The sequence below is a fragment of the Abramis brama genome, assembly GCF_963993115.1.
Source record: "Abramis brama genome assembly, chromosome: 15".
Taxonomy (NCBI): domain Eukaryota; kingdom Metazoa; phylum Chordata; class Actinopteri; order Cypriniformes; family Leuciscidae; genus Abramis; species Abramis brama.
This window is the reverse complement of record NC_139977.1, coordinates 36,427,280-36,571,458: the sequence shown is the minus strand read 5'-3', so window position 1 is coordinate 36,571,458 and position 144,179 is coordinate 36,427,280. Positions and strand designations below refer to the sequence as shown.

Below are 144,179 nucleotides of genomic sequence, written 5' to 3'. Positions count from 1 at the left end.
ATTACTGAAACTGCTTGAGCAACGCTCGCTGATCGATCATGCAGCTCTATGGGCAGTGTGTAAGACCCACAATATTCTTCAGACTAGGCCGAGTTTTCGCCGTGGCTGTGTGGAACACTATCGTTATAATTGCTCCTTATAGGATGCTTTTTATTACAGGAATGACACTATTGTAGCCTCTCTTCCTGGACTCTCTGCGAGTCCCTGTTGATTCATGTACTTTATGAGCCCAGGGCACCTGCCCTTGGGACTTTGGTGTTGGATCTCAGCATGCACGGCGTTTTACACTGTTCCCCATAGCGTAAGATATTACGCAGTACGAGAGAACCTCTCGTAAGAGAACGTACTCGGTTACTAACATAACCTCTGTTCTCTCTAGAGAGGGAACGAGTACTGCGTATCTTGCCGTGCCTGCAACACCAGATTACCAGCCTGTTCGAGCTATATTTATAGGCCCAGACCACGCCCGTTTCGGCGGGACGTGACGCAGTGGACGCCCCCATTGGTTCTGGCGTCACGATGGGGCCTCTCGATAGGCTGGTGCAGCCAATGGGCGCGCGAGCCGTCTTGCCTATGTTTGCATGCTGCCGCAGTGCGTTTTACATTATTCCAAAATTAAGGATAATTTCTGGCTTCAGTATCTCGCGGAAAAGAGATTTCCCCATAGCGTAAGATATTACGCAGTACTCGTTCCCTCTCTAGAGAAAACAGAGGTTACGTTAGTAACCGAGTACGTTTTTCCTGCAGTCGGGTTAATAAAACTGAGTTGCAATTGCAATTTATATTTGTTGTTTTTCTTGGTTACATAAAGAAATACAGTGCTGATAGAAAATCTTACAGTGAATTAGAGGAAAAAAATACAATGTATACGTTAAGCTGTATTTGTCTCTTCAACCCCGTTACCATCTTCAACCCTGTTACCCTAGTCTCAACCCCATCACACCTACATTTTTATTAATTATTTTTTTAAGTTTATGAATAAGTAATTTAATGTTTGTTGAACTTAGTCTGAAATGTTCATAGCAATCATAAGAATACTGATTTTAGTTCAAATTCTGAAGTTAATCCACATCTTTGATCAAAAATGATGTGGTTGTTGTCACAAAAAGTGCACATTTCAGGCTTTAGTATAGCATAAGTGTAAAATGTATGTAAATTTTACATTTACAATTACTGAATTAGTGTGAGGGACATCTGATTAATAGGAAAATGTTGATTTCATTACAAATATCTTTTATAATCATATTCAGAGAGCTCCCATAGTGTCCATAACAGGGTTGAAGACTAATAGTGACCATATCTCAAAATAATTACCAATAATAATAGGGATTTGGTGCCTGAGGTGAGAAAATATGTTTTTCTGTAAGTTAGCAAGTAATACATATAAATAAAAATCCAAAAATGTCCAAATCGTACCGGTTTCGTGGAATGACTCTGATAACAAATCACTGGTTTAATGTTGAGAGAAGTCAAGAAACTGTGGACAGAGTTTATCTGCAGTGAACAGAATAATGAACTCTTCCTAAACACTCAGTCACAGTAAAGATTAACAGCTCGAGTGCAGGAGCAAACAAGAGGAACACAGAGGAACTGCTGAAATAAAAACACTTGAACATCTGTGTCCTGTTTAACCGTTTAACCGTTTTAAAGCACATACTGGTTTAGAGATACTGAGAGAGGTTTATGCGCAGAATCATCTAAAACACACTGTTTCAGATAACCATTATTCTTAAGGGTAAAGAAGACTAATTTAAGAGGGTCTGGAGTCCCTTTTTATTATTTATGGAACATGCGGATATTAACAATATAATAGAGGAGCAACGTAATGCTTAGGTATTATATTCCTATGAAAATATATTTTAAATTGCACTAAACTTTTCTTTAATTTATTATAATTCTGTCAGGTAGTCAGGGTTTTATTACGATTGGCAAGATAAACTACAATTTGACTACAAACAAAGAAAGAACCTGAAAAATGATAATTTTTAGCCTTGTGTTGCTCACGATTATTACAAAAAGCAAGTAAAGGAAATTATGGATCGGGGATCATTTTCTTGGACAAGTGTGACTAAAGTTAAACAGACACTTTGTGAAAACCCCTTAGAATATGTGAATGTTTTGAAAGTAAAACTGAATGATTTTCAGAGGTGGAAGTAACGAATTACAACTACTCACGTTACTGTAATTAAGTAGTTTTTTTGGGTACTTGTACTTTTTTGAGTATATTTTTAAATCTGTAATTTTACTTGTACTCAAGTACATATTAAGCTAAGTAATCTACTTCGCTACTTGTAAAATCACATTTCGTTACTGAGTACAATTTGAATTGATATTCAAATCTTTGAATGGCATTTCGGTAGCCAATAAAAATATTCGATCGTAAACGGACCAATAAAACCCCTGATATTTGGACTGAATGAAAGCCGCCGCAGTCGCAGCAGGTTTTGAAGAGCTGATCATGACGGAGGCGAGGAGCTCATGATTAATGGCTGGACTGAAAGTTTGGAACAACAAACTACATAGTAGTATTGTCAAAATATCTATATTTTACCAGCTGCGCGTTCTCATTCTCTCATCTCAACGACAGCGAGTTTGACACACCCGCCTCCTCTCAGCGCGGGATTGCAGGTAGGCCTATTACGCATAATTTTATTAATAGGCTACCTGCAAGTTTCTATGGCATATTTTAATGGCAAATGTCACGAACAATATTATAACGCGAGGGCACATTGATGTAATCGCAGAAAACTGGACGCGAGCTCTCAAATATACGAATGAACTGGACTCGGATATTGAGTGTGCGCTCTCGGACTGTGTGTCATATCATGTGCATTCGCGAATCTCTCCAAGTGGTTCTCACTGCAGACTCAAATGACGTCCAGCTCCAATCTCTCCATGCTCTTGAATTAAACGCTGTCAAAAGTTATGAAAAATCTAGTCTTTTTGCAAATTAAATTCAGTTTGAATTGAAATCAAGCTTCCTTGTGCTGTGTGTGAGCTATTGCAACAGTTCACGTTACCCTATTGTAAAGACAAATACACTGAGTGAGTAAATATTAGATTATTGTAATGGTTATTGATCAATGTTTAAATATGTAAACAAAAGCCTAAATTAAAATCTCACCTTATAAAGTGGACGTGTCTCTTTAGAAGACTTGAATTAAACTTTTCCATTCAAATAGATTACTGTTACAATGAGTGTTGTGCTTTTCAATGCTTGAAAATAATGATTGCCTTGACAAAATGGATGGACAAAAATGTAGATATTAAAATATTTAGTATGTAGTAGTTTTCCCGATGGTATTAAAAATGATAGGCTAGGCCTACTGAATATTGACATATTTCAAGGTGTCATATTGAAGTTAGAAATTCCAGTATCCACTAATTAATGTCCTTTGACAATAAGGTAAAAACGTGTTAAAAGTAGCCTAGCTATTTTCTACATAAATCTATGATTTTGTTGAATATTTTTATTGGTAATGCATTAACTATCGCCAGCTAAAAAGTAATTAGTAACTAGTACTCTGAGTAGTTTTTGAGAAGAGTAATTTGTACTTTTACTTAATTACTTGTTTGACACCAGTACTTTTACTTGTAATTGAGTATTATTTCAGCAATGTAACGGTACTTGTACTTGAGTACAAATTTTCAGTACTTTTTCCACCTCTGATGATTTTAAAGGTGCTCTAAGCGTCATGCGTTTTTTAGGTCAAAACATTTTTTGTCACATCCTGCAAACATCTCCTCTCCATCCGCTCGCTGCCTGTCCCCTGAACACACGGTGAGACACACGGTCTCTGTAGACACCACAGGCTCCACAAACGACAAAAGAATCAAACTGAGCTAACCCACCACAAAACATAACAAACTGTTCCAGCCAATCACTGACAAGAATGATTTAGGGGTGGGGTTTGGCGCGGATGAGGAGGAGAGAGGGTCGAGCTAGCCTCCGTCTTTTTGTTTGCCAATACTTAGTTTAAACGTCAACAAGAAGTGACGTCACCCATCATCACTTAGAGCAGCTTTAAAGAACTCTGTAAAATAATGATAAAGACATTTCTGACTAGTTTATTTTAGCACCAGTGACTTCTCTGTCTCATAGTTTATATTTGAGTTCAGCCTCCTTTGTTCTCTTTCCTAAAAAAAAAAATTGTATACAATATTTTTCTTGTTACATGCATTTTATCCTTTAGTGATCCAGGGTTTGACTTCATTGACTGCTTTTGCATGTGTACAGGACAAAGTTTGTTAAATAGGTGGATAAAAATAGACAAGAATTTATCATAAGATTCATTTGGATCATTAGTTGAGTAGACTTCATTCCAAGTCTGTATATTTAATTCATGTTTAAAGGCTTTTATGTTGCAGTTTTGAATAGTTTTAGACTATATGCTCGATAATGATAGTGGGAAAAGACCTAAACTATAGTATCTATAAAGTCTCTGTGCTTTTGTAATTTGTGCACATTCAATAGGTCAATGTTAAAGTCTCCACAAACAAAGGTTACCTTTGACATGTCAAACATTTCCACAATTCTGCTGTTAAATGTATCAATACATGACCCTGGAGCCCTGAGATATCAGCATCCTCCAATATGTTGGTACATTTCTGCTTGGAAAGTCCCTCAAGGTCTTTTGAAGGGTTTATGCGCAGGTGTTGATTTCATGAACATTCATCATCTCTATGCATCATAATGAAACTGGATGTTCAAATGCGCATAATTCGTGGTGGCGGCTGACTTAAACGCATTTGTGCACATGTGTTTCTTTTAAAATGTGTTTCTTTCACAAGAAATATGCCTACTTACCTATTTAATGCACAATTTTCCTTACAAATTATATTATCAGCATAACAATTTGAGTAAATTTAGAAATGTAATGGATGATGCCCCCATTCTAGAACAATGTGCATTTATGTTTAAATTGTAACATATTAAATGGAATTACAGTGTAATTAGTGTTAGCTCACTATAGCCTTTTCCAGTGCATTAGGTGAAGTAAACTGATAATATTAATGATTCTCATTTCTTAAATCAAATCTGATTTGGAGAGAAATTGGCTATTTTTAATCTCACTATTTAACCCATCTCATGGTGTGTGATGCTGAACTCTTGTGTGAGTTTTTATAGGTTTTTGAATTCTTTGCATAATTCTGAACATTAATATTTTATGCTCAGGCTCATGGTCTCACACCTAACTTTAAATCTTTTTTTAATTTATTTTTTTATAAGCAATATGATTTAAATGATGATGAGTATGAGTACTCTTTCATATTCTCTTCTCAGGACTCTTATGTTGTTTTTTACGCATTTTAAAAAGATGGATGAGATATTCTTCAATCTTTCTGACAAACAAGATTATGTGAATTACAGTATGTACAATGTTTTATAAAAAATATATATATGTTGAGTACTTTTAAATAAACTACTTTTTTACTCTTACTCAAGTAGTTTTTTGGACAAGTACTTTTTACTCACTCACACTACATTTTCTGGAATGTAATGGTGGTTTTTCTTGAGTATAATATATACATATATATATATATATATATATATATATATATATATATATATATATATATATATATATATATATATATATATATATATATATATATATATATATATATTTCTCAGTTCTCTCACACCACTGGTGTGCTGGTGAAGCTCAAAGAAAAGCAGCTGATACACCACTGAACAACATCAAACCATGAGATTTGTGAAGTTAGGGGATTATGAAAATCTGACCGTTCTTGTTCAAATTATTTAAACAAAATTGTGAAATGACAAGCATAATGAGACACCTAAAGAGTTTTAACAGACAAGACTTTGAGAAAAAAAACCGACTTTAAAGGGATTCAATTCATTATGCTAAGCTATGCTAAAAGTGGGACCCCCAGAACCGGAGATCGGCTGAATGGATTCGAAAACGGTAAAACTCAACTATTTAACTCTGGGGGAGTTATAAAATTAGCCTATTTCCAAAAAAAATGCAGTATTCCTTTAAAGGAAGTCTAAATTATTGGACTCTGAATGTTGTATTGTTAGCATGGTCTGGCAAACCGCACTGAAAATGATTTGACAGTGATTATAGACGAAGTGAAATGAATCAGAAATGCTGTTATGAAGACATGAGAACTGCTGAGAAGGAGAAGTGTGTAAAAATGTCGAATACATCATGGTGTTTTTACATTCCGAAATAACTTTAAAATCTTTATTTTAAAATGCATATTAGAGTCAGCAAAGGCGTATGGGTGGAGAATTTTAGGCTTGTGATTCTGTTGACTATTATTTGTCTCATGTTTCAGCTCAGCTGGTTTTTGGATTGATGGATATGGAAGTTTATAAGTGAGATTATAAAAAAACAATGCTTAAAAGCAGCAAGCTGTTTTACGAAAGAAATCATACTGGCTAAATGGGGAATCATACTAAACACCATATTATATAGCCTAGTCTATAATATAATAATGTCTCCTGTTTTGTCTCCTTTATCTCTCTTTCAACACAGAAGCTCAAAGGGGATTCAGTGGATCCTGGAGACGGACACCTTCTCCTTCAGTTTCTGATCCTTGGATTTTCAAGCCTTTCCTTGTTCCTTATTTTTAATAAACCTTTTATAATCATTAAACTTCCCTGTGTTGGTCTTTGTGAAAAAGTGCAGATTAGACATTAATAAATCCATTGTGCTAAATCAGTGCAAAACTCTATATAAAGCTTCAAAAAGGTGTTTTTTAAAGATTCTTTTAAAAACTGATGTAATGCATATTTTTGAGTCATGAACAATGCATTTAAACAAGTTTCAGTTGTTAACATTTCAAAGAGTTTACATTCACCTGACACGGAAACTTTACCAACCAACCCGTACTTTATATGATCAGTTTTACCAGTGTTTGATAGAGATCTTCAAACCTTTCCACTGTCTGAGGATCAGTTGAGTTCCTCTGGATGATGCATTATCTTCTTTACTGTAATTACCATTAATAAAAGAGCCATATCTGCAGCTCTGCCACCCTGATACTAATTGCTGGACAAAAGTTTTTCAATTATTTCAAGTTTTAAAAGAAATTATAGTCTGCCTCGACCCAGATTCAACTCCAAAGTATATATTAGAATGAGTTCATCCCCGAAATGTCTTAATTATAATAGAGAAGAAGGAAGTCAACAGTTACATTGTTTCTTCATCTGGGTTGGTCACATTACACTCAGCCTGGTGTGGACATGCAAAATCGGCAGCAATCAGGACGGCTGGTCTGTTATCCTCAATGTATGTTTTTCATGAGATGTATTTTTGTCATACTGTCCTGACATTTTGTATGAATTAATCAAAACTTACTTAGTTTGAATTATTGTTGTGTTGACTTCTAAGTGCCATGGTTAGCATGTGTCAGAGTCAGTGTGTCTAGTAGGCGTATGATGTTCTGTCATGGCTCATGGCTGATAGGGTTGGGGACGGTTGCAACAAGTTATAAATAGCATGTTTATTAAAAGTTTGTTGCATTGTAAATTGTTCAATTCTTCCTGTCTGACACTGAAATATGCAGAGATTGAATAGCATCTGTAACACCTGATCACTGAATCTGTGTAGGCCTATGTTCTACACATGAACAAAACTCAATAACTGTTATTTGATAAATAGCCTATCACTAAATAAATAAATAAATAATAGGCTACAATAATATTTTTGTATAAATAAATAATACTATAATATTATAGTAGGCCTAAAACAGTTAATATTTTCAGAAATCTATGCTCATTGAGTTAATTAGTGAAATATAAGGTATTTAAAAGTCAGACTCAGTTGCAACATCTGGCTTCTTCCATTCAGATAAATACTGTGAACGATATGTCATATGTAATCATCTTTAAATGCTATGGGTAATCAGGGGCGGCCTTAAGCATCTGGGGGCCCGTTTCAATAACTAATATTGGGGCCCTGCCCACATAAAATGTAAACATAATAGAGCAGAAAAAGCAAGGATTCCTGTTGGTTTGCATCATATTATTTTATTACGTGCACTTTCAGCTTCATGAACAGGCAGCTCAACATAGAAATAATCCAACCTTATTTGATTAAAACTATATACAATTATACAGCGTTTTACGTTGGAATAAGCCTCGCCCTTTCACGCAGGGCAACATCACTGCTTAATTGATTTGCGCAGTATATTTTCAGCTGTCTGGGCTGACTTAAAAAAAAAAAAAAAACAGCTCAAACATCCCCTCAACTTGAAGTATTACGGAGCCCGGGAAGTCACCTGTGTGAGTAAAAATAATTTTAAAAAAAATCCGTGGCGACGGTTTTGCAATCCGTGCGCCCAGTTTATAAACCGTACTCACGAGTTTTTAATCCGCGCTCTCAGATTTGTAAACAGTGCCTTCAGTTTTTGCAATCTGTACCCACTGACTAATTCATAAACCGTGCCCACGCTTTCACAATCCGTTCCCACGGGTTTGTAAAATGTACTCACGGATTTGTGGCTCACTCTCATTTTAGAAGAACACCAGGAGGTACGTTGTTAACCAATCTTATAGTATATTGTTTTATTGTGTATTAAGTGGAATACATCAAATTGTCTTAACTGCGTCTAGCGGGTATGGGTGAATATACAATTTAATATGAATGGCGTGCATCAAAATCTTTTGTTTATTTGTGATAATCTTAACACTTTAGTATTCTAAAATACTAAATAACAAAAATAACAAAAGCGTCTTCTAATATAGCCTATAAAATGTAATAATAATAATAATAATAATAATTATTATTATTAGAGTTTATAACTATAAATGAGTTCACTTAAGACAGTAATATGTTTATCATAAAATAATTTATGAACGCTTTATTTAAGCAAAAATTATGCAAAAAAATGTAGGCCTATTTTATCCAAAACTGTAAAAGGTTAGGTTATAGCCTATAAAAATAAAGCATTGATAAATTATTTTATGACAAACATATTACTGTCTTAAGTGAACTCATTTATAGTTAAACACAAATAATAATAATAATAATAATTATTATTATTATTATAATTATTATTATTACATTTTACATATTTAGAAGACGCTTTTGTCCAAAACGTACAAAAAAGGAACAAAGCAATTCGTCAAATATCAGTCATAATACAGGTTAGGAAATAATACTAAAGTGTTAAGATTATCACAAATAAACAAAATTTTTTGAAGTGGCCGAGAGCTACTCATGTAGGCCTAATGCAATAATTAAATCTCTTAAATAATAACTCTTAATTGATTAATAAATCTCATAACTATCATATTAACAACTATGCTAACTGTTTTAGACCTAAAAGAGTTATTGTAGGTCTATATATGTCACCCTTAATTGACATATATATATATATATATATATATATATATATATATATATATATATATATATATAAAATTATTATACTGTAAAAACACATAATTATATAAATTAATTACATAACATAATCATTTCATGATTATAGTGACCAAAATGAGCATGGTTATCACATGATCCTGTTCAAAAAGTAGCCTAGGCTACTAATACTACACAATAAAATCAATTCACCAAGTTTTATGTCGAAAACCAGCAAATAACAAATAAACTTATACCATCAATATGCACTTTTTGTTTACATAAACATTAAAATAGTAACATTAAAAATGATGGCCAAATTTGAAAGGAGTGTCTTGCAACATGTTATCTACTAACATGTACAAGTTCAAATAAAGTTTTGACAAAAAAGTTTTTATAAAAAGATAAACCTCGCATATTTCATTTTTATAAAAAGAATGATTCAAAAAAGACAAAATACTGACATTTACAATGCACATTAGCTTATCTTTTATAGTAAAATTCGGTCCGATTTTCCCGTGGCGTCTGTCGTTGCTAATGCTATGCAACCATGCGCTCTCCACAACGACAAAGAAGTTTTAATAGCTAATGGATTTCCACCACCGAAAAACGCTTGCTGTAGCTCTGCTAGAAGATTTATTTACGGAGAAGAAAAAAACACCCGTAGTTTGGGTGCACCCCCATCCTTCATATTGACTCGTTGCGCCTGGAAAAAATGAGCGCATCGCTTCAATTATTTGAAATAATGAACTTGAGCGCGCAAAAGACGCGATATTGAACGGCCCTTGGCGAGCTACCTCCAATCAGGCCACGAGCTACTGGTAGCTCGCGAACGACGTGTTGGAGACCACTTTAGACATTATGTCTGAAAATCAATATCCTAGGGAGAAAATGAATGGGATTTTCCTGTTCTGTTGGGGGCCCCCTTGGAGGGCGGGGCCCGTTTCAATTGAAACGGGTGAAACATAGGTAAGGCCGCCTCTGTGGGTAATTAGCAGACAGATATTGTCTCCTTCAGTGGAGGCTCTCCTGTCACGGCCAACACTTTTTACCAGTTCAATACAATTCCATATTAGAAGAAGGCGTGTGTGTGCTCTTTTACTGTCAGATGATGGTCACACACATCTTAAAGATAACATGCCTTCCACAGGTAGGTTTAGGGGGTCTGGTTAGTGTGTGTGTGTGTGTTGTAAAATCTTTGTGCATATTTTTAAAAACTAGACTACACCACTGTCCTGTTGTGATCTGTTTGTTTCACACATCATAATCAGAGAGTTCTTGTGACGCGTGATATCGACAGAAACTGTTTTCTCTTCAGAAAGCTGTGTGAATATGTGCCTAACAGCAGAATATTCACCAAATTCACTGTTTGTTCATATTGTGCATGTTTTGAATTAATCTCTGTAATGAAGCTTTACAGAACTGTATGATTTAACACTGATAATAATTATATGATGTTTTATTACAAATTGGCTTTGTCTAGTCCAAATAGTCTCTGAGTAACTGAGAGAAATGCAAAAAGTGTTGCAACTGTCCCCGGTCTCCCCTAGTTATACTAGATTATAAGATATTATATTCAATTCCTAGTTAAAGATCACCTGGTTTGTTCAATATTGTCTGAAATGTTGACTACACCCCTTGAGCGTCCCATACACTCGTGTAACATAACAAGAGGAAGCGTGTGTGTGAGCGAGGAGAAGAGCTCACAGTCACTCTTTCTGTCACTCTGAGCTGTGTTTCTCTCTGGACGCTTCCTCTGCTCTGCACAAGGTTAGTAACACTTTCTCTTTTGTTTTGTAAAAAGATTGTATTCATTTTTTAAAATAAATCTGTCTTTCTCTTTTTTAGTGAAACTGAAGTGGAGTTTTTCCATGAGAAATGAATGCATTTGAGAATATAGGTTATAACACATATATCACAAACCACAGACACACAGAAGAGAGAGAAAAATGGCAAGCAAAAAAAGACTCATTATGCTAAACATGATCTAATACAATATATTGAACCAAAAACAAACATAAAAGACGCTGATAGTCGACAAAACAGCATTAATAGTGACAAACCAAACTGAGTATTTCTGATGTTTAAGATCAAACACTGTTATATATCATTCATCATCATCGTCAGTTTCATCTTCTCTGGTGTCTGAATGTGTAAAATCAATTCTAAACTATAACTTTTCATTTACTGAATATAGGCTACAGGAAAAAGGATAATCTACTTACTTTATCCATTACAACAACGACTCTATCAGATGTCTATTGTGCTGCAACTGTGGCTTAGGAGAAAAAGACGTTACAGAAAACTGTTGGAGGAAGAGAACTGAAAACACTGCTCTTGTCGCATTATACGCCTCTCGGTTGTATGACAACAACCCTGAGCTGTGATTCAGAAGATCCACTTCATATCTACTTGAATCAAGCTGCCTATAATCTTGGTTCTTCAGAGTTACGATTTGGATAATCTATTGGGACAGTCAACGTCAGCTGGCTCATCTTCCTAATAAGGTACTCTTTTTTTTTTTGGATTAAGTTTTTATATCGGGGAGATTGTTGTCTTGACATAAGATATATCAGCTCGATATAATGAAAGTGTGTATCTATACAATGAATTGTATCTCTTGTGCCATTTATAGCCTACGCCGAAAATGGTTTTATGCGTGCAGATGATACTGACACTTTATGACGTGTAACACGCACACACTCCTAATCATCCCCAAGGGGTTTACAGTGCGTATTTTTGGCGTATAAATGGCACGAGAAATAAAATTTGTGGTATAGATACGCACTTTCATGAGATCATGATAGATAGTCCTAGTTGGCGAGGAGTAAACCATTGTAACCTCCGAGTCTTTGATTTGGTTGTGGACATGTCTATCTCATCATCACAGACTTCTGAAAATACTGTAAAGATGGTTTGAATCCTATCCCGTTTTGAAGTTCAAGTGTTTAAGATTGATTTCCTTTGTGCACGTATTTACAGTGGTGGAAAGAGTAATAAAAAATTTACTTAAGTATAAGTATTGCTACTTATGAAATAATTGAGTAGGCTACAACCAGGGTTCAAAATTAACCTTTTCATAGCCAAACGGCTAGTGAATGTTCAAATTTTCCAGCCACTCAATAGATTACTATTGTTGTTGTTTTTTGGCTAGTGAGTGAAGCAAATCTATCAGCCACCTGCATATTTTACCAGTATCTGGCTGGTAAATGGTGCTAATTTTGAACCCTGGCTACAAGTAAGTAGCTGGAAAATGACTCGAGTAAGAGTAAATAAGTAGTTTGTTGAAAAACTACTCCAATTACAACGTTACAAAGAACTTTAGTATATTTATGTATTTTTATTCAAAATGGGGTGATGTTAGCAATATGGAGCACTAAACACTGATGTGTGACACCCTTATATGTGTGATATTATCACTACAGCTGAATAACAAGCATAGAGATGTTTTGGAGGAAGAGCGAGCGCAAAATGCTGCATCGGTTTCTCAGGTTTATAACACCGCTGACCAGTTACATAATTCAGCGCAATATTTTTACTGTAAAAACTACATTTAAAAAAAAAAAATCTATAGCCTATTTATATGCATGTATGCCCGATTAACCAGATTGTGACATGGACACCACCTTATTTCTAAATGAGTAGGCTACGCTGTGTAAGAAATTGTAGTCTGCCTCGACCCAGATTCCACTCCAAACTATATTTTAGAATGAGCTCATCCCCAAAATGGCTTAATTATCATAGAGATGAAAGAAAGTCAAGTTATATTGTTTCTTCACCATTTGGGTAGATCACATCCTGAACAAATGGTAGTCAATTGTAGCCTGGCAAGCCAGACTTACATCAAGATGTTAGGTCTGGCAACTCACCATAGACACGGCTCAATCCGAGGGCCGGGATAAACGGATAAATGTCTTTCAAATTCCCTCTGCACGCAATAGGACAGCGCTTCAACCAACCAGAGCGTTTTCCCAACAGCGGAGCTAACGTTAGTTAATAGATTCAACTTTTGAATCTGGCCGGCAAAACTACGAACACATCTTCCTTTTTTAAGAATGACTTAAGTGCCGTTCTTTGCTCTTTTCTCAAAGAAAAACGTAACTCCAAGTCCTCCAGAGTCGCGGCCAAAGCCGATTCGAAAGACCGTTGTTCTCCAGCAGCAGCCGCCATTCTTTGTTTTCAAGTGGCAGGTAACCGTCGCAACTCTGTTGTCGTTATGTTAAGCCCGCCCCGCCTACTCTATACACGACGTGATTGGCCTGACCCAATTTAGGTTTTTCCAGCACGAAAGTCAATGGAGAGTTGCTAGACTACCCTGGCTGCAAAATACATTTTGCTGCCGCTAGGGTGCGTCTAGAGTTCTAGGCTAAGTCAATTGTAGAATGGGACTGGATGTAGGACACAGAGAACCTTCTCAGACAATGGGGTGTCAGAACTTCATTAATATACAGACCACAGCTGTTGCAACAAGAGCAACTTCATTTACATTAAGAACAGGATAAAAGGTTTAAGATTTGGATGTTCTGGGTTCATTCTGACGCCGGTGAACCCAAGGTGTTCATTTTCACTTCATTTTTGAGATCACTTCAATAAACTTCATTTTTGAGATCTTCGACATCAACATAATTTTTTCTTACAGCTGTCTATTAACCCTTTTAATCACAATCACATCCGAATGTCTCTGCCAGAGAAAACAGCGCGCATGTAAACTATATGTCTGAAACAACTTCGCAAACAGAGTTTTACAGTGGTTTACAGAAAGAAAAGTTAAAAATAATGAACGAAAGAAAGAAAAAATAATTAGAAAGAAAAAGTTAATAAGAAAGGAAGATAGATAGAAAGATTAGTTAGAAAGAAATAAAGAAAGATTAGATAGATAGATAGATAGATAAATAGATAGATAGATAGATAGATGTGCTTTATCAATTCATACAAAAAAAATCATCTTTCTTCAGTTCCTTATTTCTTGTTCTCATATCTTTAGACGGATGAATAGGGACACGAGGAAAGACTGATGCTGATGGTTAATGTTTACTCCACTCTTATTTTCCTCTCTGTTTTTCTTTCAGCTGGGAATCTTGATGTTCTGTGATACTACATTAATCTAGCTTCATCTAAACTGTTTGTCATCTGTGTGATTGAACAGATTCAAATGAAGAGGAGAAAGAAAATCATCAGAAATCACAGATCAGCAGAAAACAAGAAGACTGAGAGAAAAATGGAGGACAGAAATGAGACACAAACCAGTGAATCACCAGAGGAAAGAGGACAGAGACTTGATAGATGTGAGAGTATGGAGAGACTAAAGCCAAAATGTGAGTGTTTGATCATTATTGAACTTTAATTCTTCATCACATTTTATTCTTGTTAGATTTACAAATAACCACAGTTGGGAAAGTGCTACACCAACCCATAGTTGAGTTACTTGTTGGGGTTATTTTTAACCCCAAATTATTAAAGTAACACTATGTAACTTTTCAACCTTCATAATATATTTCCAAGACCCTTGTGATGGTACATCGACTTACAATAGGTTGAATGACACGTCTGCCAGAGCCTGACGGGGTCTGTATCGCTTTTACTGGCACTATGTAACTTCGGGGTTCGGGTAGTAACCAGAGCACAAAAAGAACTACAAAATTCGACCGCTTTACGGCATACGTCACTTCCCCCACCACTTCCTCAAATGTGGACGTGAGATGCCAACCAGCGTTTGTTTTCGGCTTTCGTGCGTATGTTTTTGTCTTGGGGGCTGTTGTGTTTAGACCTGGCAACTTCATGCATTTTCTCAGATGGGATAGCTATCCGATCGTGAAGAGACCAGGTGTAAATGCCCTCCGAAACGCATTCGAGACGGATTTGAATCCGATCGCTCAAACCACTTCAGGAGGAGATCTGGGCCGCATTCCAGACGAAACTGGACAAGTGTAAATGCATCTGGTTGTTGAAACCACATATGCAAATTTTACTCCTCCCAAAAATGCTAAAAAAAATAATTAAAATAAACGTGTGAGAGCGTGTTATAGGCTATATGTTATTGCCAGATATGACGACGCGCTGGAACACGCATCACCGCAGATGAAGCTGAGCATCTCTTCATTAAGCCAACGTGCAAACTATCGCAGATCACAGTGAAAGTAAGTCGCAGATGCTTAACACACAATCATCATCATCATTAAAAGTAAAGAACTGAAATGATCTAACGACTGTAGCCGCTCTCTCTTATTGCGGTCTTTGATTTTGAAAATTTTAGCTGATGATCAATAAAATGCAGCTCATATCTGTTGCTTTCGGTGACGTGCACTCCATTAAATCTGCATAGCGCGGGAATTGAAGATCGGATTTAAATCCGTTTCGCAAAAACACATTTATGTGACCAGGTGTAAATAGAATCGTTTTGATAAATCTGATAGCTATCCGATCTGAGAAAACGCACAAAGTGGCCAGTAAATAAATCTCTTATTTATAAACTTGTTTGCATTCTATGTTGTTGCGCTTGCTTGTAGTGTGTCATTTTTTTATGATGCTGTTCATTCATCCATTGTTGATTATTAGACCAGTCCAATAATTTCCACTTATACTACAGGGCCGTTGAATGCTTGAATCTGATTGGTTGACGAACGTTCTAAGGTGTGCATTATTTTCAGGGAAACGCACAGCTAAAGTAGTTCCAGGCAGGTCTTGACCGCATTACAGTTCCATATCACTTCGCGTAGTTAACCGTAATAACGGAAAATAGGATACAATTCATAACAAGAAAAAACATTTAGCCCCATGCGCTTGATCTGCAATTTTCAATGTCTAGCTTCACAATCAATGGAAACATGTAGTTTAATTTTAATAAATAAAGTATATTCCTATCTATAATCAATAGAAAATTAAACTGAATATAGGCTAAATAAATGGATAGTCCTGCAGCACGGATTTTTATTGCAGATAATATAACAAATAAATAATTATTGATTGGCCTACTTGTTAAAAGGCTTTTTTTTTTTTCATTTATTTGGCTAGTCTACTGTCATCTGTCAATAACAGAAAAAAAAAGAATGAACGAATTAATTAAAACGAATTGAATTAATAAATAAATAATAATATTGACGCACATGCTTTTCTGTCTCATTATTGCAACATCTCTCTCTAATAACTGCATAAAGCCGAGCCGAGGACACACTTTAAGGCCGGTTATGAATGTAATTTGATGACTGATCATGCCCAAACGCGTGTTCAGCGCGTTCAGTCTGTGTTCAAAGCATAGGTTCAAAGTCGGTGTTTAAAATCTGCTGCAGTCGATGAAAACAGTCAGAGAATGTGTCAGCTAGTCGTGTGTCCCAGCATTAGTCTGCTATCAGTGGCTCAAACCTCCGTTACTAACTCTAAAATGACGTTTTGGAATTAGCAACGGAGGCATTGGACTAGATGCGTAAGAAATTAGTCCTACATACAAGAGCGTTTTAATGACAAAAACTTTACAAACGTCTTGAAATACATAATCTGAACAATGTTTCGAGGTGTGGTAACTGTAGTATAAGCGGAATAATTGATGACAGGCCGTTGAATTATTAGAAAAATAATGCACACCCGAGGTGTAATGCACACTCCGCTTCACGTCGTGACCGCATTACCACCTCGGGTGTGCATTATTTTTCTAATAATTCAACGGCCTGTCGTCAATTATTCCTTACATATGTCTAGCTAGCTTTCGATTATCAGAGCTGTTAACAGACTTGCTAACAAACACTCGTTTCTCTTACGTTTTTTTTGCGTTATGTTTTCTTGCCTAGGTTGCCTCACGAACTAGTTTGCCAGCTGAACTCAGGTGTTGTGAGGTGTATTTATCACGTAGTCCTGAGGGATATCAGACGACGCTGTTGACGTTGATTCCTGCGATTCATGAGAACAGTTTTCAATATCTCACATAATTATCAGGACATAAATAAGCCTAACGTACAGGTTGTAAATAGTGTAAACGAGCACAATTTGCAAACTATTATGATAAATTGCAATAATCATGTCTAATTACATCATAACGGCCAATGTTATGAAATAATGCGACGTACATTTAACTTTATTGATGATCTGGCATTTTGCAATGTTTACATTCCAATAAAAAAAAACACACAAATTAAATTATACAGTAGGCCTAGACTATAGACTATTTACTTGTGATTTAGCTGCAATCATGTAAAAACGTTATAAGCCAGCAAACGCGGTAGGTAGGCTACTTTATTATTATAACACTTGACATAAACTTATTATTATCCTATTACCATCATCAGTAGACTATGCAGTATGCAGTAGCCTAATATTTGTATGAAATTGTGAAACATTACCTGGTCAATATCTTCGGAGTCTATCTGTGCCTGTTCCATGCCCGACACAGGTACCGGTGTACAGGGATATTTACAACAGTGCAAGTATTCCACAGCGACTCTAGGGGTCGCTGTTTGACAAAAACACAATTTCTACTTAGTGTTGCTTTAAGAGAGTAGATTTACTATTCAAACTAATTCTTCAGACTTTCTGCATTATTAAAGCTATAGACTATTGAAGCTTGTGATTGTTGTGATGGAGAACAATATCCCATAAACTCAATATATTTGTGATTTCTAGTCTCCTGTGATCCAGACGAGCCTGTAAAGTTTGATTCTGATGTCAAAACTGAGGAGAGATTCTCATCAAACCCTTCATCATGTTCTCAAGATCACACAACATCTTCATCATCATCATCATCATCATCATCACCAACGTAGTCTCACTATTGGCCACCGCTGGTCATGTGTGATGCAGGAACCCAGAAGCGCTGCGCTGTTACACTGTGAACTCACTCAGAGAAACACACAGAAGAAAATTATATATTTGCACACAGAAAGTATTCTCATCGCTTGATAAACTTAAGGTTGAGCCGCTGTAGTCACTGGACTATTTTAAACATTGCCTTTACTAACTATCTGGGCCGGCAAGTTTCAATTACACTTTAATTTCTACAAGCTTGAATAGAGTACTAATATAGGATTTACTTTGTTTTTTTAAATCTTGCCTGAACTAACTTTTTCATGAAGAAATTACATTTGCTTTTCTGTAGTATTTACTTCCCCACAGAATCATGTTTAGCTAGTGTACAGCGCTGATGAGCCTTTCCCTTTTCCAGCGGTTGTTATCTGGGAATAACAGTAACATGCTGGATAGTGTGATTGACCAATCAGAATCAAGTATTCCCCAGAGCCATGTGACAAGAATAGTATATACATTAAAACACTAGGAGAAAGACAATAAAAGTTACTCAACATCAGGATCACTGGAATGACGGAATTCCCCACGATCACGTGATGTAACGGCAAAGAAACAAACCAAACTCAACATTCTCTGTTCTGTCTTCGTTTTATTGCATTGACATTTTTGTTAATCAAATTATGATTATTTGATAATCTCTGTAATATGCCCTTCTTGTTGGTTCCAAAATGTACTTAATTAACAAGATTAACTTTACCAGGGTAGATGGAGTAATGTACTTTACCACAGGACGTCTGTAATATTAATGGCAGTTCACACGGGATAAGAGATCTCAGTAAACCAGCAGAAGTGAGAGGGTTAACTCGATTTGCTCATCGCCGTCACTCCTGTCCTCGTGTGTGTGTGAGTGTGTTACGCTGCTTCCTGATATCACGTGTGCAAACACATACAACCTATATTTATATGTATAAAACAGTTATGATACAGTTAATTAATACAGTTATGTTTTAATTAACTTCAGACTGGATTGTGTTGGTAATAATAGGCTCTAACGCAAAAAGAAGTTTCGTGCCTCTAACGAGAGTGTCTTCTTCAGATCTTCTTTCTGATCTGAATGGTGTGTGTTAAACACAGGTCATTTTCCCAGACCTTTTTACTGAAGGTAAAAGTCGCTGTAATCTTTCCTGACATTGTCCGATCACTGAGATGCACATTCAGATGGGACTAAAATCACTAAGAAGCTCTGGTGATTATTACTCTTTAACCTACCTCTCCATGTTACTTTTTTTTTCTTTTTTTCGGGTTGAACATTTTCTTCCTCTCACACTCGGGTAACAAAAATGGCTTTGTTTTAAGGGTTAGGTGGTTGTGTCATGTGTCATTATGAATATTGTTGGGTTATATTAGTACTCATTACTGTGAAAGAATAAAAGGGTATATATTAGTGAGCACTTGTGGTTGAACCCTCACTGGATATTTACACCTTAAGGAAGCAAGAACGGATAACAGTGTAAATGTGTAGCTTGAAATGCAATCCCAGGGATTCCCAGGGAAAGCAACAACTGATAAGAATATAAAATAACTTGCACAGTGTCATTTATTAGTAGCTATATTATGTCAAAACATGATTTATGACCCTTGATTTATGGTTTTATGACAGGAAGTCCTTATATGGGGGTTTATAATGCCATGTGACCTCTGACCCTGTGTGGTTCTGGTGTGCTTATGGATATATGTGTGTTTATGACTGTAAGATGCTTGGTGTGAACTTGTGTGTGTCGTTTGTTCAGAGACTGTACTTCTCTTAAATGTACTGAACATATTATTAAACCTGTTAAATGTTCTACCACGTTTCTCCATAATTTTTGCAGTTTGTTGTTATATATTTTAAAACTGCATCAGCTTTATTTCTCTCTCAGTGGTCATATATTAATATTCTTGTGTCTGTATAATGAGTGTGTTGCAGGTCTGTGTTTTATTGGTTGTTTTCCCACTTTACATCCCACTTTCCCACAGCTTTACATGCACATTTCTAGAGACTTTTTGCACGACCAGGCTCAAATAGGAGTTTCATGACACTTTAACGTGAAAAAACACTTTTGATGGACAAAATAAATATGATTTCACACAAAGAGAGCCCATAATGCACAGAATAAGCATGTCTAGAGAGTTTTAACAAGAACTGGTGCAGGCAAAAAAAGAAAATGAAGACTTAAAATATTTATATAAGATTTAGCCATTTAATTTTTTTATTTTTATTATTCATTTTGGGTGAAAGTATGGTGTATTATATATATATATATATATATATATATATATATATATATATATATATATATATATATATATATGTATATATATATATATAATAAAAACTAAAGTAAACTAGCCAGAAAACATAATATATAATCTTTCATGTGTTTAAGCTGAATCAGTTTCACTGTCATCAACATCTTCTTTATCTTCTTTATTCGTTTATTTCAGGCAATGACACAAAAAACTACAAGGTAGACAAAATATACTGTTTACCGTATTTACATTATAATCGACACTACTGTAAAATATATTTGTGTCGTCTGCAAATAGTATGAGTTTCAGTACTTTGGATGTATTAAAAATATAATTTATATACACATTGAACAGTTTTGGCCCCAATACTGACCCCTGGGGGACACCACAAACAATACCAAGAGTATCTGATAAATACTGACCCATTTTTACAAACTGTGACCTCCCTGTTAAATAACTTTTTAACCAATCTCCAGCCAGCCCCCTAATTCCATATCTTTCCATCTTTTTTAATAGGATTGAGTGATTAATAGTGTCAAAGGCTTTTTTTTAGATCAATAAAGATACCAACTGCATACTTTTTTTGCTCCAGTGCATTAGTAATTTCTTCAATAGCTTCAGTTATTGCCATTGAGGTAGTTCTTTTGGACCTAAAGCCATACTGACCATCATTAATTACATGATGTTTCTCGAGAAACTTTTCAAGTCGAGAATTGAAGAGTTTCTCTAAATTTTTTGAGAATTGAGGCAAAAGAGATATTGGTCTGTAATTAGTAAAAGCGTGTTTGTTATCATTTTTGAAAAGTGGAATTACTTTAGCAATTTTCATTTTACTTGGAAAGCAGCCAGTCTGGAATGACAAGTTACAAATATAAGTTAAGGGTTTTACAATATTCAGTATAACTTTTTTAATCAATGTCATGCTGATATCATGACAGTCAGTGGAGGACTTACTTTTACATTTCCACACAATATTTGTCACTTCCTGCTCATTTGTAGCTGAGAGGAAGAATGACAAAGAATTGCGTTCAATAGTTGATTTTGTGACTCCACTGTCTGGAATATCAGCGGCCAACATTTACAAAAAAAAATGTTGAACTTATTTACTACATTACTCATATTATAATCTTCACCATTTTCATCAATAAAGTGATCAGGATATGTCAACTTTGAGGATCCTTGTTTGATTAGACTATTCAAAACATCCCAAGTTCCTTTTATATTGTTTTTATGTTCATATAGTTTTTTTTGATAATATAACCGTTTGCTTGTTCTTATAATATCAGTTAATTTATTTTTGTACTTCTTATATCTTTGTTCCACTTCTTTTGTTTTTACTTTAATAAACAATTTATAGAGATTGTTTTTCTTTTTACAGGCATTAATTATTCCTTTCGTAATCCAGAGGCTTTTCTTATGTTTTTCCTTTATAAAATTTTCTTTCACAGGGCAGTGCTTATTATGCAAGGAAGTGAAGATATCTAAAAAATTACAATAAGCACTGTCACATTAGGTTCTCTGTAAACTGAAGTCCAATCCTGGAGCGCTAAACTATTGTTTAGGGCATGGATCATGTCCTCAGTAATTTTTCGTTTAGATATTTTTACCATAGTGTCTTTCGTTTTCTTGAGATTACAGTCATACAAAGTAAAAACAGGTAAGTGGTCAGTGATATCACATATAAATAGGCCACTGATGATTTGATTTCCCATAATGTTAGTAAAAATGTTGTCAATGATTGTGGCACTATGTGACGTTATTCTGCTCGGTTTCGTTATAGTTGGGTACAGAGACAAGCTATACATTGTGTCAGTGAAGTCATCAACGTTTTTTAGTTTGGTTGGATTTAACAAATCAATGTTAAAATCACCACAGATAAATATGTTTTTTTGGTTCACAGTAGAAAACAGTTTACCCATCCACTCATTTAAAGTTTCTATGCTTGAGCCAACATCTCAGAAATAATCCTGATTTATGAATGAAGGAATTCAGACATTTATGAAATAAACTAATATTCCTCTTTCAGAGCTCGTGTAAATCAGTGTTTCTCTCTACTGGATCACAGCAGAATTACTAAATCTCCATATGCAAATATTTTACAGCATCATAAATGAAGCACATGTACAGATCTTACAGTTGATCAGGGAATATGATCCACATTATGAGTTTTAATAAGATCAGAAGAGTTTCTTAGAAATCAAACAGGAACAGAACAGTTCATTAAAGCAGAACTAAACACAAAGATGTCACATTTAAGTCCAAGCGCTCATTAAATATATAATAGTTTTATAAATGTAGTGAATCGTGTGTTAACAGCTCAATCAAAGCTTTATTCTGTGTGTTGATGAAGCTCATGTTTGATGATCTGACAGAATTATGATTATTCTCATTATTTATCATTGCAATAAACCTGTTTCTCACTTTCTTTAAAACTACAAACTAGTAAATGAAGTGAATAATTAATGTTCTTACCAGAGACTGGATTCATCTGATGATGATGATGATGATGATGATGATGTTTCATATCAAGCAAATCTTCATCATCTCCTAATTGAAGAATATTTATAAAATCATTGATTAGTGATGAATGTTTTACGAGGATTCTCACATAACACAGTTTACTTATTAAAAGCTTTTCCCTGTTGTGAAGTAATAACTTCTTCAGATCAATATCTCCTCTGAATATCTGATGTGAGACGCAGCCGTATTGTTTCCTGAAGAGTTTCAAGAGTCTGAATGTTAAATGTAAAACTCAGATCTGATAAACTCCATCAGCTGCTCATTTAATCATCTCTGATTTATTAACACTGATTTCCATCAGCAGAACATTAGTGACTTTAACAGACGAACTGAAGCTGTTCAGAACAACAACAGATCAACACTTACTCAATACTCAATATCTACTGTTCACAAACACATCATAGTATACATTAAAGCAGAAGTTGCTAGAAGTTCAGTCATTCACACAAAATGTAAAATCACATTATTATTTGTGAGTTGATAATGAATGACATTCAGTGAATTAAACTGAGAGAATGTCACTTGTTTAAAATAGAAATGAAGGCATTGTAAATAAATCTGTATGAGTGTGTGTTTTCTATTCCTCCTAACACACAGAATATGATCTGCAGTTTTCATCTTTGTCCACTAGATGTCAGAAGTAGATTTGAGGTGAAACTCAAAGGCCTTTAGTTTCAGGATCAGAGACAGTGAAGAGAAATCAGAGAATCTGATCTGAAGCTCAATGAGGATCATCATGTGTCTCATATGAAGCAGAAAGAGACTCTCATCTGATGTGAATCTGGAGGACAAAGTGTCCCAGTAACGGAGGATAAACAGTCTGAGGATCATATCGAGATCTCTTCTACACGTTTAAAGAACAGAAACGACCTTCAAACTTCAGCGTATCAGCAAATCACTTTAGAGATTAGAATGGCCTCTCAATGTCAAGTCTCTTTATAAACCTCCCTTTTCTTTAGTATATTCATTCTTTTCTTTGGTTGGTTTAACTCATTTATATTTGAGTCTTATATTTGCTACTCCTGTTTAATAGTTACTATTAGCTATTGTTGCTCTTATTTGTTTTATTTATTTGTCGTTATGCATGTTATATCTTCTTCTAACCTTGTTCTTCTGTAAAGCACTTTGGTCAGCCTAAAGGGAGCTTCCTACTAAAGCCTCTTATAATGAGACGCTGCCCCAAACTGATCATACAGGAGCGTATATTCCTGTTTCTTAAAGACCCACACAGAGGAGGAACAAGCTCAGCCTATAGAGACATAAACTGAGACATAATCTGAAGAGCACGTCCACCGGGGGGGAACAATCCCAGCGAGCAAACAGTTGTCTATTAGACGCTGAATAGACGTAAATCTTCAACGTCTAATTACGACTTTTCAACGTTGAAAACAGGCCAATCTTCAACGTCTTGATGGAATATGTAAAACTCTTTAAATTGATTTGAGATAATAATGAACATGGTTTGGTAGTTTGTTTTTCTCAGTTATTTTAGCATGTATAACAGACTTATCCTGTCTTAGATGATCAGATGAAGACATGTAGTCAAACAGTCCAGCCGAAACTACTTAGTTGAAATCACGTCGTAAACCAGTCCAAGGCGGACCGACTTATTTTCAACCATATTTCAACGTTGAAAGACGGTAATCGTTTACTGGGAACCGTCTCCATTGACTTTGTATTGTGTGAAGCTTCCTTCTTGTCATTTCTGACTTATAACAGAAACTAAACAAAGTCTAAAAGGTGTACAGCAAACAAGCTAAAAACAAAACAGAAATAAGTTTTTTTTTATAAGCTGTCGACCCCAAAAACACAAGCGTTTAAGGAGACAAAAGTGGATCCAGGCAATAAGACGTGAAGCATCAGCTGGAACGAATGGGTATAATTGTGGGAAACTCAGTATGCACTAAAAATACACGTGTGCAGAAAACATGTAAATGTCAGTTTTATATATTATATTTCTGTAAGATTAGCTAACCCTGTCCTGATTATGTTCCCCTCAGTGGCGTAAGTCAGTTCTCAGAGTAATATGACACTGTCCCAATTGCCTGTATCCACTTTTGTGTTCTTAAATGCTCGTTTTTGGGGGTTATTTCTAGTCTTTTTAGCTTGTTTTCTGTACACCTCGTCACATAGCAGCTTTTAGACATTGTTTTGTTTTTTGTTCTAAGTCAGAAATGTCAAGGAGGAGCTTCACACAATACAGAGTCAATGGAGACGGTTGGATTGTTTATTTCCCCCGGTGTGGCCTAAATGTGGTCTCTATCTTCGAGATCTTAGAGAGCGATGTTGCTGATATGAAGCTCAGGTGAGCGGACGCCTCAGAAGAACGAGTATCTGTAGCGAGAGGAGGACAAACAGGAGCCATCTTAAAGACATCTATAATACATCTCATCACTGCAGAGAGAAACACCTTCATATCTCTGTCTAGCTGGAGCTCTACTGTACAGATACAGTAAACAGCAGAAGCACAAAAGATCAATGAAAACTGTAAGACTGCAGAATCAAAGTGTGTGAGAGATTGATGATCAGCGTCACGTCTTCATGTTGGTCCTCAGGACTCGCTCCACAATGTCACGAATGACACACAACGGCTCAAAAGTGTTCACACTTGATTCTAATGATGTGATCAAACCAACTGTGCAGAATATGAGCCGTTCAGAAAAGCTCACAGTGCCTTTGTTAAAAAGAGCATCATTGACCAGTGAGCATTGTGGGAACTCATGACTGGAATATTTGTGGAAGAGTTGTAGAAAGGCTCAGGCTGAAACGGATAAAGTGCTGGTTCACTATAATGAACAGAAACCCTTGGCAGTGTTTGAGACTCTTGGGCTTCAGGCTTTATTCCACATGGATCTTGATGGATGAATTATGCATATTGATAATGAAGCTTTGGCGAATGTTTTTGCTGTCAGAAAGTTTCACCAGTATCTCGCCGGCGCATTTCGTGATTTTTACGAACTATAAACCCTGAGACTCCTGCACTATTCCCAGCCAATGCCATCCTTTCAACACAGATCATTAGAGTTTGATCACTTACGACTATATGATTCCATCACCCTGTTTTCAAGCGCATTCTGAAGTATCGCATCAGAAACAAGTGATGCAAATGTCAAATTTCTTTTTCACAAAAAGTTTTTACGTGTTGACTTGTGTGAAAAAGAGTTAATGGGAATAATGGGAGATGGAAACGCATTTGCCAAATAAATTCTGATAACGGATAGCCGGTTCAATATCTTACAATGCCTACCCTAGTGTACAGACAATACATTTATAACAATTTATAACCCTCATTTTTATTCATAACCACGGACAACCCCTCCCCTCCCCTACTGTAGAAATGCTAGTATCACACAATAGAAATGCACAATGTCCCCTTACTTCAGTCTGTATAGGAACAGATAAAAGTGTTGATCTCTAGAAGGATTGTGTGAAGATAGAAGATCAGAAGGACTGTAAAGTTATTCAAACACTTGTGAACTAATAAAAGAATGTTCAAATCGACTGTCAGCCAAAGAGTTGATGCCAAGATTGGGGATTTATGATCATGTCTTCGGGTTGTCAGGTCTGGTGTTCAGGGTGTAACTCTGGCAGTGAAACTAAACTTGCTGAGCATGAACAATCTTGATCCATGTTGCAGGTTTAAACACACGCACACACACACACACACTGCACAGAAATACACCGCACAGAAATACACCAGGGGTTCATATCAGGGCTGGTAGAAGCACTGGGACCCGATTATAGCACTTACACACGGGAGAAGTCTGAGTTTCATGATATGTCACTTGTAATGACAGATGCAGACGTGTGTTTGGCTTCTTCAGAAAGCAAGACAGTATTGCACTGCACTATGAACAGAGTAAAGTTGAGTCTGTTAAACTGCCTCCTTGTTTTTATTAGTCACCTGTAGCATTACACAATTCATTAATGAACGTATTATTAAGGTCAATATAGACTAAAAACCTCAAATAGTGTTCAGTGCTCGTCTTGCAGCGACGACAGAACAGCTTACATGCTTTGTTTGAACTTTTGAAAACCAAATGGCGTCGCTGTGAGCAGAAACCTGCAGAAACCTGCAGAAACCTTCAGAAACATGCAATCCTATTTATTTCCTGATTCTTCAGCTTCTGGATTTTCACCCGCCAATCTCAGAATCAAAGCTACGCCTTGAATTGGAGAGGGAGAAGAATACGTGTGTGTTTTCTGCCCCGGTGATCTTGACTTTGAGCTCATTGAGTCTGAGGAGAATCTCTGCAACTCTTCGCTGACTCTGGGATTCTCACTCTGGACTTTTCCTTTATATATATTCAGGGATTTTATTATCAAATCATTCCACATCTCTCTTCTTCTCACAGGTGAGATATATGTTTGGCTTTGAATAGGCTACATAATTTAATGATTAATTTTAGCCTACTTAATTGAAGAGTTTCATTTTCATATATGGATGACTGGATTATTTGCCATTTTATCATACAATGTTTTAATTGCTTAAACATTTGTCTCAGGTTCACAGTTTAGATGATGAAGAAATGCATGAAAACACAACGAGTGAAACATGAATCTTGAGAAGTTCAGACGGAGCAGCTGCAGTGAAAAACACTGTGAGTAGATTAATATCAGTCATTCATATCATCATATTTCATCAGTCAAGATACAAACAAGGAATATTTCAGGCAATCTTCTGCACATCACTAGTGTTTGTGTTAATGATGCAAATGCCATTGAATTTGTCCTTATTTGTAGATTTTACCAGTGGAAACTGGAAATGACTTTTATTACAGAATGAATGCTGATGTTGGTGATTAATGTTGTGGTGAACAATTTCATTCTGATAAGAACAATTCTGACTAACTCAAACCTATCTTGATCTACTGTAATGGTGTATTAAAGGCTTTAAAAGCTGACAAACATTTTACAACAATAACATGAGCTAATCTATATCATCAGTTCAGTCACTGTATTATAATTATGATGATAACGGGTTGTTTTCTTCATTTCCAGTCTCTGTTGATCCAGTCGGAGCTGTAAAGTGTCGTTCTGATGAATCAAATATGATCAAACATGAGGTGAGAAGAGAAAGATCTACTGAACAGATTCAAATGGAGTTTATAAATGAAATCACACATCCAGAAAACTGCTGGAGCCTCAGAAATCACAGATCAGCAGAAAACAAGAAGACTGAGAGAAAAATGGAGGACAGAAATGAGACACAAACCAGTGAATCACCAGAGGAAAGAGGAGAGACACGTGATAGATGTGACAGTATGAAGAGACTAAAGCCAAGATGTGAGTGTTTGATTGAACATAATTTAATCTTTCATCACATTTTAGTCTGTTTTAAATTATCACATAAATGTATAGAACATAATCCCATAAACTCCAAACAACATATATGATGATAATCTAATATGTATATTTCTAGTCTCCTGTGATCCAGACGAGCCTGTAAAGTTTGATTCTGATGTCAAAACTGAGGAGAGATTCTCATCAAACCCTTCATCATCATCATCGTCATCATCTTCATCATCATGTTCACTTCTGGACTCTTTTAATCTCATCTGATCACACACACACACACACACACACACACACACACACACACACACTCATGAACAGTGTATTTCTCAGATTCTCCTGATGATAAACTTCACTGACAACAGTTTCACACCATGGACATTTCATCTTCATCTTCATCTTCATCTTCATCACACACTGACTCGATGCACACAATATTTCGCTGCTCATATATTTAAGACGGAATAATTCTGCATTTCTAGTGCTCATTGTTGACAGCAGTGTTTTCCAGCATGTTTGTGGCGAGCAGGACGAGGCGAGGGCCGTGAGAGAGTTACGGGCCGGTGGTGTGATCACTGATGAGCGACTCCTGTGAGACGCACCGGCCTCGTATCTCTCACGGAGGAGCGACGACACTGGAGATCGAGAGAGGACAGGCCTGGACTTATGCTGTGGTTTTTATGTTTTATTATATGTGACTGCACTCGTCTGTGAGAGGCTGCTGTCTCTTACTTTCGTTTTGTATTCGTTTAATTTATTGTATTAAAGTGTTTGAATGTGCGCCGGTTCCCGCCTCCTTCTTCCCACAGTAATGAAGTTTGCTACAATGTTGATCTACAGGTTTTGTAAACTCAGAGTGGAAGGTTTTGGCTGTTGATCAGTACATCTTTCATAAGCTTTCATACATTTGTGTGTGTGTGTGTGTGTGTGTTTGCTCTTTTACTGTCAGATGTTGGCACACACATCATAAAGATAAAATTTCTTCCACAATTACAAAATGTAAAAATACAATAGAGTTAAATGTATTTAAAACTAAAATTAAAGATCAGCTATGAATACAAATGTATGTAATCCTTGAGATATTTATATAAAGAAACATCATTCAGTCTTAATATTGATTGTGAAAGTATTTTTAAATAAGACAAAAGTGTGTCTGAGAAGTGCTTCTGTTTTTAACCTGTTAATGACCTTTCTAGATGTTTGACACTGAAACACAAGAGATGAATCTGGATCATCCCTTCCAGTCCAGAACCGCATTACCACATGTATTTATCACAAAGCTCGTAGATCATTGTAAACTCACAGTTCTGATGCACAAACACACTGTAATCCCACAAGCTTGCTTCCACCTGCACATGTCCTGACACGGTCCAACATTTACGTGCGTCCCTCCATTACACACCTGACTTCTCTTCCTCTCTGGTTACCTTTATATTAAAGCTGCAGTCGGCAAGTCTGGCAGATTGGATCGACTTAGCCAAAATTTTGAATGTTTACAACTCTCATGCCCCTCCCCCACTACCAACGAGCACCCGCCCATCGTCAGTGCGTGTGTACCTGATTTTCTGTGAACGCGTCCGTCTCTTCAGCATCGATCAACACCATGGACTCGGAGGTAGGCTGCCCTGGCTAATCTATCCATAGATAGCAATAACCGAGGAATTGGAAGCTTGTTAGTAGATTTTCTCTCCGCCATCACGCTTCGTACAATCTTCAGGCGAACTTCAGGCGTGTCGTGTGCATGTGATATTGTAATGTGCGCGTCAGAGCGAGGGAGAGGGGATCTGTGGCGTGCGTGTGCATGACCTGTGATTGACAGTCAGATCTCACACCCCCCTGCGCTGATTGGACCCGATGATCCGGAGCGGTGGATTTTTGCAAAACAAATAACACGCTCCAGGTGGAGTTAGAAGCTCGGTTTTTTTTCTAAAACCACCTTATTTATGTTGTTCTGTCGGATTATAGTGTCGATTTCACTGAATATGATAAAACAAATGTTGCCGACGGCAGCTTTAATTAGACTCAAACTCCACCCGGTGTCCAACAGTGGAACTACAACAGACATTCAATAGAGCATAGTGGCTCCTACAAGTATAAAGTAGACAGGCAGTCATCTATGTTTCTGGAAACCGGTTTGCTTTGAGCTCATACTTGCAGATATTTTCAGACATATTCACTGAAAAAACAAACAAACAAACAAACAAAACAAAAAAAACACAGGGAATGTTGCACATCTTTCCTCAACAGAGGAGAACTGGAGAGATGAGGAGTTGAGTCAGCACTTTTACATCTGTTGTTCTCGACTGCAAACACATATTTAGAAAAATGCACCACAAATATCCAATACACCCTCATTACAACATATTTAACTAATAAAAAAATGTATAAGGATACATTCAAATATAATTAGATATAATAAATTAATAAAATTACTGGATCTCAAGTAAACACACAAAACTACAACATAATGCTCAGACATGAACAACATTTCTGTAGTTCTTATTATTAAACAAATACCTTAATCTATCTTTCTACCTAATGGTACACACACACACACACACACACACACACACGGGGTGACAATCGGTACAGAGGAATATATCAGATAAGGAAGCTGCTCTTACAGTGACGTAAAACACTTTATAGGATATAAGTTTGGGTGGTTTAAAGGACAATGACCACTTTGTAATTCATGAAACTCTTACAAGCTGGGTGTCTGAAAAACATGACACACAACAAACAAACAACAACAAGATAGCAAATAGTTACATTTGGCTTATTAAATCTTTGTCCAACTGTAATCACTTGACATCAACACAAAATATATGGGCAGAATTTGAGGAAAGGCGGAACGTTTTCTACTGCCGGGTGGACGACTAGACGATAATCACTCAAAAGACAGAAAGCACGGCTGTGCATCGACTCTGTTCTCAGTCTCTGTGTGCGCTCTCAGGAGCGTAATGAGAAGCCTTTTATAGCGCAGGTAGGCTTCGCTCAGGTGTGGCTCGTCATCTGTAATTAAGACAAGGGGAAGAGACATTGCACTCATACATGTGTAGGAACAAACACCAGGGCTGAGGGACGTAACACCTACGATTGCGGCAGCCGTCTGTTTGGTGGCCTGGGTCAACTCAGCCACCGCGTCTGGGGTTAGACCCTGACGCTGGTCCAGGTCCCTCAGCAGGTCAGCCTGGTACGCCTGCAACACTTGTGTGCAGCGCAGCACCAGCCTGACCTGTCACCGCGTATCCATACTCAACGTCTGCCGGGTCAACTCAGTGAGTGCTCAGCTCGGCCCTTCTCGTGTCTGTCCTTGGTTGAGCTTGGCATTGCTTCAGTTGTTTGAGTCACGAGCCAGTTATGCCATCTGTATACAAATTTTTGATCGGGGGAATGCACGTTTTAAATTGTTTCTGTACAAATGATTTACCGTCATACATAAACAGTAGGTCGCACGTTACGTGCAGATTGCTCACAGAATCATTAAGAACCTATCGTTAACACTGTCCTGCAATTTATCTTCAAAATCGTGTAGAATCTATATTTAAAAAAAAAAAATTGTACTTCACTAAATGAACTTCAGACAATCAAAATTGTTCTAAACGCAAACTGTTATCTTTGCTCGGTCACTTAAACTTCAATGTGCATAATCCTGCAAGGATTTCATCTCACCTCCTTTTCCTCGCGTCTTTGATTTAAAGCACAAGAAGACGAGCATCGGCCCGCTAAGCCCCACTCTCCTCCTCCCTTTGTTCAGCCACACACCGCAGGAGCTCAGTTTCTCCAGGTAAGTTTATCCACTGCCGCAGCAGTGATGTCTCCTCTGGTCCTGGAGGAGCTCAATTTCTCTGGCTAATTTTTCTCTAATATTGCAACAGTGATGTCTCCTCTCCTCCCACTAGAGCGCTGTTTCTTTGGCTAATCTTCTCCACTGTCAAAGCAGTAATGTCTCCTCTGCTCCCACAGGAGCTCTTTTACTCCGGCTAATTTCTCCACTGCCACAGCAGTGATGTCTCCTCTGCTCCAGCAGGAGCTCTGTTTTCTCTGGCTAATTTCTCCACTGCCGCAGCAGTGATGTCTCCTCTGTAGTACTTCTCTATTCATAATTAAAGAGCACTCAATCTCCTCTTTCTCCTCTTTCCTGTCTCCTCTTTCTGTCCAGTGAGCATTGGTCTCACAGCGGACAGAGTGAGAACTTTCCCGGTAGAGCACTTACGTTTTCTCTTTCATCCAGCGAGCATTTGGTCTCACAAAGGATGCAGTGTGAGAAAATTGGGTTTTTGCCACTCAAGTGTACCGTTTCAATAAACTCAACAAAAAAGGAACAGTTCTTGACATAACATGCATTTTTATTTTAGTGGCGGAAATTGAGAGAGGATTGGAGTCACTGCACAAGCCTAGGGAGCAGATCCGGCAGGCCTATGCAGACGGTGATCCAGAGTTAGCAGAGTTGCTGAGGGAGGATGCTGATGCTGTAATTAACATCGGTGTCTCTTCTGATGGCACCTGGCAAAAAAGAGGCTTCACTTCCCATTATGGCATTGGCATTTGCATTAATATTCTAACAGGACTGGTCATTGACTTTGAGGTATTATCCTCTTACTGTCATGCTTGTGTCCTAAAGCAAAGTGCCAAGAATGAGGGGAAGATTACTGTGGAGGAATCTGACAGCTGGAGGGAGACGCACACTGACTGTGCCAAGAATTTCACAGGGTCTAGTAAGGCAATGGAGCAGGAGGCAGCAAAGAGGATGTGGGGTAGATCAGTCAGTCGCCACCAGCTGCGGTACACCGAGATGCTCTCAGATGGGGATAGCTCTGCTTTCAAGGAAGTACTGTCACTGAACCCATACCCTGGGCATGAGACTGTAAAGCTGGAATGCATAAACCATGCTCACAAGCGAATGGGCACAGCGCTCAGAAAATTTAATGCCGAGCGCAAATTGGGAGGCAAGAGTTTGGGGAAACTGACCGCAAATAAATGCAAAACACTGCAAAATTATTACAGGGGGGCAATTTTGAATAACCAGGGGTCACTGGATACAATGAAAGCAGAGATATGGGCAGGCCTTCTCCACTGCATGTCAACAGACGAAACACCATTGCATACTAGGTGCAATCCATCTTGGTGTTGGTATCGGAGGGCAGAAGACAAAGATGAGACCCCTGAAAGCCACACTCGACATGCTGCAAATTACCTATCCCATGAGGTGGGCCAGAAACTTCTCCCCATCTATCACCGCATGTCAAGCGACAGCTTGCTGCAAAGAATGCAGCATGGTGGCACGCAAAATGCAAACGAGTGCCTTAATTCAGTGATATGGGCTCGCTGCCCGAAAACTGTTTTTGTGGGCAAGAACAGGGTCAAGGCAGCGGCAAGCATGGCCATCTCCTCTTTTAATGAGGGTGCCTCAGCTATGCTTAATGTGATGGCAAACTTATGGCTGGAGAGCACACTTATTACAGTGAACACCATTAAAGCAGGCAGACCTGCTCAGGGTGTCCAAAGCAAACGCCATTCAGTCCGCAAGTGCAAAACGCAAACGAAAACTTGTGAGTACAGACAAGAAAGTGAAAAGGCACCAGCAAGAGATGTCAGAGGGACCTACATATGTTGCTGGAAGGGATAATTAGAGTTTATAAAGCTGTGACAGCTACTGTTGGTCTTGTTCTGTGTACATACAACTGTCTAGCGTGGGTTTTGTTGGCAACTTTGTGCATGATACGCCAATGTTAATTAATTGAGTTACTGCAGTTGTAGGCCTTATATGCCTGCCATGTTATTAAATAATCAGTTTTCATGAGCTTGTAATATTATATATTATTATTACTAAAGGCCTGAGAATTTATTCTGTTTTTGAGCAATTTTTTCCAATAGAAATGTATTAAATTCCCCTATTTAAATCTTTAAATGCCGTTTTCTCAAAATCATTTTTTTGTCATTCTTCAGTACAAACATCTCAGCTTATGTAGCGCCTGTGTACACCAAACTCTCCAGTTATACACTTAGCAGTATTCTGAAGATATTTTCAGAGGGATTTGTTAATAAATCATTCCTGGCCTGATTTATGTGACATTTTAATCAAAAAAATATTGCGATAATAGATTTTTTAAGGCTATGGACAGTATATTTTGATTTCCTAGGTAATGAAAGCATATATCCTGAAATCCCTCTGAGTTTTAATTTTCATCTTGTGTGTAAACAAAATGAAAAAAGAATTTTGCACCTGGCTTTATCATATGTTCAGATCTATCTACCGAAAATATATGCAAAATCATGCATATTTAATCAGATAATGCCCAATTTGCATAATTAAACATACAAATGTCAAAAACTTGTAATACATTTTTTTTTTATATACTTGTGTAAGTAATCAACTGAGGAAGTTTCATGGTGATATCTATTATTTTAAAATGTTACCCTATTCACCTGTAGTGTCTCGCCTTAACAGGTTAAAGACCCGCCGTCTGCTCCAACATCAGATAGCGCCCTAGGCAAGATCAGGGCTCCTCTGGCAGCGATGGAGCAACCCAGACAGCACTCCAGGCCACCGGGCGCGCCTGTGCAGTTCCTCTGGCACCGTGGGACAGTCCTAACTTCAAGTCTGTACACTGAGATATGTTGATTACACTGGAAATCAAATGTCTGAAGTTATCTATCCCTTCAGAGTGATGATCCGACAGAAAGGTGAGATCTTTTACTCCACTCCAGTCAAAGGGGGGTGGAGATGTTTGGTCTCACTATTCCTCCAGAGTGTACCTTCGTGATAAAAGCCTATTGATAAGATGGATGGTCTATATAGGCCATGATTGATATAATAGAGAGAGGTTTATTCATGAAGAGACATTCTGGGATAAAAGTAAAGGTGGGACTACAGTTAGTCCCAAAGAGGGGATGTGTTGGAGAGTTTCCCTGTCTCATGTAAAGGTCTGAATGCTGTAATGCCCAGCAGAAAACAGGTCACAAGGATAAGAGAATGGAAAAGTACCCAAAAACCTGTAGGAGGGATGCAGGTGTTGGGAGGCACTGGAAGAAAAATGTGTTATATAAGATGTTTGAGATGTTCCACCAATAGAAGAAGGTCTAGGGGAAGATGTTTCTAATGGTGGCAAGGACACAAGGAGTGACACAGAAGAAGAGATAGATATGAAGGTGCAGTTTGGGCATCTAGCGATAAGAAAGAGGTATAAGACATGAGGACTGGGAATGATATCCTCAGATGTCCAGCTGGCTTCTCACTTTGTTGCTTGTCAATAAAGTTAATTCTTTTGACCTGGAACTTCGACTCTGAGAGCTTTTTTGAGACCTAAACTAAAAATGACTTTTTGCCACAACATGATCAGCTGCTGGTTTGAGGTTCGAGTTTTCCCGGGGGTCTGCTAGCGCTATAAGTGGCAATATGCTAATGTTTCCTCTTGACGTCACGACGAAACGGCTTTTAACTCGTTTGAAAAACTATTCATTTCATTGACTCAGAGTCGACTCTTACTTTTGAAAGACAATAACTTTATATATGGTGCATTTTCAGATTTAAAACTTTGCAGGAAGTTTTCATTCATTTAGAGCTGTGCTACACACTACACGAAAGGCCATTCACTCAGAGCTGTGTTACACACTACACGAAAGGCCATTCACTCAGAGCTGTGCTACACACTACACGAAAGGTCATTCACTCAGAGCTGTGTTACACACTACACGAAAGGTCATTCACTCAGAGCTGTGTTACACACTACACGAAAGGCCATTCACTCAGAGCTGTGCTACACACTACACGAAAGGCCATTCACTCAGAGCTGTGTTACACACTACATGAAAGGTCATTTTCAAATATCCATAATAGGGGCCCTTTAAGGACAAAAATGTCCCCATTGAAACACATTAAAACTCACATTATTAATCCCAGGGCCATTTAACTATAAAATTATGCAATCTTTGTTTAAGAGGCTTTCATTATGTTGGCAAATTCTTCAAAATTTACATTTTTACTATTTACCAGATGATGCCATTTTCTCAGATTTGCTCAGAGCCTATAAGCAAACACTCGCTTTATTCCTGTTTTCTGTTTCTGGATATTCAAACTCCTCCTCAAACTCCATCTTTCAGTCGTTTCTCCTGTGGGAAGATGGGAATAATCCCAGGATTTAATCTCTCATGGCTTCACTGACTGAAGGAGTGAACATCACACAATCCTCTCAGTTATCCAGCTTTAAGTGTTTCACTCAAACAGTCATTTACAAACTATTTCATTATTTCAGTTTCTAACTCATCTAGTGTCGCTTTTACATCATATTTATCATAGACTGATTCAGTTAAAGAAATAGGGAGATTTATGCTTCAACAAATAAACATTATTGAACTCAAAATGTCTTAATTATATGGTATTTCTGAAATAACAAATTCTTCAGTTGCTCATATTGTGTTACATCTTGTCTATCAGGTTTCATTTATTTATGATTGAAATATTGAAATAAAGTGAAAATAAGGTGCGCTGCCATCTCGTGGTTTAAAGTGGCACTACATCCCTAAATATCAGATTCTCTTTGAACATATCTCTCACAATTTTTTTAATGTAAATGAATATATGTCGAACATTTTAGATTGTATTATATGTAGGCTGTTTCTAAAGATCCTATTAGATTAATACATGTCCATTATGTCTTGATAAACTTTCCTGTAGTTTCCATGTTCACCACACGATGGCGCATCACACGCAGGTTCAGTGTAACGAAAGACGTGAAAATATATTTATAAACGATTTATTTATACGAGTTCACTTTCCTCACATTTTTTTGAACATACATAGCTCAATGACGTAATGGATATAAAAAAAAAAGTGAGCAGAGCACAACCTAACACTTTTTAACTTTCTCAGTTTGTGTAGGCTAAATCTACTTAGGGTTCAGACTATTTATTTTTCCCACATTAATTTCCCACATGTCTAGTACACTTATGTGGTTTAAATCTCTTATGTGGGACACGCATGTTAATTGGGTGTGTGAAAGACTTCAGCAGAGATTGTATTTTTTACGAATAGCCTATTTATGGAGTAAAAACACAACCTAACACAGGGCTCGCTGTAACAGCCTTGTTTTAAATACTTCCACACATGCTAGCATGACGAAGCCGACATGTCCGTTTAGGTTAAGTTCTTCTGTGTGTGGGATGTTGTTGATTTCAGAATCTCTGTTTCTCTTCCTCCTCATACACTGGTACTATGTTATACGTCTTGTCCTGTGTTACCAGCCTCATTGCCATTATTCTGTCTGATTTCCTGGTTGTTTCTATCACTTTATCCTGCCATTCCTCACTCAAGCATATTCCCACGCCGTTCCATGGTCTTAGCCCTCCACTAGTACAATGTGTGCCCTTCTCCTAGATTACTCGCTTTTCCTCCTGACTTCCCTCCTTTCCATCTCGTTTCTTGAAGGCAGAGGATATCGATGTTCCTCCTCTGCCTCACATCTGCTATTTCTCTGCTCTTTCCAGTGAGCGTCCCGATATTCAGGGTTTCCACTAAGCAGGGGCGATTCTAGGATTTTCGTTTTAGGGGGGCTCAGCCCCCAATGAGGGTATGATTTAAAAAAAAAAAAAAAAGTTAGTTTATGGTCTAATGCTCATTATTAACTAGTTTCATTAATTCATCCAGCAATATGCATATGGCACAGTTTTATAATCACTGAGGAACCAAATGTGAGGTATTTAGGGGGGTTCGGGGGCATGCTCCCCCGAGAAAATTTTGATTTCTCTGATCTACATATGTGCATTTTAAGATGTTTTGAAGGCCAAAGAAATTGGATAACAATAGCTTTAAAACCATGTGCGGGCAGCTGTTTATTTTCTCACCTCATCAGCATCACACTCTTTTTCTCTTTGTTTTTATCTTGCTCTGTCTCTTCCCCTCCTAAAGCTGCTTTGACTAATATAGGCTTTTCATTTTTGTCTGTCAGTGAAGAAAGTAAACATAGGGTCAACTGATTGATTCAAGTTGATTTATGAATCATTTTTTCAGACAAAGCTACCAGGAAAGCTAGGTAACTAAGTTTATTAAATTCATTCACAATATGTACACATTCATTATTGATCTAGGCCTAATACATGGCCGTAGACAGGGCTTTATAATCAAAGAGGTCATAAACTTGAGGCTGTTATGGGGTTAAACATTTTTATTTCTGATATGTGCATTTCAAGACGTTTGAAGGCCAAAAAAGGATAAGAAACAGATTTAAAACCTGCTCTCTCCTCATCTCCATCACTCTGTCTTTTTCTCTCAGTCTCCTGATCTTGCCCTGTCTCTTCCCTTCCTAAAAGCTGAACTTTTTTAATTTACTGAAGGCTATAAATTGTATTATATTAATTCTCAACATGTACACATGCATTATTAATCTTGTGCCTATGAAAACGGCTTTGTTAATGTTTCTTGTCCCCTCACAATGACATAATTACACGTTATATAGGCCTATTTTCAGCTCAAAATGGCGAAATTAGACAAAAGTTTATTAGTTTTCTAATTATTTTTGTCATTCGTTTAACATTTATGACCTAAAAAACTGTCAAATATAAAATGTTTAGTTTAGCTACTTACATCTTCTTAACTCGCACTTGACCGTAAACTGAAGCGTCAGTCGTGCTGCTAAAATTCGCGCACAGCAGTTTCTGCGAACACGCATTTGTGTAGCCTACACTTAATCACAAATGTTTAGGGGGGCTAGGCAGAAGTTTAAAAAGGGCCTAGTGACGCCTTGGTTCTCACTCTGCGTGTGTTTCGCGCTGGATGACGGCCGTGCTGAGCGGTGCAGGTACAGAGGAGAAGTAGAAGAAGAGAGGATGACACCATTTGCTAAGCGGGGATGTTTTCATTTTCATCCTTACACATACATTTTAAACCACAAACTACGGAGTATGTTTTGGACATTATTTAACATTGTCAAAGACGAATTTTTTTTTTTATAATAACATTTCTTACTCCAAGTTTTAGGGGTGCTGAGCTCCTTTTTAGGGGTGCTGAAGCACCCCTAAAAAGGGGCTAGCCTCGCCCATGCCACTAAGTGTTGTCTGCCTCGCTCGCTTACTTCTCACAGCGCCTGCACGTCGCTTAACATGGGGGACGCCCTAGCATGCTCTGATTGTCATTGAATATCATGCATAATTATCTATGTGGCATAGGTTTTACAGGCCTGATGCTCTTCCTGACGCCCAACCCTCTGTCTTTACCCGGGCTTGGGACCGGCAGGAGAATGTGCTGGCTTGCACAGGACAAAAAAAAAAAGAAGAAAAAAGTAGCCTATACACTGTATTAATTAAACAACACCATATAATTGTACTAGACATGTGTGAAATTAATATGGGGAAAATAAATACTCTGAACCCAAAGTAGATTTACACAAACTGAGAAAGTCTAAAAGCGTTTGGTTGTGTCCCGCTCTCCTCTAGAAAGTGTTATTAGATATGGCTTGTCCACTTGGTATGAGAATCTTTCTGTAAAATCTAAATCACAGATACTGTATATTGTTTGAACTATGAAAATGATTATCACATCAGAGTATGAATATTCTGTGTAATTTTTAATATATCAGGTTCTGTTGAAATGCTGGCGAGTCCATTACACATTTCCCTATCAGGGACAATAAAGTATATTTCATATTTCAAAATGCTTAATCTCACTATTTCCCATATCCTGAAGACTAGGGCTAGACTCTTTTTACTGCAATGAATATCCCAATGAAGTCAGTTCATGCACAGACTCAAATATTACAGTCTTGACTACAAATATGTATTGAACATTTTCAATTATTGTCTAGGGGGAAAAACTTTATTAAACATTTTATACAACAAAGCCCAAGATCCGCCCCAAACCATAAGACTAAATAAAAATAAATAAATATGACAATAAATTAAATAACAATTTTGACCAAAACAATATATAGAAGGAGGTTTAGCCGGTGTATAGATTTGAGACGAATTTTGCGCTATTTATAATTCCATGAGAGTTTAGTTTCTGCTGTACGAAGCTCTTTAACCAGTAGATGGAGCCAGAGGTGAAGCTGAAGATAAAAAGCTCAGCACTGGAAGTCTCTTCATCTTAACAGTGTCCATCATAAAGAGCCGAGCTGAGTGTAGACCAACACAGAAGATACTCAATCTGATCCAGAAGAGACTGTAGTTCCACTGAGAAATGCGAGATAATGAAGAAAAAACTCTAATCCCAAGATCATTAAACTGGTCTCTGACTGGAATCGTAGTGGGAAAGCCTGAGTCTCTGATTTAGCAGCTGTTCCTGAGCTGAGTTAAGGGCAGAGGTACGGATAACTTTAACTCCTGTTGCGGGGCATGTTGTCACACTATGAGCCTCATGTTTATTGATACTGATTGATGGAATGATATCTAAAAAACATCTTTCTCAACATATTTGTATTTAATATGTATTACGGGCTATTTAATGGCTTTTCAGTGAAGTTTAAACAGAAAAACAATTACGAAACAAAACAGCAAAAATATAACAAATGATTTATGTATTTTATGAGTTATGGTATGTGTATGCGATGTAGATATTTTTATTTTTTACTGTGCAATGAATTTGTTTTTAAATGTGGTGTTGTTATGATTTATGATTGTATTTACAGTATGTGAGTATTTTGAGCCCAAGACAAATTTCCCTCTGGGACAATAAAGTAAACCTGAACTTTAACCTTAAAAATATAAAACAATAATTTTGTCCAAATACAAATTGTATATTTTATTGTAAAAAAAACCAAAACAACAAAATAAAAAATAAAAACTTTTAATGTGCTTTGTGTTCACTTGTTACCCAACAGATATCACAAAAAAATATGATACTGGATTTAAATTTTGATATAATCACATAAAACCTCTCCTCTATATTATTCTGTAATCTCTGATATGGTGTTGGCAGTAACTTGAACTGAAATCAGGCACTAGTGCTTAAAAGTATTGAAATAAATAAATATAAACGGTTGTCTTTCTCTGTGTTTGTAAAGGGATCTTTGACCCATAAATGATAATTCTGTCCTCATACTCGCCCTCATGTTCAAAACCTGTGTGATTTTCTCTCTTCAGTGAAGCATAAAATATGATTTGAAGATTCTTCTTTTGTGGACAGCAGAACAAATACATGCATGGGACGTCCCTTAAAAGAGCAGATGATATCTGGCAGAGCGTTTGAGAATTTGGCAGAGCATTTGTCATAGATTACAATGCGTCACATACTCTGAGTTAGTGCTCTGGTTATGAGTCAGACTCTCTAACTATTAAGCCACGACTGAATGACAGAAACTGGAGAACACACAAAGTTGTCGCTGCAACGGTAACACTTTACTTGAAGGGGTGTGCATAAAACTGATATGACACCTTCATAATCATGACATGACACATGTCATGAATATGAAGGAGATTTTATGCATGTTTATGACAACTGTCATTAAGTGTCATTCGCTCAATTATGACATTTTTAATGCAAATATGACATTGTTTGAGATGTCTTTGTTATGACAATTTGACATAAACCAATACATCAAAAACCTGTCAGTGTCTTTGTCATGACAACTTGACATTACCAAGACAACATGACTAGACATCTACAGTGAATGACTGAATGTGTGTCCAACAGGTTTACAGCACATCAACATTTCTAATCCACATCTACAGCTCACAGTGGCTCAAGATCGTAACTCGTCATTCAGAGAGCTAGCACTACAGCACTAGAGTTAAAGATAGCATGCACAACATACATAGATCATATTTTAACATATCCTTCTAGACTCATTATTTCATCTGATTGCAACAAGTTTTGACATTTTTATACAAAACTGAACTAAAATGCACAATAACTGTATTTGTATTGTAAGGGGATTTACAGTCAAAGTCCCAGAACCAGAAATGATGAAGAAGACCCGGAGTCAGAATTATAATAAATTAAAGAAAAGTTTTACTGAAGATAGTTTGCAGTTTCATCAGCAGAAGTTTAGCTTTAATACACACACACACACACACACACACACACACACACACACACACACACACACACACACGTGATGTTTAGAAGGAAAAATATTGATTATGTTTTTTTTTTCAATTGCTTAAGCACAATTTTGAAAACAGGGCCCGGTTTTTCAAACCCCTTCACACAATTAGCACAACACTACACCAAAGTAGCACAACACCTCAGATCATTTGCAAAATGGAACACTTTCGTCGAAACTATACATTGTCTTATAAAAACCTTATTTTGTTGTCATAACATAAACACAACCATCATATGGTCTAATTCTGTTTGAATCAGTTAAACACTCCTGTGCTCAACCTAAAACACTTTTAGCATTTACACAGAGAAAGTGTAAAAATAAATTCACCAACACCACATGACACCAATTGTGCAGACTAATGAAAATATTTCATTATGCTCCTTAAGTGTAAGGTTTTGCTAATTGTGGGAAAGTTCTAATTTTAGTGTGTAAGCAAAGGAAAAAAACTGTAATATCACCTTTACTCTTTACTGATCAGACTGTTCTGATCTGATCGAAAGTTCTGACATTTTCACACAAAATTAAATTACAAATGATTGTTGATTGTTCAGTTATAACTTTAAAATTTTTATCATTGTAAAATGAAAATTGACGGGCTAAGTTTAAATTTTGTTCTTGCTTGTTTTTTTTCTGTCAAAAATCATTTTGTATTATCCATCCCTGCTTTTAAAATTCGTTAAATGACGGACGTTTTACTGTTAACAGCCCTCATTATATGTCAGATTCAGAACTTATACTTGATATTATTTTTAGAATAAGTGATTCGTTATGCTATTATTGGACACCTGTCTATTCTTGTCAACTGTTTTCTATAAATATGTTTGTATTGGCTAACATTTTTTCAGCTAATGCGTGTCCTGTTTAAAATGTGCAATGTTCAAATGCAAAGACAGCACGTCACAAATAGAAGCGTGTCGTCGTCCAAACCGCCCATACAATACACCCCCCAAACAGAATTTCAGATAGAAAAGAGCCATGTTCTTGACGTGACATGCCCGCAATTTCCTGTGACTGAGAGGAAAGGAGACGTGTGGGGGCGAAACACTAGATGAAACAGCGTGTGAAGTGACACCACTGCTACTGTCTTCCTCCGAAAGACAGAAAGAGAAAGGTAGGCTCATCCTGTCTTGAGAAGTGAGGTTAAATTGTGTTGATGTGTGGGTGGGTTTATCCTGTCAAAGGTGATGTCAGATCATGCTGAGTGGCCGCAATAACAGCAGTGAACAGACAAAAACACAGGCATACAAACACAGGTACACACAGGCACACAGTTATACATTTACATTACATTTACATTTAGTCATTTGGCAGACGCTTTTATCCAAAGCGACTTACAAAGCAGGACTAGATTAAGCGAATCATCATGAAGAGGCAAAAACCAAAGCTACGCAAGGAGTGCTCAAGATACAAAGTTCAGGCATTATTCAGAGTAGCATAAGCCCGATAAGTGAGGTTTTTAGAGGGAAAGGGGAGGGTTTTTTTTTTTTTTTTTTTTTGTTTTATGTGGTTAAGTGCTCACGGAAGAGATGGGTTTTCAGATGCTTTTTGAAGGTTGTCAGGGATTCAGCATTCCGGATGAGGGAGGGGAGAGTGTTCCACCAGCATGGAACTGTGAATGAGAATGTTCTGGAAAGTGATTTTGTGGCTCTCTGCGATGGAACCACGAGACGTCGCTCGTTGACTGATCGTAGGCGTCTGGTAGGGATGTAGACTCGTAGGAATGAGTTAAAGTAGGAGGGAGCTGAGCCTGTGATAGATCGGTAAGCAAGCGTCAATGCCTTGAACTTGATGCGAGCAGCGAGAGGTAGCCAGTGCAGAGAGATGAACAGAGGAGTGACGTGGGCCCTCTTGGGCTCGTTGAAGACAAGACGAGCTGCAGCATTCTGGATCATCTGTAGAGGTTTAGTTGCACTTGAAGGAAGACCGGCCAGAAGAGCATTGCAGTAGTCAAGCCTAGAAATGACCAGGGCCTGGACGAGAAGTTGTGTTGCATGCTCAGTTAGGAAAGGCCTGATCTTCCTGATGTTGTGCAGTGCAAACCTGCATGATCGAGCTGTCTTTGAAATGTGATCTGTGAAGGTCAGCTGGTCATCAAATGTTACTCCAAGATTTCTGACCGTCCTTGATGGGGTGATTGAAGATGAATCTAGCTGGATAGTGAAGTCGTGCTGTAGAGACGGATTGGCAGGGAGGACGAGAAGCTCAGTCTTTGGCAGGTTGAGCTGTAGGTGATGTTCCTTCATCCATGCCGAGATGTCCGCCAGACAGCTTGAGACCCGTGCAGCTACTGTGGGATCATCTGGTTGAAACGAGAGGAAGAGCTGTGTGTCATCAGCATAGCAGTGGTAGGAGAAGCCGTGCGCTTGTATGATGTGTCCCAATGATGTGGTGTAGATGGAGAAGAGGAGGGGTCCAAGAACTGAACCCTGGGGAACCCCTGTGGTCAGCTGATGCGATCTGGATACCTCGCCTCTCCATGCGACCTTGAAGGACCTACCTGTGAGATAGGACTCAAACCAGTGGAGTGAAGTACCTGTGATGCCCAGTGATGAGAGGCTGGACAGAAGGATCTGATGATTCACAGTGTCGAAGGCAGCAGACAGATCCAGGAGAATGAGGACTGAAGATTTGGAAGCAGCTTTTGCGATCCGTAGGGCTTCTGTGACTGATAGTAGTGCAGTCTCAGTAGAATGGCCTTTCTTGAAGCCGGATTGGTTGACATCCAGCTGGTTGTTTCGAGACAAGAAGGATGTTACTTGGTTGAAAACAGCTCTTTCAAGTGTCTTTGCAATAAATGGTAGGAGGGAGATGGGTCTGTAATTCTCTACAGTTGATGTGTTTAGTGTTGGTTTTTTAAGCAGTGGAGTAACCCGAGCTTGCTTGAATGCTGTAGGGAAGGTGCCAGTATGGAGGGATGAGTTTATGATGTGTGTGAGTGCTGGTAGAAGTGTCGGAGAGATGGCTTGTAGAAGGTGCGAGGGGATGGGGTCTAGGGGACAGGTGGTAGGATGACTGGAGAGGAGAAGTGTAGATACTTCTTCCTCGGTTAGCGGAGAAAAGGAGGACAGAGGGACATTGGCTGAGGAAGGGGTCGGTCTGGGTTCCTGTGTGTGTGGAGCCGAGAACTGACTGCTGATAGTTGTAGTTTTGTTGGTGAAGAAGTTCGCAAAATCGTCAGCAGTTACGGAGGAGGTGGGTGGTGGTGGAGGTGGACAGAGGAGAGAGTTGAATGTCTTGAAAAGTACTCGTGTGTTGGAGGAGCTGTTGATCTTGTTGTGGAAGTATGAAGATTTTGCAGCATGAACATCTACAGAAAAGGAAGAGAGGAGAGATTGATACATACCCAGGTCAGATGCGTCTTTTGATTTGCGCCATTTCCTCTCCGCTGCCCTGAGTTCAGTCCGGTGTTCACGAAGAACCTCAGATAACCAGGGGTTGGAGGGAGTAGCGCGTGCTGGCCTGGAGGAGAGAGGGCAGATAGTGTCTAGAGAAGAGGTTAGAGTGGAGCATAAGGTATCCGTTGCGGTATTCACATCCAGAGATGAGAATTGTGAGGGTGGGGGAAGAGAAGATGACACGGCAGAGGAAAGGTGTGAGGGAGAGAGTGAGCGCAGGTTTCGCCTGAAAGTGACTGGAGGTGGGGTTGGAGGTGCAGGGGTAGAGAGTTGTAGACTGAAAGTAATGAGGAAATGATCTGAAACATGGAGAGGTCTCACCAAGATGTTCTCTGTGGTGCAGTTGCGTGTGTAAACCAGGTCCAGTTGGTTGCCTGATTTGTGAGTACCTGTGGTGATGAGTCGTGTGAGATCGAAGGAGGCTAGGAGGGAGATGAAGTCTGCTGCATGCGGCTTTTCGAGATGGATGTTGAAGTCACCGAAGACTAGGAGTGGGGTGCCGTCCTCAGGGAAAGTGGACAGCAGCACATCCAGCTCATCCACAAAGTTACCCAGCTGACCTGGGGGACGATAAATGACTACAATATGGATCTTAATGGGAGTTGTAAGTGTAATAGCATGATATTCAAATGAGTTGTTGTTGCATAGAGAAGAGAGCGTGGAGTATTTGTAATTGTTAGAAACGAGGAGCCCTGTACCCCCACCCCTCCCAGACTGGCGAGGGGAGTGAGAGAAGGAGAAATTGTTAGAGAGAGCAGCGGGGGTTGCTGAGTCTTCTGGCCGGATCCAGGTCTCAGTCAAGCCTAAGATATTAAGAGAAGAATGAGATGCAAAGGCTGGAATGAAGTCAGCTTTATTGACTGCTGACTGACAATTCCATAGACCCACGGAAAGAGAGAGAGGAGTGTGTGAGGATGAGAGAATGGGACGCAGATTGGCAGTATTGCGCTGCCTTTTGCACGTGATGAAAGGGCGTTGCCGAGAGATAACAGGAATGTATTGAAGGCACATGTTGATTAAGGTGAACAATAAGATAGTACATCTTATACATACTCAATGGTGTACACATTGTACACAGAATGGTGTTGATTTGTAAAACGCCTTAAAATCATTTTCTGCGAACATCACTGACAAAGTAACGGTTTGTGGTGTAGCCAGGGCCGTTTGAAGGAATTTGGGGGCCCCAAGCAAAATGGACATGGAGGCCCCCCCAAAAGCCCCCCCCCCCCCCCCCCCCACACCTTATAATTATAATTAATTAATTATAAATATATAACTTTATTTATTATATAAATAAAAAATGTTTACAGTGCAAATAATGCTGTTGCATATACTGTGCATAAAATTTGAACATTTTCAACAATTGAACATTTGCAGTAACCTTGAAGTAACTGTTCAAGATCCATTGGTAACTTATAAAAATAATGTCATATAAACTGTCACTACCGTATATCCTAACACTAGCACATTAAGATAAGCTATGAAAAAATCATGTTCCTCTGCCTCTTTCTGGTTAAATAATGTTTATAGATGGGTTACAAAGTATTTATTAAGTAAAAAGACTGTTTGCTAACAGTTAAATGACAATTAACTAAATATTAAATAACAATTTACCATCTATTAATGATGGTTATTATAAAGTGTTACCAAAAAGATATGTTAGCATTTCCATATTTTGATATTAGAAGGGAATGGATGCAGCTGCTTTCACAACTACCAATGCTTAAAAACATCCCGAGCTAATGTTTGATGCACATAATTTATTGTGTGGTTTTCCTAACCCCCATTTGGTAAATAGATTATCACGGTGGAATAGTTAGTATAGCATGCTATCTATGTCACTTCCATCACCTATTACAAAGCTATAGCAATGTCATGTCATTAAATACGAAAAAAATTGATTCTGGAACAGATCTGCGTCTTCCCGTAAAAAAAAAAAACATTACAGTATGTAACCATATTCCGTCCGTTCGAAAAAAAAGTTGCACTAACTGTTCGTTACAAGCAGCATTTATCGTCAGGCAGACAGCTAACATAAACATATTTTTGCTAGCCTACCTGCTGCAAAATTACACCATTTGTACAAGACAAATAGAGCTATTTTATCCAGTGTAATTTATCACTTACTATCTTGTTTTACTTGCATAATTCCGCTTCATGATGACTGCCGAGGAGGTTTTGTATTTTGCCGGCAGCAGAGACGCGTGGTTGGCTGGCTGCTGTCAGCGAGGGGGGCCCCCTTGAGGGGGATCCCGATAACAGTGTCATTGCACTTTACTGCATTGACTATCAAAGGGGCGCTCACAGTTTGTCGTTGCATTTTATTCTTAACCAGTCGTTGTCTTGGGGCCCCAGGCCAGCTCGGGGCCCCAAGCAATTGCTTGGTTTGCTTGCCTTGTCGCGACCGGCCTGGCTGGAACAGTTTGTTATGTTTGTTCTTGTTGTCGTTTTTGGAGCCTGGGCTGTCTACAGAGACCGTATTTCTTACAGTGTGTTCAGGGGACAGGCAGCTAGCGGATGGTGAGGAAATGTTTGCTGGATGTGACAGCAGTAAATGTTTGTGTAAATTTGTGCTGTAAATGTTTTAGACCAAAAAAATGATGTTTAAGATCAAACACTATTATATATCATTCATCATCATCATCATCAGTTTCATCTTCTCTGGTGTCTGAATGTGTAAAATCAATTCTAAACTATAACTTTTCATTTATTGAATATAGGCTACAGGAAAAAGGAGAATCTTACTTTACTTTATCCATTACAACAACGGCTCTATCAAATATCTATTGCGCTGCAACTGTGGCTTAGAAGAAAAAGACGTGAACTGGAAACACTGCACTTTTCGCATCGAATAAAGCCTAGAGATTGAGTAGCCTCTCGGTTGTATGACGACAACAACCCTGAGCTGTGATTTGAAGATCCCTGAAGATCCACTTCATATCTACTTGAATCAAGGTGCCTATAATCTTGGTTCTTCAGAGTTACGATTTGGATAATCTCTCGGGACAGTCAACGTCAGCTGGCTCATCTATCCAGGTATTCTTTTTTTGGATTGTATTTTTATATTGCAGAAGTGTTTTAGTATAACCAGCAGGACAGCAGTGGTGTGTGAACTGAATTTGGCAACAATGCAGTGAATTACAGTGAAGTTATTGTATATTTTTCATAAATAAAAAAAATCATAAAAATTATGCAAAAAGACTTTTATACCAAAATATAATCTAACCGTCCCACGGTCTCGCTTGAGGCGTAGTGGACACAGAAAGGATGGACAGACTGATAGCTCTTTTTCTGTCGCGGCTCCTGCACTTTGGACTGTGTTGCCATTATCTGTATCCTCGTCAGGCATGGATATTTTTAAAAAGGAATTAAAGACTTATTTTATCAAGCTTTTGGCATTTGATTAGGTCTGAGAACTGTGAGTGATTTGTTGTTTGATTCTCTTGGTGTCCTGTTTTAATGTAATTTAATGTTTGTATGTATTTTAGAGTTATTAATTACTTATGGACAGCACTTTGGTCCATTCTAATGGTTTTGAAAGTGCTTTATAAATAAAAGTTGAGTTGAGTTGACACGGAAGTTATTGACTGTTGTTGTAGTAGCCTAACTCTTTTTATGTTTAGCACTTTGCTGACGCTCAATTCTGTCAGGAGACGAGGAGGGATATTGAGAAACACGCACTTGCAAACTTCCCTAAGCACTTCCCCTCGGGGGAATCCCCGCCGCCATTTTGAAGTGCGTTCCACTTCGTGAAGTGGACGAGGGAAGTTTATACGGACAGACCCTCGTTCCCTCGATTTTGACCGAGGGAGCGAGTCTACTTCATATGTACACTTCAGGCACCTATATGTCCCACAATGCAGTGCGATTGTGACGTCACCACATATCTCGTCTAATCACCACCACAACAAACAACTCTATGATATATAATTATATATTTTTTATTCATTTTTTTATTCATTTAAAACAACCCAAACACACCTATAAACATTTGGATGCTGCATTAAACAAATTCTTAAAGGGGAAAAAATAAATAATAATAAATCAACTCCACAGCTGATTCCAAGTGATCAAGGGCTTAGGACCATAGTTCGAATTACAGGGGGTACTGGGGGGTATTATTACAACATTCCTTATTTGTATATTCAAAAATATTTAAAATAATCTAATTTAATGCGCCCAGACCCCCCTAGAGATACCAAGCTCCACCAACAAAAAAATGTGGGAAACACATTAGGCTATATGATGATCTACAAAAAAAAAATACACATTTAATTATCTTATTATTAAAATACAATATTATGATTTTATACGCCTCATTTTGAGCCTGGAAAAACCCTGAAATAGGCAATAGGCTTCTTGGTTCTCAAAGTGTGGGGTGCGCCCCACTGGTGGGGAATAGAGACGTGACAGGTGGGGCGCACCAAACGGGAGGAAATTTTCATTTTTATGCCTTTATATCTTTATCCAGACATCCCAACTGTCCCGGAAGTTCCGGGATTCTCCCACATATTGATAGCGGCTCCTTGACGCCCGCAAATGAGATCCAATCTCCCGGAATCGTGCACTAGAGAGTGACTGCGCGCATGTGTGTGTGTGTTTGTGTGACTATAAAGGCATATTAATATTAGCGGAACAAACTTTCGCGCCCATAGATATATGTGTAGCTATATCTATGTTTCGCGCCGATGGGTAGCAGGCTAGTGTGGGCAATAAATAAATTGTGCAATGCAAAACAGGCTCATTGCAGCCACTAATGCAGGCATAAATAGACCTGTCTTGCCAAATGGATTTATCTTCTTTTCTTTTTTAACATATTGCAAAGTGGCACTTTTATTGCTTTTCTATTTTTGAACTTGATACAAATTTTGACACAGCTGCACTTTTATTTTATTTATTTTTGAACTTGCTGTTATTTGATGTAGATAGTTAGTTTGTATTTAGATATAACTTGTTACTATACTGATACTACTTGTTAATTCAATAAATTTGAACATTTTATTTCTTTAGCATGTTGAGGCAGGTGGGGCTTGGAAATTCCCCCTTGTCCAAAGTGGGGAATTACCGAAAAAGTTTGAGAACCACTGTTGTAAAGGTATTACTTTTACTAGCAATTAGAATGGTATTTCAGTGCACTTAACTTCTAACTTCTGGGAGTTGATCAAAACAGTTCTCTTTTGGATATATAATAACAATGAGATATTCTGTAGCCTACTGATTATCAGTTTGTCGCATGTTTAGACCTTGTATGTGTGTTGCACAACACATGTTGCACTTGGCGATCACGGTGGGGATTGATATGGTAGTGGACCATGATGGTCATAGAAGAAGTGAAGGAGCAGTACCCCCCAATTATGGTGGGGTAATTCGCACTCTGCTTAGGACGTTCCAGTTCAGCCCATTGCAGTTTCCGCCAGTAGAGGGCACTCATGCAACGTAAGCAATGACGTACATCCGAGTGAACAATGATTTGCGTACTTGTTTATTTACTCATTTATTTAATCATTTAGCCTACTTGATTTTATCACGGGAAATGAAATCTAAATCTCTGTCCATTATTTTCAAAAGGAAATTTTTGCACAATATTGGAAATATTTACATTTAAAACCATGAAAGTGATTCAGTGGATATCTCACAAGCAATGTGCAAACTTTGCTCTAGTCTAGAGTTATGCCAGTGGAGAAGTCTCAAACCCCAGACAATTATTGAAAAACTTACATTACAAACGATTGTTGATTGTTCAATTAATAACTGAAAATTTCTTAGTGAAGTATGCAATTTAGTCTATACTGTGATATTTAAGATTATTTTTTTGTAAATAATTTGATTAAAATAACTGGCACAGTGTGTGTTTGTGTGTGTGTGTTTATTTGTTTATTTGTTTGTTTGTTTGTTTGTGTGTGTGTGTGTGTGTGTGTGTGTGTGTGTGTGTGTGCAGTCCATGAATCTTGAACTGAGCAAAAAAATCAAATAAAAACATTTTAAACTTCATTAGTAATCTTTAATCTTAAATCAGGTGAAGGTGAAGAAGCTAAGCTTTCCTGTGGCTCTAACAGTGGAGCGTTGGCGCTTGTAACGCCAAGGTCATGGATTCGATTCCTAGGCAAAGCAAGAAGATGAACTGATAAATAAATAGGCTTCATGGAATACCATGATAAATTAATAAATGTGTACTTTGAAATGCAAGTTAGTCGCTTTGGATAAAATGCATAGATGGAAATGTATGGAAGTAAAATAATGCCAAATGTCAACATGGTTGAATATTTCAATTCAAAACATTTCAAACACATTTTCATTATTAAAATATTAAAATTCAATAATCCATATTCACCTTTCTTCAATAATCATAAAAAAATGTCATTATTAAAAATTAAATAATCCATATTCACCTTTCATATTTCACTTCCAAAATATTCAAACTGTTTAAAAATACAACCTATAATATTCAAAAGGCAATTTTCGGTCCATTTAATTGTGCTTTTGCACCTCCTGCTGGTGAGGTCGACTAACAGCAGATGGAGAGTATGCTCGGCAATCTACTGCTTTTCCTGCAGTTCCTGAATGTCAATGTTGAATTTACTGTTGAATTTGAACCACTGAATTTGTAGAAGCGAATTTGCAAAGCGAAATAAAATGGACCGAAAATTGCCTGTTGAATATTATACGTTGTATTTTTAAACAGTTGAATATTTTGGAAGTGAAATATGAAAGGTGAATATGGATTATTGAATTTTTAATAATGACATTTTTTTTTCAAGTAGTGCAATTCAACAGGCTTTTTTGTTTCAAAAACATTTGTCATTATTTTCCCTGCATTGAAATGTAAGACTAGAGGTGGAGCGGCTGTCAGTGACCACATCCCGGCCTGAATGAGTCAAACACAAAGGATTAGTCATATTTGTCATGAAAGGAAAAACGGACATTCTGCTCATATTCATTGGCGGGAACTGTGTGGAGTTTTCTGTTTGCCGTTTGATACGGCAATGGAGGAAAAGAAGGAAGAAACGACGCAAATCTAAATCTCTGTCCATCATTTTGCGAGCTGATAAAGACATTTTTTGCACAATATTGGAAATATTCAGGCTACATTTTAAACTATGAAGGCGAGCCAATGGATATTCTTGAGATATTTCACAAGCAATGTGCAAACTGTAGAGTTATGCCGGTGGAGAAGTCTCAAACCCCAGACAATTATTGAAAAAAATTAACGATTGTTGATTGTTCAATTAATAACTGAAAATGTCTTAGTGAAATATGCAATTTAGTCTATACTGTGATATTTAAGATGTTTTTATTTGTGTAAGAAAATGTAAAGAATTCGATTAAAATAACTGGCACAGTGTGTGTGTGTGTGTGTGTGTGTGTGTGTGTGTGTGTGTTAATGTGTTTTTCTGTGCAGTCCATGAATTTTGAACTGAGCAAAAAAAAAAAAAAAAAAAAATACACTTTAAACATCATTAGTAGGGATATTTGCAGTAAAAATAATACTAAAAATGCTAAAAAAAAAAAAAAAAAAAAAACTCTTTTCATTACCTTAAATTAATATTGAAATGTATAAACTTTTAATATTCAAACAATAAAATAATCGTTTCATGAACGTGAGTAAATAAGGTGAAGACTAGTGGCTGTCAGTGCACGACACGTCCTGAATGTGACAGAGGAATTAGTCGTCGATTTGACTTAGTCAGAGATGTGGTGCGTGTTATTATTATTAATGCTTTATTAATGCTTTATTAATTTGCGACTGTCTCATATGTGTTATCCAAGCTGGCAAGGAAATCCCCTTATTTGAAATGCAATATGTATGTATTAATAAAGAACCCCTGTTAATAGCCAGGTATCTCCCCTTTTTTAAGTAAAAATCAGACTAGTCAAAATTAAAACAAAATTTTCTTCACACTGTTTTCATTTGCCACAAGAGAGGAAATGCACAACCGACAGGGGTTTTGGTTATCAGAATGATAGTGAAGCATGAATGAAGAATTAGTTTTCACCATAACTCAATTCCTGTAGCCCAGTCCACATCCAGTCTGACCACATTAACTAGCTGATCAAACTCTTGTGCCATATATATATCAACGCCGCAGGTTTTCTGCCATGAACTATTCCAGCTTTATGTATAGAGTTCATTCATCACATCACATTCACAACATCACTAAAATCATCAGCCACAGGAGCCGATGTACAAAACATATCTGTTATTTTGACACAATGTACAGCTTCTGCTTGAAGGGTCTGTTAAATATTAATAGAATGTGATGATTTCAATTGTTATGGAAAGCTTAACAGAACTAAAACATTTCATTGTGAGTGGGAGAGTGTGGATGATTTTGATGGTAGCTCTTTATTTGCCAACCATTTAATGCAGTTTTGTTTTGATAATGGTTTGATTATCTCTAGTAAAGTGCAATTAACTTATAATAATGAGGAGTATAGTTTAGTCTATACAGATCTTAAAGTAGTCTGACACGTTGTTGAGTAATATTGACTTACCAAAAGACACGGCTGCATGCTGTGATGATGATAATAATAATAAAAATAATTAATTACATTTATAAAGCACTTTTCTCTGCAATCAAATCGCCCTTCTGGTCTCAAATCAAGACTTTGTACAAGACCAAGATGTACAAGCCAGGTTCATAATGATGTTGAAGAGTTTCATGCAGAGGCTATGATGGCTTTTAAAGTTTGGGCTGAGTATAAACACGGTCCCTGATTTGAATATAAGAAACGGACAAATGCACATTTTAAATATGCACTACTTTTCTTAAAGAGGAATGAAAACACAATGAGTTCTGACTCACTTGCAAGTAAACAGCAAAAAAACAATCAATGATTTTTGGAACGAAATCAAAGAATGAACTAGAAAAAAAAGTTTGTTGAGACAAACTTTAAGTTGGCTTGAGAAAGCCGGACCAGAGAGTTTGAAGAAGTTTGAAGTAGTTTAAATTTTGATTGATAGATTAGTTATTTAACTAGTTATTTAGAAAGAAAGAAAGAAAGAAAGAAAGAAAGAAAAGATTAGTTAGAAAGAAAGACAGATAGATTAGTTAGAAATAAAGAAAGATTAAATTAGAAAGAAAGAAAGAAAGAAAGAAAGAAAGAAAAGATTAGTTAGAAAGAAAGACAGATTAAATTAGAAAGAAAGAAAGAAAGAAAGAAAGAAAGAAAGAAAGAAAGAAAAGATTAGTTAGAAAGACAGATAAGATTAGTTAGAAATAAAGAAAGATTAAATTAGAAAGAAAGAAAGAAAAAGATTAGTTAGAAAGAAAGACAGATAGATTAGTTAGAAATAAAGAAAGATTAAATTAGAAAGAAAGAAAGAAAGAAATTAGTTAGAAAGAAAGAAAGAAAGAAAGAAAGAAAGAAAGAAAGAAAGAAAGAAAGAAAGAAAGAGATTAGTTAGAAAGAAACACTGTAAAATTGAACAGTTGGATCAACTTAAAAAAATTACTTCAATTGGTAACACCTAAAGAAATTAAGTTTTCTCAACTTAAATTATCACATTTTATCGTGAAAAACGTGATAATTTAAGTTGAGAAAACTTAATTTCTTTAGGTGTTACCAATTGAAGTAATTTTTTTAAGTTGATCCAACTGTTCACTTTTTACAGTGAAGAAAGATCAGTTAAAAATAAATATTAGTTGGAAAGATCAGTTAAAAAGAAAAAGATTATTTAGAAAGAAAGAAAGAAAGAAAGAAAGAAAGAAAGAAAGAAAGAAAAGATTAGTTAGAAAGAAAGACAGATAGATTAGTTAGAAATAAAGAAAGATTAAATTAGAAAGAAAGAAATAAAGAAAGAAAGAAAGAAAGGATTAGAAAGAAAGAAAGAAAGAAAGAAAGAAAGAAAGAAAGAAAGAAAGAAAGAAAGAAAAGATTAGTTAGAAAGAAAGACAGATAGATTAGTTAGAAATAAAGAAAGATTAAATTAGAAAGAAAGAAAGAAAGAAAGAAAGAAATAGAAATAGATAGAGATTTTAATCTAAATAAGATGTTTCCTGATTAAATAAAATAAGCCTAATACATAAAACCCACAAGACACAAGTGGACAACAATGGTTATATATAAATATATTTTAAGTTTTGATAGAAATTATTGCTAGGGACATATCAGTGTCACTGGATATTGGTAGTAAATTCACCGCCCCTGCATTGACTGGAATTCAAAGAATGTGGGGGGTGGGGGTGGGGTGGGGGGGGTCTGTGAAATCAGCTCTAAAACATAGACCTGGGCATATTGAGGTGGGTGTGGCTTCAGTGACTTGACTGCGCAAGTGCATACTTCTGAGTGCATCAGCCTATAGTATAGCAGGACTGAGTTCAAACCACTCATATGAAAGCTGAACTTTCTGAACCGTTTAATCTCTCAGTTCTGTACTGGAAATTCCCTCTCTTCTGCTCAGCACAAGGTAACTGAAACACTACTATATAATTGTTTTTTTAAAGAGATTTTTATTTACTCATTTATTTATATCCAGACATTAATGTCTCTATATAGTGAAACTGAAATGTAAACCTGTATTTCTCAACAATCATTAACTGATGTCAAACTTCACTCTGAACTGAACTACTGTATTCTCTTGAACAGAAATTACCAAAGTCAGAATATATGAAAAATTACAGCATGGAGAACATGTGTTGAGCTTCACAAACTACAGGATAATTACACATGTGACGAGAGAGAGAGAAGAATGGGGAACAAAAAGGACACAAAGTTACAATCTAATGAACCAGAAAAGCACGCAGAGTCTAGTCAGACACAACAGCATTAATATTGGCAAACTAAACTGAGCATTTATGATGTTTAATATCAAACACTGTATGTATCTTTAATAATCTTTTAGTGTTTCATCTTCTAGTGTCTGAATGTGCGAGACAGTTCTAAAACTATAACTTTTCATTCACTCTATATAGGAAGAGCATTATTTATATATGATTTACATTATTCACTCTTCATGAACTATAACTCATATAGACTGGTCCCCCACTGAAGCTGAGCAGGGTTGAGTCTGGTCCGTACACTCCAAACGTCTGTAAAAACACAATGTACAAATATTTAGGAATTTTCCATTTAGATTTTTACAGTTGTTTTACCTGTATTTTTTATTACACATTGCATTAGGTTGTGTTTTAAGAGTTACTGGAAATTTCCATAAAATTACTGGATAATGTCCTGGCAGAAAATTACCAGTAGTGCAATATGAGTGCCTCATTTCAGCTCATTTCATTATATAGGAAAAAAAGCATAAATTACCGTTACAGTTGTGACCATAAATGTACATATCCACGAGGCAAAAAAATAACTATATTTGAAATTATGTTTATTTCAGGTTAAAATGTTATAAAAATACTACACCCTGGTGAAAAAAAATATATGCCAAGTATACTTGCAGCCAGACTAATTATTAGTATACTTCAAGTGTGTTAATGATTAGTTAACTTGAAGTGTGCTATTTTGAAACAACTAATTTTGTACTAAGTATATTTTAGTTGTAATTAAATTGTAGTAAAGCATAACTTTAACTGTATTTAGTGTACTTGTGTAATAAATTGGAACAACTTCAAGTATATTTAGTATACTTTAAGTATATGTAGGGACTAATTTCATGCTTTATTAGTGTTATTAAAGTATACTTTATTTGTGTGTTACAAGTACAGTACATATTCATTATAAGTGTCTTCGAAACATACAAGAAATATACCATAGGTGTATATGTATGTGTGTGTATATATACAAATTTAAGGTGTTTTCACCTTTTATTGGGATAGGACATAGCTAGACAGGAAGTGATAGAGAGAGAGAGAGAGAGAGAGAGAGAGAGAGAGAGAGAGAGAGAGAGAGAGAGAGGAGGGATCGGATCAGGAAAGGAAGCACATGTCAGCGCACTTGCACACGGGGATAAAGGATCATTAGTACCTTTGGCTTATTCCAAATACTACAAACTGCATACTTTGTCTTCAATTACAAATGTACATTATTAGATAAATAAAACTTAGCTATACTTTGTACAAAATATTGTATGCTATAATGTATTTTTGAAAGTACTTTCAATGCATTGTAACAATGATCATTTCCAGCACACAGTTAAATTATACCTAATATATATATATATTAGGGCTGCAGCTATCGATTCTTTTTGTAATCGATTAATCTAGCACTTAATCGATCGATTAATCGAGTAATCGGATAAAAAAAAATTGTGTGTTTTTAAACAACCAAAACAAATAATGCATAACGAAAATGAGGTATTTATTCCAACTCCAACATTTGGCTCCAAAACTAAGCCTATTTATTGCAATCTTTACCCATTTAGTGTTTATAAGTGCCAGTGCCAACAATCATATAACAATACAGTTAAGTCAACTTACTGTAAAACATGTATAACATGTAAAACTATGAATACAAACTTAAATAGTAAAGGCCATTTGGCCTTAGTTTTTGTCTTCTTAATACAACATTACAAAAAAAGGATTGCACCTTCTGCAAATTACCCACCGGAGAGCAAAAATAAATGAAATGAATATAAAATATCAAGCTAAACAGGTACACAATGTATACAATTTATAAAAAAAATAAGTGTAGCTTTGAAAAGGGGAATGTTTTATTGCAAATATGCATTTTGTTAAATAGAAAAAAACAGCATTTTGTTTTTCACTTAGGCTAGTTTAAGTATATTAGCACGTTTTGTAGTATTATATTTTTTTATTAATTGAAAATGTTCTATGCTCAATTACTTTGGTAGCCGATTATGTCTTCCCCAAAAGTACGAGTGGATTTGGAGAAGCAGGCTGGGGAGTTTCATTTTTTGTTGTTGTCTGTAACTATTTGGCAGACGTGACATAGCCTACAAACAAGGTCTCGCAAAGACTGCAATAAAATATTTGTTCCTCCATCACGTCCCGGTGTATACAGTGAATGCATGCTGATATGCATGTAATATTGTTTAAGCATATGTGATGCATTGCCGCAATTGGTCTGACTGGCGCGTGAGAGAGAAGGTGCGTGTGTGTGTGTGTGTGTGAAGGGGTTCTTTTTTTAGGCTATACTCTCTTGCAATTGAAGTGAATACGTTTACTACTTAAAAACATCAAAGCTAAACATCATATCTAGTCAACCCGCATCACGACATCACTACAAATACAGTATGGGATTAAAATCAGCGAACATCAATGTATAGGCTTAGGCACAGGCAGAAATATTGGCGCTGGAAAAAAAAATAAAAAATGGGGGGGACAGAATTGTTACCTTGTTTCAGCGACGCTGAAAGGAAGCGATCCCAAACTTCAGACATTCTCTGCCGTTTATGGACATCTTTACTCTCCGCCATCGCGCCAACTAAATTCAAAATGTATCACGCGCTATGGTGTGCTTCCCCTGAACATTGAACAACGGTCCGTTCGAAATCAGATCCCTGCGCGTATAGTGCGCGTCATAGGAATTTAACGAGGCTTCGAGGCAGAGTTTTTGCCTCGAGGAATTTTTGTAATCGAGTAAATCGAGTAACTCGATGAATCGTTGCAGCCCTAATATATATATATATATATATATATATTTTTTTTTTTTATAAAGTGCAAATAAATACACTTTTATAAAATAACTTCAAATAGGCTATATTTTTTTCAAATATATTTTTAGAAAACCACAGGCACCTTTGGGGTTGTTATCTTTTTCCGTATGTATAGTGAAGTGAAAACGCTGCATCGATACTCGATACTTTGGGGAATGCCTTCGGCATGACGCATCTGAAGTCTGTAATGGAACTATTCCAATCTTGAGGCTCGACTGACCTCCTGGATGGGAGCCCCAGACAGTAGAAAGCATTAGATAAGAGGTGAAGGCAAAAGCGCACCTTGTTCTTCAAATATGAATGGTTCTAGATAACCAGCTGTCTTTTTAATAAAGGGAAATAGCTCCTAACCCTTGACCTAACTAGATGGACTGACTCCTCTCAGCCTGAGGCCTATATAGGAACCTCCAAGGCTATGACCTTGATCATCCGACACATGCGATAGAGGATGGAATACCTGAAGAATCATGATAGTGCCTACAGGCACCTCAGTACCGGGGCAAAAATAATGCAGAGTGGCTCCTATGCTAGCCAGTAAGAGGGGGCAGCACCACCACTCTTCCAGGGAGTAAGACAAGCAGGAAGCAGACTCAATAGATTCTTCTATATATTCATATATACTCATATATATAATATATGTCATCCACAGGACATGATGGGTGCCAGGGATAACCCATCAGCCTGATGCCAATAGGCTGGATGAAAGGATTCATCCTCCAATCTACAGGAACATGGAGTTTGAGTGGGAATGTCCCTACGTGCACACCCTTAGAGGCTTGCGGAGGGCACTAAGGCCGCCACAGAGGCCCTAAGCATGAACGGGAGATCCCGTTAGAGAGTAGGATGGAACACCAGTACTGAAGCCAGTGGGCAGTAATAACCCTGGGTTCAATGCCCTCCCTAACTTAAATTGTTTAGTTCCTAGTAGAGTGAGGTTCTAGAATGTATGACCTGACCACCTCGGTGGAAAGGGCAACCTTGTTATGGGTGGGACCCCCTCAGGGGCCAGACCCAAAGTCTCCAAAGCTCTGGTCTTGGATGAAATAATTTACCACCAGCTTGAGACAAAAGATCTCTCCTAATAGGGATTTCCCATGGAGGACTCTCCAAAAGACTTATAAGGTCCGAAAACCAAATTCGGGCCGGCCAGTACGGAGCTACAAGGAGTAGTCTCACTCCGTACCTCCTGACCCTTTCTAGAACCCCAGGGAGCAGAGTGATTGGGGGAAAGCGTACAGACGTGACTCGGCCACATCTGTACCATGGCATCCAAGCCTAAAGGAGCTGGATGTGAGAGAGAGTACCAGAGCAGGCAATGAGAGTTCTCATGAGAAGCGAACAGGTCAACCTCCGCCCAGCCAAACTCTCTCCATATAAGCTCAACCACTTAAGGGTGGAGCCGCCATTCCCCGGGCCTCAGCCCCTGCCTCGACAGGATGTCTGCTCCCATATTTTCAACCCCAGGAATATAAATAGATCTGACCGAGAGAAATTTATCCTGGGACCAAGAAGAATCTGATGCGCCAGTCTACAAAGAGGGCGAGATCTCAAACCTCCTTGGCGGTTGATATAAAAGACCACCGACATATTGTCTGTCCTAACAAGAACATGATGGCCTGTGAGGTCCACAAGGAAGTGCCTCAGGGCAAAAAATACAGCCAACATCTCCAAGCGATTAATATGCCATATGAGATGATGGTCCTTCCAAGTACCTCGGGTGTAACGGCCCTCCTTAACCGCACCCCAGCCCGTGAGGGACGCATCCGTAGTCAAACTCTTTCTCTGACATGGTGCTCCCAAAACCGGGCCTTAAGACAGGAACCATGGTTTCTTCCACATGACAAGAGAACGAAGGCATCTGCGCGTAACTCTGATCATACGAAAAGGGTTTCCCAGAGGAGAAAATCCCTTGTTCCTGAGCCACCACTGCAAGGCCCTCATATGGAGCAGACCAAAGGGTGCTACCACCATAAGACCCGAAACTCTTTGAAAGTGTTTGACAGTGATAGCCTGGCCTAACCTAATACTCTTCATTGTGTTTAAGATAGTATTAATAGGAGCTTGTGGATCTATCACGACAGACCACTCCTCGGAGCTGGTCTGACTGACAGTCGGTATCTTGAATCTGAACCCCCTTGGAGGTTGATCCAGTACCCTGAGATCCAAACAAGGCCTAACTCCTCCCCCCTCATAGGAACTATGAAGTGCCGGCTGTAGAACCCGGGCTCCCGTAACCAAGGAAGAGCCCACTTTGAGGTTTCCTGTGTTAAGAGGGACTAGACTTCCTGTTCCAAGAACCGACCCTGCTCGGGGCTGGCCAACATGAGAACCACCCCTAGTAGATAATATTTGTATATTAGCTCCACTGTAAGCAGGATCCCCTAGGCTATTTTCTGAAGACCCCTGGGGGTGTCTAAATTTGCCATTATAGGGACCAGTCCCTCGAGACTGGCCTCGGCTATAGATTCCCAAATGGCTTCGGTGACCTGAAGCAGCTAACTGGCAGGAACTAACCGAAATATGCTCTCTACAGACCTCCTTTGAGGCAACGAACTCGACAGGGCCGCAACGTCCTCGGGCAGACACTGCGATTTGTGTTCGCTGGAAGCCGATGTGTCCCGAAGCGCCATCGGCGGCGGGAGGCAGACATCGATTTCCTAAGGGCTGCATAATGGGGCGAGACTCTTGTACTCGCTCTCCTGGGGGAACGCCCATAAGGGTCCGCGTGTTACGACAAGACCTTTTAGTCGAAACCCTCTTAACCCGTGAGACAGTCCTCAGACCTGTCTTCGGTATGGAGGGCTTTGTGCGAGAATGTTTCCTCTGACCCCAAGCCTTATACGGAGGGGGGGCACGAGAGGCAACCTTCTCAAAGTATGAGGAGCTGGTGGCTGTCCCATGAGGCTGCCCCCTGGCAGCAACCCCATGAGACCTGGACTGACAACTGGGGATAGCTGATTGTCGCTCTGCCTCCTGAAGCCTCTCGACAACGGTCCTTGCCGTGTCGCCAAAGAGGCCAGAAGGCGAAAGGGGGGCATCGAGATGGAAGGTTTTTTCCCTGACCTTCTTCCCGATCCCCAAGCGATTTAGCCATAAATGTCTCTCTGAGACGACTAGTGCTAGACGGCACGGGCCGTCTCTTAATAATACGGAGAGATAAGTCAGCCACTCTACGAAATTTAGTAATACCGTCGAGTGAGACCTCCCAGTTATAATTTTCTTTGAGGAGGTCAGCCTGGTATGCCTGTAATAACCCCATCGTGTGTAGGCATGCACCGGCACGACCCACCACCATATATGCTTTCCCTAACAAATTCGATGTACGAGATTTGGAGGGAAGTGTCTGAGCTATCAGGGGTGACGCAATGTCGGGGAGAAAATATTTCGCAAAATATTCCTCAACCCGAGGCATCACCTCATAACCATTCTCATTAGATTCCCTAATGAATAAAAATATATACATGAGGGGGAAAATAATTGAGATGAACATGGATTTTTCCACGATCTCGATACCTCAGTATGGAGATCAGATCAGTGAAAAAAGGAAAGGCTCTGACACGCAGATTGTGACTGGGTCTGCAGGAAGCGCTCATTTTCCATTTTATTTTTCTTAACCGCTTCCTGCTTATTAAATGGCCATTTATTTTCACATTTAATTTAGCCACTGCCCTGGTCACAACCTCCAGCAACTCCTCAATAACGTGAATATGGGGTGGCGAATCCCCATATCCACGTGATTCAGTGTTGATAATATCTAACCCCTCGGAGCCAGATAAATCAAACGCTGTGTCTTTAACACGGTCGGAAGAAGCCGCAGCGCGGGCTTCCGAACCGTGCGCGAGACCAGTGGAGCTGGTTAATAAACACTGAGAAAGGGTCGCAACCGTCTCAGTGTTATATGCCAGCCCCACGTGCGAATCCCATGCATACAAGCGGCGCGCTGCCTCAACAGACGCGGGACCTGATGCACTGGGAACGCGAGCCTGATCTAATAGATCGAACAGGCTCAAAACGGGAGCGGAGCTCTTTCATAGATAACTGAAAACAGTTTGCACAGACAGCGCCCTCGAGCACTGCTCGTGCATGCTTCACTCCCAGACAAACAACACAGAACGAGAGCGCGTCATCCTCGCTCGAACAGCGTGTGCAAGGGGACGCACACCGCCTGAGTCATTTCTCTATATTCGCCATATATATTGAGATAGACAAACAACACCAAATAAGACGTACAGTCACACAGAACACTTGCTGAAGACAGAAAGCTGACGCGGCTATGTTCCGTTGTCCTTATATAGCTTCCGGATCACCGTCACATGCGACGTCACGAGTGACGAAAGACACAGCACCAATCAAGATTGGAATAGTTCCATTACAGACTTCAGATGCGTCATGCCGAAGGCATTCCCCAAAGTATCGAGTATCGATGCAGCGGGAGTTCCCTTTACGAAAGGAAACTTGTTCAGCTGGAGTGTGTAGCCTACATTGTCTTTGTGCCCGTGTCATAGTTCTTTGAATAAGAAAAGTCAGCTCAGCTGTTAAATAATGCAGTCGAAATGCTTGAGCAACAGGGGTGGGCGGAGGGGTGGGCAAGCTTCAATCAGGGTGGCATGAGTATCATACTGTTGGTAGCCTAAAAATGACGACCGTGCGGGTTGATGTGTGATATAGCCAATCCACCTTACTCCTACGCCTCATTATTATTATTATATGCACCATTATACGCCCCATTACGCTGTACGAGAATTACGGGTGTAACTTCCGTTAAGCTGTAAACAATCAGTGAAACGCTCTCTCTATGAACGCAATACATTAAAAAGGTGATTTCATTTTTACTCTCACTCATTCACTTAACTCATTATTGCATAAAGATTTTAGATAAGGTATTTGGCTTTCAGGAACACCCCAGTAAAAAAATCTGGAGGATGAGTCAACCCACTCTCATTTTTTTGCTTCCGACGCCCATGGTAGACTATTATGTAACTTATGTTGCCTTGATCAAAAATGTTCATTAACTTCAGCATTACGTGATGCAATTTCAAGTGATTTCCGTCATTTTGACAGATTATAAATTGCATTTACATGTGAAAACAAACATGGAAAGAGACGCGAGGATTTGAGGAGAGACGAGAGATTCTTCGTGCATTCCATCGTAAATTAAATTCCGGAGTATAACATTATTCTCATGATGTCTGAAAATAAATCATGAAGGAAAATTGAGAGCTCATCCAGTCAAACTGACGATCAGCTTTATTTGTAGGGTAACCCATTTGAAATTATTCGTTTCAGCCTTTTCCCCCCATAATTCAACACGCTGTAAGATCAGGAATAAGGTATATGGTATGGAAACCGTTTACGCGTGGTTTTGACCCAGTCTCCATATGCTCCACTTCTATTGGATAGTCGCGTGTCGTGTTCAACGGAATTCATTTGCATAAAGATGGGCATCGGACAGCTTTTTGACGCGAAGCATTTTTCCAAATGAAGCGTCGCCATCCCGGAATGCTTTTAGGCATCTGTTGACGCCCAATCAAATGCCATCCGCATATGTGCAAGAGATCAGTTATTAGCCTATGGAGGACGAAACCTGCGAAAGCAATAAATAAATACGCAAATACATAAATACATCCACAAAATTCTACATAGACAAATATATAAATAAATAAATGTGCAAATAAATACATAAAAACACATATTCCAGCATAAATAAATAGGCTATATAAATAATGAAATCTGAGAGGAGATAAATAATTAAATAAATATTTTTTCCTTCAAACCGTTTATTTTTCCCTGGCGCAACATGCAAATGAGAGGGTGTCAATCAAACATCAGAGGAGGGTCTCTGTGCCGCCATTGGCTGACACTGTTGATAATAGTAGTAGTCTTAGTTGTCTGCTGATTATATTCTCTTCAGAGATGCATCTATACACGCTTTAGGTTAGTTAGCAGCTACATTTGATGTGGCAGTAGATCCGTTTGTCAAATAAAACAGGGCAGTAAACTTAGTTTTAGGTTTGATATTCCTGCATATTTATTTTGTTTTGAGTTTAGGCTACTAAGCGACTGAAAGAGAGGTTGGAGCTTATCGAGGTGGAAAAACAGTTAATTTTAGTGAAATTACTAAAACTAAAAGGCAGAAATGAGAGAAGGCGTAGACGAGATGGTACGTGCGACCCGTGAACCTGTTGACGTTGAACCGAATTTAAAAATGATTGGCGGTGGAGAAGAACACGCCGGAAATGCGTAGGAGGAAACGCGATGCTATCAAGCCGACCAATCACAGATCTTGCGGTCCGCGCATAGACAGTATATAAACTGGACACAGCGACCCCATTGGATTCAACGGAGACAAGTGAAGTCAATTAGAAGCACATACTTCATGGGGGTCGAGCGACTGCGCAGACTCAAACTGAGCTTGACGACGTAGATGTGACGTGAGCAGCCTGTCTGTCTTCTAGTAGCTGTGCCGAGAGAAATCTGAATCATTCCCTTCTGAATCTTGCAGAGACGGAGAGTGTGAGTAGGAGCTGTCCGTGAGCTGGAGCAGGAGCAACTTTTGCTATGTATTCTGATTAATTATTTTGTCACTTTGCCTCCACGTCCCCCCGATTGCCCGTGAGCTTCTCCTCCCGTCCATACGGTAATCTCTTTACTGTGCGACAGAGAGTCGCGTGGTTATGACGCAATCGTTAGCCTATTTTTACACAAACTGCTTCTATGAGGCCATAACGTAAGATACAAGGTAATGGAGCCTTTTATACAGTTTCGTGTTTCTTTAGAAATAAATAATGGACAAATGGAGTCTTTAAATGCCTCAGATGTAAAGTTATTCGACGCCAAAATGAATGGGAGTCAATGGGATGCTAACAGCAGGTGGGGGTCCGCTAGCCAATGGCGGCGCCCGGGGAAACTTCAAAATAATATAAAACCCTGCCCTCCTGGGTCCGCGCCGTCGCGACGTGTAGTTACATTTTTGAGGAGGTGCGCCTCAGGGTACAGCACCCGACGCAGAAGTATAAATTGCCCATAAACGGATCCACAACAGTTTTGCCGCGTACACTGTTGTTATGTATTGTCATCACTGTCCTGCTTTCTTATTGGTTTACGCTCTGTTGTTATGTTTCGTCATCATCACTGTCCCGCGTTCTCATTGGTTTGCTGGTATATGGGGGATTAATTCTCGCCCAAGAGGAAAATGTGCTGCTGCTGCCATTCAACAAAAATCATATTGTGCAAGACTAACTAGACTAAATCAAGTGGAAAAAAGTCAAAATTTAAATAATTTTTCATAGTATTTTATTTTCTCCATAAGGAAAGTTATTTTTAATGAAAACTTATAAACTGTTATAGACAGGCATACTGTAAGCAGACCTGTTACTATCCGAGGCTGTTAATCGATAGAGTATATGCATTTGTCAAAGTCATCCATTTGCATTATTTCAACTTCCTTTAAATAATTCTATTTTTATTATACTTACATTTATTATAATGATTTTTTACTTTTTTTACTTTTATTTATAATAAAGTACTAATATTTATTAGATTATACTTATTTTTAATGCTTAATAAATAAATAAAAACCTTCTGGCATACATATTGATTTATTTGTCGTCTCTGATTTAGATGCCTGTCCTCAGCTGATGCACCTATTGTTTAAAGGTGAAGCATGAAGTTTCTGTGACATTAGTGCCGTCTAGCGGAATTACAAAAATATTTTGCAAACCCCCCTTTCGCGCGTTGCGCGTGACTCAACTCAACAGCTTTTAGGGGTGCTTGTGAAGGCATCAACAGGTAAAGGCTACTTTCAATAAATGCTCAAATATAGGAAACTTGTAGCCATGCAATGTGTCATGAGAGTAAGCAACTGAGCAGCGAACACTCTCTAACCCGTCCAGCGTGCACCAGGTGCCATTTTTATGGAGTGAATTTTGTGCCATAATTAAACAAACAAATCCAGCGTTTTTCAAACGAACAATCTGCTTTGCAAAGGAAAACTCGACTCGCAAAGTCTGACCTTCTCAGCGCCACCTTTTCCTTTTCTTTTTTGTCTTTCCATCATTTGGGGCTGTTTACACCTGGCCACTTCATGCATTTTCTCAGATCGGATAGCTATCTGATTTACCAAAACGATTCCATTTACACCTGGTCACATAAATGTGTTTTTGCTAAACGAATATAAATCCGATCTTCAATTCCCGCGCTATATGCAGATTTAATGGAGTGCACGTCACCGAAAGCAACTTATATGAGCTGCATTTTATTGATCATCAGCTAAAATTTCAAACTCAAAGACCGCAATAAGAGAGAGCGGCTACAGTCGTTAGATCATTTCAGTTCTTTACTTTTAATGAAGATGATTGTGTGTTAAGCGTCTGCGACTTACTTTCACTTTGATTCACTTAGTTTGCACGTTGGCTTGATGAGTAGATGCTCAGCTGCGATCGGATTCGGATTCAAATCCGTCTCGAATGCATTTCGGAGGGCATTTACACCTGGGAAAAGTCCAGACTCTCCTGATTGCCACCCCTGTTGTTCACCCAAAAAATGAAGTTTCTGTCAGTAATTACTCTCCATCATGTTGTTCCAAACCCATAAGATATTCGTTCATCATCAGAACACAAATGAAGATATTTTGAGGAGTTTATTTTTTAGTTTATTTTTAGTCCATCTTCTACCCTGAAGTCCGTTTTGCAGAGATGGACTAAAATGAACTCCCAAAAATGACTGTCAGATTCTAGAAGATGAATTCTTCAAACAGTGGTAGAAGAGGATCTGGGGCCTCATGTATCAATCTTGCGTACGCACAAAAACTTTGCGTACGCCAGCTTTCACGCTCACGGTCGGATGTACTAACAGTGAAATTAACGCGAGAATGTGCGTTCCTCCACGCCAATTTCATGTCTGGCGTACGTACATTTCTCATTGTACATTTCTCAGTGACTCGTACAGGCAATGAAGTGAAGTTGCAAACATTACACAACTAATTGTTCTACAAGTCTATTGCACCACCTGTGGGAAGCATTGCTATTAATTTGCAATTTATAAAATAATTGACATCACACGAGCCTTATGGGAATATTCTATCAATTATGCAATTAAGTAAGAACATATAAAAGCATATGCAAATTGATACAACCCTTAGTCTATGGCAATGACAGCTTTGGTTTAACGTCCACCTTTATATCAGACCATTTCTTTTTAAGGTCATTTACAGTGTGACTTTCAGATCCCACCGCATTGACGGCATCAGACAAACTCTCCCACTTTTCCTTTTGTTATTAATTCCGGAGGACAAAGTTCCAAATAAAATATTTTTTCTCGTTTCTACCTCCGATAGTAGCACCTCCAATTCACTTTCTGTAAAGTTTAGTTTCTTGCCGCTTGCTTTAGCCATTTTCTTGCTGCTTTCTTTTGCCAAAGTGGACTCATTACCATATTTAAATTGACTTAATTAAGGGAGGAGACTGGGTGGGGCGTTGTGCTCGTGCATGTGCGCTCAATTTTACGTTAATCTGGATGTACAAAGAGAATATGTGTGGGATCCTTCGTACGCAGAGATTCATACATCTGTTTTTTTTTGTGCGTACGCACATTTACAGCTTTGTCGGTACGCAATGTTTTAGTATGAATTCAACGCAAGTCTTTGAACATGAGGCCCCTGGTGCTTGGATGTGGTCTTCATGTATTTTATTACACTTCAGCTTGTGATTCTTATTAAGAGGGGGTTCATTTTTAGGATTGTTTACCTAGCCCAAGTTTCACACTTAATTCTTCACCTTAATTCCTAATTCTTTTGCAGTTAACATGTGTCTTATCTTCTCCACCTGTATTTGTCTGACCCTGCTGACCCAATGAGCATTTCACTGTCCAATGGTCATGCCTTAACTGCAATCTCTAGTATTGCATTAGTATTGCATTCTTCTCATGGGCATTTAATAATTTTTGACTTTTCAGTCTTAGTTAAATCTTGTTTTTGGCTATTTTATCTGTAAAAGAAAATAATTCTGCACACCTGAATATAAGGCGTTTTTCATTTCCAGCCTTCATGAACAATTATATATCACTTATAAACGATTAAATACAAAATGAATAGTAGTTATTAAGATTAATATGGTTTGGAATTGGCAAAATGTGCCTGGGAATAAAATATGATCAGAAAATCAACGTGCCTAATAATTTTGCGCACACACTGTATATGTTTTTCATGAGATGTATTTTTGTCATACTGTCCTGACATTTTGTATGAATTAATCAAAACTTAGTTTGAATTATTGTTGTGTTGACTTCTAAGTGCCATGGTTAGCATGTGTCAGAGTCAGTGTGTCTAGCAGGCGTATGATGTTCTGTCATGACTGATAGTGTTGGGGACGGTTGCAGCAAGTTATAAATTGCATGTTTAATAAAGGTTTGTTGCATTGTAAATTGTTCAGTTCTTCCTGTGTGACACTGAAATATGCAGAGATTGAAAATCATCTGTAACGCCTGATCACTGAATCTGTGTAGGCCTTTGTAACAAACAAAACTCAATAACTGTTATTTGATAAATATGACTAAATAAATAATATGATAATATGATAATATGATTCACACATCATAATCAGAGAGTTCTTGTGACGCGTGATATCAACAGAAACTTTTCTCTTCAGAAAGCTGTGTGAATATGTGTCTAACAGCAGAATATTCACCAAATGCACTGTTTGTTCATATTGTGCATGTTTTGAATTAATCTCTGTAATGAAGCTTTACAGAACTGTATGATTTAACATTGATAATAATTATATGATGTTTTATTAATATATACAAATTGGCTTTGTCTAGTCCAAATAGTCTCTGAGTAACTGAGAGAAATGCAAAAAGTGTTGCAACTGTCCCCGGTCTCCCCTAGTTATACTAGATTATAAGATAAAATATTCATTTCCTAGTTAAAGATCACCTGGTTTGTTCAATATTGTCTGAAATGTTGACTACACCCCTTGAGCGTCCCATACACTCGTGTAACATTACAAGAGGAAGCGTGTGTATGAGCGAGGAGAAGAGCTTAGTCAATCTTTCTGTCACTCTGAGCTGTGTTTCTCTCTGGACGCTTCCTCTTCTCTCTTACTGTTAAGGTTAGTGACACTTTCTCTTTTGTTTTGTGAAAAGATTTTATTCATTTATTTAAATATGGACATTTGTTTTTCTATATCATAGTTTTTTCATGAGAAATGAATGCATTAGGCTATATAACACATAGCCTAATAAGACGCACAATTATCGTTCATCACAATTATCAAATAAAATTTGATAATTGTGATATTTAAACTGTGTATTATTAATAAATATTGTTTCATATCTTGTTACCTTTACATCATTAAAAATGGGTGTCTCAACTGTACCATGCACTGTCTCAACTGTACCACATATGGGTACAGTTGAGACAAAGTTGAGACAAAAAGCACCTTATTTTTATGAGCTAATTGTGGAAAATATAAACTACTTGTGGGTATTATGGATTGCTAATATCTTAGTCTACAAGCTAATGTAATGTCATGTGGAAATTCACTTCTTTTCAGTATCTATTATTGTGGGAAAAATCAAAACGCAAAAAGTGACTCAACTGTACTCAGTCTGCCCTATTTATGATGTTTAAGATCAAACACTGTTATATATCATTCATCATCATCATCAGTTTCATCTTCTCTGGTGTCTGAATGTGTAAAATCACTTCTAAACTATAACTTTTCATTTATTGAATATAGGCTACAGGAAAAAGGATAATTTACCGTACTTTATCCATTACAACAACGGCTCTATCAAATGTCTATTGCGCGGCAACTGTGGTTTAGAAGAAAAAGACGTTACAGAAAACTGTTGGAGGAGGAGAACTGAAAACACTGCTCTTGTCGCATTATACGCCTCTTGGTTATGACAACAACCCTGAGCTGTGATTCAGAAGATCCACTTCATATCTACTTGAATCAAGCTGCCTATAATCTTGGTTCTTCAGAGTTACGATTTGGATAATCTCTTGGTACAGTCAACGTCAGCTGCTCATCTTCCTAATAAGGTACTCTTTTTTTTTTTTTTTTTTATTGTGTTTTTATATCGTCTAGACATAAGATATATCAGCCCGATCTAATGAAAGTGCATTTCTACACCAAGAATTGTATCTCTTGTGCCATTTATAGCCTAAGCCGAAAATAGTTTTATGCGTGCAGATGATACTGACACTCTATGACATGGGTAGACTGAGTACAGTTGAGACACTTTTTGCATTATGATTTTTCACACAATAATAGATACTAATAGAGCAGCGGTTTTCAAACCCTGGGTCGACTTAAAAAATGGGTCGCCAGGATGATTTAAGGAAAATATAGTTAAATTAAAAAACAAAATTTGTTTTCATAAAATCATAGTCTATAGGCCTATATAAAAGAAACACGCGAAATATGGCTATTTAAACAATTAATAGATTAATAAAATGAAAGAAAAAACTGACAGCATGCTGCTGAGTTTGGTTCATTTCTGTGAGGCGCAGCGCCTCACAAACAAGTTGATGGAAAGGAAACCGAGACGCAGTTTGTTTGTTTTCTTTATTTTACAAAAGCACATTGCAATCTTGACATCGCAGCTGGTTCATTATCAAAATAAAATAGTCAACCTAACATAGAAATTACACTGCTCTGTTTAAATAGTCAGTAGCCTACAATTCGTGCCATTCTGCGTAAGCACCGCTCCACTGTGATGTTTCTGTGGTGTCACCACTTGTCCTGTGGGTGGCACTAGCAGATCTGAATGCATGTGAGTGTACCGTGGGGTGAAGAAGAGTGAGTCTGAGTAAAGCATGTGAAAAAGCTAGCTCTGTGTTGCTTGCGTTCCATGGACGAAGAGCTATCGGAAGCCCGAAAACGCGCTCTGTTGATTCACTGCCTGGGGGCAGAAGGCCAGAGACTATTTTACACGCTCACTGTTGCAGATGATAAGTACGACACGGCATTGCAAGCTATTCGCACATTCTTCGAGCCAAAGGTGAATGTGGTAGCTGAACGGTACAGATTTCGCCAGCGAGGACAACGGCATGGTGAAACTACGGATCAATATGTTGCGGCGCTAAAGGAGCTTGCGGCTACATGCGATTTCGGAGACATGGAGGAGGAAATGATCTGGGATCAACTGGTTGAAAAAACAAATTCAAATCACATACGGGAACGTTTACTCCTAGAGGTGGATCTTACTTTGAAAAAAGCTGTCACATTGGCCAGCCAAATAGAAATGGCAGTGGCGGAGGCAAATGTGATGAGCAAACCGGCAGATGGCACTGTACAAGTGATTCAACAGTCACGTCATCAGCACAATAGATATAGCCGCGAAACGGGGAAAAATGCACAGACATTACGAGGAGCAACGGCGATGCACTCATCTACATCCCAAGGGAAAACGTGTTACAGGTGTGGGTCAAAACAGCACACTGCCAACTTTCAAAAATGCCCTGCTAAAGACGCTATCTGTAATGCATGTAAAAAAAAAAGGACACTTCGCCAAAGTATGCCGTGGACACAAAAACGTAAGTGAGATTTCAGTTCCTGAAGTGACTGTGCTTACGGTAGAAAGCCCTTATCGCGACTCAAGCAAGATAATGTGTACTGTTCAAATCACCGTATGTGAAACTAAACAGAACGTGGAGTTAATGCTGGATACGGGCTCAGCAGTATCAATTATTCCAATATCTGTGTGTACCCAGTATTTTCCTAATGCTACCCTGGTGAAAGCGAAAGTGAACTTAGTAAGCTATGGTGGACACGCCATATCCGTAATGGGATGTATAGAAGCTGAGATCATGTATGGCGAGTGGCGTGCTACAGCTGAACTGTTCGTTGTGAACACTGGCACTGCGGTGTTGGGACGAGACTTGTTTGCGGCCTTGGAACTGCAGCTGTTAGATGGCCGTATTGTTACATTGTCATGCCGCACGATAAATTCAGCTGACGTTAGTACGAATTCTGAGAAACTGGGCTGCGCACAAGGATTTGTACACTTAGTCAAAGTTCGTGCCGACAGGAAACCAGTACAGCAGAAACTGCGCCGCCTTCCATTTGCAGTTCGTGACGCTGTGTCACAGGAGTTAAAGCGACTCATTCAGCAGGATGTGATCGAACCGATTGAATCATCAGAATGGGTCTCACCAGTTGTGGTCACTAAAAAAAAAGATGGCAATATACGACTTTGCGTGGACTTGCGAGAACCAAATAAGGCCATAGTAGTGGACAGTTTTCCACTTCCTCACATGGAAGAAATGTTTGCAGAGCTGAGGGGATCAACTGTCTTTTCAACGCTAGATCTTCAAAGCGCCTATCACCAAGTCCTACTGCATGAGGATAGCCGCAGCCTCACTTCATTCATCACGCATGAAGGTTTTTCACTATAAGCGAGTACCTTACGGACTGGCGTCAGGGCCGAGTTGTTTTCAGAGACTGATGTCGACCATACTTAAAGGACTTGCACATGTTCAATGTTATTTGGACGATGTTATTGTCTCAGGAAAGACCGTTGAGGAACATGACAAGAACTTGAATGCAGCACTTCAGCGTCTAGAAACAGCTGGACTTAAATTGAACTATGACAAATGCCACATCAGACAGATGGAGCTGTTGTTCTTAGGACACACAATCTCGGCTGGAGGACTTCAGCCGGATGCTTCTCATGTCCATGCAGTCTCACAAGCTCCACCACCAACGGATATTGCCAGCTTACGCTCTTTTCTCGGGCTCACATCGTATTCCAAATTCATACCCGATTATTCCGCAGTGGTTAAGCCCCTTAGAGCATTGACTCGTGGATCTGCTTCATTCACCTGGACGCCTGAGGCACAGAAAATTTTGAGCGGGTGAAAGACCTTATAATTAATAGCCCTGCACTGACACTTTTCGACCCTGAGCTACACGCTATCGTTACAACTGATGCTTCTAATTACGGTCTGGGCGCCGTTCTCACACAAAGGCACCCAGACGGGTCTGAAAAGACTGTTGCTTTTGCATCACGCACCCTCACACAGGCTGAACGCAAGTACTCCACAATTGAGAAGGAAGCATTAGGCTGTGTGTGGGCAACGGATAAATGAAGAACTTATCTGTGGGGGTGACGTTTTACTTAACGTACAGACCACAGCCCACTCACAACGCTGCTCACTTCGAAGGAACATGGGCGAGCAGGACATCGGATTGCTCGGTGGTCAGCTAGGTTGATGGCTTTTGACTACGACATCCAGTACAAGCTTGGACGTGAAAATGTTACAGCTGATTGTTTGTCTCGCTTGCCATTACAGAGCAGTGACCCTGTGCTGGAGGATGACATGGAAGTGGTTGCACTAACTTCAACCCTCACGGCCATATCTGCTGATGATTTCAGAGCTGCAGGGGCTACCTGCCCAATATACAGTGAAGTACGTAACTTACTGATGACCAAATGGCCAAAATCTCCTTCAGGATGATTACATAGTAAGAGGCACTCACAGACTTTTAGTACCAGAGTCTTTGCGTGGCCAGTTCATTGCTTTGGCTCACGATACTCATCAAGGCATTGTTAGAACCAAACAAAGACTCAGAGAGCTGTATTGGTGGCCGGGTATGGATGCCAAGGTTGTGACAGCCATCAAATCATGCATTACGTGTCAAACTCATGACAAGTCAGCAGTCGTTCGCACTCCGCCACTCCAGCCTGTACCTCTCCCAGATGGAGCATGGGAGAAACTCGCTATAGACATTGTGGGGCCCTTTGACAAAGCTCCGGCAGAATGTCGTTTTGCTGTAACTTTAGTGGACTACTTTAGTAAGTGGCCAGAGATTGCTTTCATGCCTCAGGTAACCTCTTCAGCGGTTATTCAATTTCTGTCGACTGTGTTCAGCCGTGAAGGTAACCCGAAGGAGCTGATCTTCGATCACGGCTCTCAATTAATGTCATGTGAGTTTGAAATGTTTCTTCAAAACCGAGGAATCATGCATCGAACTTCATCTGTGTATTATCCTCGTGCCAACAGAGAGGTCGAACGTTTTAACCGTACTTTGAAGCATGCGTTGCTGACTGCTTTCCTGGAAGGCAAAGGTTGGAAAGAATTCACAAAGGAATTCTTACAAGCATACCGTGCTACACCTCATTCGACTACTCAGCGTTCACCTGCTGAATTGTTACATGCAAGACCGATGCGCACTAAACTTCACATCTCAGGATTGCAGAATCGGCAGCATCTTCAGCAACCATGTACGCAGAACATTGTGGATCGAGTGAAACACATGCAGAAGAACTCCAAGACATACACTGATTGCAAGCGTGGGGCGACGGAAGTGTCATTTAAACAAGGATCTTTTGTTCGAGTGAAGCGACCAGGTATCCTTCCTAAGCTCCAATCTGCATTTTCCAAACCATTGAAAGTACTGCAAAAGATTGGTCTTTACACTTACAAACTGTCTGATGGGCGTACTTGGAATGCTTCTTACCTCACACCCTTCTCTTATGGGAAGGAGGAGAGTGGGATACAGGAACTAGCTAACTTTGATTATGACTGTAAAATGCAAACTGCACCAGTGACTCAGCCGGGAAGACAGGTTAGAGTTAAACGAGCGCCAGTATGGGCTCGGGACTATGTTATGAACTAAAAGCGGTTCATTGACTCCAGGTGAATATTATTTTACATGGGGATATAAGGTAACAAATGCATATAGAGTGTTGTTCTGTAATGCATGTTGTGCAAGGGAAATTGTTAAGTTCATGTTTGGTACTGTTATGCAAAGTCATTGTTAAAAAAATAAAAAAAATAATACTTTGGTCACTGTTCAGACATAAATGTATACTAGGTATAATTGTTAAAAGAGAGCAAGATGTGGTGTCACCACTTGTCCTGTGGGTGGCACTAGCAGATCTGAATGCATGTGAGTGTACCGTGGGGTGAAGAAGAGTGAGTCTGAGTAAAGCATGTGAAAAAGCTAGCTCTGTGTTGCTTGCGTTCTTACAAAGACATAACAGTTTCCAAGCACATTTTTGCGCATGTGAAGAGGGTGATTTTTTTGAAGAGGGATCGATATTGGAACGTGAGTGAAGCACAAAGAAGCCCATGAGCGTAATTTCCTATGGGGACAGGGGGGACATGTCCCACCGTGGTATCGCGGTTGCGGCACAGGCGATGAAACGCCAGAAACAACAACAGGTAACTTTAAGCTATTGTTATATGATCCCGCTCTTATTCATGCAAATGCTTTTAAACCATTCATGCGCGACAAGACAAAAGAGAACGCGCTGTTATTGAATGTCCTCCGGACACACACACACACGACCCACAGATAGACACGCGCCAGTAGGCCTATCAAGTTCTCTTTCACGCTATAACGAACAACACACATGTATGCCAAAATGTCCATTTTGTCGAGTATCCTCACAAGAACAGTCTTAAATTAGTTAAATAAAATCTTAAATGAAAGTAAAGAGTAGTGAGAGAATGGGATGCGTGAGATCTTCAGCAGCGGCTGGTCCTAAAGTGGCAGCAGCCAATTCTCTCTGTCAGTAAAGTTAAAGCAGCTTTATGCAGCTTTGCCGATTTCTTCGCTGTTTTCTCGCTTTTTGCTCACGGGTTTCTCTCTAGAGCTCCCCCTACAGCTTCGGAATAGATATTTGACAACACTGTCGTCAAAACTCGTTGGCGACTCTCCCCCCTCCCATCTTCTCCCGCTGGTCATGTGCATTTGTTTTCAAAGAAGCCGGCGAACACACAGAGCCATGTCCACTGAGGTGTGTATGATACACAGAAGGCTAGCATATCAATGTTTAGATAGTGTATGTGTGCAGTGCCGTAAAGCAGTTCGTTACATCGCGAGACCTGATATCACGCGATACTTCCTGATGCTGCGGCCCGCCGGCCCAAAGTTGCAAGGGTGGTTTTTCGTCTCACAGGCACTTGGGGGGTGCGAGAAGACCACCATTCAAAAACAGTCAAACAGTCATATAACCATTCCAATGATTCCGAAGCTAAATTATTTCGTTTTGGCTTGTTTATAGATATTTTTTTCATTCTTGTTCTGTTCTGAGTATCATTAAATTTAAAGGATTTAAAGGATTTAAAGGATACACACCTCAGTGGACATGGCTCTGTGCGTTCGCCGGCTTCTTTGAAAACAAATGCACATGACCAGCGGGAGAAGATGGGAGGGGGGCGAGTCGCCAACGAGTTTTGAGACAGTGTTGTCAAATATCTATTCCGAAGCTGTAGGGGGAGCTCTAGAGAGAAACCCGCGAGCAAACAGCGAGAAAACAGCGAAGAAATCGGCAAAACTGCATATCGCTGCTTTAACATGTTTTCCACCAAAATAAAAGCTTGATGCAGTTTGAATCCAACTGCACTTTTGCTGAGGGGAATGCATGATCAGTGTTTGGCCTTTATTTACCTTTATAAAGGCCGATTTTTATTTTTACCTTATTAAATATATGCATCATATTTCATGTCAAATTCTTACATTTGATCAAAAAATTCAGTTATAATAATAAAACAGGGCTGCACAGTCAAATTAAATTATATATAATGCAAAATTCCAACTGCAATTAATAGCTTAATGTTAAAATTTGAGATTAATGTTTGAAGTAAATGTTTAAATATACAAGAAAAAAAATGCAATGATACTTTTAAACATGAAACTAAATCGCCAATAGGTGGTGGCAAGTGGCCGTCTTAATAAGTGAATCATTCATTCAAACGATTCATTCAAAACGCTGAATCATAATCATTCAGTAACAAAACACCGCGCTGATTGTTGTTTTCCTTTGGAACTATTTTCATCGGTGAAATATAAATTAAAATTGAATGTGTAATGTGTCTAAAATGTAAGTAACTTAATATTAAATAGGCTCCTTGTTTGTGATCATATTCAGCAAAATGCTCCCTTGGTCGTGTTGTGTAACATATATAGTCATATCATAAATAAATAAAAACTCTATATGTTTCTGTAGGCCTAACTGTTGTCTTCTCATCTGAGGCTGGGACTCTAGTGTTCAGAGCTTGTCTGACAGTTTCATGCTTTGCTGGAACTTTGCCATTGTGTTAGAACTGGTTACACTGGTGTCACTTGTGAAACCAAATGGCGGCGCCGTGGGTGAAAACGTACAGATTAAGGGGCGATAATATTATAATAAGATCCTCTTAAAAGATATAACACTTTAAAACAATAACATTAGTGAATCTGTTATCTGAACCTGTAGCATTAGTTCAGCCACTGTATTATAATTATGATGAAAACCAGTTTTGTATCTGATCAGGACTCCTGATAAAATCACATCTATATATTTACATTTATCATCATCATTGATTATTCTGAATATTGTAGAGTTAATCTGAGATGCTGTAATAACACTGAGCTCATGCAGATGTTGATCAGGAGTTGATCTGATGTCTCGTGATATGATGTTATATCGCTTTAATGAAACTCTTTCTGTGTGATTGAACAGATTCAAATGAAGAGGAGAAAGAAAATCAGCAGAAATCACAGATCAGCAGAAAACAAGAAGACTGAGAGAAAAATGGAGGACAGAAATGAGACACAAACCAGTGAATCTCCAGAGGAAAGAGGACAGAGACTTGATAGATCGAGCAGTATGGAGAGAAGAAAGCCAGACTGTGAGTGTTTGATCATTATTGAACTTTAATTCTTCAACACATTTTATTCCTGTTGTTAGATTTACAAATAACCCACAGTTGGGAAAGTTCTACACCAACCCATAGTTGGGTTACTTGTTGGGGTTATTTCTAATATAATTGTCGGTGTATGAATGAGTGAGTGAATGGGTGAATGTGAGGCGATATGTAAAGCGCTTTGGTGGCCGTGGGTCTGTTGGAAGCGCTGTATAAATGCAGTCCGTTTACCATTTTAACCCCAAATTATCAAGAGAGTAGATTTACTATTCAAACTGATTCTTCAGACTTTCTGCACTATTAAAGCTATAGACTATTGAAGCTTGTGATTGTTGTGATGGAGAACAATATCCCATAAACTCAATATATTTGTGATTTCTAGTGTCCTGTGATCCAGACGAGCCTGTAAAGTTTGATTCTGGTGTCAAAACTGAGAAAAGATTCTCATCAAACCCTTCATCATGTTCTCAAGAACACACAACATCTTCATCACTGACATCCATCAGCAGCTGAAGACCTGAACATCTTCATCATCACCATCATCTTCATCATCACATCATCTTCATCACCAACGTCATTGTTGGCCACCGCTGGTCATGTGTGATGCGGGACCCCAGAAGTGCTGCGCTGTTACACTATGTGAACTCACTCAGAGAAACACACCGAAGAAAATTATATTTTTCCGCGTTTTTTCAAGTATGGAGACGCTTGAAGAAGCATCAGTTGTGTTCTAGACGCTGGAACGAGTCTGTGGCAAAACTCAAGGGTTTCACACACACCATTCAGATCAGAGAGAAGATCGACAGCTCTCGTTAGAGGCACGAAACATGTTTTAGCGTTAGATAAGAGCCTATTACCAACACAATCCAATCTGAAGTTAATTAATACATCGTTCAACAGGACATAACTGTTTTATACATATAAATATAGGTTATATGTGTTTGCACACGTGATATCAGGAATCAGCGTAACACACACATGAGGACAGGAGTGAAGGCGGTGTGTAAATCGAGTTAACCCTCTCACTTCTGCTGGTTTACTGAGATCTCTTATCCAGTGTGAATTGGCCATTAATATTACAGACGTCCAGTGGTAAATCACATTACTCCATCTACCCTGGTAAAAAAAAAAAAAAGGTATTTCAAACAATGTTTAAAATAGTCCAAGTGATTACAGCGGCTCAACCTTAAGCTTATCAAGCGACGAGAATACTTTTTCTGTGCAAATCTACTTTTAAACACGAAATGATGAAATATTTACATACATATTTATATACATATATTTCAGCCCGTTCTCATCCTAGGGCGTCATATCGAACGTCTACATCGAACGCACATGGCACCCTTTAGCGTCAATATGAGACGCAGATAGAAATGGGCCAGAAGGCGCCTCCTAGCGGTCTAACCCTAACCCTACACTAGACCTAAACCTACCCATAACCGAACAAAGCTCTGTGCGTCTCATATTGACGCTAAAGGGTGCCATGTGCGTTCGATGTCGACGAAATGTCAAAAGCGTCAGTATTATGACGCCCAAGGATGAGAATGCGTTGTATATTTACAGCGGGTCTATTCACACCGGATTAGTATCACCTGAAGGTAAAAGTCGCCGTAATCTTTACTGATTGTCCGTCATGATCACTGAGATGCACATTCAGACCGAATAGGGCTTTAGTTTAAATCATTTCTATTTGTGTTTGATTTGTAATTTACATGCTGTCGGTCTTGATATTCTGTATTAGTGATCTCTTTTTATGTCATGAATTCATCAGTCATTCACAAAAAGCCAGCAAAGAAACATGAGACGAATCAGGGCTCGTATCAGCCCTGCAAATATATGAGCTATGCAAGAGTGCATTCTGTTACACTTGACTTTTTATTAGCTATTTTTTTCCAATTGAAAACACTTTTTTTCTATTAAAGCAGTATTCCATGTTAAAATAGAGACAAGACAATTACAGTCCAGCTTTTGAAGGTATTTCTGAATAGTGTTTCAGAGTAAAGATCTCTTTGCTTGAGATTGCTGCTAAATCATGATGCAAAACGTTCAAGGTTTAGTCTGTTCTTTAGTGTTGGGTTTCATTTGTCTTGCAGCTTTCCCTTGCGGTACTTTTTTGTTTTATTATTATTCAGGTTGAACATTTTCTTTCTCCCATACTTGGGTAACAAAAATGGATTTGTTTTAAGTGTTAAGTGGTTGTTTCATGTGTCGTTATGAATATTGTTGGGTTATATTAGTACTCATCACTGTGAAAGAAAAAAAGGTATAGGTACATTAGTGAGCACTTCTCTTACTTTCAGAGCTTTCGAGTTTTGAAATGTGTCAGTAGGCTACCGTAGTTCAGCTTTCGACCGCGACTTTTCTTCAATCATTTGCATTGACAGGGGCAGATCGCTCGCCACACACACACACACACACACAGTCACAGGATTCCACGCACCTGCAGCGCGCGTGAGATACACGACGGACGTCCCGTAAGCGCGCGGGGGCTGCTCATGGTGTTAAACCCACGAACACCAAAGCGGAACTTTTGCCGTTTAATAAAAGAAATTTGATTTCTTTTAATTCGATGACGTTGAAATGTCAGCTGTGTATATAGAGATAGGCCTATCATTTTGTGCATTTGTTTGTCCAAATCTTTGTCTGGATTCCAAGTGGGTACATGCAAGATTAGCCAACTATACAGAAATTAGCGGGCTCGTTGAATAACACAGATTAATAAACGTTCTGAAAATATTAATAAATCGTAGGTCTTCTGATTTGTTCATGGTGAATTCAAGTGATGCGAATATGTTCCAGATGGCTCAGCCTCTAATACCATTTTACACCACCTAATGTCTTTCTTTTATATATAAACGTAGCCTACTTTCTTAAGATTTACAATTTAAAAATATCACTTTGCGTGAAGGAGGTGTCAAGATGTGTCCTGATGTTGTCACAGTGTTTGGTTTGTGTTCCCTGGGCAACCACTAGATGTCCTCCTTCCCCACGGTGTCTGTCACTTTCTGAACTACATTCCCCACGATCCTTGTTTCTTCATTGCACTCAGCTGTCCCTTGTCATTAATCATTGCACTCAGCCAATTCCCCATTAGTATTGTCATTTCCCTGTGTATATAACCCTGTCTGTTTTAGTATGTGTCACGGAGTCCTTGTAATTATCACGCCACTTCTGAGGTCTGTTATTGCCTGTTGTTTTGTTCCTGTTTATGTCTGATTGCTACCTTGGTTTTGACCCCTGCTTGGACTGGATTACGATTACGGAATACCCCATTAAAATACTTACTGCTATTGGATCTTCTCCCTGTTTCTTGTGTGTGGATCGTGACAGATGTGTTCTGACATGCTCTTGAGTCTTGATAGTCATGGTACAGCAGTGAGTGCTTTGAATCAATAATGCCACAATGTGGTTTTACATTTCATTGTTGTAATTGAACAAACTTAAGGATTAAAGTAAGCCTATGAACTTTGAACACCAACTTTATTTTAACTTCTCACACAGAATATTTCTCAGGCTTCATTGTTCCCAAACAACCTCTTCTGTTTTTAAATGTAAGGTTGTCATCTAGAGTTTGGCGCCACACACTCATTGACATCAGGCTGAGAAACACACTGAATTTGTATTATTATTTTAATGCTTGGCCTCCGATTTCTGAAGCACATGAACAATAGTCTGATCAGAAACCTCTCAGATTTCATCAAAAATATCTTCACTTATGATCCAAAGATGAACTAATATCTTACAGGTTTGGAACGACATGATGGAGAGTAATTACTGACAGAAACTTCATTAATGTGTGAACACACACTTTTAATAATCTGCTGTGTTAGATTAGACTGTAAATTATACTCAGATCTGTTATTTTACTGTAAAAGATGATCTTGTGTGTGTCAGGAGAATAAAGGTCATGAGTGTAACCGGCACTGAATGAGCCGTGGAGAAAATGAGTTCAGAAAGTGTTCAGGACAAACACACAACTGATCATTTTATGCTTTTTATTTATAATAGTGTGTTTCTATCTGGACTTTTATTGCCATGATTAATTCAGTTTTTAGTTTACTGTTACAGTAAATGTGTCAAAGAAATGAAGAACTTGATTTAAAGAATATTCTTAAACGGGGAAAACAAAATGACACATAATGCAGATAAAGACAGAAACAGCAGGAGTAAATGATGCAAACGTGTGTGTGTGTGTGTGTGTGTGTCAGAGAAACTCACATGAGGAGGATCATATTTAACATGGAAAACACAATACTGTCACAACCAGATGAAAATGCAGTATTTCACTGATAAATAAACGTATAAATTAATTACATAAATAGATTGTTTTAACTATATGAAAATATAATAGAATTTACACACTTATAATATTTACACTTATTCCAAAGCCTAATAAACGGACACAGTTGATTTCTCCCGTTCGTTTGTTCTCGAGGAAGATTGAAGGTCTGGAAACATTAGTTCATCATGTTCTGTTATGAATGAAGATGCTGTCCGGATCTCCAGAGTCCAGAAGAAACTTTATAAAGAGACACATGCCGTGTTCATCATCATCTTCATCAATATTCACTGAAATATAAATAAAATATTGATCATCTGATCATCAGAGCTGCAGTGATCTCAGAAATGATGGCCAAACATGATCTTACATTAGTTTCAGGCGTCCTCACATCATTTATTCAGATATCAGGATCTCAGCTCATGTTTGATCTTCTCTGATGATTCAGATCCACTCTTTACAGGAGTGTGTGGATCCACAGAAACTGTCCATGAAGAAACATAATATTATCTTCAGTTTAAAGAGGGACAGAACAAACACATACAACACTAAAACTGCACAAGATAATAATAATGATGATGATAAAGCTGATAATCTAAAGAAGGTTGTTTATACACCCCACTGACAGTTAGGTTTAGGGTTGGACCTCAACGCTTACATTTTTTCTAAACATTTTATGTTTCCATACGTTCACATCAAACAAATTCATACGAAATTGTTACCTTGTATAATAGTTATGTTTTCTCATGAAATCTGTCTCTATTAATCTGTTGCAAAACTTGAGAGTATTTGAATCTGAATGTACTATTTATATTTATATAGTACATTAAGAAAATTGTACATACAGAATTATTTTATTTTTTATTTTTAAATATTCAAGTTTGACCTATCTACTGTCAGGAATGTTAGAAGACAAAACGCTCAAACAAATCTCTTATGCTGATAAAACACAATAACATTTTCATCTGAATAAGTGGAATATAATTCATATATCTTGCTACACCCAGGCCCGTCGCGACAAGGCAAGCAAACCAAGCAATTGCTTGGGGCCCCGAGCTGGCCTGGGGCCCCAAGACAACGACTGGTTAAGAATAAAATGCAACGACAAACTGTGAGCGCCCCTTTGATAGTCAATGCAGTAAAGTGCAATGACACTGTTATCGGGATCCCCCTCAAGGGGGCCCCCCTCGCTGACAGCAGCCAGCCAACCACGCGTCTCTGCTGCCGGCAAAATACAAAACCTCCTCGGCAGTCATCATGAAGCGGAATTATGCAAGTAAAACAAGATAGTAAGTGATAAATTACACTGGATAAAATAGCTCTATTTGTCTTGTACAAATGGTGTAATTTTGCAGCAGGTAGGCTAGCAAAAATATGTTTATGTTAGCTGTCTGCCTGACGATAAATGCTGCTTGTAACGAACAGTTAGTGCAACTTTTTTTTCGAACGGACGGAATATGGTTACATACTGTAATATGTTTTTTTTTTTACGGGATAAGGAAGACGCAGATCTGTTCCAGAATCAATTTTTTTCGTATTTAATGACATGACATTGCTATAGCTTTGTAGGTGATGAAAGTGACATAGATAGCATGCTATACTAACTATTCCACCGTGATAATCTATTTACCAAATGGGGGTTAGGAAAACCACACAATAAATTATGTGCATCAAACATTAGCTCGGGATGTTTTTAATAAATAATTTCTGCTTCTGGGTGTTTGACTGTAAATCCCCTTACAATTGATCTGTGATTTTATGTATTTCTTCAATTATGAGATTAAAGAGATTTAAAACATCATCATTCATCATCATCTGCCAGAGAGACGTCTGATCCTCTGGTAAGATCTCTGTTCATTTACTGTCTCAATGTTCATCAGGATCACAAATCTGCCTGATCAAGATTAACACACATATGCTCATATTCATAGTTCAAAAACATCTCAAGATACTCATATATACAAAATAATCAGTTTAATAAAAGTTATGAATTGTTCTCACTTTGGACAACAAAATGGCTCTCTGTGTGAAAGTGTTTTTTCTTTTTCTTTTTGTAATACTGTTTTTTATTGCCTTTTCTTGAACACACGTAACAACACACATAATGTACAAAAACAATCAATCAAACACCAGATTACATGAAGTGCAATAGCACAAACCAACATTGGATAATACAGTATTTACTTTGGAAGTCTGAGTTATCAATACATTGCAATCAATAATAGCCACAGATATAAGCAATAAAATAGGGTTAATATAGTGCAAACTAAAATATATTTTCATAGGAATATAATATTTAAGCATTTTGTTGCTCCTCTATTATATTGTTAATATCCGCATGTTCCATAAATAATAAAAAGGGACTTCAGACCCTCTTAAATTAGTCTTCTTTACCCTTAAGAATATAGGTTATCTGAAACAGTGTTTTTTAGATGATTCTGCGCATCACGTGATGTGGAAACCTCTCTCTGTATCTCCAAACCAATATGCGCTTTAGCAGTTAAACGGTTAAACAGGACACAGATGTTCAAGTGTTTTTATTTGAGCAGTTTCTGTGTTCCTCTTCTTTGCTCCTGCACTCGACGCTGTTAATCTTTACTGTGACTGAGTGTTCAGGAAGAGTTCATTATTCTGTTCACTGCCAGATAAACTCTGTCCACAGTTTCTTGACTTCTCTCAACATTAAACTAGTGATTTGTTAGCAGCTAAAAGCAGATTCTCCGTGTTCAAAGTGAACTCTTGGTATTTCTATAATCTATAATGTGATCCTGATGATCTGTTAGGGTTATAGAACATTTGAAGGAAGTAAACGATAACAGACGTGTTGCAATGACACTGCGCATGTCTGGTCCCGAAGCTTTTCCGATTTTTAAATCACAGAGATGTCGAAACAAAATGACAAGCACATACTTTTTAAGCCTAGCTAAAACAGAACAGTTAAGATATTTAAAAAATTAAAAAACAGACGATAATGTGGAATACCAGACCCTTTAAATCAAACGTAAAACGTTTATCCAGATATGTATATATGTTAGTATATACAGTACTGTGCAAAAGTCTTAGGCATGTTAATGTCCCCCCCCCCCCAGAATGCTTTCAAAAATAAAGTCACAAATTGAATTTATTTCTGATTTAACTTCTATTAACTAATTCAAATCAATATATGGTGTAATGACCCTTTGTGTTTGTCCAGGTACACTTGCGCATAGTTTTTCAGGGAGCTTTGCAGGAAGGTTTCTTCAAGCGTCTCGGAGACGTTCCCGCAGTTCTTCTGGATTTAGTCTGTCTCAGTTTCTTCTGTTTCTTCATGTAATCACAGACGGACTCAATGATGGTGAGATCAGATCACACCGGCTGCTGTCAGACTCCTTGTGCATACACAAATCTCACTGGATTATTACAATTAATGGCAAAAAGAATGTTTGGAAATGTAAACTGATATTTCCTACTGACACACTACAGCAAAAGATATAAATAACTGACTTAAAACCATTTTTTTGGGGGGGGGTATTAACATGCCTAAGACTTTTGCACAGTACTGTATGTATGTATGTATGTATGTATGTATTTATTTATTTATTTATTTATTTATTACATGCTTGGTTGAATTCTAATGTAGAATGCGGTGTGTTATTCCTTTTTTTAACAGACGCTGCTGAGTTTAACACACCGTCTGGCATGAAAAACAGAGCGTTGCTATGGACGCAGGATTCTAACCGTAGAGACGGAACGGGCTATTTTCTTTAGCAGAAGCAATACAATCGTTTTTAAATCAATAAACTCCTTTTTAAATCAATATTTTGTGTCAAATTATTGATTTATTTGGTAGGTAGCCATGTAATAAGCGGGATAATGTAGAGCGAGGCGGTTGTTATAGCGAATACAACCCCTGCAGGCTGATTCAAGACCCTAACCCTGTCAAGACATTATCCCTTACACACACACACATACATATACATATATACTTAGTGCAAAATAAGTTGTTTCAAAACAGCACACTTCAAAATTAACTAATCATTAACACACTTGAAGTATAATGAAGTGTTAAGAAGCAAGACATCTAAGATAATGCGTCCAGGAGAAACACACCAGCCTTAGCTTTGGGTGAGAACAATGAAAAACTGACTAGAGAAGCATTTACTTCAAGAAGAAGAGAAGAAGAGAAGCATTTACTTCAAGAAGAAGAGAAGTAGAAGAGAAGAGAAGCATTTACTTCAAGAAGAGAAGAGAAGCATTTACTTCAAGAAGAAGAAGAGAAGAAGAGAAGCATTTACTTCTAGGAGAAGAAGAGAAGAGAAGAGAAGAGAAGAGAAGAGAAGAGAAGAGGAGAGGAGAAGCATTTACTTCAAGAAGAAGAGGAGGAGAGAAGAAGCATTTGCTCCAAAAAGAAGAAGAGGAAGAGAAGAAGCATTTACTTCAAGAAGAAGAAGAGAAGAAGAGAAGCATTTACTTCAAACCAGATGCACTGAAAAAAAGATATATATTTTTGCTGCTTGTTCAAATTGCTTCATTAAAATGAGCTTAAGCTACACAATTGTTATACATTTTGTACTAACTTAATTTGATTGTGTTCAATCTGCTTAAATATATGTAAAATTTAAGTTTACTTAATCCGTTTGTGTTGGATAACATGAATGATTTGTGTTGCATTAAAGGGATACTCCACTTTTTTTGGAAATAGGCTCATTTTACAACTCCCCCAGAGTTAAACAGTCGAGTTTTACCGTTTTCGAATCCATTCAACCGATCTCCGGGTCTGGCGGTACCACTTTTAGCATAGCTTAGCATAGATCATTGAATCGGACAGGACCATTAGCATCTCTCTCAAAAAAATGACCAAAGAGTTTTGATATGTTTCCTATTTAAAACTTGACTCTTCTGTAGTTACATCGTGTACTAAGACCGACGGAAAATGTAAAGTTGCGATTTTCTAGGCTGATATGGCTAGGAACTATACTCTCATTCCTGCGTAATAATCAAGAAACTTTGCTGCCGTACCATGAGTCCAGCAGGTGTAATGATATGACGCAGCGCCTGAAAATAGGTCTAATAGGTTAGACAAACTTAGGTCACGTTGGAAGTTACTGAGCTGGGGACTATTTTCAGGCGCTGCGTCATATCATTACGCCTTTTCCTTACAACCTGCTGGGCTCATGAGGGGGTAGCCGCCCCTAGGGTCCCTGTTAAGATTGGGGGCAGGGACACAGAGGCCCTTATAGACTCAGGGAGTATGGTGACACTGATCCAACCAGAGTTTGCAGGGCCTATCAGGGGAAGAGAGATCTCTGTGTCCTGCATTCATGGGGACTCCAGAAACTACCCCACTACAGAAGTAAGCATGGTTAACCCACGGGGGCAGTTCAAAGTACGACCAGGGTTTGTGGATCACTTGCCAGTCCCTGTCCTGGTCGGCCAAGACTGTCAAGCATTTTCGGCCTACTGGACAGAGCGAGCTGCAGAGGGGAAAAGACCTACTCGACATAGACGAAGAGACAGTCTATCCAATCACCACACTTCACACTACAGGGAGAAAAGGCTGGGACGGTTCGGCACTGCTCAACTGCAAGACCCTGCACTGAGCCAAGCATGGGGAATGTACAGATGGTTGAGATAGGGTGAGTAGACTCAAGACTATTGTTGTCACTGTGCTGAATGTCAAGCTCCACAGCCCCAAGGTAACATATCGAAATCCCCTTATTCCTTTGCCAATCATTGAGACCCCGTTCAGCAGGATTGCGCTGGACATTGTGGGACCCCTGCCAAAATCCAACCGGGGACACAGATATATTCTAGTTATCCTTGACTATGCTACCCGATTCCCAGAGGCGATATCTCTCCGATCAGCCACCTCAAAGGCTGTGGCCAGAGAACTGGTCCAACTCTTCAGCTGGGTGGGGATAGCAGATGAGATTCTTACGGACCAAGGCTCGTGCTTCATGTCTACCGTGATGAAAGAGACCTGCCGACAACTGAAGGTGAAGCAACTGAGAACCTCCATATTCCACCCCCAGACTGATGGGCTGGTAGAAAGGTTTAACAAAACTCTTAAACAAACGTTAAAGAAAGTGATTGATGTTGATGGGAAAAATTGGGATCAGCTCTTACCATATGTCTTGTTCTCTGTTCGAGAAGTCCCACAGAGTTCCACTGGTTTCTCACCCTTTGAACTCCTCTATGGACGACGACCTCGAGGGATGCTGGATCTCGCCAAAGAGAGTTGGGAACACCAGCCGTCACCCCATCGCACGTCACTGAGCATGTGACTGTCATTTGGACAACAGAGAACTATCACACTCAGTTTCCTGAAGATACTAAACACATACTGGGTCTCTTCTACACACACACACATCTTCACACACAAACTGAGGAAACTTTGTGTAAGTTTAACACAACTTCCTGTTTGTGTAAAGTAGATATGAACATGCGTCACAGTTCCCTTTCAAGGGAACTCGCGTTGCGTCGAGTTTGACGCTATGGGAACGCTTTGCGTGATGACGTCTTGAAGCACATGTAAAATCAGTCCAATGGTGTGGCGGAACGTCAGAGGCGGGTGACGTCACGTACCAGGAAGCTATAAAAGCCGGCCCGAAACAGAAAACGAAAGCTTTCTGAGTCTTCAGTTGCGCTCTGTGTGAAATCTGTCTGTATATTTGGTGTTGTCTGTCTATATCATATATATATATATTCAGTATGGCGAGCGAGCAGCAGTTTAGAGTGTGTGTCCATCCCTGCCCGCGTTATTTAACGGGAGGTGACACACACACTCTTTGTGTTGTTTGTTTGGGAGAGGAGCATGCCCAGTCAGCACTCGAGGGTGGTGACTGTGTGCATTGCTGTGCGCTTCCATTGCGTACGCTCCGATCCCGCTTGGCTCGGTTCAATCCCGACCACGCTCCCCAGGGCTCGGGTCCCGCCGCTGCCGAGGCACGGCGTCGATCTCAGACCTGGGGTTCACAGATGGATTTATCAGTGGATGTTGAGACGGGCTCTGCCTTATCTCAGCATCCGTCTGATAGATCCAGTGCCTCTTATCAGGGTGTGGAAGCACGCGCTGCGGTTTCTTCCCCCCCGATAGAGGTACCAGTACTGCAACTATCCAGCTCTGAGGAGTTGGATGTTGTGAGTATTGTAGCTGAGTCTGAGGATTCGCCACCTCAGTCTCATGCGTTTGAGGAACTGCTCGATGTCATTACTAGAGCTGTTGACAGACTGTCTATTGAGTGGCCAGAAGATAGGCAGGACGTTCGTTCGAAAAGTAAGCTCGACGAACGCTTCCTGCCATCTCGTGCGCAGCCCCAGCGCAGGAGCCTGCCGTTTTTCCCCGATCTCCACACCGAGGTGTCGAGATCGTGGGCGAAACCAGTGTCATATCGAGTGTATACTGCACAAACATCACACTATTCATCCATTCACAATTATAAAGAGCATGGTTATGGGGAGATGCCGAAGGTGGAAGAGACGCTCGCGAGCTATCTCTCTCGAGCAACGGCATTTTCTCTGAAGGCTCCTGCACTTCCATCCAAGCCAGTAAAAGTTACTTCTTCCCTGGTTCATAAAGCTTATGCCGCCGCCGGTCAAGCTGCAGCGTGTTTACATACAATGTCCATAATGCAGGCTTACCAGGCTGAGTTATTGGGTGATTTTGAGGAGGGCGGGGGTATTAGTGCTGATACGGTGTCTGAACTGCGTAGAGCCACGGATTTGTCTCTCAGGGCCACCAAGGAGACGGCTAAATCCATCGGCCGCTCTATGGCAGCCCTGGTGGCCACTGAGAGGCATCTGTGGCTTAACCTAAGTGACATAAAGGACAAAGAAAAACATGTTCTTTTAGATGCACCAGTATCTACGCAAGGGTTATTTGGAGACGCAGTTAATAGTGCTGTAGCGAAGTCACAAGAAGCTTCAAAACAGGCAGCTGCACTTCAGAAACTTCTCCCCCGCCGTTCTTTCTATGAGGCTGCTGAGCGGGAGCAGCCTCACTCCTCTAAAAAGAGCGTTGTGCACCGCGCCACTCAGAAACAGAGCGTTTCCTCCCGTGCTCCCCCACAAAAATCTCGGGGACACGGAGGGCGCTCTCAAACCCAGCAGTCTTCGAGGGGTAAAACGGATCTGCGGACCGTTATTACCGCCAAGAAGGCTGCTGGGAAAAAGTCCTGATGTCTGAGGGCTCAGGACAAATGAGGGTAGTCCCCCCGAAGCAGAGCGGTTAACACCTCTTTTCACGGTGCCCGTCTCTCTTCGGTGCCCTCAGGGGACCGTTCTGCCAACCCTGCCGCCTCCGACGTTACAGGGCGCAGCGGTCTCCGGCGAGCACATATCTCAAGGTCCACCCGGAAACGTAGTGGCCTCGGGATGCCCGCCCCCTCTGAGGAGGGTGCTAGAGCAGTCTGTTTGGTCGTTCCCTGCCAGTGCGCCATTACAGGGCGACGAACCGACTGCTCAACAGCAGGAGAAAAATACGGTGCCGTCTCTCTTCGGTGCCCTCAGGGGACCGTTCTGCCAACCCTGCCGCCTCCGGTGTTACAGGGCGCAGCGGTCTCCGGCGAGCACATATCTCAAGGTCCACCCGGAAACGTAGTGGCCTCGGGATGCCCGCCCCCTCTGAGGAGGGTGCTAGAGCAGTCTGTTTGGTCGTTCCCTGCCGGTGCGCCGTTACAGGGCGACGAACCGACTACTCAACAGCAACAAAATCCAGAAACCAGTCTCGAGAGACTGGTACCTCTAGTAGAATCTTTGACAGCGTGGAAGCTACTGTCAAATGTTTCTCGTTGGGTCCTGCAGACCGTGGAAAAAGGGTATTAGATACAATTCTAGTAACGCCCACCGCGGTTTATGGGGGTCCTGCCCACAATGGTGGGCCCCGAGCAGGTTCTGGTTATGGAACAGGAAGTAAACACTCTGTTAGAGAAAGGGGCCATAGAATATGTACCTCCCTCCAACAGGGAAACCGGGTTTTACAGCCGGTACTTCATAGTTCCAAAGTAGGACGGGGGATTGCGTCCCATTTTAGGTCTTCGAGTTGTCATGCAGCTCAAGTTCGAAATGTTAACATTGAGACAATCGTGCCACAGATTAGTCCGAGGACTGGTTTGTCACGATAGACCTCAAGGACGCATATTTCCATCCGTCCGTGTCATTGGAAGTTCCTGAGGTTTGCTTTCGGGGGCAAAGCATACCAATATCGAGTTCTTCCATTCGGCCTGGCTTTATCACCCTGCACTTTCACCAAATGCGTGGATGCAGCTCTGGCGCCTCTGCGCCTCCGGGGTATTCGCATCACGAACTACATCGACGATTGGTTGATTTTAGCTCAGTCGCATTAGATGGCGGTTCAACATCGAGATGTTGTTCTCGCCCATATGAAAGAGTTGGGGTTACGGCTGAACGCCAAGAAGAGTGTGCTTCTCTATTTTAGAGGACCACTTTTTTAGGCGTGGTTTGGGATTCAGTGTCGATGCAGGCGCGCCTGTCATCGCCACGCTTCGATCCTGGCAGCTGTGAGAAGTGTAAAGCTAGGCCAGCTACTCACTGTCAAACAGTTCCAGAGACTGTTGGGTCTCATGGCAGCAGCTTCCAACGGGATACCTTTTGGACTGCTGCACATGAGGCCCCTGCAGTGGTGGCTCAGGACCAGAGGGTTTTTCCCCGAGGGGCAACCCATTTCGCACAATCAAGGTCACGCGGTGATGCCTACGTGCCTTGGTTATGTGGAAGAAACCTTGGTTCCTGTCCCAGGGCCCAGTGCTGGGAGCTCCTTGTCGTCGCAAACTGCTAACGACGGATGCTTCCCTCACGGGTTGGGGAGCGATCCTGAGGGTCGCTCATCTCAAGGTCTGTGGGAAGACCATCATCGTTCCTGGCATTCTATAGCCTAGAGATGTTAGCTGTCTTCCGGGCTCTGAGGAGCTTTATCACAGGTCTCAGGGGACACCATGTGTAGTACATACGGACAACACGTCGGTAGTCGCCTATATCAAGGGGGTTTGCGCTGGCACGCCATATCCTCTTGTGGTCCCAGGGGAAGTTGCTGTCACTCAAGGCAGCCTACATCCCCGGGGTCCAGAATATAGGAGCAGACACTCTGTCGAGACAGGGGCCGAGGCCCGGGGAATGGTGGCTCCACCCCCGAGGTGGTGGAGCTGATATGGAAATTATAAGTGGGTCTGTTTGCGTCTCGAGAGACGTCTCACTGTCCACTTTGGTTCTCCCTCACGCATCCAGCTCCTTTGGACTGGATGCTATGGTGCAGACGTGGCCGAGGCTACGTCTGTACGCTTTTCCCCCAGTTGCTCTGCTCCCGGGAGTTCTGGAGAGAGTTCGCAGGGACCGGGTTTGCCTGCTTCTTATAGCCCCGCGCTGGCCGGGCAGAGTATGGTTTCCCGATCTTGTGTCGCTCCTCGACGGGCCTCCTCTGGAGCTACCCGTCAGGAGGGACCTTCTGTCCCAGGCGGAGGGCTCGATATTTCACCCCCGCCCAGAACTGTGGAACCTGTGGGCTTGGCCTCTGAGGGGGCCCAGCTCATAGAGTCAGGTCTCTCAACTGAGGTTGTTGAGACCATTCTACAGTCCAGAGCTCCCTCCACGAGGAAACTTTATGCCCTGAACTGGAGAGTATTCACCTCTTCGTGTAGTGACCGTCGGTTGGATCCAGTCAACTGCCCAATTGGTACAGTTCTGGAGTTCCTGCAGGACTGGTTCACTGCAGGTCTGACCCCTCCACCTTAAAGGTTTATGTGGCGGCCATAGGTGCTTACCACATTCCTTTGGGTGGAATGTCTGTGGGGAAAGACCCCTTTGGTATCTCGTTTCCCTCGTGGCACTTGGAGGTCCTCCTCCCTTTCGAAATCGGACCAGGAGGCTAATAATTTGCTTTGCCCTGTTCGGGCGTTAGACGCGTATGTCCACAGAGCTGCCCTGTGGCGTAAAAGTGACTTTTGCTCCCCTAACAAGGGAGGTCCAGTGTCTAAGCAAAGGACGAGCAGTGGGTGGTTGAGACTATCTCACTTGCTTATGAGGCGGCTGGACAGCCTTCTCCTTTGGCTGTCCGGTCGCACTCTACGAGGAGTATGGCGGCCTCTAAGGCCCTTATATCAGGAGTTTCGTTACAGGATGTTTGTGATGCGGCAGGCTGGTCCTCACCGCACACTTTCGTCAGGTTCTACTCTCTGGATCTAGACTCTGCTCCAGGGTCTCATGTTTTGTCTTCCTAGTGCTGCTCACCAGATTTCACACAGGACAGACATTTGTAGCTATGGAGGCGTTGGTATAGACGTTCCCATAGCGTCAAACTCGACGCAACGCGAGTTCCCTTGAAAGGGAACGCCTCGGTTACGACTGTAACCTCGGTTCCCTGAAGTGGGAACGAGCGTTGCGTCACCTTGCCATATCTCCTTCATGCCTGTCAACATGACTTCAGACTTTACGAAGCTTTCGTTTTCTCTTTCGGGCCGGCTTTTATAGCTTCCTGGTACGTGACGTCACCCGCCTCTGACGTTCCGCCACACCATTGGACTGATTTTACATGTGCTTCAAGACGTCATCACGCAAAGCGTTCCCATAGCGTCAAACTCGACGCAACGCTCGTTCCCTCTTCAGGGAACCGAGGTTACAGTCGTAACCGAGGCGTTCTCTGTAAGTCACAAGGTGTTTCATCTGACATGTGTGTAGCTTTAAAGGCACCGCACTGTAAAAAAATATTTTTTTATGATTTGTCATCACAACTTTTTTTCTTTTGTCAAATCAACTTAGATAATGAATATGGTTCAGATAACATAATATTTTGAGATTCTGTTGATTAAACCAATCTCTTTTGTATTAACTCAAATTTTTTATTTCAATGAACTAAAAATTAAGGCAACCAGGTAACTAAGTTAAACCAACAATTATTTTTTACAGTGTGTTAAATGTTGGGTATATCATTATAGAAACAAGGATCAAAGCCACCTTTCTCTTGCTTTTATTCAGAGGAGTTGAAGTGTCTTACAAGTCAAAAAATACACAGTTAAAGTGTTGCACATTTATTTTCACAAACACAAAAAGGCAAAAACATGATTATTTCGGCCAATACTTCCAAACAGTGCTCTCAAGTGACTCCAATACCTTTGGAATCTTACGTCTTAAATCCGTATAATATCTTCCTTAGATTCCGACAATTTTTTAGACAATTTTCTCATTTTCGACAGTCAGACGGTAGAGACTGTTTCTCCTGAATCCCTTTAGCTAAAACAGAAGATACTGTATGTGAGGACGGGCTTTAAAGCTAACTTCAACTAAATTATACAAAGAAAATTATTCAAGGAAAACTTTTAAGTAAACTCTATACAGGATAACTGTTAAATTCTTAAATAATACAGCACTGCACATAAAACAGAAATAAGCAGAGAAAGCATATTAAATAGACTCTTACAATCATGAAGTTTTTTCATTCAGAATTAATGAAAAAATCTTTATTTTAGACTGCATATTAGAGTCAGCAAAGGCGTATGGGTGGAGTTTTTAGGATTGTGATTCTGTTGACTATTACTTGTCTATATTATGTTTCAGCTCAGCTGGTTTTTGGATTGATGGATATGGAAGTTTATAAGTGAGATTATAAAAAAACAATGCTTAAAAGCAGCAAGCTGTTTTATGAAAGAAATCATACTGGCTAAATGGGGAATCATACTAAACACCATATTATATAGCCTAGTCTATAATATAATAATGTCTCCTGTTTTGTCTCCTTTATCTCTCTTTCAACACAGAAGCTCAAAGGGGATTCAGTGGATCCTGGAGACGGACACCTTCTCCTTCAGTTTCTGATCCTTGGATTTTCAAGCCTTTCCTTGCTCCTTATTTTTCATAAACCTTTTATAATCATTAAACTTCCCTGTGTTGGTCTTTGTGAAAAAGTGCAGATACACCGCAGTATATGACAACGTGCAGTTTATTAGACATTTATATTCTGCTAAATCAGTGCAAAACTCTATATAAAAATAGAAAGCAAATAAAGCTTCAAAAAGGTGTTTTTTAAAGATTGTTTTAAAAACTGATGTAATGCATATTTTTGAGTCATGAACAATGCATTTAAACAAGTTTCAGTTGTTAACATTTCAAGAGTTTACATTCACCTGACATGGAAAATTTACCAACCAACCCGTACTTTATATGATCAGTTTTACCAGTGTTTGATAGAGATCTACAATCCTGTCATCAGTTGAGCTCCTCTGGATGATGCATTATCATCTGCACTGTAATTACCTTATTAATAAAAGAGCCATATTTGCAGCTCTGCCACCCTGACATACAAATTGCTGGACAAAAGTTTTTCAATTATCTCAACAGCTTTAAAACTAAGAAATGAGTCTGCCTCAACCCAGATTCAACTCCAAAGTATATATTAGGATGAGCTCATCCCCGAAATGTCTTAAAGCTGCTCTAAGTGATGACGTCACTTCCTGTTGACGTTTAAAGTATTGTCAAACAAGACGGAGGCTAGCTCGACCCTCTCTCCTCCTCAACCTCCCCCCCAAACCACACCCAAACCCGCCACATATCATTCTTGTCAGTTATCGGCTGGAACCAGGGCCGTTTGAAGGAATTTGGGGGCCCCAAGCAAAATGGACATGGAGGCCCCCCCAAAAGCCCCCCCCCCCCCCACCTTATAATTATAATTAATTAATTATAAATATATAACTTTATTTATTATATAAATAAAAAATGTTTACAGTGCAAATAATGCTGTTGCATATACTGTGCATAAAATTTGAACATTTTCAACAATTGAACATTTGCAGTAACCTTGAAGTAACTGTTCAAGATCCATTGGTAACTTATAAAAATAATGTCATATAAACTGTCACTACCGTATATCCTAACACTAGCACATTAAGATAAGCTATGAAAAAATCATGTTCCTCTGCCTCTTTCTGGTTAAATAATGTTTATAGATGGGTTACAAAGTATTTATTAAGTAAAAAGATTGTTTGCTAACAGTTAAATGACAATTAACTAAATATTAAATAACAATTTACCATCTATTAATGATGGTTATTATAAAGTGTTACCAAAAAGATATGTTAGCATTTCCAAATTTTGATATTAGAAGGGAATGGATGCAGCTGCTTTCACAACTACCAATGCTTAAGACAAGAGTCAGAATTATAATAAATTAGAGAAAAGTTTTACTGAAGATAGTTTGCAGTTTCATCAGCAGAAGTTCAGCTTCAGAAAAACTTTAATTTATTATAATTCTGTCAGGTAGTCAGGGTTTTATTGCGATTGGCAAGATAAACTACAACTTGACTACAAACAAAGAAAGAACCTGAAAAATGATCAATTTTTAGCCTCGTTTTGCTCATGATTATTACAAAAAGCAGGTAAAGGAAATGATGGATCGGGGATCATTTTCTTGGACAAGTGTGACTAAAGTTAAACAGAAACCCCTTAGAATATGTGAAGGTTTTGAAAGTAAAACTGAATGATTTTATAGGTGCAAGGTTTTTTAGGTCAAACAATTTTTTGTCACGTACAGCAAACATCTCCTCACTAGCTGCTCGCTGCCTGTACCCCTGAACACACTGTAAATGCGGTCTCTGTAGAAACCACAGGCTTCTACAAACGGCAGCAAAAACAAACTGAGCTAACCCGCACCGGCGCACCACGAAACATAACAAACTGTTCCAGCCAATAATCTACAAGAATGATTTGGGGTGGGGTTTGGGGGGTTAGTGCGCGGATGAGGAGGAGAGGGTCGAGCTAGCCTCCGTTTTTTTGTTTGACAATACTTTGAACGTCAACAAGAAGTGACGTCACCCAACATCACTTAGAGCATCTTTAAAGAACTCTGTAAAGTAATGACACAGACATTTCTGACTAGTTTATTTTAGCACCAGTGACTTCTCTGTCTCATCTTAGTCTCCTACACGATACAGGACAGTGCAGGGTTGTTTTAACCCAAAGTTGGGTCAAATATGGACTAACCCAACCGTTGGGTTAAGAAAAAATACATAAAATTTTTTAACCCAACGGCTGGGTTTGTCAAATCATATCATATTATTGACTCGACATGTTGCTTTGCATCTCAAAACTGAAGAATATAATCAATATTTACTGTTGATCAGTTATGACTTTGAGCTGATGACATAAAACTTCAAACACGCACAAACAACTGAGTAAATAGTGAGCAGATATGAATAAAATAAATACAATAAATATAATAATACAGCACACCGCAAAACCTCCAGTGTTAAATTAACAAGTTTATTTGAGACACACTCAAGAGTGTTAAAGTGTTAAAATAAGAGTGTTAAAGCATTAAAATAAGAGTGTTAAAGTGTTAAAATAAGAGTGTTAAAGTGTTAAAATAAGAGTGTTAAAGTATTAAAATAAGAGTGTTAAAGTGTTAAAATAAGAGTGTTAAAGTGTTAAAATAAGAGTGTTAAAGTGTTAAAATAAGAGTGTTAAAGTGTTAAAATAAGAGTGTTAAAGTATTAAAATAAGAGTATTAAAATAAGAGTGTTAAAGTGTTAAAATAAGAGTATTAAAATAAGAGTGTTAAAGTGTTAAAATAAGAGTGTTAAAGTATTAAAATAAGAGTATTAAAATAAGAGTGTTAAAGTGTTGAAATAAGAGTGTTAAAGTGTTGAAATAAGAGTGTTAAAGTGTTAAAATAAGAGTGTTAAAGTATTAAAATAAGAATATTAAAGTGTTAAAATAAGAGTGTTAAAGTGTTAAAATAAGAGTATTAAAATAAGAGTGTTAAAGTATTAAAATAAGAGTATTAAAATAAGAGTGTTAAAGTGTTAAAATAAGAGTGTTAAAGTATTAAAATAAGAGTATTAAAATAAGAGTGTTAAAGTGTTGAAAAAAGAGTGTTAAAGTGTTAAAATAAGAGTGTTAAAGTATTAAAATAAGAATGTTAAAGTGTTAAAATAAGAGTGTTAAAGTGTTAAAATAAGAGTATTAAAGTGTTAAAATAAGAGTGTTAAAGTGTTAAAATAAGAGTGTTAAAGTATTAAAATAAGAGTGTTAAAGTGTTAAAATAAGAGTGTTAAAGTGTTAAAATAAGAGTGTTAAAGTGTTAAAATAAGAGTGTTAAAGTATTAAAATAAGAGTGTTAAAGTGTTAAAATAAGAGTGTTAAAGTATTAAAATAAGAGTATTAAAATAAGAGTGTTAAAGTGTTGAAATAAGAGTGTTAAAGTGTTGAAATAAGAGTGTTAGTGTTAAAATAAGAGTGTTAAAGTATTAAAATAAGAGTGTTAAAGTGTTAAAATAAGAATGTTAAAGTATTAAAATAAGAGTGTTAAAGTGTTAAAATAAGAGAGTTAAAGTATTAAAATAAGAGTGTTAAAGTGTTAAAATAAGAGTGTTAAAGTGTTAAAATAAGAGTGTTAAAGTGTTGAAATAAGAGTGTTAAAGTGTTAAAATAAGAGTGTTAAAGTATTAAAATAAGAATGTTAAAGTGTTAAAATAAGAGTGTTAAAGTGTTAAAATAAGAGTGTTAAAGTGTTGAAATAAGAGTGTTAAAGTGTTGAAATAAGAGTGTTAGTGTTAAAATAAGAGTGTTAAAGTATTAAAATAAGAGTGTTAAAGTGTTAAAATAAGAATGTTAAAGTATTAAAATAAGAGTGTTAAAGTGTTAAAATAAGAGAGTTAAAGTATTAAAATAAGAGTGTTAAAGTGTTAAAATAAGAGTGTTAAAGTGTTAAAATAAGAGTGTTAAAGTGTTGAAATAAGAGTGTTAGTGTTAAAATAAGAGTGTTAAAGTATTAAAATAAGAGTGTTAAAGTGTTAAAATAAGAGTGTTAAAGTGTTAAAATAAGAGTGTTAAAGTGTTGAAATAAGAGTGTTAGTGTTAAAATAAGAGTGTTAAAGTATTAAAATAAGAGTGTTAAAGTGTTAAAATAAGAATGTTAAAGTATTAAAATAAGAGTGTTAAAGTGTTAAAATAAGAGAGTTAAAGTATTAAAATAAGAGTGTTAAAGTGTTAAAATAAGAGTGTTAAAGTGTTAAAATAAGAGTGTTAAAGTGTTAAAATAAGAGTGTTAAAGTGTTAAAATAAGAGTGTTAAAGTATTAAAATAAGAATGTTAAAGTGTTAAAATAAGAGTGTTAAAGTGTTAAAATAAGAGTGTTAAAGTGTTGAAATAAGAGTGTTAAAGTGTTGAAATAAGAGTGTTAGTGTTAAAATAAGAGTGTTAAAGTATTAAAATAAGAGTGTTAAAGTGTTAAAATAAGAATGTTAAAGTATTAAAATAAGAGTGTTAAAGTGTTAAAATAAGAGAGTTAAAGTATTAAAATAAGAGTGTTAAAGTGTTAAAATAAGAGTGTTAAAGTGTTGAAATAAGAGTGTTAGTGTTAAAATAAGAGTGTTAAAGTGTTCAAATAAGAGTGTTAGTGTTAAAATAAGAGTGTTAAAGTATTAAAATAAGAGTGTTAAAGTGTTAAAATAAGAATGTTAAAGTATTAAAATAAGAGTGTTAAAGTGTTAAAACAAGAGTGTTAAAGTGTTAAAATAAGAGTGTTAAAGTGTTAAAATAAGAGTGTTAAAGTATTAAAATAAGAGTGTTAAAGTGTTCAAATAAGACTGTTAAAATGTTGAAATAAGAGTGTTAAAGTGTTAAAATAAGAGTGTTAAAGTGTTAAAATAAGAGTGTTAAAGTGTTGAAATAAGAGTGTTAGTGTTAAAATAAGAGTGTTAAAGTATTAAAATAAGAGTGTTAAAGTGTTAAAATAAGAGTGTTAAAGTGTTAAAATAAGAGTGTTAAAGTGTTGAAATAAGAGTGTTAGTGTTAAAATAAGAGTGTTAAAGTATTAAAATAAGAGTGTTAAAGTGTTAAAATAAGAATGTTAAAGTATTAAAATAAGAGTGTTAAAGTGTTAAAATAAGAGAGTTAAAGTATTAAAATAAGAGTGTTAAAGTGTTAAAATAAGAGTGTTAAAGTGTTAAAATAAGAGTGTTAAAGTGTTAAAATAAGAGTGTTAAAGTGTTAAAATAAGAGTGTTAAAGTATTAAAATAAGAATGTTAAAGTGTTAAAATAAGAGTGTTAAAGTGTTAAAATAAGAGTGTTAAAGTGTTGAAATAAGAGTGTTAAAGTGTTGAAATAAGAGTGTTAGTGTTAAAATAAGAGTGTTAAAGTATTAAAATAAGAGTGTTAAAGTGTTAAAATAAGAATGTTAAAGTATTAAAATAAGAGTGTTAAAGTGTTAAAATAAGAGAGTTAAAGTATTAAAATAAGAGTGTTAAAGTGTTAAAATAAGAGTGTTAAAGTGTTGAAATAAGAGTGTTAGTGTTAAAATAAGAGTGTTAAAGTGTTCAAATAAGAGTGTTAGTGTTAAAATAAGAGTGTTAAAGTATTAAAATAAGAGTGTTAAAGTGTTAAAATAAGAATGTTAAAGTATTAAAATAAGAGTGTTAAAGTGTTAAAACAAGAGTGTTAAAGTGTTAAAATAAGAGTGTTAAAGTGTTAAAATAAGAGTGTTAAAGTATTAAAATAAGAGTGTTAAAGTGTTCAAATAAGACTGTTAAAATGTTGAAATAAGAGTGTTAAAGTGTTCAAATAAGAGTGTTAAAGTATTAAAATAAGAGTGTTAAAGTGTTCAAATAAGAGTGTTAAAGTGTTGAAATAAGAGTGTTAAAGTATTAAAATAAGAGTGTTAAAGTGTTAAAATAAGAGTGTTAAAGTGTTAAAATAAGAGTGTTAAAGTATTAAAATAAGATGTTAAAGTTAATGATATAATTAAGTGATTAATTGAGTGATGATTGACTTATTGTCATTTATGATGTTGATTTGAATTACTCTCTGGATTAATATGTTTAAGAGTATTTATGTAAATTGGAATTGTGAAGTCCATTATGGGTTAAAAACCCTTGTCCAAATTCAACTGAGGGTCTAGATGTAAATACTGTCAACTATGTGTGATCATCACTGTCTGTAACATGTTTTTTGTTGAGATGTGTATTTATTCATTCAATTTAAAATCAATTGTGATATTCAGAAGCCGATATTTATAATGTATGCCCCCTGAGGTGTTTAATGTTAGGGGTTCTGTAGAAAACGTGGTGTGTCACATGACCCGGTTCAGTTTGGAGCGGGTATGCATCATTTTGGGTCGCTCATTCGCTCATGCGGACTCCTAAAGACGATGCTTTAAATCTTTTGACAAAATAAGGATGTAAATGACAATTGTATGTATTCTAAATAAAAGACACAGGTTGCACTGAATGACAGCTTGCTTATTTTGCTCAAGATCAGGATTTATTGAGTCCACATCATGTCATGCAAACAACAACCCAGCTGGCCCAGCTCTGATCCACAAAACCTCTTTTCCCTCGGCCCACAAACCCTGAAGAGTGACGGTCCTGTAGTGGCCCAGATCTGGATTTAATGATGTGATTCCCAAAGTCAAGTCACCTTTATTTATACAGCGTTTTTTACAGTACAGAGTGTTTCAGAGCAGCTTTACAGAGATAACAGGGAAAAAATGCAACAAAGTTTGTTTCCAGAAGAAAATAGCGTCACAGTCCAGCTTAAGGAAACCCAGTGATGGTTCATTGCTGTTGTAAAAAAGTTATTAATTTAGTTCATTTATATCTATAGCCGCTCTGGAGAAAACAGTGATGTCATCTTTGTTGTGTATTGAAGTATTAAACACAAGACCGGAGTAATTCCTTCGATGCTCTTTTATTTAACACATGGCAAACTTGTCTTCTAGAACATATCACCTCTCATTCTACTTCCCAAGCAGCACTTCAACACTTCAGCATTCCACTGCCACCTTGTGGTTAACTATGAACACAACATTTCCCCTCTTACTTGAAAGATTCTTCATATCACATATTAGTGTTCAGAACAAAGTTACTCTTTTAAGGTAACAAAATTACGTAAGATTACTGTGTACTTGTTAATAACTCACAACAACTTAACCAATGTAACTGACATTGTTCTACTTCTTCTAATGCACAGTTTTAAGTATTTAAGCAATTATAACTGTTCACAAGCTCACAACATAACCAAAACAAAGATGCATGTTTTCTTTTCTTTTTTTTCTTTTTTTTTTCTTGCATTTACAATTTCACTTCACTTCACTGTAAATCATATTCCTTCAACCACGTTGGCATTCTACGCACTCGACTACTCTTCCTAAGATTAAATGTCACTGGTAATTGCAAGTTCTCATTCTGTGTGGTAACAGGGGCTGTAAAGCGAGCTAGTTTCGATACATTCCATTTCTTCTTGTCACTCAGAACAAAAGTACTCTTTCCGATTTGTTGCTCAATGTTCAGTGGTGGTGAGAACTGAGAAACACCCTTCCTCACATGCCCAGGTTGTTTCACTCTCACCTGGTCTCCTGGTTTGAAAGTGTGGTACTTGGCACCACGTCTTTTGTCAGTGTACACTTTACTCTTGAGCTGTTTGTTACTTACAGTCTCTTTCACTCGAGCACATTTGTCACTTTTGGGGCCAACAGGAAAGACATTCAGCTTTGTACGCATTTTGCGATGATGAAGAAGCTCAGAAGGTGAAACGGCTGTAGTACTGTGAGGGGTAGCTCTGTAGCTTTGCAAGAACTCAGTCACTGCATGTTTCCATGGTTTCCCCATCTGTTCCGCAGAGAGGATGCATTCTTTCAGGACTCTGTTCCACCTCTCCACAGCCCCATTGCATTGTGGGAAATAGACCGTACTACGCATGTGACTTATTCCTCTCTCCTTTAAGAATGCTGCAAACACACTGGAGAGGAATTGAGGCCCGTTATCAGTCACAACACACTGTGGATTTCCCTCTCTACTGAAAACTGATTGGAGGAATGATGTGACCACCTCAGCAGTGACATTCTGAGAAAATGCTACCTCAGGCCACTTACTATGGTAATCCACCAGACAAATGGCAAAACGACAGTCAGAAGGTCCTCTCTCAAAAGGTCCAACGATATCGATCGCTAGTTTCTGCCACGGTTCAGATGGCAGGCTGACAGGCTGAAGAGGAGCCGGTGCTGTTTTAGCCGATTTGTCATTCAATTGGCACGTTAAGCAGGAAGAAACAGCCGACTGTACTTGAGCATCCATCTGAGGCCACCAGAATAATTCACGCAGCCTCTGTTTCGTCTGGACAATTCCTTGGTGTGTCTCATGTGCTAGGCTTATCATCTTAGAGCACAATGTAGAAGGAACAAGAACACGATGTTCACCTCTCCTCACTAGCACACCATCCACACACAGTTCATCACGAATGCGAAAGAAGGGCACAAGAACAGGATCCAGGTCACAGCATTTTTTCGGCCAGCCCTGCCCGATTCGCAAGCGCAGCTGGGTTAACTCAGGACAAGCTTCCGAACCAGCCATGAAATCCTCAACAGACAATGTAGGCAGTCCAGTAACGAAAGCAACCATCTCTGGTTCCACAGCAGCACTCTCATTTCCTGTCGGTAATGGCAGCCTGGATAGACAATCTGCAGCACAATTAAGACGTCCAGGTCGATGACGTCATATGTGTAGCAAAGCAAGCGTGCCGACCACCGGGCGACCCGCATACCGGCCCGGCCAATGCCTTTGGTTGCCAATAGTGTAGTGAGCGCACAATGATCAGTTCTGAGCGTAAAGTGTCGACCCCACAAATACGGCCGCCACTTTTCTACGGCCCAGACACAAGCCAACGCCTCCTTCTCGACCGTAGAATATTTCCTTTCGGCAGCAGTAAGGGTTCTAGAAGCAAACGCTACAGTTCTCTCAACGCGGTCTGGGTGTATTTGTGTCAAAACCCCCCCCAGTCCATAGTCAGAAGCATCAGTCGACACTATAGTGGGGAGGGAAGGGTCAAACAATGCAAGCACCTGACTTCCAGAAAGCAGTTCTTTCAGCTCTTTGAAGCTGCGTTCAGCAGACACAGTCCATTCAAATTTAGAAGTTGACGCATCTCTAAGTAGCGCACGCAACGGCTCAGCAACAGAAGCGAAGTACGGCAAGAACTTGCTGTACCATGAAATCAGTCCCAGAAATGAGCGCAAGGAAGCAACATCGTGTGGCGCAGGAGCCTCAATGATCGCGGACTTGTGTTCCTCATCTGGGAAAATTCCATGTTTGGAAACGACATGTCCAAGGAATTTTAAGGATGACTGGCTGAACATACACTTGTCCCAGTTCAGTTGTAGTCCTGCGTCGGACAAGCGCTGCATGACTGAGCGCAGCGTCGCATCATGACTTTCCTGGGTGGCACCGTACACTATAATATCATCCAGGTAGTTCCTCACCCCACGTATGCCTTTCAGGACAGTTTCCATCATTTTTTGAAACGCAGATGGCGCGGAAGCAAGGCCATATGGAACCCGGCAGTACCTGAAGAGACCATCATGCGTAATAAACGCGGTGATGTCCCGGCACTCCTCGTGTAAGGTAAGCTGATGGTAAGCAGCCGCTAAGTCAATTGTAGTGAACACTGATGTGCCTCTTAATTCACTCAAAAGTTCGTCCATATGCGGCAGAGGATGGCTGTCAACAATCAGGGCCTTATTTGGCTCGCGCAGATCAACACAGAGACGTATTTTACCTCCTTTCTTCGTGGTGACAACAATAGGCGAAATCCATGGGGAAGAATCGATTTTCTCAATTATGCCATTTTGCAGTAATGAGTCCAGTTCTGCAGAAACAGCTTGTCGAACGGAGAATGGAAGTCGACGAAGCTTCTGTCGAACTGGAGTAGCATCAGGTTTGACTGTAGGCTTATGAACAAAGCCTTTCACGCACCCCACAGAAGTATCTGGAGCAGAAATAGTTTCACCAACGAGTGCATGTAGTTCGTCAGGTGCAGTAACAGTACCAAAGTGAAAAGAACAGTTCAAGGCTCGAATTAGGTCCATGCCCATCAAAGCAGAGCCACCTTTCACAACGTAAAAGCAAGCAGTGGTTTCATTCAGTGAAACGTCCGCATGTAAACATCCTAGCACGGGGATATCTTCTTTCAAGTACGTAACCAGTTTCACTTTAGGAGCAGTAAGTGAACAATCCGAAAAGTGTCGTTTGTACACAGCCACAGGCAGGATTGACACTGAAGAGCCCGTGTCCACGACTAATTCAGTCTCAATAGAAGCACCATTTGCCGTTGTAACATGAACATTGCATAAAAGTTTGTCTGCAGAGGTATTTACAGTATCAGTCAAAAGAACAACCATGTCTGGGACCACTTCCCGAACGTCCTTAGAAGAACGGCAAACTTTAGAAAAATGTCCGGTCTTACCACAAGTACGGCATTTGGCTCGAGCAGCTGGGCAATCGGCAGCGTTAGCGAGGTGGTTTGTAGCTCCGCAACGGTAACACGCGCGATTCGCGCGCCGTGTAGTATCAGCCACAGATTTTGCTCCGTTAGAATGTGCATCACGCTTCTTCCGATGAAAGGGTTTAGAAGCTTCGGCCTGAACTGCACTTTGTGCCGTGAGCATGTCCGAATTAGAGAGCGCTTGTTCCACCTGACATGCAATAACAATAGCAGTGTCAAGTGTCAGTGATGGTTCCAGCAGGAGTCTGTCTCGCACTGCTGGAGCATACGATCGTTCGACCAGCTGATCGCGCAGCATTTCCCTTTCCATGTCACCATAAGCACATGATGAGGATAATTCCCGCAAAGCAGACAGGAACTGTGAAATGGTCTCATCAGCGCGTTGAGAACGCTGGCGGAAGTGATGTCGAGCGACCACAACATTCACCTTTGGAACAAAATGATTCTCCAACGCTGTCATTGCCTCTGCAAATGTAGTTCCAGTATTAGGAAACGTGTAAAACAGCCTCTGGCCTTCAGTCCCCAAACTGTGTAGGAGAATAGCACGTTTCCTGGCATCCGGCCATGAGTCTCCTGTAGCATTAATAGCAAGCAAGTAATTTTCGAACATTTTTCGCCAGGTAGCAAAAGGAATCGCAGGCTCTCCACTGCATGGCAGAAAAGATGCAGGCGTAGGCACGGAAACCATCGTCGCCAATTTGTTGTGTATTGAAGTATTAAACACAAGACCGGAGTAATTCCTTCGATGCTCTTTTATTTAACACATGGCAAACTTGTCTTCTAGAACATATCACCTCTCATTCTACTTCCCAAGCAGCACTTCAACACTTCAGCATTCCACTGCCACCTTGTGGTTAACTATGAACACAACAATCGTCCAGCTCAGTTCAGTTCTCATATAATGCTGTCAATGCAGGAGATCAATAATATTGTTGAATATTAAATTAAATGTTACTTTTAATGAGTGATCTTCTTGCCCAAATCAGGCTTGTGACCATGGGCCATGGAAATGTAGTTTCCCACATAGGAAATTATATCTCACAACATGCATTGTCGACAGTAGTGCCAAACTGTGCTTGCTAATTGTTATGTGGGAAACTCTTCTTCTAACCACAGCTCGAGATCTGTCGTCCTAAACACTCAACTCGATGCTGTTTATCATTGTTTGTTATTGAACTATGATTTCTGGAAACACCGACTCGTTGAACTACGAAAATAATGACGGAACTTGCGAGCACAGTTGATGCTTTTGGGAAACACACCCCTGATAGACACTGTGTCTGCGAGAACATGTTGGTTGAGTTCCGCCTTCAGAGACACAATAATACGCCTGAAATGCGCAAGATATGATGTTACAAGTTAAGAACTGAATTGAAAGTGATATTCAGAGTGATTACTCAACCTAAACCTGCACATTAATGTCAGGGAAATGTGTGATGAATACACACTCGCGTTATTTGTTCAGGACGCTCATGATTTTGTGGTGCTGTGGAAACATCGAGCATGTTTGGAGTCAGATGGTCGACCTATCTTTCATGGTGAGTTGGTATCAAATTTGCTGGATGACATGTTGTTGCCTGATCGAATTTCTATTTGTAAATGCGCAGCGCAAAATGACAATTTTTTTTTTTTTTTCAATAGGAAATGCATCATGACAGACGCAGCTGAAAAACCGCTGCACACAAAGGAGATTGTGACATTAGATCATAGAGCATTAGATCTACTATGATAAATGATGCACGGGTTGGACCTCAAAAGGGTGATGGTAACTTTCGTTTGTAAAAAAGAAAAAAAGTTTGCTTTAGATATTGTTTTGAAGACCCCTTATGGGAATGGAAGGGGTTAACAACGAGTGCCATCGCTCTGTTTGCAGTGAGTCTATTATTTCCTGTACCCAGGTTAACGGGTTAGACAATTTGTTAAAACGAACACATATTGACATGAAAATGTAATAAGTAGGCTACATGTTTAAATGTTTTGCCACTTGCTTGTGTCGTGGAACTTCTTTATACGAATAATACTTAATCTGACTTCTTCACCACGGACAACTTAAAAACTACATTATCTTGAGATAATTCCCTGAATACTTACAATACAATACAATACAATACAATACTTAGCCTAAGGTGATGGCGTCCCGTCAAGAAGCCACTGCCACTTCCTCAATCACACACAGTGTTCTGTGTTTTTTGTTCTGTGACTTTTTTTTTTTTTTTTTTTTTTTTTACACAAGCTGTTTCTTCTGTTGTCTTTTGAGCGTAGCCTATAATCTTTAGTTACTTCTGTTCCTCAGCTGCGCAGCATAGGCTATAGACTACCTGTCACGACTCCCAAGTTGCTCTTTGTAGAAATTAAGTTTTATTCGCGGCCGGGAGATCACTGGCCACAACCAAGTGAGTCTCCTGAATAGAAAGATACATGTAGGCTACATTTAAACGTGAATACATCTGTGAAAGAGTGCACGCCTGTACTGTGTAGCCTATACAAATCGCAATGCTGACAACTATTTTTAATATATATATATATATATATATATATATATATATATATGAGCGCGGGGTTAGTTGTAACACGCTTGTTTTAAATACTTCCGCACATGCTTGGATGACGAAACTTTGTTTATTTAGTTGCCATATCAACCAGGGGCGGACTTTACCATTAGGCGAAGGTCGGCAATTGCCTTGGGCCCCGAGCTACCTAGGGGCCCCCAAAATGCCCTATTAACTTATGCTTAAGTTTTTTATTTTATTTTTTTATTATATATTTCTAAAACTCCATGTGAAAAATGCCATCAAATCATTAGTGTCGCAGACAGGAGGGGGCCCCCCGCCTCACTACATTGGATTATTCCATTATCTCACTTACTGCGCATCTGTGAAAGTGACAAGGCTGTGCCAAAAAACTGACGGAGAAAAAGAAGTGATTGACAGACAGAGTGTACAGAGTAGTAGACTGAGTAAAAATGAAGCGAAGCTACCCAAGTGGTGCTGAAAAAAGGAGGAAGCGGGAGGAAAGCAAAAAGTCCGTAAAGGTGCGCGGCGGGAAAGATAAACAACACGCAGTAACAGGAGGACTGGGAAATACACAAACAGAGCAAGACGAGTCTAAAATCGAAAATGTAATGTTTCGAAGTTACCCAAGCGGCTCAAATAAAAGAAAAAAAGTGAAAAGATGCTGATAAGTATTTGGGAACGCTGCCAAAGATGACAAACTTTTTTACGGCTACTGTTGGGGATAGCAGCTACAGATCAGGAACAACAACGTCCAACGCACAGAAAAATTGTGAAGCAATATGGACACGGAGATCGACAGACAAAACTGAGCAGTTTACTTATGAATCATGATATTTAAAAAAATCTCAGCTCTCAGATTCTGTCAATTCTATAACGAAATTCAAACAATAATTACCGTTTTGCCGTTTTAATGTTACGTGATAGATTCCTATAGCGGCACGTGAACTGATCATCTCTAGCTAATAGTAAATAAACACGAATTAACAATGTTGAAAGATACAGTATAACTTATCTAAAAAAAAAGGTTTCTCCTCTCTAACCTTTACTTCCCCGTAGATTAGCTTTACCTAATGATTTGCCTATCCACCATTCAGTCGGTACATATTTTTTTTCGTTCTCTTTTAAAGATTGGATGGGGAGGGGCCCATAGCCCTACCTCGCCTTGGGCCCCCAATTTGCTAAATCCGCCACTGATATCAACACTATATAGAAAAAAAAAAATCCGCCAAATTTTTTTTTTTTTTTGGAAGATATCCATAGACATTTATTAAACCATAGCAAAAGTATTTTTCATCTCTATTTTTTGTGTTTATTTAAAATAAGACAAATCTGATATTATTTTAATCTCCAAGATGTTATTTAACAGTTGAGATAGTTATTTAATGCTTCGCTAACTAGCAGAAGACACTAGCAGGGTTTAAATCCCAGTTGTGCGGGTGGGGGCATGTTGTAACACTGCGTTACAATGAGCCCCTATTAGAAATATGCTATTATATTAGTATATACAGCCATTTTTAACAGTCATCTTTTTTACTTTAAGACCGGGGTAAAGCAAGGAAAACTACAATTTACCTCAACAAGGCGACACAATTAACACGTCTCATAATGGAGGAGGAAAAACAAGTTATTTGTGACATGCAAGATTTATTGTATGCAAATGCAATGTATTAAATGCAAAAGAAAAGGCACGAGAGTCGGCTATTTTTGTCAATTTTAAATTTTAATTTAAAATGTTTGCGATTTTAATATAAGTACATGGTTAAATATTTAACCCTGCTTGAGCAACTTAATACTGTATATAAATCTATATAGAAGTAGCACAATAATACGTTGTTTAAATTGTATTTAAACGTCTATTAAAGAGTGTATACAGTATGTGTATAAAGAGAATCGCAATGCTGAGCAAAGCACATTTCACTAAAAAATTGTAATTCATTATGTCATAGACTAAATAAATGAGGGCATTTTACATGATTTATTCAATTAGATTCCATGAATGAAATCAAGCTTTAACTACTCAAAAATATTATGTGTAATATTGTTACCATAATTTTTTTAAGTAAATAGCAGTAACATTTTTTACATTGTGTGAATTAAATATTGCTGCGCAGTCGTGTGATTTAGTCTGCTTGATTAACATAAATAGGAATACATTATAATAATGTTAATCAAGCAGACTAAATCACACGACTGCGCAGCAATATTTAATTCACACAATGTAAAAAATGTTACTGCTATTTACTTAAAAAAATTATTTTAAGTAAATAAATTAAATAAATAAATTATATATATATATATATATATATATAATTTATTTATTTTATTTATTTATTTTGTATGGTCCTCGAATGTGTTGGAATATTTCACCAGCATCAGCCTCTTCACAGTTTGTATCACTCCGCTTGTATGTTTGCGCAACTTGCATCATTAAGCCAGTAGGTGGTGACAAGTGACTGTCTTTATGAGTGAACAATTGAAATTTAATTGATCTGATTAGTGCCAAAACCATTGATTAACTCAAGAAAGAAACAAGTGGCTTAAACCAATCTTTAATGCTAATATATAAATTGCTCATTTGCCTCTGGACACAAAAAGATTGCACTGGTGTTTGATTGAAATGTAACATCTATGCAATATAATCCTTAAAAGATTTCTCATTTAAGGCCATTCCTGTTTGGAATATGTGATTGTGTATTAATTCATTAATTTCAACATTTATCCTCATTCTCATGTTTAAGAATCTGTTCTCTGCATGTATGCTCTTACTGCTGCCCACTGACATGCTTTAAAGCTATTGTCATCCAATTTTTTTGGCCTTCAAACACCTTAAAATGCACATATGGACGTCTGAGAAATCCAAATTTTCTCCCCCGAACCCAACATAACTACCTCACATTTGAATGCGCAACATTGCTAGGGCTGAATTTATGAACCAGTGCCCCCTGCATTTACAGTGCTATGCATAAGTTTAGACACCCATGCTAAAGTTGACTAAAAAGAGGAATAAAAAATCATCTTTTGGAAATTGAACTTAATGCCTTAATTAAAAAAATTAGGAAAAATCCAACCTTTAAGGACACCAGTTTTCTTTGTGAATGAATAATGTATCGTAAATAAATAAATGTTCTTCCTTAAAATACAGGGTGCATAAGTTTGGACACTCCTATGTTAAATTCCCATAGAGGCAGGCAGATTTATATTTTTAAAGGCCAGTTACTTCATGGATCCAGGATACTGTTCATCCTGATAAAGTTCCCTTGGCCTTTGGAATTAAAATAGCCCCACATCATCACATAGCCTTCACCATACCTAGAGATTGGCATTATTCATTCACAAATTGGTGTCCTTAAAGGTTGGATTTTTCCTAATTTTTTTAATTAAGGCATTAAGTTCAATTTCCAAAAGTTGATTTTTTTATTCCTCTTTTTAGTCAACTTTAGCATGGGTGTATTCACTTATGCATAGCACTGTAGGCCTACAATATACATTATTCTGTGTCGAATCATGTTATTCTTATTATCAACCACACCCAGCCCCTGATGTTTCTAAAACCTATAAATGCCTCTGCTCACAGAAAACATTTAGCACTCTGAGCTGTGTTTCTATCGTGACGCTTCCTCTTCTCTGCTCTGCACAAGGTGACTAACACTTTCTCTTTCGTTCTGAGAAAAGATTGTATTCATTTATTTAAATCTGGACATTCATCTTTCAATTTTAGTGAAACTGAAGTGGAGCTTTTTCATGAGAAATGAATGCATTTGAGAATATAGGTTATAACACATATATCACAAACCCCAGACACATACGGAAGAAAAAGAGAAAAATGGCAAGCAAAAAAAGACTCAATATGCTAAACATGATCTAATGCAATATATTGAACCAAAAAAAAAAAAAAAAAAAGGCGCTGATAGTCGACAAAACAGCATTAATAGTAACAAACCAAACTGAGTATTTCTGATGTTTAAGATCAAACACTGTTAGGGGAGCGCGGGGCACAACCTAACACAGGGCTCGTTGTAACACACTTGTTTTAAATACTTCCACACATGCTAGCATGACGAAACTTGGTGTATTTACTAGTTGCCATATTAACACTATATAGAGAAAAAAATGCGCCAAAATATTTTTTTTTTTTTGGAAGATATCCATTTATTAAACCATAGCAAAAGTAAATTTCTTAAGTAAATTTTTCATCTCTATTTTTTGTGTTTATTTAAAATTAGACAAATCTGATATTATTTTAATCTCCAATATGTTATTTAACAGTTGAGCTAGTTCTTTAATGCTTCGCTAACTAGCAGAAGACACTAGCCGGGTTTAAACCCCAGTTGTGCAGGCGGGGCATGTTGTCACACTGCGTTACAATGAGCCCCTATTAGAAATATGCTATTATATTCTATACTTTTATTAATTTTATTGAGAAAACATGAGAAAAAGGTGAATAAAGACTGAGAGTCAATGTTCAGAAATTACTAATTATTTATTTGTTTTGAACTATGTTGTATACAGTGTTAATTTTGGCAGCCATTTTTTATTTAGTCTTCATCTTCATCTTCAGACGAAAATGCTTATTGGTCTTAGTCACATTTTAGTCATTTTGTCTTTCATAGTTTTAGTCTAGTTTTAGTTGACTATAAGTCATTGCATTTTTTGTCAACTTTTAGTCATTAATTTGGTAACACTTTAGAATAATGGTCCGTAGTTAACAAGTAACTATGCAGGAAGTAATAGGTAGTACTGCATTAACACCGAACTTAATACTATTAACTAATATGGAAGCAATATTAACTAAGCAGTAAGTAATATCTAATTTAGTACAAAGGTAGTTCCTTGGTAGGTATTTGATTATTACTAAAGAAATGTATCCTCACTGAGAACTACTTGTGAACTAAGAAAGAATAACCAATTAATTACTAATCACAAAAGTAACATGTCTAAAAAGTGAACAATTGTGGGGTTTTTTTTTACTCTTAACATGGTTATAACATTTCAGAAGCTTGTGCCTCAAATGGGTTCTTAGTGGAAACCAGTTTATGAATATTATATTTCCCCAAATACATTAGCTACAGGCTGAGATTGTGACTACTACTCTTGCCAAAGGATGGACGCATGTTCTGTTTATTTCAAACTTAAACATAGAATAATACTAATAATGATAATTTGTTTAAAATTTTAAATAATTAGGAAGTGATGCTGACACTCATGATTGGATTAGTTCACTATTATGAGCTCTTGAGTGTCAGTTCAATATGTCTCAGACTCCAAAGACCTACCTTTATGTTACAGTAGCCGCCAGAGGAGGACTTCTCTTTAGGATATGAATATAAACATTGATGTTCTCTTGTCAAAAACAATTTGCATCCTTAATGAAGAAATTGGCTGCATTTATGTTGCGATAATCGCAAAACCACATCTTCCAGATTACAATGTTTGTTAGAATATTACTAGTGCCTGTACAGTATGTGTTAAATATAAAATTAAATAACTTGTATTACTTGTGAAAAACATGCTAACTCCTCACTAATTACTCAAGCGTTACCTTGTTATCCCGCAGGAACTACTAGTGATGTGGCCCATTATTTTAAAGTGAAAAACATGCTAACTCCTCACTAATTACTCAAGCGTTACCTTGGTATCCCTTGTTAACTACTAGTGCAGCCTGGTCTCATTGTAATACGTAGGTATTAATACGTAATTTTCTCAAAGATAGAAAACATACTTTTTTGTACGTTTCGATGCTGAAACGTATAACGTTAATATGGACGTATCTGCAACGTTTAAACGTAACATTATTACGATTTTACAGCTAAAAAAATGTAAACTATTTACTAATATTTCATATCATAACAATATCTGTATAATTTCCCTTTTACCATTTTATAGATTATAAATGTAAGATCTCTTAACCCTACTCCCACACCTAAACATACCCATTTTATTGACAAAATTAAAAGGATAAAACTTAATGGACAGATATGTGTAGGGAAATGGCAGTTCTCTTACGAGAGGTTCTCTCGTATTGCGTAAGCTCTGCTTACGCAGCGGGAAAAGCCTTCTTTTCTCGAGATACTGAAACCAAAAATTATCCTTAATTTCATATATTGTCAACGCAGTGCAGCTGCAGGCAGCTGAGCTAGAGCGGCATACTGCGCGCTCATTGGCTGCCGCGCGGCAACTGCTTAAGCCTACCAGTGAGCCTGGCGTGACGTCACGCCCAATGAGGGCGCGCGCGACCTCGCGCGTCACAGCCCGCCAGAATGGGCGGCGTCAGAGCGTATATAAGGAAGGCTCGTAGGCTATATTCTCTGATTTCTGTCTTTTCAGCGAAGCACTCGCATCGCTGATCTCTGAGAGGAAACCGTCGCCGTGGCCTTCTTGGATCAAGCTAACGAGCCAGCTTAGGACAGCCTGAGGAAGCCGGACGATCTCTTCGCCGCCTTCAGCCTGCCGTGCCAGCTCAGCTATCCGGCGATACATATCCTTTCTCACTATGTCTATTACATTATGTGTTTTTCTGATGTATTTTACACGAGGTGTTGTTTCAAATGCCTCGCACTCCCCGCTCTCTCTCTCCCTCTGTCGAGCCGCGCAACTGCGCCTCTCACAAGGTGTGTTAGAGATGCGGATGATTACGGGGCTCGCTCTCTCCCTCTGTTCGAGCCGCGCAAAACGTGCCGCTCACAAGGGATCGCAGACGCGTACGGTCACGGGGCTAGCTTTCTTTACGTTACAAGAAAGCTACCCCCCCCCCCGCCCGCCGTCTCCCGGCGAAAGGAGAAAAGAGTGTTCTAGACCCGCCAAGGCCGGTTTAACCTCCATCTCTAACATATTTCTCAGTCCCCTCCTAGTTCAGGCTACTGGGAATATCTATACTGCAGTAAACGAGCCTGTTACAGTACATGCACGCCTGCAAACATGATAACGCTCTCTGGCTACTCGCTCTCCCCGCACTCTCTCCCTCTGTTCGAGCCGCGCACACTGCGCCGCTCACAAGGGATTGCAGAAGCTGACAATCGCGGGGTTAGTTTTCTTACGTTACAAGAAAGCTACTGTCCCCGCGTCCGTCACTCGCCGGTGATAGGAGGAAAGAGAGTGTTCGAATCCCACCGAGGCTTGGCTACCGCCTTCTCACATATTTCTCAGTCCCCTCTAAGTTCAGGCGGCTGGAAATATTAATATTGCAGTAAACGAGCCTGTTACCTTACACGCTCGCCTGCAAAACATGATGACGCTCCGGCTACTCGCCCCGCTTCCCGCGCAAACTGCGCCGTTCTCAGGGATGTCAGAGCGGACGGTCACGAGTAATGCTCAGCACCCCGCGTGCCTGAGGCCGGGCCATTCTCCAATTCCCGTACGTTTCTCAGCCCCCTCTGAGTTTAGGCGGCTGAAAATGTTAATGTTGCAGCAACGAGCCTGTTATAATACACGCACGTCTGCACGCTATCGCCGACGAAAAGCATGACCCACACTCTCTTATGCTCGAGCGAACCGATTGCCTATGCACTCTTCCCCTGTGGCTCAGTGGCAGAATAACAGGCTTTCACACCAGAGACCCGTGTTCGATCCCGGCTCTGGCAGCAAACATTTTTTATGCTGTTCGCTGATCCGAGCTCGCGGCCAGCTTCTCACACGCAGAAAGTGAACCCGCCCCTCGCATCCTCCCTCTGATGGTGCGCGAGGAATTATGAGAGTTTAAACATTTGAGCCTTCAAGCGTTTCGCGCTGTCAGTCACTTAAGAAGATGACCGCAGATGTGTATTGCAGCCAATGAGTCAGTTACACAACTCGCTCGCCTGCACACAAACGCTGTTCATACAGCGGCCCAGAAAATCTGGAAAAGAGTGTTAATTCTGGTTTTTCGGCTCACGCCGACGGTGCGGCTCAAGCCGTCAGTGTTATGAGTGTAGTAAACATGCCCACGTCCCAGTGTTCATCGCTACACACAAGCACAATTTCCCCTGTGTACCCCACAGAGTGCACTCGCATGAAGCGCGCTACGGCCGCTCGAGTGATAACTGTAGGTCACGCGCCCACACTTCAGTGCTCACACCTACACAGTGTTCGCTCTGTCTCACACGCTTGGGGACCAGAACATTCTGCCACTGGCCGCGTGTTAATAAAGAGCCCTGTGCCCGCTACACAGCGCGCACACTCTCATGTAAACACGCACGAGCCAGCCACCGGCTGTGTGATAATAAAGAGCTCTGTGCCCGCTTTACAGCACGCACACTCTCCGATAAACATGCACGAGCCCGCCCCGCTTCCGCGCCGCGAGCCGTTACACACAACGCTCTCTCACAGTGCCGTTCAGCCGGCTGCCGCCATCAGCGAACCCCCGTTCCCCCTCACTGCCACTGCGCGACTCGCGCTTACACCGCCACAGATCCCCCGTCCCGCGCTGTGCGGCGGGCGAGACTCAGAGGCGATTCGACCCCTAGCTATGAGTGCGAATGCATGGAAAGCTATTCAGGGAGTGTCGAAGTGGGTACTGAACACAGTGATAAAGGGCTATTCTCTTCAATTCGCTCGCCGCCCTCCGCGCTATCGCGCTCGGGCCGAGACTATAGTGAAAGCGGATGCAGCGCATCTGCTTCACACAGAAATAGCGAATTTGCTGCACAAAGGGGCGATAGAACGGGTTCTCCCTCCGGGTTCCGAGGCAGGCGTATACAGCCGCTATTTCCTCGTTCCCAAGAAGGGCGGAGCACTCAGACCTATATTGGATCTGAGATATTTGAACAAAACGCTTATGAAACGGCCGTTCAAAATGCTCACAACCAGTCAAATCCTCGCGCAGATTCGCCCGGGGGACTGGTTCATATCTCTCGACCTGAAAGACGCGTACTTTCAGATTCAGATTATACCCCGTCACAGGCCATTCTTGAGATTCGCCTTCGACGGCCAGGTATATCAGTACACCGTCCTGCCGTTCGGCCTATCCCTGGCACCCCGTACATTTACGAAGTGCATGGATGCGGCTCTCGCACCCCTGAGATCGAGGGGAATGCGAATCCTGAACTATCTGGACGATTGGCTCATTATAGCGCACTCGGCGGAGGAACTAGTTTCCCACAGAGAAGCGCTTCTCGGTCACCTGCAAAGCTTGGGTCTTTCCGTGAACTGGGACAAGAGCTCTTTAGCCCCCAGCCAGTCTATCACTTTTCTGGGTATAGATCTGGACTCGGCGGCAATGACGGCCAGACTGTCCGCACAGCGCGCGCGCTGTGTTCGACACCTCGCCGCCTCCTTTCAGGAGGGAAAAGTTTTTCCATTGAAAACTTTTCAGAGGTTGCTGGGCCACATGGCATCAGCAGCAGCTGTCCTGCAGCTGGGTTTACTCCGAATGTGTCCGCTTCAACGCTGGCTAAAAACGGAAATGCCCCGCAAAGCATGGATTTCGGGCCGTGCTCCAATCAGAGTGACTCAGCGCTGTGTTACAGCCCTGCAGCCCTGGCTGGCGGCCGAATGGTATCAGCGGGGAGTGTCGATGGGAACCATCGCACACCGCAAAGTGATCTCGACAGACGCGTCCAACATGGGTTGGGGAGCGACTCACGAAGGCAGTCCGATTTGCGGCCCGTGGTCGAATACGGAGAAAGACCTTCACATAAACTGTCTAGAGATGCTGGCGGTCGAGAAAGCGTTGAAGCACTTTCTACCGCTTCTACGGGGACACCATGTGCTAGTTCGCTCGGACAACATGTCAGTGGTGTCGTACGTGAACCGCCAGGGCGGAATCAAATCCAGAACCCTGTGCGCGCTCGCAGAGCGCCTCCTATCCTGGGCTCAAGGCCCGTTGCGCTCCCTAAGGGCAGCTCATGTACCCGGTCGTTTGAACGACGGCCCGGACAGACTGTCGACCTCTTCGCCACGAGCGAGAACGCTCAGTGCCAGAGGTTCTTCTCGAAACGGGAGGACGCGCTGGCCCAGACCTGGCCCAGCGCCCCGCTGTACGCGTTCCCACCGATCTCGATGCTACCTCAAGTGCTAGCGAGGATCAGGAGTTTGAACTGCGCAGTGCTCCTCATAGCCCCGCGCTGGGAAAACCAACCATGGTTCCCCGAGCTAATGAGACTGGCAGACACAGCCCCATGGCCGATTCCGGTGAGGAGAGATCTCCTCTCTCAAGCCCGAGGCTCGATTCTGCATCCCCATCCAGAGCACTGGTCTCTGCATGCGTGGATAATCAACGATTACTCGTTGGCCTGCCAGAAGGGGTAATTAACACGATCACGCAGTCCAGAGCCCCCTCGACGAGGCGGCTCTATGCGTCTAAATGGTCAGTGTTTAACAAGTGGTGTGTGAATACGGGTTCTAATGCTCGAACCTGTGGAGTTCCACAGGTACTGAAATTTCTCCAAGAGATGTTGGAAGCGGGCAGGTCCCCCTCCACGCTCAAGGTTTATGTCGCGGCCATAGCAGCGTTCGCTGAGTCGGCGCGCAGCCGTGCACTGGGCAGAAATGAACTCATTACCCGCTTTCTAAGCGGGGCCAGGAGAATGAACCCTCCACGGCCCCCGACGGTTCCTATTTGGGACCTGTCCCTGGTCCTGGAGTCCTTAAAAGCGCATCCCTTTGAGCCTTTGGACTCTGTGGAGTTGAAATACTTAACGCTTAAGACCGTTTTTCTGCTAGCTCTGGCTTCAGTTAAACGTGTGGGAGATTTACACGCGCTGTCCATCAGCGCGTCGTGCCTCGAGTTTGGACCTAACGACTCGTTAGCCATTCTCAAACCGAAGCACGGCTATGTCCCCAAAGTGTTAGGCACTCCCTTCAGGACTCAGGTCGTTACCCTATCGGCTCTGCCGTCCTCCAGCAGTGAGGAAGGGGTTAACTGCCTTTGCCCGGTCAGGGCGTTAAGGTGTTATGTGACGCGCTCTGCAGCCTTCAGGTTCTCAGAGCAGCTTTTCGTTTCGTTTGGCGGGCGCACCAAGGGTCGCGCCGCTTCGAAACAGACACTGTCCAGATGGATAGTAGACGCGATTGCAGCAGCTTATGCGTCAAAAGACCTGCAATGTCCGTTAGGCATACGGGCTCATTCCACCAGAGGCATGGCCTCATCGTGGGCATGGTCCAGTGGGATTTCCATTGACGACATTTGTAGGGCGGCGGGCTGGGCGTCCCCCTCCACATTTGTTAGGTTTTATAACCTGGAAGTTCCCGCTATGCAGGCTAAACTTCTGTCAGTCTAGTCGTGATTCGTGTCCTGCCCAAGGGTCAGGCTGTATTACCGATTAGCTTGTCTGTTGAGCTGCACGCTCAGGGTATCAGTTAACATGAACCGGCAGTGCCGTTCTGTGTTTTTCCCTATGTGTGCTTATGAACATGTGTTGGCCCGCACCGCTGGCCACCTGTTTTATCACCTCTATGTTTTTCTATGAGTCATATGTGATTGTTAGGCTCGCACGGCGTGCTCATCCTCTGGCGGCTACTGTAACATAAAGGTAGGTCTTTGGAGTCTGAGACATATTGAACTGACACTCAATAGAGCTCATAATAGTGAACTAATCCAATCATGAGTGTCAGCATCACTTCCTAATTGTTTAAAATTTTAAACAAATTATCATTATTAGTATTATTCTATGTTTAAGTTTGAAATAAACAGAACATGCGTCCATCCTTTGGCAAGAGTAGTAGTCACAATCTCATCCTGTAGCTAATGTATTTGGGGAAATATAATATTCATAAACTGGTTTCCACTAAGAACCCATTTGAGGCACAAGCTTCTGAAATGTTATGACCATGTTAAGAGTAAAAAAAAACCCCACAATTGTTCACTTTTTAGACATGTTACTTTTGTGATTAGTAATTAATTGGTTATTCTTTCTTAGTTCACAAGTAGTTCTCAGTGAGGATACATTTCTTTAGTAATAATCAAATACCTACCAAGGAACTACCTTTGTACTAATTTAGATATTACTTACTGCTTAGTTAATATTGCTTCCATATTAGTTAATAGTATTAAGTTCGGTGTTAATGCAGTACTACCTATTACTTCCTGCATAGTTACTTGGTAACTACGGACCATTATTCTAAAGTGTTACCATTAATTTTAGTCAAACTGCAGTTACCAAAATTAATTTTAGTATATTTATATGTAGTCTTGACAAAAAATGTCATAATTTTTCTCTCTAGGCCAATTCAATTAAGCTTATGAGAAAATTTAATTAAGGTACCAGGCTGTATTGACATTGCACTCTTTAGCAGTAGCATTTGTGCATTTCTACATAACCATTTTCCTTAGTTCAGTGTTTTTTAGAGTGCCGTACCCCTCTCTTCCACTTAGACTACAGTCACACCTTTTCCATTAAGGGACGGTATTTGCCCCCTTTAATCGATTTTTCCAGTTCAATTTTTACCTTGATAAGTACCTTTATGAAATAAATAATGCTTTAAATTAAACAATGTTCAATATATGCAATGATGGTAAAAACGAAGTGATACTTTTATGGAGTCATTCATTCATTCAGTAACAAAGCAAGTTGCTATATTTATGAACGGGTCACTGAATCTCACGATTCGTTCAAAGCCACAGATTCGTTCATGCATCACCGCTGTGTGCTGCAGTTCTGCTGTGGCTTTCGTTGTAAAATAGAGCAATAAGCCTACTGACAATACTGTTTTAAATGTAGTAGGCTACATCACTTAAAGGAGAACTCCGGTCAGTTTTAACATTGAGCTCATTTTTTTTTTTAATTTAGAGTGCTGTCAATACAGAGAACAACGACAAAAATCGGTGTTGCCTACACCGTGTTATCCTCTTTTTAAAATTTGCACCCTATTGACTTCAATGGGGCATATTTTAAACCTGCTTTTACCCTCTTAACATCCTTGATGTGTCATTACAAGTGCACAGGTCATGTGAGTGATTCCTTTAGAGTTAACACGGGTGAATCTGACTGCAGTAGATGTGAAAGATATGAATAAAAATGAAGTTAATTCGGCCAGCGCTCATACCTGTATTTACATCCTGTTTTCGGCTGAAGTCCAAAGTAGTCAATTGTCGATTTCACGCGCATATGTTTAGTTACCTATGATCACGCGCGTGAACTCGACAATCGACTACTGTGGACTTCAACCGAAAACAGGATGTAAATACAGGTATGTGCGCTGGCTGAATAAACATAATTTTTATTCATATCTTTCACATCTACTGCAGTCAGATTCACCCGTGTTCACTCTGAAGGAATCACTCACATGACCTGTGCACTTGTAATGACACATCAAGGATGTTAAGAGGCTAAAAGCAGGTTTAGTACTTGCCCCATTGAAGTCAACAGGGTGCAAATTTTAAAAAGAGGATAACACGGTGTAGGCAACACCGATTTTTGTCGTTGTTCTCTGTATTGACAGCACTCCAAATGTACAAAAAAATTAGCTCAATGTTAAAATTGACCGGAGTTCTCCTTTAATGTTACCCTTCTGTTTGTTGAACTGTTGTATAAAATCAATGTCACATTTGAAATCGTGTGGATATTCAGGAAACATTGCATTCTTGCTCGTATTATATGATCAACATTAAAAACACTGTTGGATATCAGCCTGCATTTTGATCGCAGATTTCAGTCGTACAAACAGCGCGGCTCGTGGCAGAACACAGACGGACTAAATGAGAAATGACACTTTAATTTAAGTAGAAAATCTCAAATGAAGATCGCTAAACTCCAGCTAACTTGTCTGTGTTTTCAGATCATCGGCGGATTCCGCGCTACTTCAGCAGTGTAGATAGAGAGCGCGCGCGCATGGTTGCCAGATACCATTGAAAATAGTAGAAAACGTGTTCTTTTAACAGAAAAGCTGTGACTGGGGATTTAAATTATTAAAATCTGGCAACCGTAAGCCTAAACGCTCGTAAAAACAGTCAATGTGTTGTCGTCTCCTTTATTTGACTCAAACAAGTGGTTTTGGTCAAGTTTAAAATTGTTTTAAACACATTTCAGTCTCGTCTAATGCATGTGTTGATATAGTCACAGTTATCGTTTAATGACGTGGGTGTCGTCTCTCATCGTCTTGTCTTAGTCAGGGAAAAAAAAGGTCGTCAACGAACATTTTTCGTCATAGTTTTCGTTAACGAAATTAACACTGGTTGTATAGCTGTGTTTGTGTTCCTAGTCAAAACTCAAAAATGAGTTTATATTTAATTATTAAAAATTGCCATTATTTTATATGAAAAAGTTAATAATTGTATTTTACTTAGAAAATATTTTAGTTTGTCTTTTATATTTTTTTTATTAGATCAGATAACATTTTAAGCTGTCATATGGTCATGTCACAATGTACCCCTCATATATGGGGCATGTTGTCACATTTCACTTCCATTCTTTCGGGGTATATCAAGAAAAAAGTATACACTGTATTAATAAAACAAAACCACATAAGTGTACTAGACATGTGGGGAATTAATGTGGGAAAAAATAAATACTCTGAACCATAAGTAGATTTACACAAACTGAGAAAGTCAAAAAGCGTTACTTTGTGCCCCGCTCTCCCCTATATATCATTCATCATCATCATCAGTTTCATCTTCTCTGGTGTCTGAATGTGCAAAATCAAATCTAAACTATAACTTTTCATTGACTAAATATAGGCTACAGCCTACAGGAAAAAGGATAGGCCTAATTTACCTTACTTTATCCATTACAACAGCAGCTCAAATGTCTATTGTGCTGCAACTGTGGTTTCACGAGTTCACATCTACATATAATTAATACAATAAGTTTATGCGTATTTGGCGTGCTGTCCGGGGGGAGGGCTCCGAGCTCGGAGTTAGGCCCGAACCCAAAGTACTCCCCCCAGTTGGTAAGTGTAGATGGAACTGGAAGTGAGGAGATGGGGTGGAGGAGGGATGCTGACAAACTTTCAATGAACAGAGATACATAGGTCTGCTGTGAATTTATACTCTGTCATTGAGTTGATTACTGATTAATCTCCAGCTGTGCATAATTTGGTTAATTATCTGAACCTGCTCCTCCTGAACTTTGTTAATAAAACATCATTTAGAAGAAAAAGACGTTACAGAAAACTGTTGGAGGAAGATAACTGAAAAAGCTTGCACTTTTCGCATTATACGCCTCTCGGTTGTATGACGACAACCCTGAGCTGTGATTTAGAAGATCCACTATATATCTACTTGAATCAAGGTGCCTTATAATCTTGGTTATTCAGAGTTAAGATCTGGATAATCTATGGGACAGTCAGCGTCAGCTCTATCCTAATAAGGTAGCATATTCTCTCTTTTTTTGGATTGCGTTTTTATATCCCGGAAGTGTTATAGTAGGCTATAACCATCAGGGCATCAGTGGTGTGTGAACTGAATTTGGTGACACTAATAGTGAGTGACATTGAAGTTATTGACTGTTTTTGTCGTAATGCTTTTCGGGTTTTGCACTTTGCAGACGCTCCCCTTCAGATCTGCGTCTCAGCCTCCTGCTCTCCGGCTCAATAGAGATCAATGTATTTTGTCCACTGTGAAGGAAAGCTCATTCGAGGAAATGAACTCATATAGTCAGCCTAATGTTGCACTGCTTATTAAGGCGAGACACGGCAGGTTAAAACATCGATTTTTCATGCAGTGGTCAGTTTTGAGATTTTGGGCTAGTTTACTCCTTCAATATGTGTTCTTTAAAGCTGCTATAAAGAAAACTTTGAAAATATACATTAAGATGTTTATTTTATTACATTTTGTTTACTTGCGGCAATAAGTTTCTCCCGAATTTACCAGGAAGTTAGCATTCCAGCGGGACACGCCGAGATCCGTCTGTTCACTGAAGTCTGTCATGACCGGTGTCGTTGTAAAGCTCTGATCTCCTGCACAACACTTTGTAACCAAATATGGGCATTTCCTTCCTATCAGTAACCAATCGTGAATGTCCAAAGGGGGATTTAAAGCTAATGACGAAATCTCATTTTAAATAAAACAATGCTGCAATGCTTTTGGCCGTATATGTGTGCAAAAAACGTGCCAAAAGTGTAAGCGCGGAAAAATGGATGTCAGCAGAATACAAATCCTATTTATTTTGCGTAAGCATGAAGCTGCAGTTCCACAATGCATGTATTAAACTTGCGAATAACAGTAAAATTCAGCGAATATTTTTTTTCTTACACTTGAAAGGCGATTTACACCTTTACAAATCTTCTCTTGCACACGCAAATTTTATTTAGGCCTACGCTTGCAATCTTATGTACACTTTCACAAATCTTACCCTGCGCATGTGATTCTATATGGCAATGTCATCATATTACCTTCATAGACTCTGAGCCTCTATAGCTTGAGTTCACCTGTCCTGACTTGATGTAACCCAAATCTAAAGGCTTGTACACTTACACCGCACATAGATGAGAGATAAAGCTCTAATTAATAATAGCCTACGTGTCATCTGTCATCTCTGACATCTCTTGTCGTACGTCATTAATACAGTTGTTGAGTTTGGTTTCGTTCATGCGTAGAGCAGTGGTCGGCAACAGGCTGAAATAGATCTGAATAGATATAATAGATATGGTTCTGAAATAGATCTGTCATGACAGCAACACTTACTCACAATCACTTCGTCTTTAGTGATTTGCCTTCAATATAAAACTTAGAGAACCTTTTTTTGCAGCAATGTTTTATTTAGAGATGATTTGAGAGCTTTTAATTTGAAAAGTTCTGAAAGACATTCAAAAGAGTCTGTGGATCGTCTCGTTGCAGATCAGACACACAGAGACACAGAGACAGCTCACTAACAGTTACAAAAGACAGGCAGTTCTAGTTGCATGTTTCATCAATTTCTTAAATTATCCCTTGACTATGTTGTGGTCCGCTAACTAGTGGCGAAATGTTTTTTTTTGTCCCGATGTCAAACTTATTTGCTCACCCCTGACGTGCAGTTTTTGTAGATGCATTTGTCACTGATCTGTGTGTGTGGACAGAACAGGATTAAGAACTAAACATTTAATTGACAACTGGATTTATCTGCAGTGTGTACGTGATAGACGTTAATAACTGACAAATATAACATTTTAAAACAATAACATGATCGAATCTGTAGCATCAGTTCAGCCACTATTTATATCATGATGATAATCAGTTTTGAATCCAATCAGGACTCACACATAAACTCACATTTCTATATTTGTCATTTGTCATCATCATTGATTATTCAGAATATTGTAGAGTTAATCTGAGATGCTGTAATAACACTGAGCTCATGCAGATGTTGATCAGGAGTTGATCTGATGTCTCGTGATATGATGTTATATCGCTTTAATGAAACTCTGTCTGTGTGATTGAACAGATTCAAATGAAGAGGAGAAAGAAAATCAGCAGAAATCACAGATCAGCAGAAAACAAGAAGACTGAGAGAAAAATGGAGGACAGAAATGAGACACAAACCAGTGAATCACCAGAGGAAAGAGGACAGACACTTGTTAGATCGAGCAGTTTCGAGGGAATAATGCCAGACTGTGAGTGTTTGATCATTATTGAACTTTAATCCTTCATCACATTTTAGTCTTGTTGTTAGATTTAACCCACAGTTCGGAAAGTGCTTTTGTAAGGGTGGATTCCTGCAGTGGTTCAGGCTGCAAGACTGCCGAATGACTAAAGAAACCTTATTAGCAAGATGGTAGAAAACTGTACATTTCTTGTCTATTCCACCCACTGCCTCTTACACCAATGACTGAAATAAGCGCAATTACAAGAGCTTAATATGTGGGAGAACAATATCCCATAAACTTAATATATTTGTGATTTCTAGTCTCCTGTGATCCAGTCGAGCCTGTAAAGTTTGATTCTGATGTCAAAACTGAGGAGAGATTCTCATCAAACCCTTCATCATGTTCTCAAGATCACACAACATCTTCATCATCATCATCATCATCATCATCATCCCTGACATCCAACAGCAGCTGAAGACCTGAACATCTTCATCATCTTCATCATCATCATCATCATCACTCTGTTCAATCATTTACATTTATTCATTTAGCAGACGCTTTTATCCAAAGCGACTTACAAATGAGAACAATAGAAGCAGTGAAACTAACAGTAGGACAACAATATGCAAGTGCTATGACCCTTCTCAGTTTAATCTAACGCAGAACATTTTAATTTATTTATTAGGGGTTCAAGCATGAAATGCTGAAACCCTATTGTAATTGTAAGGATTTGTAAAACGCATCGTGCAGGACAAACCGTAAGGCCTAGAGACTTGAAACCTGACCAGATGGTAGGCCTCAATTTGGGGACGCCCTATCAGAGTAAGACCCCGAATGGCCCATAGGTGGCGCTACAGCAACCAAAAGTACAAAATCACTCATAACTCTTAGACCATTTGACCTAGACTCAAGTGCCTTACAGCACTGTGATCCCTGGCTCAAGGCGGACATGCTTATATATGTGTATATATATATATATATATATATATATATATATATATATATATATATATATATATATAAGATAGAGACACACACTGGACAGACCATCCACTGTATAAAACATTTCTCTCTGTGACTTCAAATGTACTGATACACACGTGTTGCTATTCTCTACAGCCACAAATTCCCCTGTCTCAGGCGCTCAGTGTATTTGCACTAAAAATACCTTCATACGCAAGCTTAAACCTGTGAACATGGGGACGGAAAAACACACGCACCGCATCAGGTGTACACACTGCAGACGAGTAACAACAGCAAGATTAGAGAACGACAGAACAAATGGACATAAACAGAGAACATGATGAACATTCACTGATTATTCATCATCACATAGCCTTCACCATACCTAGAGATTGGCATGGAGTACTTTCCATAAGATCATCTCTCAATGCAAATCAAATCAGCTATTAGGCTAACTGAAATAAAACCATGCCAGTCTCTAGGTATGGTGAAGGGTGTGTGATGATGTGGGGCTATTTTAATTCCAAAGGCCAAGGGAACTTTATCAGGATGAACAGTATCCTGGATCCATGAAGTAACTGGCCTTTAAAAATAAAAATCTGCCTGCCTCTATGGGAATTTAACATAGGGGTGTACTAACTTATGCACCCTGTATTTTAAGGAAGAACATTTATTTATTTACGATACATTATTCATTCACAAAGAAAATTGGTGTCCTTAAAGGTTGGATTTTTCCTAATTTTTTTAATTAAGGCATTAAGTTCAATTTCCAAAATATGATTTTTTATTCCTCTTTTTAGTCAACTTTAGCATGGGTGTCTAAACTTATGCATAGCACTGTAAATATATATAAGGTTAAAAATCATATGATTGAAATAAATAATGTCTCATGGCCAATAAATAATAATTTCATGTTTATTTTTTGTGTAAAAAGGAGGGAACTTATTTTTTGTTCCGTGTGGAAATTATAGCTGTATGAGTGCACTCACTAAGATCAGAGAGAGGTGTGCTGCGGCTTGCGAAGCCGGCTGTCTGAAAGCCCCAGGAAGATTGTAAAGTTATCCATCAGTTTTGTCTGTGAAGCGTGAAGATGAATACCCTCATCTTTAAGTTGAAAGTTTACCCTCTCGGCTTCATGTGGCCAATGAGGTATATTTTCTGTCTTTGTCACAAATGTATGTTTTATTTATTAGTTTATTCTATGTAATTTTGTTTAGTATTGTCTGCAAGTATGTCACGAATTTAAGGTTAATTTACGCTTTCTGTGTTTTATTTATACCAGTTCTGACGGCAATATGGAAATGTAGCAATAAAGGAACATGTCAAGACATGTTTGAAGATTCTGTCACCAAATAAATGCCCGTTAAAACCCAGGAAGGACTTGAGCCTTTAGGCTTGTTCGACTTCATGCAGCTCTGCGCAGACCGATCGGCGGCTGACTTGAAGCAGTGCATCCCATAAACTCAATATATTTGTGATTTCTAGTCTCCTGTGATCCAGACGAGCCTGTAAAGTTTGATTCTGATGTCAAAACTGAGGAGAGATTCTCAAGATCACACATCATCATCTTCTTCATCATCATCATCACCATCATCATCACTGACATCCATCAGCAGCTGAAGACCTGAACATCATCATCATCATCATCATCATCTTCATCTTCATCATCATCATCATCACCATCATCATCATCATCACTCTGTTCAATCATTTACATTTATTCATTTAGCAGACGCTTTTATCCAAAGCGACTTACAAATGAGAACAATAGAAGCAGTGAAACTAACAGTAGGACAACAATATGCAAGTGCTATGACCCTTCCCAGTTTAATCTAACGCAGTACTTTTTTTTTTTTTTTTTTAAATAATACAATTGAATAGAATAGAAGAGAAAGTGTTAGTATTACAGGATCAAGTGCTGTCGAAAAAGATGCGTCTTCTTGTAAGTGGCTCTCCTGGACTCTTTTACAGACTCTTCTGAGCTCAAACACACAGACTCACGAACAGTTTCTTCCTCAGATGTGTGTCTCAATCCTGCACTTCTGCTTTACCGACACACTAGCAGGGTTTTTCCTGGCTCAAAACGAGGCGGAGGTGGTAAAATCCTGATCATGTATTTTAATAGTAAGATAATTAAATTAGTATCTTTCGTAGACCATCATATAGCCTACTGTGTTTCCCACAGTATTTTTGTGGGTGGACCTCGGTACCTCTAGGGGGGTCAGAGGTCAACAAAAGTAAAAGAGTGACGCACGTTCATTGCGTTTTACCGTGATGAGAGTTCCGTGTCTTTATTAAACTCAACACATTATAATGATTTATCTGTCATCCACCCTCGATTAATTGGAATGTTATGTTTTTATGACTTGGCCCGCCCAACCCGCGGATTATCTGCGATCCGCGCAGCGCTATCGGCAAACTATACGGTTTGAGAATGGACACAGGCCGGGAACCCGCAACAGAACCGTCACGGTGGAAAAAGTGTAGGCCTATCTGAGCATGCGACTGTCTGTCCGAGTTTTGTCGAGAGCCGGAGGCGGCAGAGGAAATTTGACGGAGGCGGCAAAACCCTGCACTAGTGTACCCTGCCTATGATAGTGTGTATAGATGGTGAACACTTGCACATGCTTTAATAGGCCTATATAAAGACAGAGAAACACACTGGACAGACCATCCACTGGATAAAACATTTCTCTCCGTGACTTCAAATGTACTGATACACACGTGTTGCTATTCTACAACTACTAATCCCCCCGTCACAGGCGCTCAGTGTATTTGCACTAAAAATAACTTCATACGCAAGCTTAAACCTGTGAACATGTGAACGGAAAAACACACACACCGCATCGGGCCTACACACTACAGACGAGTAACAACAGCAAGATTACAGAACAAATCGACATAAACAGAAAACATGATGAACATACACTGATTAATCTGAAAAAGTAGGAGTAACTATTTGAAGAAAATTACTGATTAGCTAATAGTGAACAGCCACATTCAGCTCAGCGCCATTACTCACTAATTTGTTAATCAGAGTTTCTTGAATGTAGTTACTAGAATGTTAATGGTGCATTACTCATTAGTTCCTGTGTTATTCATTAATGAAGGAACAGTTTTATAAAGTGTTAATGTTCAGTTCACACATAGAAGAGAGAGGTTTCGTGTTTTAAAGACGTCTAATAGCCAAACGAACACGGCCCAGACGTCTAGGCTAACACAAGGCACCATTTGGCCTGTCAGTGGAAAGTGTTTTTTTTATTTATTGCATTTTCTTGAACACTCACATAACGTAACAACACATATAATGTACAAAAACAATCAATCAAACACCAGAGCTCATATTACATGAAAAGCGCAATAGCACAAACCAACATTGGATAATACAGTATTTACTTTGGAAGTCTGAGTTATCAATACATTGCAATCAATAATAGCCACAGATATAAGCAATAAAATAGGGTTAATATAGTGCAAATTAAAATATATTTTCATAGGAATGTAATACCTAATCAAGCATTTTGTTCCTCCTTTATTATATTGTTTATATCCGAGATATAAGCAATAAAATAGTGATATAATAAATTGTTCTTCATTACCCTTAAGAATATAGGTTATCGGAAACAGTTTTTTAGATGATTCTGCGCATCACGTGATGTGGTAAACCTCTCTCAGCATCTCTAAACCAGTGTGTGCTTTAAAAACGATTAAACAGGACACAGATGTTCAAGTGTTTTTATTTTAGCAGTTTTTTTTTTTTTGCTCCTGTTTCGCTGTTAATCTTTAATGTGACTGAGTGTTCAGGAAGAGTTCATTGTTCTGTTCACTGCCAGATAAATTCTGTCCACAGTTTCTTGACTTCTCTCAACATTAAACCAGTGATTTGTTAGCAGCTAAAAGCAGATTCTCCGTGTTCAAAGTGAACTCTTGGTATTTCTATAATCTATAATGTGATCCTGATGATCTGTTAGGGTTATAGAACATTTGATGGAAGTAAACGATAACAGACGTGTTGCAATGACACTGTGCATGTCTGGTCCTGAAGCTTTTCCGATTTTTAAATCACAGAGATGTCGAAACAAAATGACAAGCACATACTTTTTAAGTCTAGCTAAAACAGAACAGTTAAGATATTAAAAAAAACAACAACGTGGAATTACCAGACCCTTTAAATCAGACCCTGAGGCGACAACTATTGACTCAGAAACGTTTGCCTGAAGTGATGTATACGTGTGTTATTATATGGTTGATCACTCATTTGTTACAATGTGTGACGTTTGTCTTGTATTTGGTGAAGTTGGAGCGAGTCAGATGTTGACCGGGGAGGGTCTATGCAAATATCTATGCAAAAAATAATTCACATTGCTAATCCTCTAGTAAACGAATTGTTGTGTTCCATTATTACCTATTGCATACGTAATTATTTCATACGTTTGGAAATATTCGTGATTATGAAGTGTGTAGCCATGTTGCTGTGTGTTAGGGTGTGTTAGATAGGGTTTGAATCTGAGTCCTGCATGTGGACCAATAAGCAAGAGGGTGCAATTCTGGCTAACGTGTCTTTTTTCATTCTAATTCATATTAAATTCTAATTCATCACATCCCTCATGAAAATTAAAGTTTTACTGCAAATAAAAAACATGGTTATTGTAGTAAAACCATGGTAACCACAAAATTAACCATAGTTTAACCATGGCATTTGTAGTAAAACTGTGGTTATACAAATCCGTCAAAACCAAACGAACATGGTTACTAGACTTTCCCTGGTGAAATAAATAAATAAATAAATAAATAAAATGCCAAGTACACTTGCAGCCAGACTAATTATCAGGATACTTCAAGTGTGTTAATGATTAGTTAACTTGAACTGTGCTGTTTTGAAACAACTAATTTTGCACTGAGTATATTTTAGTTGTAATTAAATTAAATCATAACTTTAAGTGTATTTAGTGTACTTTTGTGTAGGCTACTAAATCTGAACAACTTCAAGAATACTACTTTAAGTATATGGCTGTGTAGGGACTAATTACATGCATGATTAATGATATTAAAGTGTGATTTATTTGTGTTACAAGTACATTACAAATTCATTATGAGTGTCTACGGAACATACAAGCAATATACGTGTTATATTTGAGTAAAAAGCTCAGTAATACCTTTGGCTTATTCCAAATACTCTAAATTGCACACTGTGTCGTCACTAACAAATGCGCATTAATAAACAAATAATACTTACCTATACTACAAAATACTAATTGTAATTGTATTCTATAGTGTGTTTTGAAAGTATACTTTTGTAATGAATGTAAAATCAGCACACTCTCTGCATTGTTACAATGTTCATTTCCAGCACAAGTTCAAAATATACCTACATTTTTAATAAAGTGCAAATAAATACACTTTTAAAAAAAAAAAATACACAGACCTTTCACTTTAAGTATATTTTTCTAAAAAATATCTTTAGAAAATATACTAGAGTACAATTATTTTAAAGTGTGTTAAAAGTTGTACTGTATTGTGAAAATAGGTACAAGCATGATGCTAATATACTTTTAATTTGCAGTGTACTATTGAAAAAGGGAATATATTTCAAATACAATAAAGTATACTTTTTTCACTATGGACTTTAGTGAACTGAACTGCAGAGGTGGACAGTAACAAATACATTATCTTGAGTACTGTACTTAAGTGCACTTTTTGAGTATTTGTACTTTACTTGAGTAATATTTTTTCTGGAAACTTTTTCTTTTAACTTCACTACATTTTCAAGTCTCCTTTATCTCTGAAAATGAAAATTGGGTTGCCGTCAGAAACCAACATCACATCAGTCGGGGTTCTGACGTCAGTCTGACTTTCATTTTCAAATGCCATCCCTGCAACCAAGCAGCGCCAGTGCGCTTACCACACCCACCCACCCACACACACACACACACACACACACCCACCCACCCACACACACACCCACACACGCACTCTCACACACACACACACACACACACACACACCCACCCACCCACACACACACACACACACACACACACACCCACTCACACCCACACACACCCACCCACACACACACACACACAACACACACACCCACCCACCCACCCACACACACACACACACACACTCACACCCACACACCCACCCACCGCTGGCTGGTCCCCACAATGGAGGTGATCTCAGGTTTTACCATCCTTGTGGGGACATTTGGTTCCCACAATGTAATATAAACCAAAACACCCACACACACACACACACACACACACACACACACACACACACACACACACACACACACTGTGTGTCACAGTTCTCATGTGTGTGTCAGTTCTCATGTGTGTGTCACCCTCCCACCACGCGGAGTCACCTGTGCTTGACGATTACTGACACAAATGTCACGCTATAATGTTACGTTATAAATTAATACAATGAGGTTATGTATTAATACAAAATAAATACTTAATAAAAAATAGATACTTAAATAAAAAAGTTTTTAACTTTTTCTTTACTCTTTTACTAACTCTTTGAAACTTCTGAAAACAAACTGTCACAAAACATATTAAATAAATTATTTGCAAAATATCCTGCAACGTTTTGGGACACTGCAGTTTGAATGATGGACACTGGCAGACACAGCAGCAGCTGTAGACAGGTATATTGATCATGAAATCAGAATTTTCTTGTCTTGAATTATTCATTCATTCATTCATTTATGTCACTTCTTTAAGTTAATTAATACGTTAAAAAAAACACAAACCTCGATTACTTTTTGCTTTGACATGACTACTTCTAGCCTAAATAACCTTGAATTTGGGTACATGTTGTTTTTGCCAAAATAACTAGCGAGATGTTTGATATCCCATCATTTCAGCAAAGTCTACAGTGATTACAAGATGTTTGGTTTAATTTCTTTGACATGTTCTATGTGTGTGTGTTTGTGTGTGTGTGTGTGTGTGTGTGTGTGTGTGTGTGTATGTGTATATAGCCTGATCTATTCCTGTGCTAATGTTAGAAATCTGTTTAATCTTCACTGACAGCTCAAATGTTGCCTTGTGTTAGTCTAGACGTCTGGGCTGTGTTCGTTTGGCTATTAGACGTCTTTAAAACACGAAACCTCTCTCTTCTAAGTATGAGCTGAACGTTAACAGTTTATAAAACTGTTCCTTCATTATGAGTAACTCAGGAACTAATGAGTAACGCACTATTAACATTCTAGGAACTACATTAACTAAGAAACTGTGGTTAAATAATTAGTGAGTAATAGCGTTCAGTTAAATGTGTTTATTCACTGTTACTAATCAATAACTACTTTGTCCATTCCTCCCAGAGAACTACAGGTTCATAATTAACATGAATAAAGTATAATATATAATGAAAGGTAATGATAACCCACTATAAATGACTCAAGTGTTACTTCATCCTTCTAAAGGAACTATTAATTATTTGTATTCGTATCATCAGTATTCTAGAGTGAAAAGCATAACTATTGACTGAAGTCATTATAAGCTTTTGATATTTTTGTAAGATTTTTAATAATAATTCCTTCCGATGGATTTATTAACACTTTAATCATTACTAGAGTTTCCATGATCTTCACTTTAGAATACTGATCCTAATAATTAGTTCCTTTAGAAGGATGTAGTAACACTTGATTCATTACTAATGGGTTACAGTTATACATTATTAATATTAATTATGAACCATAGGCTAGTTCTGAGTCTTCAGTGAGGGATGAAAAATAGTGATTAGCTAATAGTGAACTAACACATTTAACTGAGCGCTTACTTATTCATTAATCAGAGTTTCTTGTTAGTTAATAGTAGTTATAGAATGTTAATAGTGCGTTACTCATTAATGAAGGAACATTATTATAAAGTACCATTAGTATATGTTGATGTGTGTGTGTGTGTTCAGTTTATATTGTATTGTTCTGTCGTCTTTACTGTATTGTTCCTACTTTTTCAGATAAATCAGTGTATGTTCATCATGTGTGTGTTCTCTGTTTATGTCGATTTGTTCTGTCATCTTGCTGTTGTTACTCGTCTGCAGTGTGTAGGCCCGATGCGGTGTGTGTGTTTTTCTGTTCACATGTTTAAGCTTTCGTATGAAGGTATTTTTAGTGCAAATACACTGAGCGCCTGTGACAGGAGGATCTGTAGTTAGAGAGAACACACACGTGTGTATCAGTATATTTGAAGTCACAGAGAAATTTGCAAACTTGAAGATTTTTTCTCTCTCCCACAAACACAACAGTTCTTCATTGCAGGTTCACAAATCCTATTCTACAAATCACAAATTAAGAAACTCGTACACACACGTTTGCTGCAGTGAATATGATGCAAAACGCATTTACACTCGCATCAAAAAATGTGAAGTCACAGACAATCCGCAGATCATGATGTGAATTCATCCAATGAGAGTTTCACACCTGCAGAATATTCATTAGTTCACGCTCTTAGTTTCTCCGCAGGTTTAATGGATTATTTAAAAAAAGGTAAATATAGTGTCAGCGCGAATTAAAACTACATTTTTTTTATCGTTTCGTAACCGTTTATAATGTTTTTATTATAAAGAATTTATTAGTATTATATTTATTATAGAAGAAACTTTCTGTTGACCATCATCATCATCTTCTGTTACTGTACCGTCTGAGGTATCTTTGCACGGCTGATGAAATGCATCTATTAAAGTAAGCGTTGGTTCTTTAAATGGAACAATAAAGACATCCCATCATGTGCAATGGTTCAGCGTGATGCGTCTTCAGTATAAACCCACATGTCTTAGCCTGCTGCGCGTGTGGATTGGTTTTTAAGTTTATACGCCGCAGTACTGCTTGTTAGCAGGTTTGTTAAGGCTGAGATGACTCAGTAGATTTGGTGGTTAGTGAAGATCCACTGGTGCTACTAATATAGGTGGAGGCAGTATCAACATCAGAATCATACACCCACAGTCATTGAAGACACACACTCCCACCCAATCTCTTCTCACTTCAATCTCTCAGTGAAATGGATTTCTCCCCTTCTCTGCTCAGGCCATCACAACTTCTGAATTCGAAAATCGAATTTGAAATGCTGAAGACAATCCTTACTGAACAACACAACATTAAACCAACAAGGCACCAACAACAAAAACAACAACATCAAAATCTCTCTATATTTCTCCTCTGCTCTTGCTTGTCTCCTAATCTCGCCTTCTAATAAACCTGATATTATATTCTAGAAATATTGTGGCTTTGTGGCAAATTTCTTGTGATATTCCTCATAAGTGGATAAAAGCATCTGCTAAATTAATAAATGTAAATCTTACAGTCCAGTATGTTTTTCTTCCTCGTCTGCAGTGTATAGGCCTATTCCCCTGCTTCTCATAACCTCACATCAATGAAATGATTTTATAATAATAAACAAATATAATAAAAAAAATAATAAACAAAATAAACTTATAAACAAATATATCTAAATTACCTTATCAGGGAATAAACAAAATTACAAAGTAACTTCCCTAACTCCCTATAAATAAACAAATCACAAACACAGTCAAAATAAATGGCAGGACACCCCTACGCTCCTAAAACAGAACCAAATTAAATCATCATAAACAAACGAACACAATAAACTGAAGGTTTTGGGATCTGCCGATGGGAGGAGGAATCCGGAGCTCTTCACGCCAACAAGCCAACGCCAGAATGAGCTCGATATCTTCAGTAAGCGCCGCCCTTTTACAGTTTTTTACGATTGTTTACACACAAAAATAAAAATTTCCACACAATTTGCAAAATTCTACTCCAAGGAGCAAAACACCTCCACAGATTTGCACAACATTACACACAATGTCTGCTTCACCCTTTTTGCAAAACATTACACACAGTGATTTGTAAAACTCTACACACATTTTCACACCTTAGACACAGTTAAAGATTGTGAGGTTACTTCCTTGTCATTACAAAGCCCCGGATTGCCAATGACCACACTAATGAACGAATTGGATAATCACATCCACCAGGTGTGGAAGCACACATGTGCTAATTTGAAAACGCAGCACTCAGGTGTGCTATAAAAGGCAGCAGGTGAGTTCACCTGTCTTCAACAATGATGGAAGGAGCTAGAAGAAAAAGAAGAAGAGTGAGAATGAGAGGGGGAGCTCAAAGAGGAGATGAAGGAGGTAGAGGAAGAGGAGAAGGAGGTAGAGGAAGAGGCCCAGGTAGAGGAAGAGGAGAAGAAGGAGATAGAGGAAGAGGAGAAGAAGGAGATAGAGGAAGAGGAGAAGAAGGAGATAGAGGAAGAGGCCCATGTAGAGGAAGAGGAGAAGGAGGTAGAGGAAGAGGAGAAGGAGATAGAGGAAGAGGCCTAGGTAGAGGAAGAGGAGAAGGAGGAGATAGAGGAAGAGGAGAAGAAGGAGATAGAGGAAGAGGCCCAGGTAGAGGAAGAGGAGAAGGAGGTAGAGGAAGAGGAGAAGGAGGTAGAGGAAGAGGAGAAGGAGGAGATAGAGGAAGAGGCCCAGGTAGAGGAAGAGGAGAAGGAGGTAGAGGAAGAGGAGAAGGAGATAGAGGAAGAGGCCTAGGTAGAGGAAGAGGAGAAGGAGATAGAGGAAGAGGAGAAGGAGATAGAGGAAGAGGCCCAGGTAGAGGAAGAGGAGAAGGAGGTAGAGGAAGAGGAGAAGGAGATAGAGGAAGAGGCCCAGGTAGAGGAAGAGGAGAAGGAGGTAGAGGAAGAGGAGAAGGAGATAGAGGAAGAGGCCCAGGTAGAGGAAGAGGTAGGGAAGGAACTTATGCCATTGAAGACATAGCCTGTGATGTGGATGAAATCTTATGGCCTGATCCAGCCAGACGGAGAGATGATGAATAGTTACAGTATTCTTGTTGCTTTTACAGTAGTTTTTCTTCAGAGTCAAAGTGTATGTACTTCATGCAGTAATTTTTATTTGTCTACAGATTTTATTTGTTTCATTGATTTCATTGTTGGTTGATTACTGTAACTGATTATGGTAAGAAATACTGTAAGTATTGAAATAAATACTTGAAATATTCAGTCTGCAGCATCAGTGTTGTGCAGTGCTTGGTAAGTTTATAGTAGGCCTATTTGTGTACATTCTCCCTATATCTCAAACTAATCATGAAGAATGTTGTGGGTATGTCACTATTTTTTTTTTTTTTTGTCATCTAAATGATCCCTTACATAACAATGTCTGGCCAAAAATCTAGCACATGCTATTTCCTAAAATTAGTTTTTTTACAAATGTGTTTTATATTTATCACAGCTGTGTGTAACTGGCTGCAATAGTGTTTGATCATTGAGGACTGTGTTGGTTAAATGAAAACTAATAGCATTTTCACAAATATGTGTATATGTTTTGACTGAAGTGTTTCATTTTGCAAACAATCTAGGAATTATGCAAATTGAGTGTGGTGTTTGGATAATTGTGATTCTGTTTTGAAAAAAAGAACCTGCTCAAAATTGCGTGTAAACAATTGAAAAAAACTGTAAAGGCGGCGAATCAGTAGATCCACCAATCAGACTCCACCGACGACAGCCAATCCCTGCACACATATGCAAAACAACACCCACACAAAACAGATACCTAGGATCGTAACAGGTTAATATAACCCACAGTTGGGAAGGTGCTCTACCACCCATTAGTTGGGTTATTCGTTGGGTTATTTTTAACCCAACATTATTAAGTGAGTAGACACTACCACCAGATTCACTGTCAACAGTTCATTGATCAGATTTTCTTACATATTCTTCATATTTCTCTCCTTTAAGCTCCAACATTCTCAAATCCACCAAAGCTCGTCTGAACACACTGAATCACAAGTGTGTTATTATTGTAATGATTATTATTTTACTGTAGATCAGAATCAGAATCAGTGATGGGTTTGACTGTGAGAATAATGACTGGAGCATCTTTAGAGTATCCAAAGATTCACACTGAAACAACATACAAATGATAAAATTAGGAACAGATGATTCATTTGTAAAGCTGTTTACTTTATTGTAATGATGTGTCGATAGAGTCTGAAAGTACTTTCTAAGCAGCTCGAACAACCCAATAGTGTCAATATTGTTATTATTCAGCTCAAGTCAGTACAGTGTTGATTCAGTTCCGTTCATTTACTGTAATTTAATTTACTGTTACTGTTACTGTTTACTCTTACTGTACTGAACTTTTAAGTTCATTTACTGTTACTGTTTACTGTTATGTTTACTGTTCATTTACAGTTCATTTACTCTAAAATTCATCTGTTGTGCACATACTGTATGTGCAGTGTATTTGTTTGCATACGTGTGAGTGTTTGGTGTGTATGTGGCTGATCATTTTATGTTTGTGTGTGGAGTTTCTATGCAAAAACACAATTTTTGGATGAGTTAAAATAGTTTTGAATGAACTGTTTGCTTTTGCAAAAGATGTCTGATGTTTTGCATGTTGTGTGTGTGTTTGTGTGTGTGTAGAGTTTCAAGAAATGGTGCCATAGTTTCAGAAATTGTGTGAAAGCAATTTGAAAAACCTGTAATTGTTTTACATTGACTTTCAGTCATTGTGCTGCTCACACGCATATTGCAAAAAGTAAAAGGGTATATCAAATCATTCTGTTATATTTATATTTTCTGATGTGATATGGAAATATGATCCTCAGAACATGCATGCACGATTTCTTTTTAGAATGTCTTGTATGAACATGACGGAGTATGTTTTTATGTTTCCACTGTTCGATCGCGCCCACGCCTCACACACATTTTTATGCATGTGAAGAGGATGATTTTTTCCGTCGATATTGGAACGTGAGTGAAGTACAAAGAAGCCTATAATAAAGAATAGTTTACCATCCAAATACAGCCAACCAGCTTTTCCCTCAAGACAGCCAACCTGCCCACCCCTCAAGTCAGGTAACCAGACCGCCCCTCAAGACAGCCAACCTGCATGCCCTCAAGAAAGCCAACCAGCTCTCCCTTCAAGACAGCCAACCAGCTTTTCCATCAAGACAGCCAACCTGCCCACCCCTCAAGTCAGGTAACCAGACTGCCCCTCAAGAAAGCCAACCTGCCCGCCAACATGCCCGCCAACATGCCCGCCCCTCAAGAAAGCCAACCTGCCTGCACCTCAAGACAGCCAATCTACCCGCCCCTCAACTTGCCCACCCATCAAGACAGCCAACCAACTTGCCCCTCAAGACAGCCAATCTACCCGCCCCTCAAGACAGCCAACCAGCTGCCCCTCAACCTGCCCACTCCACAAGACAGCCAACCAGCTGCCCCTCAATCAGCCCGCCCCTCAAGACAGCCAACCAGCTTTTCCATCAAGACAGCCAACCTGCCCACCCCTCAAGTCAGGTAACCAGACCGCCCCTTAAGACAGCCAACCTGCCCGCCAACATGCCTGCCCCTCAAGACAGTCAACCTGCCTGCACCTCAAGACAGCCAATCTACCCGCCCCTCAACTTGCCCACCCCTCAAGACAGCCAACCAGCTTGCCCCTCAAGACAGCCAACCAGCTTGCCCCTCAAGACAGCCAATCTACCCGCCCCTCAAGACAGCCAACCAGCTGCCCTTCAACCTGCCCACTCCACAAGACAGCCAACCAGCTGCCCCTCAACCTGCCCACTCCACAAGACAACCAACCAGCTGCCCCTCAATCAGCCCGCCCCTCAAGACAGCCAACCAGCTGCCCCTCAATCAGCCCGCCCCTCAAGACAGCTACACCTACCCTCAAGACAGCCAGCCTGCTCGTACCTCAAAACAGCCAGCCAGTCTGCCTAATAGTGATGGGTTGAGCGGCAGCTGCTCTTCCACCAGACGCCGCTAGGGGCAGCTGTTGTTCAATCTGTCACTCAACTTGTCACTGCTAGGTGTAGCCGCCGCTCGACCTGTCATTCAAACCATCACTGCTATATGCGCCTGCCACTCTACCCGTCACCATTAGCGGCAGCTGCCGCTCAACTTGACCATCACCAGCCAATTAGCAGCTGCCCCTAGCAGTGACAGGTCGAGCGGCAGCTGCCGACTTGTCACTCAACTTGTCACCTCTATGGGCAGCTGCCGCTCAACCCGTCACCATTAGGGCGGACGTGGGTAACAGCGTTCAGGAAAATCTACAGCGACCGCTAAACTTTAATCCAGTCATTTTATGAAAAAAGATTGAACAAATTGCAACAGAAGCAAACTCAACTGATTTTGTATCCTCAATATGTCCTGAGTGAGGAAAAAAAAGCCCTGAAGAATCCCCTTAGGGGAAAGTTTCGAAAAAGACCCACATATAGCCTATTCATTCTTTCTCTCACGTGAATAGGGTAATAGGGTTTTAACCTTTAGATATCACCATGAAAATTACTGAGTTGATTACTTACATCACGACAAACAAAAAATGTATTACAGGTTTTTTTAAAATTGTTTGTTAACATGGTCAAACGGTGCATAATCTAATTATGTATGTGCTAATCTGCATAAATACCTCAACAGATCTAAACATTGGGTCTAGCCAGGTGAAAATGTCTTGTTGAATCTTGCTGAACTTCTGCTGATGAAACTGCAAACTATCTTCAGTTAAACTTTACTTTAATTTATTATAATTCTGACTCTTGTCTTCATTTCTGGTTCTGGGTGTTTGACTGTAAATCCCCTTACAATTGATCTGTGATTTTATGTATTTCTTCAATTATGAGATTAAAGAGATTTGAAAAATCATTCATCATCGTCTGCCAGACGGACGTCTGATCCTCTAAGATCTCTGTTCATTTACTGTCAATGTACATCAGGATCACAAATCTGCATGATCAAGATCAAGATTGGTTTATAAATAACACTGAAGCAGTGTTAAAGTTAATCTGATAATTAAGTGATTAATTGAGTGATGATTAAGCATTATTGCAGACACCTGATGTTAACGTGAAAATCCACATGTTTAAGTCATTATGGTGATCAGTGTTTGTTTCGTTGGGATCTTGACCCTTAAATCATTAACTTTAGATTTAGTTTGGCTGATGTACCTGAGTTATAACAGCCAGATGAACAAATAGAAATGGTGATCTGATGGTGTTGGTTGTGTTTTAACAATCATTATTTCACAAGCATTTGACCTGAATCACTGAACTGAGCTCATAGAGCTCAGTTTCTGAGTTAGGTTTACTTAATTGTATCAGCACTGTCCTTGAACAGCATATTTTTTAACTTTTACAATGTAATCCAAATGATTTCTTAAAAGTTGTTCTTATTTTGACACAGACATCAACAATCAGCCTGTGAATCTCAACAATGGTGACAATTATAAAGGATGATACAGTGCATTCTGGGTGCCACCAATCAAAACACATTCACACACACACACACACACACACACACACACACACACACACACACACACACACGTCTGTCATGTGCATTTTTTACTCTAGTCATCTTTGAGCAATTGATGCTGTGTATTTATTGTTTCTTAATTGGCTTTTAATTGTTAATTTGTGTAATTGGCCTGCAATTTCTAGTATAAATCTTAACTGAAGTAACTCCAATAACTACCAAATCCCAAAGGCCAGATTGTCATTGTTATTATATAATAATATATTGTTATCAATTTCATGCCGTGTTGTCGCTGTTCAGAAATATAGGCTACTGTATTTTTTATTATTATTATTATTATTATATCACAGGCTGTATTAGGCTACAAACTTCAATAATGAAGGAATTAATGAATAAAAAAAGCTCTTCACTGCCATCCAGAGAAGAGATTAGGGGCCCTATTTTAACGATCTGAAACGCAAGTGTCAAAGCGCAAAGCGCAAGTAACTTTGTGGGCGGGTCTCGGCGCTGTTGCTATTTTCCCGGCGGGATAAATGACTCTTGCGCCAGGCGCAAATCTTAAATGTGTTGGTCTGAAGTAGCTTCATTATTCATAGGTGTGGCTTGGGCGTAACGTGAAATAAACCAATCAGAGCATCATCTCACATTCCCTTTAAGAGCAGACGCGCTTTTTCCTTGGCGTATTGCTATTATAATTGCTATTATAATGGCTATTATAACGCCAGGAGTGGATCACAGCCGAGGAGAGCAACGCTCTCATCACGGCCGTAAAAGAGAGAGAAGTGACATTGGGGATGGAGAAACACACCCAAATTAACTTCGGTTAAACAGGTATATAATAATGTGGGTAAATGTGTAAGCTAGATGTATGCTTTTATAATAAATTGTCTATCTATCTATCTATCTATCTATCTATCTATCTATCTATCTATCTATCGTTTTGTAACGGTCACTTTGTGTTTTTGGGTTAATATGGGCTGAAATGGGAACTGCGCATGTGCGTAGAGTGTCAGTTGTATTTGACGGGTGATGAGAGGAGATAACCACTCTACCGCTACTCTTTATTTTATTTCCTTTTTATATTTTGTAACCAGAGTTGGATGTTAGTTTGTATAAGTTACTTCTTCTCACTCGATCCCCATGTATGTGGACGAGTGTGACGTTTAAGTAATTGTATTAAACACGGGAAAATACGCCATCTCTCGTCTCTCGTGCATCTTTTCCTCCGACACGACACCTATTGTTTTTCTTTCTTTCTGGGCCACATCCCAACTTTGCGTTACAAAGTGGCGCCCGAACATTGTGGATCTACCAAAGTTATCTCATTTTCTCTTCTCTCCCGACGGTTTGTCGACTGACGTGTGTGCTACAGTGGTGTATCCAGGCAAGTCATCTGGCGGGTATTACCGTGGTGGCCGTGCGGCGTCCGTTAGATGGATCTGTGATTGCGTCTCGTGGATTTCCTGACGTTTTTTTTTAAAGATTTGTTCGAGCTCGATCGGATTTGCAAGTGCAAAGAGTGCAGGTGACATATAGGGCCCTATCTTGCACCCAGCGCAATTGACTTTGTACACCGACGCATGTATCATTCCTATTTTGCACCCGCGCAAACCCGCGCAAATTTTGCACTATTTTGCAACCCGTGTTCCGGCGCAA

General features: G+C 39.1%; 4 protein-coding genes and 1 long non-coding RNA gene across 11 annotated transcripts in view; 4 read left to right on the top strand and 1 right to left on the bottom strand.

Moving 5' to 3' along the window:
* Window positions 1-19,908, top strand: part of LOC311096828 (uncharacterized protein) — a 488,849-nt gene extending 468,941 nt beyond the window's left edge. The window contains exon 3 of the mRNA XM_084136231.1: window positions 17,946-19,908. Coding sequence (XP_083992357.1) covers window positions 17,946-18,085 — 140 coding nt within the window. The 3' untranslated portion in view covers window positions 18,086-19,908. The remainder of the gene's footprint in view (window positions 1-17,945) is intronic.
* Window positions 19,909-27,043: 7,135 nt separating this feature from the next.
* Window positions 27,044-28,949, top strand: LOC311098136 (uncharacterized protein). The gene is made up of 4 exons (XM_084138208.1): window positions 27,044-27,229; window positions 27,380-27,475; window positions 27,876-28,160; window positions 28,297-28,949. The coding sequence occupies exons 2-4, from the start codon at window positions 27,430-27,432 to the stop codon at window positions 28,434-28,436; spliced, it is 471 nt and encodes a 156-aa protein (XP_083994334.1). The 5' UTR covers window positions 27,044-27,229; window positions 27,380-27,429; the 3' UTR covers window positions 28,437-28,949.
* A 19,031-nt stretch (window positions 28,950-47,980) lies between these two features.
* Window positions 47,981-82,107, top strand: LOC311096822 (uncharacterized protein). 3 transcript variants are annotated; one of them, XR_014609124.1, is made up of 5 exons: window positions 47,981-48,123; window positions 48,324-48,639; window positions 70,906-71,213; window positions 78,629-78,797; window positions 79,195-82,107. XR_014609124.1 is itself a non-coding variant. In XM_084136225.1 (5 exons), the coding sequence occupies exons 3-5, from the start codon at window positions 74,496-74,498 to the stop codon at window positions 79,323-79,325; spliced, it is 390 nt and encodes a 129-aa protein (XP_083992351.1). In that variant the 5' UTR covers window positions 47,981-48,123; window positions 48,324-48,639; window positions 74,469-74,495; the 3' UTR covers window positions 79,326-82,107. The 3 variants fall into 3 exon arrangements, 1 of the variants encoding a protein (XP_083992351.1); XM_084136225.1 differs by lacking the exon at window positions 70,906-71,213 and adding an exon at window positions 74,469-74,585; XR_014609123.1 differs by lacking the exon at window positions 70,906-71,213.
* Window positions 51,505-54,981, bottom strand: LOC311096846. Its single transcript, XR_014609150.1, has 2 exons — window positions 52,668-54,981; window positions 51,505-51,797 (listed from the first exon to the last, which is right to left on the bottom strand). It is a non-coding gene; the product is annotated as an uncharacterized lncRNA (long non-coding RNA).
* Window positions 82,108-106,992: 24,885 nt separating the features above from the next.
* On the top strand, window positions 106,993-128,876 carry LOC311096821 (uncharacterized protein). 5 transcript variants are annotated; one of them, XM_084136224.1, is made up of 4 exons: window positions 107,016-107,883; window positions 107,987-108,110; window positions 126,132-126,300; window positions 126,594-128,512. In XM_084136224.1, the coding sequence occupies exons 2-4, from the start codon at window positions 108,078-108,080 to the stop codon at window positions 126,746-126,748; spliced, it is 357 nt and encodes a 118-aa protein (XP_083992350.1). In that variant the 5' UTR covers window positions 107,016-107,883; window positions 107,987-108,077; the 3' UTR covers window positions 126,749-128,512. The 5 variants fall into 5 exon arrangements, 2 of the variants coding, with proteins under 2 accessions (XP_083992349.1, XP_083992350.1); XR_014609121.1 differs by having other exon boundaries at window positions 107,017-107,883; window positions 107,987-108,104; XR_014609120.1 differs by lacking the exons at window positions 107,016-107,883; window positions 107,987-108,110 and adding exons at window positions 112,423-112,496; window positions 128,519-128,655 and having other exon boundaries at window positions 126,594-128,385.
* Window positions 128,877-144,179: the final 15,303 nt, after the last annotated feature.

What these genes read in the sequence shown, in the direction of transcription:
- LOC311096821 (XM_084136223.1), top strand. Translation starts at nt 107,764, where the DNA reads ATGTCAGGGAAATGTGTGATGAATACACACTCGCGTTATTTGTTCAGG. An exon ending in TGGTCGACCTATCTTTCATG is followed by an intron (nt 107,884 to 126,131) that starts GTGAGTTGGTAT and finishes GTGATTGAACAG; the next exon opens with ATTCAAATGAAGAGGAGAAA. An exon ending in CGAGGGAATAATGCCAGACT is followed by an intron (nt 126,301 to 128,721) that starts GTGAGTGTTTGA and finishes TGTGATTTCTAG; the next exon opens with TCTCCTGTGATCCAGACGAG.
- LOC311098136 (XM_084138208.1), top strand. Translation starts at nt 27,430, where the DNA reads ATGAATCTTGAGAAGTTCAGACGGAGCAGCTGCAGTGAAAAACACT. An exon ending in CAGCTGCAGTGAAAAACACT is followed by an intron (nt 27,476 to 27,875) that starts GTGAGTAGATTA and finishes CTTCATTTCCAG; the next exon opens with TCTCTGTTGATCCAGTCGGA. An exon ending in GAAGAGACTAAAGCCAAGAT is followed by an intron (nt 28,161 to 28,296) that starts GTGAGTGTTTGA and finishes GTATATTTCTAG; the next exon opens with TCTCCTGTGATCCAGACGAG.
- LOC311096822 (XM_084136225.1), top strand. Translation starts at nt 74,496, where the DNA reads ATGGAAGTGGTTGCACTAACTTCAACCCTCACGGCCATATCTGCTGAT. An exon ending in CCTGCCCAATATACAGTGAA is followed by an intron (nt 74,586 to 78,628) that starts GTACGTAACTTA and finishes GTGATTGAACAG; the next exon opens with ATTCAAATGAAGAGGAGAAA. An exon ending in GGAGAGAAGAAAGCCAGACT is followed by an intron (nt 78,798 to 79,194) that starts GTGAGTGTTTGA and finishes TGTGATTTCTAG; the next exon opens with TGTCCTGTGATCCAGACGAG.